Source organism: Pinus tabuliformis, chromosome 2_1 (genome assembly GCF_031772625.1).
Source record: "Pinus tabuliformis cultivar Carrire ecotype Pingquan chromosome 2_1, CPIR1, whole genome shotgun sequence".
NCBI lineage: Eukaryota > Viridiplantae > Streptophyta > Pinopsida > Pinales > Pinaceae > Pinus > Pinus tabuliformis.
The window spans coordinates 895,403,145-895,547,323 of NC_142299.1; the positions used below are offsets into that span (position 1 = coordinate 895,403,145).

The 144,179-nt window shown below is 36.8% G+C and overlaps 1 pseudogene; it reads left to right on the top strand.

Moving 5' to 3' along the window:
• The first annotated feature begins 24,863 nt into the window (after positions 1-24,863).
• LOC149203533 (transcription termination factor MTERF4, chloroplastic-like) lies at positions 24,864-63,731 on the top strand (annotated as a pseudogene).
• The last annotated feature ends 80,448 nt before the right edge of the window (positions 63,732-144,179 follow it).

Sequence of the window (144,179 nt, forward strand, 5' to 3'; positions counted from 1 at the left end):
AATATAAAATAAATAATAATTATTATAATCAATAATTAAACTACTCTAGAATTATTTTATTTTAGATTTACTAAACACATAAATAGATCAAATTATTTTTGAATGAAAAAAATTTGATTTCTCTAAACATTTAGTAAATCCAAAATTAAAATAAATCTAAAATAATATATTATAAACCAACGCTATATATTTTAGACGTATCTTTAACGCGACTTTTGAAGCCTTTCCGAATTTTTCTCGGTGAAAATCCAAGTGATTATTGGAATCCAAGTTTGATAGCTAATTTTTGCACAATGAAACCGTCCCAGGGGTTTTCTCAGGGTGCTGAATCCGAATATGCATTAAAAAAAAATTTAAACTGCAACAAATCATATTCCATCTCAATTTTCTTGGATTCCGTCACCGGAATCTCAAAAAGTCGCATTATAGACAACTCCTATATTTTAACTCTATATCTATATCCATAATACAAATGCTAAAAATATTTAATATCTCACCCAAACAAAAAAAATTGAAATAAAGACCATTAAAATAAATATAAGGCCATAGATAACTAATTCCCCTTCTTTTTAGAGGAATCAAGATGGATTGTGTTCTCTAATTCAGGGGTGACGTGCTTTTTCCGATTGCTGAACTACAAAAAAAAATTAGAATTGTTCTGTTTCAAACTTATTCACATGCTTTTTTCCATTTCTGAGCTACAAACGTGTTCACATGTTCTTTCCCATATCTGAGCCACGAAAATTTAGAATTTTCTTATTTCAAACTTTGATATATATATATATTAAAAGGTACTTCAAATCGAACAAAATTACAGAATATAGAATACAATTTTGGGCCGAGGAAACTGTGCGTTACTAACCGCCGTGGCCCCTCTGTGAACGACGTTGTTCCATTGTTGTTTGCAGTCGGCCAGAGATATTTCGGTCCCTGACACTATGATTTACACAATGCCACACGGTATACTTGCATTTTCTGTAGAAATTATAAACACATGCGTCACATGGCAATTCTTATTTCTTATCCCATAGAAAAGTTAATGCAGTCTGATATGCTAGGGAAATAGCAGTTTCCTTGCATTTATATTTCCCTCAAAATTGACTTTAGCACTTTAGCAACAAAGAAACTGCTATTCCCCTTGCATGTCAAACTGCATTAATTTTTCTATAGGATAAGAAATAAGAATTGCCCATGTGCCACAGGGTGCGCAGTAAGTAATATCTAGATGAGGTGAGGCCACTTTTCACAGCCATTACCAATTGAGTTATTAGAAATAGCTGACAATAAAGTATATATTTGAAATTGTGAGTGGCAATGATAAAGTTTTTATGTCAATGTTTTTAATTAGAATTATAAATATAATTGCAGTAGTTTAGATATATGTTTTTAGAGGGTTTTTATGTTAATGTTTTTAATTAGAATTATAGATATAATGGCAGTAATTTAGATATATTTTTTTAGAGTATTTTAAAACATATCGATTGAATTTGTTTAGGATTGGTTGGAATGACATATTTGAACTATGAACTCTCCATAATCTGAGTATCCCAAAGAATTTTCAGAAGTGAAAAATACATTTTATAAAACAAAAAAACAAACCAAATTCCAATAAAAACTCCAAAACTTATAATAATTAGATAATCCCAATACAATATAATTGTAATCCATATTTTAATAATAATTTTTGAATAGTAAAAATTTGTAAGTTTTAATATATATATATGTAAAACTAAAACTTAACTTTAATTTTTAATTTGTTATTCAATATATTACATGAACATATTTATGTAAAAATTAAACATTCAAATTTAATTTTATATTTTAGAAATAAAATTTTAATTGTGATTATTTAATAATTATATAAACATAACAATCTAAACCTGTGAATTTTTATTTTTATCTTTTTGAATTTCAACATCTCAGTATTAAAGATTGTTTTAATTTAAAATCTGAACTTGTTAATTTTTAATTTTAATTTTTTTTTTTTAATTTCAACACTTAAGTATTAAATATTGTTTTAATTAGTTAGCATATATGATCTGAAATACACTTTTTGTTTAATAAAAGTTAATTGTAAGAAAAATGGAATATTATTTAGGCTACTTAATATAATATTTTACTATACTAGAGATGTTAAAAAAATATAATAACTAATTAATAATTTATAGTTTGTTTCGTGTCATGTAATTTAATTCATTATGGGAATATCTTCACTTAATCAGTAATTTCAAATCTCATAGTCAGTTATGTTTTTCAACTATTATTTATTATTTATTGTTCTAGTTATTACAGATGCACAATTTAATTATATTAAAGGTACGGTGATATTAAAGGTACGGTGATAGAAAGTAATAAAAAAATATTAATTTTAGAAAAATATTTAACTTTAAAAAATATTATTATAAATAAATTTATTAGCTAAAAAACAATATTATATATATATATATATATAATAAATATTTTATTTATTTAAAAAAAAAATTTAAAAAGTTCAAATTAACGCGGAAAGAAAATATTTATCAACTTTCTCATGATGAATTCTAAAAGATAAATTTAGAAATTCACAATATCTAATACTATTAAATTTGATTAAGTGTATATTAACTTTTATACAAGACCATAAAATTTGGTTATGATTGTATTAGTTGTTATATTTTTAGTTATTTTACTTTCAAAGGTGCAAAGTAATAAATATTATGTATTCATTTTGATGGTTTCTTGTTTTTTTTTAACTATGTATTTGCTTATAGATTTTTTAATATTTTTGCGAGACGTTTCAGAGAAGAGCAAGAAGAGTTATAATAACGATAAAAATTGGAATTGGAAATTAAATTAGAAAAACCAAATAAGTTACAAGAGAAAAAAATGATTAATTAATACTAATCAATAAACAAAAACACAAATAAAATAAAAATCAATTTAATAGGTAAAATATGTTTAGTGTTATGTTTTATGATGTAAATAAAAAAATAATACTAAAAATTTTAAAAAATAGATATTATATATAGTTATTGCATTGTATTGAGAGGCATTGTCTACTTTAATATAGAAGAGATAGTGTCATGTTCTATTATATTAGTACAAAATAAAAGAAAAAATAAAATAAAATAAAAATTAGAATAATTAGAGTTATTAATTAAAATCTTTTTTTTTATCAAGTAATAAAAAAATAAAATTGTAATTATAATGTGATGACCCCGGGAATATGTAAATATTTAAATTTCACTACGGTAAAAGACTGGATTAAGAATGACATTGGAAGACTATTTTATTGTCTGTTTTTTTTTAAAAAGATCTTAAGAGTATTTCTTTTATTTTACATGTGCATTAAAATATTTTAATAAAGAATACTCATGATAAGTGTTGGCAACTCTTGGAAGGAAAGTCGGTTATTGGAATTGACTTTAACCACCTTCCCTAACTGGAAAAGCTTCCAGGGAAAAAGGGAGAGGATGGCAAAAATCTGTGTTGTAGAGACAAGCAGAGGGACAAAAAAAGAGTGAATGAAAGACGACGTCTGGTAAGGACCAGATAGTCGAGCACACAGTGCAACCTTGCTGAGGATAGTGATCTGGCAAGAGGAATGCAAGGGGGGAGGCTCTGGTCTCGAAGGACGAGTCTCATGGATGGGCGGCTAAATAGTTATGCACAGGCTTGCGTGCAGGTGATCTACTAAGGGACTTAAGGGCTGGCCGAGGCCAGGTAAGTAAGACTGAAACCCTCAAATCTCTGCAAGTATCTGCAAGTCATTTAAGTTAAACCCTATAAATATCTGTAATGCATAGGAGATAATTGTTGCTTAAAAATATCATTGCTACTTCCTAATTGCACACTAGCTGGATAGCAGATGTTAGTCTTTAAGTATAGGAGCCTGCGCCTTGTTCCAGACAAAGACCCGAACGGTTAAGCTTCGGTCTCACTGCCAAATGACAGGAGCAAGGGTAAGAATAAAACCCTGGTTGTAGCAGACCGATCGCAACACTACTATTCCAAGTAGTTGGGTGTCACGTCCTCTTAACATATACATAAAAAAAAAAATTACAATGCAAGAAATGACATTTACACAAACCCATGTGTTTCAAAGGTTCCACGTTTAACTGTTGCCTTTCCCCGCATTACTTTATGTCAGCTTAATTTACATGTTAACCTTAGGTTTATTGCTTAATATACTTATGTTGCACGGTGATCATTTTCGGTGGAATGGTTTTCGTTTAAACTAACCTACCCCCACCTTAGCACCTGGCAAGCATTGAATAGGCACAGTGGTTGGTGGTCCAGCCGCTGTCTTTACCAGCGCCAAGTCATCATCCGCCTGTAAGGCTTGAGCTCACATGTTGACGGGTGGCGTGGGTTGTCAGCGGGGCCATGTGACTTCTCGGGCCTCCGCACCTCGCTCTTCCCGCTCCATCTTCCCGCGCAGTATTGACGGTCAGGATCATAGCTTCAGATCGAAGGGCTGGATTGTGTCTAAGGGTTTAGGGTTGATACTTAAACCCTCTCGCTGCATACCGAGTTCATTTGTTACTCAGCGCTGCGATGTCTTCGGGTTCCAGTCTTCGGCTCAGATGTTGTTAGCCGTCCAGCTGAGACTTGTTCATCGCCCTACCCAGGTAATACAATACCCTTCTGCACATTCACTGGTAATTATTCTTGTTTCCTTTTGATTTCTCGTTCAGGCTATGTATTTCTCAGAGATTTACACTGACTGTTTCCTGGTTGGTATTATGTGCAGGTGGCTCCGTCCAAGCTTCCGTCGGCAGCATAACCTCAACAACTCGGCCTGCTCTGCGATTTCCAGGTTGGTTACATTTCACATGCGTTCATTCCTGGGTGCGAGAGCTTGAAGCTCCCTTGACCCTAATACATATCCGTCTTGTCTATTGCAGTATGGTCTTTTGTGGTTGATTCTCTTTGCTCTCGTATTGCAAAGGTACTTCTCGAGGAAAATTCCTCACGGCTTATGAAGGTTGTCTGTTTAGTTAGGTCATGTCCGGCTACTGGGTTTACGGTCCACCGGAATTATTGACCCAAACACCTACAGGGCTGGTTTAACATCGGCGGCCATTGAGGGTTTTGGCACTGATGCCTCTGTTTAATTATCATAGCCATGTAATAATTAACTATATACCCATCTCTCGGGTTAACGGTACTCTGTTATGCATTTTCTCACTCAGTTTTGTATATATAAGTGTTATTTTCCAGACTTATAATGTTGGTACAAATCCTATCTGGTATTCGAGATTTGCCTGTTATTGAAATCTCTCACGGAATGATTATGTTTAAATACTATCTCCTGTAATTTGAGGTTCATATTGTTGATAATGATTATTGTCTTTGGCTGTAACCCGAATGTCTATCAGTTTCCGGACAGTAGTGTTCTCCGTTTTCTATATCGCTTTCTTAACATCTGATAACAAGGAAGGTGTCATATCCTCCATGTAAATCTGTGTCGTTAAATGGTTTAGACAATGATTTGCTGACCCGGGTTACGCGACAGCGTTTACATACTTTTCTTCCTGCAGAATAGATTGCATTTCATATAAGTTATATGGTAGCATGTACAGTTTTCTGTTGATATGAATTTATAGAGAATGATTTCATGCCGCCGGCTCACGGCTGAGGTAGTGCATACTCGGGTCTGTCGCACTTCCTTATTACAGTGTAGGTTATATTCCATAACTGGTGTATATAAAGTTACTCTGTGGTTTGCAAGTATTAAATTGTTTTAAAAGACAATAGCTACAATAGAGTTCAGTACTCCTGCGACCGCAGGGTCTACTCTCTGTTTTCTTGAGGAACATGTTAATCTTTATTATATAACAAATATTGTATCCTATCGAGGATTCGACCTCTGTCTGTCAAGCTTAACAGAGAGGGTTGCGGCCGGTTGTGTTCTTACATGGCTCGACAACTTTCCAATGCTATTTTCGTTATTTTCTTAACTGTTTTCAGTCCACAGCATTCTCCAAATTACTTTAATGCATGTGTTTTACTTACAAAGAATTACCTCTATACCTCTGTTCCTTTGGTATGTATGAGGTTAATGGTCTGCATTTCTAAGGTTGTTTGTCATCGGTTCTTCTATGTTATCAACAAGATAATCTGATATTTAAGTTACTACCACTGTTCAACCTAAATCATTCGTTATGATAATAGGTAACAAAATAAGTTCTCTGAACATGCAGCATTCGTTATGGTTTTAGTTGTTCAGCCATAGAGTTTTAAAGATTAAAACACACAGCCACATACAGACTACTATAAACCCTCTGTATATTTCATTCTTATACACTCAGTCTTTTCCAGCAGTATAAAATCGTACCTGGTTCACCAGGAATGCAATGAGTTCTTCAGTAACTTCACCTGCGTGCTAGTTCTGCTCTTCCACCCAGCCATGAGACCCATCCATCAGATGGAGTTCTCCCCCCCGAGCCATCTTGCAGGCCTCTAGCACTCAACAAGATAAGTGCACTTTTTGCCTGGTTATCTGGTCCTTACCAGACTTAACCTCTTTCTTTTTCCTTTGTCTTTTTCCTTTTTCCTTAGAAAAGAGATTTCTTCTGTCTGTCCCAACAGCACAGAACTTCCTCCCTACAACCAGGACTTTTCCTGTTTGGGAGGGCAGTTTCCAATCAGTTATTACAACTGATCTCTTTCTTTGAAATCCATCTCCCAGAGGCTGCCAGCATTTCAAGAAAATATTTAAATTATTCAATAATGTAGTTTATCACAGTTTTGTTTCTTTTAAACATAAGCAATAACTGCTATATTGTCTTTTACCATAGTAAAATTCACATTTACATCTACTGGGGTCATTACATTGGGAAAAGCAGAGAGAGAATCTTGCCGAATTACAAGTTACAGGTATGAAAAACAAGGAAATGAGACAATAATCTCCATAACTCAATTCTATTACTAGGAAAGATCAGTGGTCTTTCGAGTGTGGCATTAAACTCATGATATAGAATAATTATAGAAAGGGTAAGGGGAGACAAGCCCTCCGAGTCGGGCAACCCCTGTAATACAAGACAACCCTGCAATGAGATTTTAATAAAGAAGTAACTAACATATAGTGAATACCGGGAGTGCCTCGGTACACCTCTGCAAACTGCGACCCCACAGAACGTGTATCAAAGAATAATGTGTTAACAATACCAAGATTAATGTGATAATAATACGAATGCTGATGTGTTAACAGTATCAATGTATAATGCATTAACAAACAGAACCCCGAACATAAAACCCAGCAGCATTAGGCTGTCATCCGCGGGGTTAAAGTAACAGCAAATGGTAAAGTAACTGAACTATAAACCAGAGAAATACATTTGGCTCTTGGTAAGAGCGGAATTTCAGACCATTCCCGTCCACAGAGTAAGCATAGGGCCGGACAACCGAGGCCGCATACTCTGCCAGTGGGACAGCCATAGAATATCCATGCAAGAACCGTAACGGGAGTTGCAACTTCATGCATTAGAATGTACATAAAACTTCTACCATGTATCAAAAGCATAACCACAGTATAAATATTAACCAGAACATTATATGGAAAGTTTACACAGCCTTTGGCCAACAGAACCATATCATTCTTGACGCAAAAGAAATCTCCTAGCCGACATGAAACAGTGGTGGAGATTTAAAGTCAATTGCTAAAAAAACCATACGGTCGTAACATTTCACAATAAAGAAAACCAACAGGGTCTGTAGCCCCAATATCTGTAACATATCATTAGAAAAGGAATTAAAAAAAAAGGGCCTGAAGCCCCAACATCCGTAAACCACACGGCCGTGGCCGGAGTACCATTCGATATACAACATTAACATGGTAGTTCAAATTACAAATGGTTAAAATGCGAATACAGTTTCCACTTTCTGGAGGAATCTCTAGCCTTAACCACGGAAAGCGCCAGGGTTTCGATGGAACCCATGGCCAGCACAAGGGCAGGCTCGGAATAGTACAGTGGGGAGCCTCCCATTGCCACCTGCGACCAACCACGGTGAGGTAAGGTTGGGCTACGGCTCGGTGCAGGGGAGACCCTCTGCGGGTAGACCAAATAAAGAGTAAGAAATGTAACCCAAATCGCATACCGTGCAACCAGGAGAAACGCACCTGGTATAGAGCCGGGAGCACCATAGCCTTCGAAGGAGGGCCTCCTCATCTGAACGAACTCCGAACCGGTTCTACTGCATGCACACACCATGGCAAGGAACAATTAGCACCGCCACATGAAGGAAGATAATAATCTACCCGAAAGCAAAAGAACAACAGAAAAAAAAGAGTCGGTAGGTTACAATCCGTGACATACCTCCAGAGTTCAGTTGTATATGTTTATATATAATGAACAGACACATGATCGGCACAAGATTACTCGCTCGGCGGAGGAACAAGCGCTCAGCGCATGAGGAATTTACCAGAAGAGCTCAGACTGGAACGAGGTGGCGCGGAGCAAAGCAAAGGGGCGTCGAGCTTCACAATAACCCGATTAATCGAGAAGGGCAAGTCATATACCATCCAAACCTCGGCTATGACATCTGGAGGCGTCTCCGCCCTCGGATCCATCCCGGGCCATCCACACCCTTGATCATGGCGGTAGAGAGTTAGGCGGGGACTTAACGCCAACCCACTCCCTTCACGTGATCGAGCCGGCGTGTTTAATGTCGTGCCCACCTGTCATTACAATGGAATGCTAGCGGATGCCTCGGGTTGTCAACTCTGATAACACCCAAGGTTCATATGGCGGCCCAATTTTAATAAAGCAATCAACCAAATCGCTCAAGGGTCCTTGCCACCCTAGGTTTATGAAAACCATAATCGTTGATAAATTAATTTCCCAGCAATCATTTGTGTAAACAATATATGTTCATATACATTACAACATATAAATCCATATGTGGGTAAGTCAACGAACAGTGAGGCGTTCGTACCAGAAACCATAACGAGCAATAGAATATTAAATACGATTAATAATAATAAAAATTTCGGGTACGTGACAAATTGGTATCAGAGCAGAGGTTCCCATACTGTGACCTCTGGGACGAGCTTAAACATGTTAATTGTGGAAGTAATCATAGTATTTGATTATTTTTTTTTCTTCACTAAAATGTGCAAAGTAACTCACTTTGTCAAATATTCCCCTGATTTTATACCAGGCAAAAAAGGGAAAAAGAATAACAGAAGACAATAGATAGTAACAGTAATATGCAGCGAGCTAGCAGCGCTCCGCACAGGTCCACGGCCGAACAGGGACCTGCAACAAATCCTAGAGATAACCCAGAGCTGTGGGTACAGCTTAGTGAGGAGACACGGAGCACGAACCTGGCTATATTGGAGACAGTCCAGGACCTGAAAAATGAGATGGCTCGGTTGCGGGAGGATAATGCACAATTGACAATGGAGCAAGAAAGAATTTTAAAAAGTCTGTCTGAAAGACAGAACCCGCCGTTCGCCAATCCCAGTGCAGAACAGCAGAGGATGACGGAGGAACAGCACTACCAAGCGGAATCTGAAAATTCGGACGAAGGAGAGGATCAATCTGGCAATGCATCCGAACGGCAGACCTCAAAACGTCAAAGAGTGGAATTACAGGGGGAATTCCAAAAAATCAAACCCCCACACTTTGATGGGGAACAAGAGGAAGCGGCTGAAGCATGGTTAATTAACATGAACAAATATTTCCAGCTATATGAATATGACCATAACCTGAAGGCACGATTGGCTATCTTTCAGTTACAAGGAAAAGCAACCCTGTGGTGGGAGGAGGTTAAAATCGTTAAAGGGGTAAGCGAACGAACCATAACATGGGAAAAGTTCCAGAAATATTTTAAGGAAAGATATTTGACAGAGCGCTTTTATGATGAAAAGGCAAAGGAATTCCACGATCTGCGATTAGGACCGCAGACTATGGATGAGTTTATTAACCATTTTACCTCCCTGCTTCTCTATGTGCCCTACCTTAAGGAAGAAAAAGCCAAGGTGCAAAGATTTGTTAGTAGTTTACCCATGTATATGAGAGAAATGATTGAATTTGACAATCCTAGAACAATGGATGAAGCTATTTGCAAGGCCAGAATCTGTTATCAGCAGAACAAACAGAAAGGGGACGTTTCCAATAGGAAATGGAGTGAGAAAAAGAGTAGTAAAACTGCTGGAAACAGTAAAGGAGGCCGAGGCGGCGGAATTAAAGGAAGCAGTAAAGGGCAGAATAGCAAAACAACACCAAGAGGTTCGTTCAGATCCAAGACAATCGGTGAAACCAGAATGAGCGAACAATCTGCCAAGCTGGACAGCGAAGGAATAACCAGACCCCAGTGCAGTGCTGGGGTTGTGGCGAACCGCACTATGTCAAGAACTGTCCGCAACGGAAGGGAACTGATCAGATATCCTAGATTCATGAGGCATCAACCATCGGCGATGTGGGACGAAGCGTGCCAAGGATTAACGCAGCTCTGGATGACTGCCAGGCAGAGTACTAGCCCACCATGGTAGAATTTGAAGGTAAAATTTTAGACTTTTCTATCACTGTTCTAATTGATCCAGGAGCCACTTTAAGTTATATTAGCCCAAAGATAGTTGAACAGTGTAAATTACAACCTGAAAAATTCAGGAACCCTTGGCTGGTACAGATAGCTACGGGGGCTAAGAGGTGAGTAATGGCGAAGGTTAATAACTGCCCCTTAACAATAGCAGGGCAGCCAGTGGTAGCAGATCTGAATATTCTTCCACTTGGTTCATATGACATCCTAATCAGGATGGATTGGCTAGAGAAGCACTGGGCGTTAGTGAACTGCAAGACGAAAACCATTCATTACAAGGATGATGTTGGAAAGGAACAACAAATGCAAGGGATTAAACAACCAGTGTAGGTCCGGCCAATCACTGCATCCTAGCTAGCTAAGTGCATCAAAAAAAGATGTCAGATATATGCCATTCAGGTGGGTTATGCAGAAATCAAGGACAAAACGGCCACGCTGGACAACCTTCTGGTAATAAAAGAATTCGCGGATGTGTTTCCGGAAGAAATCCCTGGGCTACCCCCAAAAAGGGATATTGACTTCACCATTGAATTGCTACCAGGGGCAGCACCAGTTTCGCGGGCACCTTACAGAATGAGTGTACCCGAGCTAACCAAGTTGAAAATGCAATTACAGGAATTGCTAGACAAAAATTATATCCATCCCAGTGTGTCTCCATGGGGAGCTCCGGTGCTATTTGTCAGGAAGAAAGACGGAACCCTCCAAATGTGTATCGATTACCGACAGCTAAACAATCTCACAATCAAAAACAAATATCCCTTACCTCGGATCGATGAGCTTTTTGATCAAGTCAAGGGTGCAACAGTATTTTCCAAGATTGATTTGCGATCTGGTTACCATCAGATCAGAATTAAGGAAGAGGACATCGCTAAAACAGCTTTCAGAACCCGGTATGGACACTACGAATTTGTAGTGCTACCTTTCGGTTTGACTAATGCACCCACCACTTTCATGTGCTTAATGAACAGTGTGTTCCATCGATTTTTGGATAAATTTGTACTGATATTCATCAACGACATTTTGATTTATTCTCGTTCTAATGAGGAGCACGAGGAACACCTCCGGTTGGTACTGCAAACTCTTCGAGAGCATCAACTGTACGCTAAACTCAGCAAGTGCGATTTCTTAAAAGAGGAGATACAGTATTTGGGCCATGTAATCACAAAAGAAGGGATTGCAGTGGACCCTGAGAAAATAAAGACCATAATGGATTGGCCCATACCTAAGGATGTGGCAGATATCAGATCTTTCATGGGATTGGCTGGTTATTATAGAAGATTTGTGGAAGGCTTCTCAAGGGTAGCATATCCTATCACTTCCTTGCAGAAGAAAGGAAGGGCATTCAAGTGGAATTCAGGATGTCAGCAAAGCTTTGAGCAACTTAAGCATTTGCTCACCTCTACTCCCATTTTGAGTATAGCTGATCCTAATAAGGATTACGTGGTATGTACCGATGCAAGTCGAGAAGGTGTGGGTGGAGTGTTAATGCAAGAGGGAAAAGTGATCGCTTACGAGTCAAGAAAGCTAAAGGAGCATGAGCAGAAATATTCTGCCTACGACTTGGAATTAGCAGCCATCATACATGCACTTAAAATGTGGCGGCATTATTTATTAGGAAGGAAATTTCTGTTGTTGACAGACCATCACAGCTTGAAAAATTATTTCAGTCAGCCCACCCTGAATGCAAGGCAAGCCCGTTGGGCAGATTTCTTAAGTGGATTTGATTTCGACATTAAACATCTGAAAGGAAAGGAAAACCGTGTGGCTGACGCACTGAGTCGAAAGGTGCAATGCTTATACGAAGTTACGCTCAGTAAATGGAAGAATCCCTTGCAAGAAATGATAAAAACAGCAGCGGACCAAGATGCCGAATATCAGCAAATGAAACAACAAATACCACTTTCCAGCAAGGAAAGTCAGCAGGGGTATGAAATAGGTGAGGATGGAATGCTGCTCTATAAAAAAAGGTTGTTTGTACCTAACGACAACAGTCTTAAAAATCTGATTTTGGACGAATTTCACACCATCCACTACGCAGGTCATCCCGGATACTAGAAGATGCTTACTGCGCTTCGAAGGGAATACTATTGGCATGGAATGAAAAAGCATGTGGCTGAATATTTAGCGCGGTGTTTGGAATGTCAGCAGATCAAGGCAGAGCACCTACATCCGGCAGGGTTATTGCAACCCTTGCCCATTCCAGAATGGAAATGGGAGATCATATCCATGGATTTCATAACTGGACTACCTAGGACAAAGAAGAACAATGACTCTATTATGGTAGTAGTAGACAAGTTGAGTAAGGCAGCACACTTTATACCAGTGCAATCTACCTACAGAGTGGTGCAGATTGCACACATTTTTATGCAGAACGTGTTCAAACTGCATGGGCTTCCGAAGACGATAATATCAGACCGAGATGTAAAATTTACATCCGCCTTTTGGAAAGCATTGTTTGCAGAACTGGGTACACAGCTGAATTTCAGTATAGCTTATCATTCCCAGACTGATGGACAGACGGAACGAGTAAATCAGATTGTAGAGGATATGTTAAGAGCATGTGTAATGCAAAAACCAACACAAAGGGAAGATTATTTACATTTGGTGGAATTTGCATATAACAATGGATATCATTCATCCATACAAATGACTCCCTTTGAGGCTTTGTACGGACGGAAGTGCCATACGCCCTCAAGCTGGAATGGCCCTTAAGACAAACTAAGGTTGGGGCCAGAGATGCTCAAGGAAATGGACGACATGGTAAAAAGGGTGCGGACTAATTTAAAGGCTGCTCAAGATCGGCAAAAGAGCTTTGCAGATCGGAAAAGAAGTTTCAAAGAGTACCAGGTCGGCGACCATGTTTATGTAAGAATTCAAGCCAGGAAAAGTACCCTGCAATGGAGCGGTTGTGCTAAACTTGCACCCCGCTATTTTGGACCTTTCCAGCTCTTGGCAAGAGTCAGGCCAGTAGCCTACCAGCTCGCTCTGCCAAGCCACATTAAAATCCATAATGTCTTCCATGTTTCTATACTAAAAAAATACATCTACGACCCTAAGCATGTGATCAAATGGCAAGATGTATGGGTAAGGACTGATTCCAGTTGAATTATTGGATATGAATTTTGGAAGCGAAATGACTAATATTGTTGATGATTGCAGGTCGAACTAGAAGGAGAGGTCCTGGTCAAACCACTGAGCATTCTCGACCGGAGAGAAGTGCAGCTGCGGAAGCGAGTTATTACCCAAGTTAAAGTGCAGTGGCAGCACTATGGGCCTGATGAGGCCACTTGGGAAGATGAAGAGCTTCTTAAGGAAGCTTATCCGGGGCTGTTTGTGAACAGCAGACATCGGGACGATGTCCAATCTCAGGGGGGGGAGATGTGATGACCCCGGGAATATGTAAATATTTAAATTTCACTACGGTAAAAGACTGGATTAAGAATGACATTGGAAGACTATTTTATTGTCTGTTTTTTTTTTTAAAGATCTTAAGAGTATTTCTTTTATTTTACATGTGCATTAAAATATTCTAATAAAGAATACTCATGATAAGTGTTGGCAACTCTTGGGGGGAAAGTCGGTTATTGGAACTGACTTTAACCACCTTCCCTAACTGGAAAAGCTTCCAGGGAAAAAGGGAGAGGATGGCAAAAATCTGCGCTGTAGAGACAGGCAGAGGGACAAAAAAAGAGTGAATGAAAGACTACGTCTAGTAAGGACCAGATAGTCGAGCACACAGTGCAACCTTGCTGAGGATAGTGATCCGGCAAGAGGAATGCAAGGGGGAGGCTCTGGTCTTGAAGGACGAGTCTCACGGATGGGCGGCTAAATAGTTATGCACAAGCTTGCGTGCAGGTGATCTACTAAGGGACTTAAGGGCTGGCCGAGGCCAGGTAAGTAAGACTGAAACCCTCAAATCTCTGCAAGTATCTACAAGTCATTTAAGTTAAACCCTATAAATATCTGTAATGCATAGGAGATAATTGTTGCTTAAAAATATCATTGCTACTTCCTAATTTCACACTAGCTGTATAGCAGATGTTAGTCTTTAAGTATAAGAGCCTGCGCCTTGTTCCAGACAGAGACATGAACGGTTAAGCTTCGGTCTCACTGCCAAATGACAGGAGCAAGGGTAAGAATAAAACCCTGGTTGTATCAGACCGATCGCAACACTACTATTCCGAGTAGTTGGGAAAAGCAGAGAGAGAATCTTGCCGAATTACAAGTTACAGGTATGAAAAACAAGGAAGTGAGACAATAATCTCCATAACTCAATTCTATTACTAGGAAAGATCAGTGGTCTTTCGAGTGTTGCATTAAACTCATGATATAGAATAATTATAGAAAGGGTAAGGGGAGACAAGCCCTCCAAGTTGGGCAACCCCTGCAATACAAGACAACCCTGCAATGAGATTTTAATAAAGAAGTAACTAACATATAGTGAATACCGGGAGTGCCTCGGTACACCTCTGCAAACTGCGACCCCACAGAACGTGTATCAAAGAATAATGTGTTAACAATACCAAGATTAATGTGATAATAATACGAATGCTAATGTGTTAACAGTATCAATGTATAATGCATTAACAAACAGAACCCCGAACATAAAACCCAGCAGCATTAGGCTGTCATCCGCGGGGTTAAAGTAACAGCAAATGGTAAAGTAACTGAACTATAAACCAGAGAAATACATTTGGCATTTGGCTCTTGGTAAGAGCGGAATTTCAGACCATTCCCGTCCACAGAGTAAGCATAGGGTCGGACAACCGAGGCCGCATACTCTGCCAGTGGGACAGCCATAGAATATCCATGCAAGAACCGTAATGGGAGTTGCGACTTCATGCATTAGAATGTACATAAAACTTCTACCATGTATCAAAAGCATAACCACAGTATAAATATTAACCAGAACATTATATGGAAAGTTTACACAGCCTTTGGCCAACAGAACCATATCATTCTTGACGCAAAAGAAATCTCCTAGCCGACATGAAACAGTGGTGGAGATTTAAAGTCAATTGCTAAAAAAACCATACGGTCGTAACAGTTCACAATAAAGAAAACCAACAGGGTCTGTAGCCCCAATATCTGTAACATATCATTAGAAAAGGAATTAAAAAAAAAGGACCTGAAGCCCCAACATCCGTAAACCACACGGCCGTGGCCGGAGTACCATTCGATATACAACATTAACATAATAGTTCAAATTACAAATGGTTAAAATGCGAATACAGTTTCCACTTTCTGGAGGAATCTCTAGCCTTAACCACGGAAAGTGCCAGGGTTTCGACGGAACCCATGGCCAGCACAAGGGCAGGCTCGGAATAGTACAGTGGGGAGCCTCCCGTTGCCTCCTGCGACCAACCACGGTGAGGTAAGGTTGGGCTACGGCTCGGCGCAGGGGAGACCCTCTGCGGGTAGACCAAATAAAGAGTAAGAAATGTAACCCAAATCGCATACCGTGCAACCGGGAGAAACGCACCTGGTATAGAGCCGGGAGCACCATAGCCTTCGAAGGAGGGCCTCCTCATCTGAACGAACTCCGAACCGGTTCTACTGCATGAACACACCATGGCAAGGAACAATTAGCACCGCCACATGAAGGAAGATAATCATCTACCCGAAAGCAAAAGAACAACAGAAAAAAAAGAGTCAGTAGGTTACAATCCGTGACATAGCTCCAGAGTTCAGTAGTATATGTTTATATATAATGAACAGACGGATGATCGGCGCAAGATTACTCGCTCGGCGGAGGAACGAGCGCTCAGCGCATGAGGAATTTACCAGAAGAGCTCAGACTGGAACGAGGTGGCGCGGAGCAGAGCAAAGGGGCGCCGAGCTTCACAATAACCTGATTAATCGAGAAGGGCAAGTCATATACCATCCAAACCTCAGCTATGACATCTGGAGGCGTCTCCGCCCTCGGATCCATCCCGGGCCATCCACACCCTTGATCATGGCGGTAAAGAGTTAGGCGGGGACTTAACGCCAGCCCACTCCCTTCACGTGATCGAGCCGGCGTGTTTAATGTCGTGCCCACCTGTCATTACAATGGAATGCCAGCGGATGCCTCGGGTTGTCAACTCTGATAACACCCAAGGTTCATATGGCGGCCCAATTTTAATAAAGCAATCAACCAAATCGCTCAAGGGTCCTTGCCACCCTAGGTTTATGAAAACCATAATCGTTGATAAATTAATTTCCCAGCAATCATTTGTGTAAACAATATATGTTCATATACATTACAACATATAAATCCATATGTGGGTAAGTCAACGAACAGTGAGGCGTTCGTACCAGAAACCATAACGAGCAATAGAATATTAAATACGATTAATAATAATAAAAAAATTCGAGTACGTGGCATATAATTAATAATTAAACATATTTATATTTATCTTAATTATGACATCATCTTAATTCTGAATTAAGATAATCCAAAATTAAAATAAATCTAGAATAATATATTATAAAATGTCTTAAAATATTTAAAAGTGTTTTATAACATTTTTAAAAATGTTTTAAGAGTTTATTATATTTACTAAAATTATTTAAACACTTTAAATGTTTAAATATGTTATAAGCATTTTAAACTTTTTATAAAAGTTTTAAACCAATTATAAAATTATTAATCATTTATAATGTTAACTTTATAAAATTAACCTTTATTAAAAACATTTTGACGTGAAAATTAAATTAAAATAAAAGATTTGAGATGAAAATTAAATTAAAATAAATGTAAGGCAATGTATAACTAATTCCACCTCGTTTTAGAAGAGTCATAAATAAAAATAACTAATAAAATATTGTATTATTGGATACCATCACCAAAAATTAAGAAATGTGATTAACTAATATTGTTTATATTAACATGCATATACTTACGTGTGTGTATATATACATATATATATTAAAATATATTTTTAATATAACAATAACTTAAATTAAAAATAATGTGAAAAATTATAATTCATGAAAATAGAAATAAAAGAAAAAATCAAAAAATAAATAAAAAACAAAAAAAACAAAAAATTAGTAATTAGAAATAGAAGTTATTAAAAAATCCATAATAAAATCTCAACTAATCACCCTATAAATAAATAAATTAAAACATTAATAAAAATTGAATTTCTAATATTAAATTATGTATATAAGGCATAATTTTTTTGGGGGTGAAAACAGAATTCAAATTTGAGTAAGTTATACCACGCTACCGCACGCCTTATACCAACCACACTACATGCCTCCGCACTAAATGCGTTGTTATGCCATGGTACTGCACGCGTTATACCAACAGCACTACATGCAACCACACTTATGCATTATACCATACCTACTTGCCCCCAGTATAATTAATAATTTGTAAATCAATATTTTTAAATATTTAATATATATATATATATATATATATTTTAATTTCAAAACTGAAAATTTAATTTTTATTTTTTAATAAGTTTTATTCCATATATTACATAAAAATGGATTTGAATTTATACTGTTAAAAGTAAGATTTTATTTTAAACTTATAATGAAAAATAAATTTAAAACCTAATTTCTATTTTTTTAATATTTTTTATTCAATATATTACATAAAACTAATTTTAATTTATACTTTTAAAAGTAAAATTTTAATTATGATTATTTAATAATTATATAAGTAAAATTTTAACATAAAATTTTAACTTTTTAATTATGCAAATTAAAATTTAAACCCGGGAATTTTAATTTTTAATTTTTCTAAATTTCTAACATATACGTATTAAAGACTGTTTTAATTAGTTATCATGCTTGGTTAGAAATACACTTTTGTTTAATGAAGGTTAATTGTAAGTATAGAATTTTTGGAATAGATTAGAAGAGTTAAATGTTCTTCTCGAGTTGAGAGCTGCAGCTATAAGGCTATAAGAGAATGTAATTGCCAAACTAAAGACAATGAGGGGTGGTCAAAAGATATTAAGTGTATCGTTGGAGTTAAACAAGGTTTCCCCCTCTCCCCTACCCTATTTGGCATTTACATCAATAAGCTTGAAGGCTATTTAGAGGAAGCAAGATGTGATGGCATGATCTTAGCTAGGATAGTCGTCATCCTTCTTCTCTATGCTGACGATATTGTTCTTTTGGCAAGGTGCCCATCTGATCTTGATAAGCAACTCATGATTCTTAAGGATTTCTTCTCTACCATGGGTATGACACTTAACACTGTTAAAACAAAAGTTATAATTATCAAATCCAAGAAGGACACTTACACTAATTTTATGTATGACAATAATAACTGGAGGAAGTGTATTCTTACAATTTCCTAGGAATTGATATTCATCACAAGCTCGACTGGAACCATAGCATTGAGAAAATGATTAATGGGGAGTGGAAAGCTTATTTTGGCCTTGAAAATAATTGTAAAACAACAAACCTCGTAATGTGGGATAAAAAGAAGTTCCTCTTTGAAACTTTAGTCACTCATGTTATCTTATATGGTTGTGAGATTTGGGGTTGCAGCATCTCGAGAGAATCACGAAGGAAAATTGAGAAAATCCAGAAGTGTTTTATAACTTATAACCTGAAAATTAGAAGTAATACACCCTATCCTATTCTCCTTCTAGAAGCAGGTCTTTCCCATATTGAGAGCCTAGCTATGATTAGTTTTCTGCTATACAAGCACAAACCCAATAACATAGACGATCATAGACTTCCTAAGCTAGCTTTAAATTCCAGCCAAAACCACCTAAGGCTCAATCAGGGGTGGCATAAAGACACAAGGGTTTGGTTAAACTATTGGGAGATCAACAAGAATGATGCATTGCAAAACATAAATAACATTAAAGATATTTTTACTTCTAAGTTCAAAGAAAAAATGTGGTGTGAGAAAGATTTAGCAGCTAAAAGAAAATTAAGTTATTATAAGAAGGTCATCAACCCCACCCTAGAAGATCAAAAGTATCTCTCTATTTTAACTAGCTCAAAGAAGAAAATTAATATAGCAAAGATTAGAACGAATTCTCATGAGCTCCATAGTGAAAGAGGTCGTTGGGAAGTTCCTAAAACACCATGGATGGAAAGGATCTACCATATATGTGAGAATAGGAACATCGAGGATGAAAACCACTTCCTCTTAAAGTGCCCTGCTACAACCACATTAGATCTCAGTTTCACAATCTTTGTTACAATACTGACCTTCCTAGCCTTTTACAATGTCAAATTATAGTGAGCTCGAGAGGCTTCTCTCCAAGATTTTTGAGCATAGGAATAAAATCTTAAATCAAAATAAATAATTTGTTTCTTTAGGTCCGATAGACCAATGTTTGGTCTCAGGGGACATTAACCATCATCATCATATTTTTGTTTAATGAAAATTAATTGTAAGAAAAATGAAATATAATTTATGTTACCTAATACCATATATTTGTGATGTTAAAATTTTAAAATAAATAATTTATAATTTATATTAATTTTTTATTATGTATATATATTTTTAAAATTAAGTATACATAAGTATGTTTAGTATTATATAATTTATTATTAAAAAATATTTCCTTAATCAGTAATCTCAAAACTCATTAAAAACTATGTTCTTATTAAAAAAAAATACTTCAAATAAATATTATATTTTAATTTAAAAGAATTAAATTAATCTAAATATTATTTTAATTTAAAAGAACAATTATTTTTAAAAATTTAGATAAATGTAAAAGAAAAATATTTATCAATTTATTAGTGATAAAAGCTAAAAGATAAATTCACTCTCAATTTTATAATATACCATACTACTGAATTTATTTATGTTTATATTAGCTTTTATACCATATCATAAATTATGTTTATATTAGCTTTTATACCATATCATAAATTTTGGTTAGGTTTCCATTAGTTTTTATATCTGTGTGTTTATATTAGCTTTTATACAATACCATAAATTTTGGTTAGGTTTGCATTAGCTTTTATATTTTTAGTTACTTTTCTTTTAGGTGGCAAAGTAATAAATAGTATGTATTTATTTTCTTTTTTCTTTTAAACTATGTATTTATTTATAAAAAATTTAATATCTTTATGGGATATTTTATTTAGAATTTTGGATTGAAGAAGAAGAATGAAAAGTTATAATCGTAATAAAAATCAGAATTGGAAATTAAATTTAAAAATATCAAATAAAGTTTTGTTTGTTATAAGAGAAAGAAAGAATGATTAATTAATAGTTCAAAATTAAATTTAGAATAAATAAAAATGAGTAATCGCAGGAAAAAAATTAATATTTAGTAATTTATTATGGGGAATTTAAGTTTATGAAAAACAATAAATAAAATTGTGAAATATATTAGGTTAATTATGGCTACTCTAAGAGATATGGTGTAATAGAGTACTAGATAACAAATAAATGGGTGTAACTGAGTATTATATAATATAATAATAATAAACATAATATCGACCTAATTAAAAAATAGTAAAAAATTAAATGTAATAAAAATAATAAATCTATTCAATTTAATATCTTACATTCAATTCAATATGTTACATTGTAGTATTTTTTATTCAATTTAATATCTTACATTCAATTCAATATGTTACATTGTAATATTTTTTGTAATATTTTTTATTTTATTTATATGTATATATTTATATCAAAGAAAAACCTGATTAAAAAAAAACAGGACAAGTACCAACACCTTTACAATTTATCACAGTTATAAAAATGTGTCTTTATCAAAGTAAACTGAGAGTTTATTAGATTAAGACCCAATAACAAGATCCACTTACAAAAATTCATACTAAATAAAAAGATGACATGACAAAACTAGCTGCAAAAACCAAAGAAACTTGTAGTCTGAGAGGAATCACCCAACGTTGCATCCACCCTCATCAGATCCCCGTGGGTGACAAGCTCTTTTACCAGCAGTGAGAGAAATACCTACGGCACAAATTCCATTTTAATTTCCATCTGTTGTGGATGATGAAATCTCCAGAGCAGCAACCTGATATGAGAGAAGGAGAATTTCCTCCTTTAAATCATCCACGGTGTCCTCTGTTTCCACACAATGAACGAGAATTGTTTCGTCCATGTACGTCTGAAAAGAGGTTTTCTGTCGTCCCACCATGTCCTCAACCCTATTTATTGACACCAGCAACGCTTGAGCAACATTAACTATCCATTCAATCACATCTGCAAGTTCCACATAGTTCTGAGGGTTCTCCATCCTACAGTGTAAAATCGAACTACCAAAGCGACGAACCGAAGACTGACAATCCAGACCACCCAGAACTTCAACCAATTTTCAGCGAGGGAGACGAAAGGCTGGAGACATTGTTATAATGAGTGGGCTCAGAGTCTTGAATGAGACAACCTATGTTGATAAGACTAAAATCCTTATTGCAGAGCCACTACCACTGGATAGCTACTAGCTACAATAATGGGATGTTCTACGTCAAGTGAAATGAATTTTTCCTCCACGAGTGTGCCCTGGCCTTCTTATTACGCTTGATTTGAGGATGAGCACAACGATCCTCCGTTAATTGGAAATGATCGGAGTTAAACCGGATAGCTTTGGAATGTTTCCATGTTTACCTTCTCATTAAACACACATTACTTTTGCTAAATTATGATGTTGGAGAGAGAGATTCTCCGGGGAGGAGGATCCTGGTGGCCTTCCTTATCAAAAGTTTCTAACATAATTTGATCCACATGTAGGTGAATCGTAGCATTGAGACTTAGCATGATATGAAATTGGAATGCGGCTCTTCCTTTGATTACAATTGATTTCTCCATGGGTCATCGTAGACCTTTTTTTTTCGGCTAATGTGTCATCCTTCAAATGAAGAAGGATGCTAAAAATTTTAACCGTCAAAATTGGACAATAGGGAAAGCATTATTTTGTTATAGGGAAAGAATTATTAAGTGAGTTTGAGTCAATTGCAGATTTCTCGAATATTCGGGAATCCAATGGATAGGGGCGCAGTCAAAAAATTGACCAAACTCATATTCTTTAAATTCTCGAATATTCGAGGAATCTATAATTGACTTAAAAATGACTAGCGTTATTTGGTTATTTATCGCTTACTCTTTAGAAATGGGTTGAATTGGCTTTTGTTAATCAAAAAATAATCAACATGGAATCCCCGAAAATACTATATTTTGAATTTCACTGTGGTTTCAGGACCTTTCCATAAGGCCGAGAAATCTACATGGTCGTTGGTTTTCTTCCAATACCCAGGCAAATTGTTACATCATTTTTCTATCAAGACCAAATAAGATCCCTACCACTTTGGCCTCTCCAATATTATTTTTATCAATAAAATTATAAATATTGCTCAAGAAAAAAATCAATCATATTATCCATATTATATTAAAAAGAAAATTTAAATAATAATATTTTATATCAATATTCACAATATTTTAAAATTCTATAAAAAATTAATAGCTCTGTCTTATGAAGTTTTAAATCAAATTAGAAATAAGAATTTTTTATATAGAGAAATGCGAAATACACATAAAATATAATTAGATATATCATATAAATTAAAATAATGATGATATTTCATAGCTTACAAAAACATAATATTTGTCATGAACATGTGTTTTTTCCTAAGAGATGGAGTGTTCAAATCTAGAGTAGGTAGATTACATATTCCTTATTTTAAAATTCAAAGTGTTTTGTCTTAACTCCCATATCTATAAGTTCTAAGAGCAATTAAATATCTTGAAGTATAAGGGGTTTGCACCACCAAATATGTGATCCCTCTCAACCCTTGATAGATCCAATTTTAAAATGGATCTATGTAACCAAAAAAAATTGTATATGAGAGATTTTAAGTAAGAGAGTTTTGATATTATTTCTACTTCATGGGGATGTGTAATTAAAAAAAAACACATTTTAATGTAGATAATGTGGATCATAAATAAAATAAGATGAAAGAGGTGTAATTTCATCCATCAACACACACACATATATCTTGATGTGAAAACTTGTATGCAAGTTTTTTACTTTAAAAAGTGCTTACCCCTCATAAGCCTGAGCTCATTTGAATGTATAATAGCACCAACTGGTTCAAATTCAAATTTTATTAAACGATTTGATTTTAGGAGATATTAACACAAAAAATTCATACAAACTGCCCCAATATGTTCAATACGTTAATTTTATCTAACCTAATTTTTATATGTATATATACATATACACAATAAGTTACATATGTTAAAAATTAAATTTAATAATAAATTAAATAAATATAAATTTATTTTTTTCTGGAAATTTGGTAAGACCACATCTTCGTCATGTCCATTATGACTTTAGATCCAAAAGTCCCTTAACAAAGCACCTAATCACCTTTATCTAAAGCTTCGTGAAAATTTTTATTTATTTATTTATCTTTTACTTTATATTTTTAAAATCCAAAACATTAACTTGAAAGACATACAAACAAATAAAATCTTAAAAATGAGAAATACATATTGCTTTTTTTTTTTTTTGGTATGAAATCAGCTTTTGTAACTATTGAGTGATCAATAACCAAGGGTTCAATATCCTCACAAAATTCAGTAGGTGAATGTTTGTAATAGACTTGTGTCAAAAAAAAAAAAATCTCTTAGAGATATCTAGGGAAATCAACCCTTTTGTAATATGGAGGTTGAATAATTTTGGAGGTATCCTCCATTGTCATGATCTCTGCAGGTTTTTCCATACTCCTTCATTTTTCTTTGTTTCTTAACCCTAATATTTTATGGAGTCTATATAGAAGTCGAGGTTTGCCACATTTGTTTATGTTTCTTGGTCTCTTAACCTTAATTTTCCTTTTGTGTCTATTTACAAACCTAGGTGGTTGTAATCGCATTCTACCTAGGAGGATGGATTAGTAACATAAGAGAAAATTCATTCTCAACATGAAACCAGCACAACATTTACGTTCCTGTAAGTTCAATTAAAGGTTGATACGTCATTTACAACATCTTAGAATATTGAAGAAAGCAATTCAGTTGAAGAAATTTGTAATATCCCTATTATAATTACCCCCTGGTTAAAATTAATTTCAACTTACAAATCAGTTATTAACTGATTCTTGGTAGTTGAGCACTGAATGAGGGGGCAACATTCCTTTTTGCGGGTAATGGTAATAGTGCTTCATGTAGAAACTGATCCTTTGGAAGGAAAGCGATGCATGCAACGGTTGGAGGTCTTAGATAAAATCAAGAAGGAAATTACGGTGAAAAGGTTTATGATTTTCTTGACATTCGTTGGGAAAACTGGAATGTTAAACCTGGGAAGCGAGCGCAGATTACAAAGACTGCAAATACTGTCATTGCCATGTGATGGATAGGAATTCGTGCCCTTGACCATTTTCAGTCGAATCATATGAAAATTACAAGCTCGCCAAAGGTTCCGGCTCTCTTTGGGTTTGGTGAATCGACCATTGATCCAGGCAACAACAACTATATTGCAACTGTATTCAGGGGCAACTATGCTCCCTACGGCAGAGATTTCATCGATCACCAACCTACCAGAAGGTTTTCCAATGGGAGACTACAACAGAGTTGTCGAAGGAAAGAGATAAGTTGATCTCTTGAAATATTCTTTGTTTATGTGTAGTAAAAGAAGATTAAATTATATGTTTTCTTGGTAGGAAAATATGTTGATGCATGCAGTAAAAGAATGATTGAATTATATGTTTTCTTGGTAGGAAAATATGTTGATGCATGCAGTAAAAGAATGATTAGATTATATGTTTTCTTGGTAGGAAAATATGTTAATGCATGTGGTAAAAGAATGATTATTTTATATGTTAGTGCATGCAGTAAAAGATTGAATATTTGATATGTTTTCTTGGTAAATAAAATATGTTAAACATTGATTATTTTGTATGTTTTCTTGGTAAAGAAAATAAGTATTTTCTCTTAGAAAGACTACATGTGAGTCTTGTGTGTAAAATATTTGTCTCTCGTCATTTTATTGGAATAAAATCCTTGCTAAATATATCCAAAATATCTTCTTGAGAAAAGAAGAGGAAGCATATAAACATCCTGAGGACATAGCGTGAAAAGTGGCCAAGTTCTCTTGAATTAAAATAAGTATTTTTATAAAAGTTTCTTGAAAAAGGATATATGCTAATGGAATTGTGATACGAGCTAATTTCTAAGTTCATGTGAAATAATTATGCATTACATTCATGATCGAATTAGCTAGTGAAGTGCTTCTAGGCTCATAGATATTTATTTCTATAGTTTTCTTTTTAGGAAAGTGTGCATACTTCATGTATGAAGATGATGGCTTTTATGAGAAGATCTCTTGAAACAAAAATAGAGTTTCCTATTTTTGAAAGACATATGAATAGTGTTCATATCATACCAAGAATCCATACTTGTTCCATGGAAAGATTATGTGCATTGAAGTAAAAGTAATTGTGTTCAAAGGAAAAACACATGTTGCATTCACATAAGGGTAGTTATTGTGATTGTGGGAGTATGATTTTGTATGATTTTGTGTGTACGTAGAGAAAGTGATTATGTTAATTTTCTTGAAAATAATAATCTCTTGAAAAGTTTGTCTTGTTAGATGAGTTGTGTTGACTTCTTGATTTTGATGCATAAAGGGTAAGTTAACCCTGTTTTTGTGTCTTGATTTTTATGTATAAAGATGGATATCTTTAATAATTTCTTGAAAGGGAAGCTTGAGAGACCCTCATATAGGAAGATATGGAAATGAGGTTATATTGACTTCCTTTAAGAAAGAAGTATGTGGTTGTTGTATGAAATGATGGTAGTATTCTAGTGAAGGGAATATGTATTGCATACATTAAAGAATGGCTAATATGATAAGCTATGGTATGCACAAAGAATAGTCATTGTGATATGGAGTTATGTTCTTTGTATGTTAGAGAGACTATGTTGAGTTCTCGAAAAATAACTATGTGAAAAGAACATGTGTGCTTAAGCATAGAAATAATAGTTTATTACATGTATGAAGATGTAACAATTATGTTATACATGTTAGTAGAACTAAAAAGTTAGATCTCTTAAAGAGAATTATGCATTAATGTAAATAAACATTATGGAGGTCAAACAATATTTACTTGAGTATATATACTAGCTATATAGTATGTCATGCTTGCTCATGCATATGAGTAGAGGTTAAAAGATCTCTTTTAGAGGTTGCTTATTGATTGATTAATATGATATCTAATCTTGTTTCCAAGCTTGTTGACAACTACATTGACAAGAAATGATGGTGGATGGTGCCAAAGGAAATTGATGTTTAACCTTGTGGCAGGAAAAGGATTAATGGACCATGCAGATGAGTTTGCATAGCAGGATCGTACATTGCTAGAACAATCATGCCACAAGGAATGTTGTATGTGGTGGTATGTAAGTAAAAGATTACATGGAAACTATATTAGTTTTTAGCTAGTTATGTGACAACTTAATGATAATTCATTGCAATGATTTTATGACAATGGTTAAGGGATGGAATCTCTTATAAGCCATTGAGTGAGGGGTGAAAACCCTCATGAGTGTTTAATAATAAGATTGAACTTAAGTATGGGGGTTTACTTAATGCATTTGAATCCCAAAATAAGATTGAACGTTTGTTGGTTTTCACCCTACGAGGTTTCCAAGGTATACTGGTATTCAATGGTGTGATTGCCTTTTGCGTCAGTTTGATGATGATGAATCCTTGATGTAGATGGTTCTTTATTTGATGGCATAATATTAATTTCCAAGTATGTGATTAACTAATATGGTTAAGGAAATCATGAAATGGATGCAAGGATTCGTGAGACAGTTTATGTTATTACACTACCACAGTGGTGGTTAACGGTTAAGCAACTTACTGTCTTTTACTGCAATTTACTTGATGTGCTAATGTACATTATATCTAATGGTTAATGATGAATTTTGGAGTTGTGAATTGGATAATTACTTGTGGGTAATTTGTATAAAAATATTCTAACTCCCTACATGCGAGGTTACCGGGGTATGTGACAAAATTGCACAGAAATTTGACCATTATCAATTTCATATCATAAGTTGAGAAGATTTTTAACAACAGGTCTCGAATTGTAGTTTCAAATCGCATCTAGACGAACTAAATCTTTGCAGCCAAGGATAGTTTAAATTCAATTTGCGTTAAAGTTGTTCAAATATATGATTGATATTGATAGATTTGCAGTAAATGCGGATGAACTATGCTGAATTCTTTAATTCCCCATAAGTTGTAAAGTTGTTTAATATTCAAAATTCAAAAAGTCCTTGAATCATCCAATGTGCTTAAAATGTGGTGAAATAAATGATTTCTAAATTAAATATGCTATTTTTTCATTTGAAACTGAAAACCCTTCAAATATTTTTTATATCATCTGTTGATGTATTAGATGAAAAATATTCTCTTCAAATCAAATATTGTTTATTCATTTATTTAAAAATAAAAACTCCTTAAATCTAATTCCAATATAGATCACACGTATAGCTTAATGTGAAGAACAAAAAAAAATTTACAAAGAAAATGAGTAAAATAAGATATGAAATTAATAACACATAGAAAAGAAATAAAGTTATAAAATAAAAATAATAATGAGATGACCAGAAAGATGAAATAGTTAAATTAAAATGTGATGAGAAAATAAAAATATAAGTAGACATAATTTTAAAACATTAAGAAAAAATAAAATAAAAAATTATTACATTATTAAAATTATATTAATGTAATAAAATATTATATTAAAAATGTAAACAAACAAAATCAATTAAATAGATAAGAAATTGAAATTATTCATAATATTATTTTTTTTTGTCGATTAAAATGATTATATCTGAAAAAACATTACAATAGATTTACTTAATTTTCAAAAGTCTTTCAACCTCACTCCTACCAGATTTGTTGGTTAGAAGGGCGACACAAAAATTGATAAAAAAATGTTAGTAACAACCCATAACCCAAATTCAGAAGGACTAGGAAACCGAAATACATCTAGGATAAGAATACAACCTACAACCATTAAGAGTTTGAGGAATTAACCAAAGTAGGATTGTCTGGTCCATTGCTAGGAGATGTTCGGGCCTGGGGGTTTAAATCCATAATGGACATGAGTTTTCATGTGATCTAGCCTCCCTTCCAAGTAATCAATTTTCTCATAGATCCTCCTACAACCTCCCTATAATGTTTCCAACCAATCTTGCATGTACCATTGGTTGCACTACCAATCATTCATGAAGTCGATCACCGCGTTTCGATCATCATGGAGGACTGGGCCTAGATGTTCAAGAAGAAGAGTGACATGTCACAACTAATTCTTAAGAGAATTGAAGGGTTGTGGAAGATGTGCCCTATTAGGAGAGAGCATTGATTTTTGTTCTAGCTCCTCCCAAAATTCCACATCATCCCTCTAATGATCTTCTCTCTATCCTCTTAAACCTATGCCCCTTCAGGCCTTGCCATGTTGACAGTGCATACTTTGAAAATTTGGTCCCCCCCAAAACTCCTCCTTAACTCAAGTGAAACTGAATGGACATGTAACAATACCAAATTATATCTCCCAACCCAAAGTCCCATGTAGAGCTACTTGTCAAAATAGTTCCATTTATGACCAGGCAGGTCCACACCTAACTAGAACGCCGTCCACCAAGAAATACTCCTCACAATGGCTACAACACCCCGGAACTAGCGTATCTTAAATGACACTATACCAATCTCTACAACCAACACCACTTTACCGCACCCCCTCAGTAACACACAAAAGTCAAAAACCTCTCAGGAGGACCCCTTTAGAGAAGACACCAAATGACAGGCAATAAGAGGCTTCAACCCTGACCCATAAGAAATACCATCTCCATTTGCTAAATTTTGAAGGATACATCTCTAGTGGTATCCCAGGAGATTTTTTGGAAACAGAGAACCATTGTAAGGCGCATTATAGACCCTAGTAATACCTCCTATCATCTACATCCAAGACGACATGGTGTTGTAGGGAAAAGTATCCGACTCGGATGACCCTAACCCACTCTAAGGGTGACAGTTCCTTAGCAACAACTGTAAAACAAACTACTGAAGGTTTACTTCTTTATGAAAGCAAAAGAGAATGGAGAAAGCACTAACCGTTGCCTTGCGCTTAATGTCGAATCCAAACTCTTCTCTTTGGCCGCTTGCTCCTAGCTCTTTGTTCTTCTGCTCGCCCAGCTACAATGAGATCCTGCACAATAACAAAGAAGGAGACTACAAGAGGCATGCAATCATAACTGGTTCATGGATTAGTGTAAACCAAACATGCAATCATCACAATATATAATTGAAACAAGAGCACATAGAAGAACCTCAATAGCTTTTATTAATGAAGAAATAAAGGTTCTGAGAGTATTACAACCATTGCAGGCTCCAACCCAGCAACACCTCCCAGCAGAAAGAATTGCTCTTCTTCACCTCTCTCAAACAATCACCCAATAACTCAATAATGAAACCAACAGCATATAATTACTTTGCACAAAATTCCAGCCTCCTGAGCTCATAGGAGAGAGCTCAATATATAGATGAATTGAGAAAGGATGAGTCAGCTTGCAACTGATGTGTAGCTGCCTTGTGTCCTCTCTCTCTTCAGTTAATCTTCAGTTGATCTTCAGTTCTTGAGTCCACTTGGTGAACCTTGCTTCTACTCGGAGAAACAAAGTCTCTGACTCATCACAAGGCGAAATACCTGACCCAAGTGTCATTTTTGGAAGATTCCAAAGCAATGACTCACTGTGCCACATGTCCAAACTCGCCCAACGCAGGTGGGCTTTGTTCTACCTGCTTTGCAACGCAGGTACACCATGGAGCAGTTGTGTTTCAGCGCAGAAGCCTAGTGGAGCACCTGCTTTGATTTCAGGATTGCTTGTTTTTGAGTGTTTTCAGGTGGAGAACTGATCTGAGAGCTGTTGGTTTGCTGACCTTGTTCCTCTAGGGGTAGGAACATCATGTTTAGGGAACTTTGGATCCCTTGACAATTCATGTTTGTTGCTGTAAGGCACAAAATTGTCTATAACAGATGCCCCCTAAAGTATGAGGTCGTTTATCGGGTGAAATGCTTTATTGAGAGGATTCGAAGTTCGTTCAATCTGCTGAGAAGTGTTATGTAATAAGATACAATACAATACATTATTTTTCATACATTTTTCATGATCTAGCTGAGGCGGGCATTCCCATGCTCAGCTTTATAAATACATTTTGGTACATAGAACAGACGATCGTCTGATTGTAGACTGATAATTCTCTGCCGAATTTATCATCCTTTGAAAAGGATGATCATCTGCTGTAATGATGTACATATCAAATGTCTTTATGTCCTGAATATATATCGCAGCCCGGATGGATGAAACTAGATCCGGGGTCTTCAATCTCTTCCGATCTTCACTCGATGTACAAGTCGATCCATGTGAGAATTTCTTGAAGTCGAACATGGGAAGACATCGCTTGATTACCGGTCAATGATGTAAACCGTTAACAGGCGCGAGAGGAATCACCGATAAGGATGATGACCCTCAAGGTACGGCAGTACAATCTGCATGGTGGGAATAAAGGACTTGGCGTCGACCACCATGCAAAATCTTCTGGTCGAAGGTCATTGATGTATACCTGTCGCCGGAAGTGAGAAACTTGCCATTGAGGCATGCAAGCTCCAAAGTACTGAAGGGGGTGTTCCTAGATCAACTCCTTGGATAATGAGCTGATGTCTACAAGGAGCGATCCGTCAAAGGAGGGCCTTAATGAATCCAACATCAGTGACACGGAACGGAGCTAGTGATTATGATGAGGTGAAAACAAACTGTGATGTATGATTCAGGGTGGCGGTCATGAAGTGGATGAAGGATAATGTATGGCAGTGGGTGGAACACGGTTGACTCTTTACAGAACCACATCTCTTGAACATATAACGACACTGATGTGATGGATTGGTAGCATTACCCCAATTGTGGATGGTGTGGCGAGGACCATGATTCTGTGACCGGTGAATGAAACAACCCAACCCGAAGCGGTACGGAGGACAAAGTGTCATGTTCAAGAGCGACTTGCTACCATTAATGCTGTGAGGTTCTCCCAATTTTTCCCCAGTCATTGCTGACCAGTACCTCTTTATTTTTGTCAAGCTTGAGGAGGATAACATATGCTTGTTCTATAACCTGCCCTTCGGGCAAGCCCATCGCTATGTTTTAACGAGCCTAGCGATAGGGAAACTCGTTCTCGTCTAAAGACAAGTTTGTCGCTATTTAATCATTTTAACGAGTCTAACGACAAGGAAAACTCGGTTCTTTTCATTTTTAGAGAGTCTGAAGAGGTACGAAAAGTTAACTCCAAAATTCCTTTTTCGTCATCTAATCCCTTAAGTCCGAAAAAGTTTAAAACAATACAGAAGGGATGAATTTTTGGTTGCTTTAACGAGCCGAACAAAACAAGCGCTCGATCTTTTTGTGCAATAATCCCTCAGGTCCAAAAAGATTAAAATCTAGAGGAGGGATAGCTTTCCGGTCGCTTTAACAAGCTGGAAGGCCAAAACTCGGCAAACTTTTCATATTTTACGAGTCAGTGAAAAGAGCTCAAAGAAGACTCGTCTTTTGAGGAACGAGTGATGAACAGGGATAGCAGCAGATTCCAGGTACAGGTTGGAATTCTCCAATCACGGCAGTGTCACAAGGATGGCTAAGTGAAATCACTCTTCGCGGCTGTTCCTCAAAATGGGTAAACAAACATATGGAGGTGAACGATTGGCCAAATGAACGGATGGAGGTGATGGCATATAAACACGACCAAGGGCTTTTAATATGGCTTTCAAAGGTTACATTTCTCGAAGTTGTTTACCGGTTCATTTTTTCTGGATGAGCTTGAACTGCTAGGGAAAGATTGCTCAGAATTTATGTTTATTTTTTAACGAGCATGAACTTTGCACAAAAACTGCTCGATTCTTGCGTTTATTTTTTAACGAGCATGAACATTGCTAAAACTGCTCAAATATATGGTTTACTTTTGATTTTTACCATAATTAGCTTCTCTTTTTCATTGATAGCACTGCATTTTCAATTCGCTGCAACAAACTAGTTAGAAATGGGTAATATTTACTTGAAAATGAGATTAACTTACAACATTTACCTTGAATTACGTAAGAAAGCAAATAAAAAGGGTTTTACCTCTCATTTTACCATTTCATTTGCATTTTGCTTGTTGGAGCTTTGGAGGAGCCTCTTTCCCCTCGATTTTCACCAGCTGATTCCGGAGGATTCTGCGGACGATTTTCGGCGCCGTTTGGACCAGGTAGGAGCTAAACCTTAGCTCTTCATTTTCATGGTTTCATTTTCCTGTTTTATGCCTGTTTTGCTGCTCTATTGGGCCTCTGGGGTTTTGCCAGGGCGCCCTCTGATCAACGCAGGTACCCCATTCGAAACCTGCGTTGGGATCCAAGCTGCTTGAAGGCAGCTTGTCCCCCAACGCAGGTAGTACACTGGGCACCTGCTTTGGGGCATAAAAGCAACAATTTTTCACAGATTTTGATGAAATTTTCGCCAGTTTTTCATCAATTTCAGGAGCTGACTCATCCTCTTGTTTGTTTTGCAGGGATTCTTGAACAAGATGGCCCTAACATGGTGAGAACGAGAACACGAAGAAGAAGATATGATTGCCCTTCATGATCCTGTTACGGTGGGCGCATTGCGAGACTATGGTTTACTGAAGTTTTTCCGTATCTCTAGCATGAGAGCACAGATTTCACTACTGCAGTATTTGCTTGATGCTTGGGATCCTGTTAACCAAGTATTCCAGATCAGGAACAAACCTATTCCATTGACTGTGACAGATATTTACTTCTTGACTGGCCTGTCAAGGCGGGGTGCCCCCATTTCTTTATCAGGTACAGTTCGGGGGAATGATTCCGTGAGAGATTATGTTCGCCAGTATTGCAGGGAGGGGTCCCAGCCGAGCAGAGACGGCAAGGTGGTTATCAGTGATGTTACTAGCAGGCCTCTCAAGTCCATTCTGTATACTCTTGGTAGGATGGCCGGTAGCGCATCTTTACATGTTGCCAACAGGTCTCACATGCAGCACGCCTTGGAATGTCTCCAACCGAAAATCTTCAACTGGAGTGATGCAGTGCTTAGTCAGATGAAAAATCAATTGAACAAGGTGAAGGACGGGAAGCTGAATAACTTTGGTTTTGGTTCAATTCTGACTGCCTTCGCCTTGGAGAAGATCCCTCTGATGCAACCTCAGTACATTGATCTCGGAGTGCCTTCTCCTATCGAGACACGTATGCAACGATGGGTTGATCACATGTCCAGGCATGCCGGTCAATCCCAGATTTCTTTCAATGCTGCTTTCTTCAGGTGGTTCGATCGCCAGGAGATGGCTTTTTCCGAGTACCCATATGTTGGTATGGATTTCCGGGGTGATCCGGATATGGTACTGCCAGACGGTGCTCAGTGGGATGCTACTGGTAAGAACTTCAACCATATTACCGTTCATTGTTTTCATTCATAATGTTCTTGTGCTTCATTCTTTCAAGACTTTAATTGAACTCATGTGCGCTTGCAGATGTCGGCCCTGTTCGTCCGGCAGTTCGTCCGAGGCCACCTGTTACTGTTCCGGCAGAGGAACCTGCTCGGAGAGTTATTATCCGTGATCTTAGCGACACGGAGACCCTTACAGCTGTGCAGGGGCAGGTCGAGAACCTTACCCGTGGTCTTCCGGATGTACAGATTGACGAGTTACCTTTACCGATGCAGCAGCATACTATCGGTGTACCTAGACGATGGACCCGTCTTCTGCGCATGATCGCACATACTGTGGCTTACTATCAGGAGCATCACTAGGCTAGGTTGCCCCCTAGCATTTTGAGTTTTTAGGTCATATGACCAATTTTGTCTTGATTACAGAACATCATGTATGAATTTTATGAACAGCTTATATATATATTTTGATTTTCGAGTCTTATTCTAGTTGCTTTGGACGATTCATATGTACACTTTTTATGATGTGTCCTTTATAAATGTTGCAAATGTCTGTCTAACACATAGTTTGCCAATGAGTCAGTTAATGTGTTTAGATTTCTTGAAATATGTTGATATTGAATTGAATCAAATCGTCTTTCCAAGATCTTTACTCTTAGGAACATGCGATAAATAGCTGGATTATGAACAGAATATGTACCATTGAGTTGTAGTACTACGAGCTGTGAGTCTAGCCTGACAATTAGTCGGCGTATGCCTCGTGCGATGGCATCAGAGAGTAGTTCTATCAACGCGCTATATTCAGCGATGTTATTCGTTGATTGCCCAATACATACACCTCTGAAACTTACTAACTCGCCATTTGGATTAAAAATGGCCCACGCTGCAGAGGATAGGTTCTGCGAACTACGACTTGCTCCGTCGGCATATCCAACACATGTCTCCATGAGGTTTGACATCTGCAACGAATGCAAAAAGGGAATCACTCAACCAGAGTAAGAACTTTGGCAAAAACAAAATATAACAAAAGCACGCAGGTTACTATTTAAGCATAGTAACGCTTGAGGTACAGCCCGTTCCGGGGCTGTGCCAGTGGAATTCCATCGTAATCTATTAACTCGTAGGCTCCTTTTGCTAATACTCTTTTAACAATATAGGGGCCCATCCATAAGGAATTGAATTTACCTGCTCCTAATTTATCGGATTCTTGGTCATAAAGCAAGACCAAATCACCTTCTGAGAAGACACGGGGTTTGACATTTTTGTCGAACTGAGCCTTGACTCGTTTCTTATGGGCTTCGTTAGCCAAAGCGGCATCACGACGGGTTTCATCCAATTGGATTAATTCCATGAAACGAGCCTCTTCTTCCGAAGTTCCGGGGAGGAGATCAATTGCGAGTTTAAGCGACGAAATTTCACACTGGATCGGTAAGACTGCTTCTAGACCGTACACCAATTGAAAAGGTGTGAAACCGGTCGCGTTTCTTACCGAGGTTCGGTAGGCCCACAAGGCTGCATACAGGATTAGGTGCCATCTTCTTTTATGAACTCCGATCATCCTCTGCAACATACGCTTCAGGACCTTGTTGATTGCTTCAACTTGTCCGTTGGCTTGTGGATAATACGGAGTAGAGCTGTCGTGCGATAGCCCTAGTTTGGCAGCTAATTCGACCATCATGTGATTGCGGAAGTGCGATCCATGATCTGTAACTATAGCCTGGGGTACACCGAACCTGGCGACTACATGATTGAAAAAGAAAAGGGCAGCTGTTTCACCAGTATTGTCCAATGTAGGCATCGCCTCGGCCCATTTGGTAAAATAGTCAACTGCGACTATAATATACCCATGCCCCCCGGTCGAGGTGGGGTTACATTGCATGAAATCGATGCCCCATTTGGCGAAAGGCCCAACCGCAACTATTGGTTGCAGCGGTGCGGGTGGTCTTCTAGTTTTGCTATCAAATATTTGGCAGGAATGACAACTTCGGACTGCGATTATGCAATCTTTGAACATTGTTGGCCAAAAATATCCTGCTCTTAATATCTTTTGGGCTGTAGCGAAACCTGATTTATGCCCCCCACACGCGCCTGAATGACACTCATTCAGGGCTTTTTCGGCTTCTTCATGGGTGAGACACCTCCTCAGAACGGTATCGATACCCCGACGGTAAAGAGTATCACCGACGATCATGTAGTCTTTTGCTTGGTATCGTATACGTTTCTGTTCGGAGTGAGAGGTGTCAGGCCGAAACTTTTGGGTTTGGAGATAAATAATTATATCTCCATACCATTCATCGCTTGCAGATATCAGAAATAAAGTCTCGTCCACTATTGACTCTTTGGAAGTTTCGTCGTTGGACGATGATGGGAGATCGCATAATAACTCTGCGAATACTAGAGCTTTCTTTGATTTGGATTTCACAAATTCCAGATCAAACTCTTGAAGGATCGCTATCCATTTGGAATATTTGCCCCCCAGCAACTGTCGCGACAGTATATAAGTCATGGGGTTGCAATCTGACAGAATGGTAGTTTTCCTAAAGAGGATATAATGCCGAAATCTCTGTACCGCTTGAACAGCAGCGAGCGCTAGCTTTTCAACGTAAGAATATTTACTTTCTGTATCATTTAAGTTTTTACTTAAATAATATACAGGATGTTCAACTCCATCGACTTCTTGTACTAAGACCATCGCAATGGTTGTATCTGCCGCAGCTAGATACAGGTTAAAATCCCTAAGATAATCTGGGGCGTACATTAATGATGCTTTTACTAGGGACTCTTTCAAAGCGTCAAAGGAAGCTTGCGCAACCTGGTCCCAATCGAAGGGTACATCCTTTTTCAAAAGACGTGTATAACCTTTAGCAAGTTCTGCGTAATTTGGAATGAACCTCCTCAGAAAGTTTGCTTTCCCTTGGAGTTTCTGAATCTGAAGCAAATTCGAAGGTGGAGGCAAATTAATGATTGCCTGAACCTTACAGGGGTCGAGACGAATCCCATATTTAGAGACTACAAAGCCAAGTAAACGACCAGAACCGACGCAAAACACACATTTGTGAGGATTGAGTCTTATCTTGTAGTGTCGGCAACGTAAAAATATCGCTCTTAAATGCTGCGGATGATCAGTCCGCTTTCGCGAATGAGCTGGAAGATCGTCGAGATATGGTTGAACAATGCTCTTGATGTCATGGAAGGCGTAATTCATAGCCCTCTGAAAAGTTGCCCCTGCGTTCTTCAAGCCAAAGGGTAATTTTCGATAAGCGAACGTGCCCCACGGACATATAAATGCAGTCTTCGACTGGTCCTGTGGGCGGATATTTATTTGATTATACCCAGAAAATCCATCCATAAAGGAAAAGATTTCACATCCGGCGCATTCATCAATTATCTGGTCGATGAAGGGTGTGGGGTAGTTGTCCTTCGGACAAGCTTGGTTTACACCCCTATAATCGACGCACACTCTTATCGTCCCTTGTTTTTTCATAACAGGGACAATATTCGATACCCAATCGGTTAGAGGAACCGGGTAGATGAATCCAGCATGGAGAAGTTTCTCAACTTCTGCTTTAATGGCAGCGGCTTTCTTAGGGTGCACTTGTCGAAGCCGTTGTCTTACTGGTTTGACATCAGGATACATTTTAATTTCATGTTCAACGATACTCGAGTCGATGCCTGGCATTTCATCGTATGACCAAGCAAAGACATCTCTAAATTCACGAAAGAGAGCGTTATATATTTTCAGTTCTGAAGGGGAACAACCTTTGCCAACATGAATATTCTCTACAACATCAGGTTTTGTCGAGATATTTATGGCTATAGTCTCTTCGATATTTGATAAGTTTCGCTCGGAATCCACCGTGTTTACAGTATTTGTTAGGAATTCAAAGACTGAAGGGTGGTAAAGATCTTTCTGAGTATCTTCTTCGTATTCTGGAAGAAGGGAACGATGGTGGTGATCATTCCATGGTGCCTCCTCAATCATCATTGATTGTAAGATTCCTTCGTCAGTCCCATGTACTTTCGACCAAGGATCTAATGGGGTACCATATTCCCTAGATCTATCTACCCAAACGCTCGACGAGCGTTGATTTGGGTTTGCCTCCCATGCATGAAACATTGATTGCTACAATATTTCAATGGGACTTGGCGGCAAAACCATTGCATGATCCATAGCGACTCTGCCTTCTGTGACTTTCAAGGTGGATACCATATTGCATGTTGCTACAAATGGTACATTTCCTATATAAATAGGAGGTGGTAGCGCGAAAGTTCCCATCATAGTGGGGTCTTTCAACAGACCTACTCCAATGTCTTGAATCGACCGGTCGCTGCCATGGATCATGGGAACGCTTCCTGTAACTTGTGAACCATTAGGGAGGAAGTTTTGTTGATCGACGACCGTAATCCCTCCTTCAAAGGGGAATGCGATCTTCCTAAAATAAGTCGACACAACAGCTTGCATGGCATAAATCCATGGCCTTCCTAGTAGGATGTTATAGTCAAGATTGCCATCGATGACTTCAACATCTATTTCTACTGTTTTGCCCCCTAGTTCAACCTTCAGGTTACTAAGGATACCGTAAGGGGTATATATCCTCCCGTCGAATGATTTTAATGTCGTCGATGATCGCGACAAGGTTGGAGATCCCAAAGTTTTCCAGCAACTCATCGACATAATACACGTCGATGCTCCCTCATCAATAACAGTTCTATGAACTGTTTTGTTGAGGGCTTTCACTTGGACGAGGAAAGCTAATTGAGCCGGCAACTGAGGATCATACCCTTTGTGATCAAAGGATACCAGATTGGAATCTTTAGGATCCACCCCACCAATTGCTGATAACAATGCCTGCCTTTGGGAGGGGCAATGCTGTAATACCTCAAGAGTCGACATAGCAGATGGCGATTGCGCCAAATCTTCTACTATGTTGTAATGTTGTGCCGCTCTGGCATGAGGATTAAATGTCGACTTGTGTACTACTCCCTTTGGCGGTTTTATTGTTAATTCATGTGTGATGGGGGGTACAACTTCTGCCGAAGTTGTCGTCGAACTGCTAGGTTGATCTGTCCCTTTATCGCTCGACACCTGTGGATTCCCATAATCTTTGCTCCTTGTCGAAATCAAAGCATCATTTTGCTGTTTCGAAATCGACAACATAAGTACTTGGGACGGGGAAGCGTTTCCACTATCAACCAGATTTTGACCTGGGTTAGGAAATTGATCACTTGACACAGTTGAGGTATGAGGACTTTTAAAGAACCTCTTTAGCTCAGCTTTGAATGGGCAATCCTTAGTGTTGTGATCTTTGTCATCGCATATTTGACACGGAAACCGTTTCCTATTCCCAGGAGGGTTTGAAGAATTTTTCTTAGGGGATGACCCACCTTGTTTATTCTTCCTCCCTTTGTTTTGATTCTTCTTGCTTCCTGGTTGATTGGTTTCTTTGCCCCTATCTGTCGATACAGCATTTACTTCCGAAGCAAGAACTTCTTCATGCGCGTTTTGATTCGAATCCTTACGGGCCTTCTTTTGATTGGTCCTTTTCGGATTCGTGTTTGCCGTGCCAATCACGCCACCGCCGGCATGAGAGTCACTATTTGATCTAGGAGGAGGAGGGATTGAAAACTCTGGTCTAGGGGCGTCTGGTATTTTGTCATAGAGCGTGCCGGACTGAGTATATACTAAATCCAAGTATTGTGCACGAGCGATAACTTGCTCTTCTGTTACGACTCCTCCCTTTGCTACATCTTCCGTTATAGCCGGAAGTAATGACTTTATAAACCACTCAGCTAAAAGCTGATCAGGAACGTATGTTTTAACCATTCTTCGTCGACGTCGCCACTCATGTATATGATCTGATATATGAGTTGCGGTTGTCTGTTTGAAGTTAGTCAATATCTCTGTTCCCATTTCGTACCTTATTGGTAATTGAAAGTGGGTCAAGAATGTCGTGGCAAGGGAGCCAAAATTGTCGAACGAAGCTCTAGGCAATTCTATATACCATTTTGCCGCTGGACCTGTCAATGTCCTCTGAAAGAGGTGAAGCCTTATCGAATCATCATTCAAAGTGTTCGACGAACACCATAGATGAAATGTCATCACATGATTCGACGGGTCTTCACCTGGATTTCCATTGAATTTATGAATGTCGGATGGAAGTTTGTGCGGAATCACTGGCCACCAAGGGGCGTAAGCAATTGGATCGTTTTTTAACCGATGTAAATCAGGCAACTCTAAAGTCGCCACGAATGGTAACTGCTGGTTCAAGTTAGGTGAAGCGTAACCAGGATACGATGGAATCGCCTGAACAGTCGGTCTTTGCATACCAGCATAATGGAGTTGATGTTGGTATGATGAATACGGTTGATGGACTTGACCACTATAAAGTGGTTGATTTTGACCATTTTGAATATATGGTTGTCCAGTATTCGCAAATATTTGCTGTTCAGAACCTTGGTACACTTGTTGGAATTGCGGCTGTTGGTATTGCATTATCCACGGTTGCGACACCATGGGTTGTTGCGCTACACTAACCATTGGACCAAGATGTGGGGTAGTTGTACCCAACTGTACTTGTGTTGTCCCACCAGTAGGTGATTGTGGTTGGGTCGCAGGGTCAAGGGGCTGTTGCATGAGAACCTGAGCAATCTGAGGTTGACATACAACAGGCATTGTTTGAACTTGCGACACGGTCACAATAGTCGGTGTAGTTGGGATGTTTGTCACAGGTACACACTGTTGCATAGAATATACAACTCTCGGTGGCTGGGATAGCACAGGTACCCAACTACTCGTTGCAATTCCGCCATAACTTGAATAAGGTTGAGAGCTCCCGTATGGGTACTGCCCCCCATACGGTAGCAACCCAGAACTCAAGGCAACTGCCTGTCTTGGAGGACTGGATGGCCTAATTAGATTCCCAAAAGGGTCAATTTGATGAGCCTCACCATGAGAGTTACCAGACATTACTCCGGAACAAACAGGAACAGACCATACCGTCGAGATAGTCTCTTGGTGGACTCCTTCTAGCGACTGCGAGCTAGTCGGGACAGATGGTATGCCGGCGAACATTGTTGGATTTGCAGCAGGTATTTCTGCCGTCGCCGTGTCATTCGACACAGTCCTAGATGTCGACGGTTGTTCAGTCATTTTTAGTCTATCCAATTGATCACCTAGTGATTCTACAGGAACTTCCACTGGTGATAGACAAACTTCTGTTGTAGCAGGAAATAGAGTGACCCCTACTCCAAACTGACTTGGAGTGGATACTTGCGGTTCTTCTATAATTTCCTCTATCGCAATCAGACCGGGTGGAAGAGGAAGACCGTCAGGTCTGTAAAAGATTTCCGGTGCCGAAGAAGGGGTTGTATCGACCGCGATGGATGTTTGAGGAACAAAACTCTCTGGACCGGTTACAGATGGAACTGGTTCAGTCATACAAGTATTTGCCCCCAGACTGAGATCAGTATTACTGTCCCTCTGTGGCGATTGAACTTCTTCTATAGAGGCAGGGTTTCCAGAAATGTTTGGAGTGACCAGAATCTCAGATGTTGTTGGAACGCTTGTTCTAACTTTTAAAGGAGATTTTGAACTGGTTCGACGAGCTCGCTTTGTCCGGATTGTTTTCGATTCCGGAGACAAAGACGGTTGACTCGCAAGCCTCCGAGAACGACGGATATTCAATTGACTTTCTTCCACGATTGCGGATTACTCGATCAACTAAAATATAAAGGGGAAAATTTGTGTTTCCGATTTGAATGAATTTTATTAGACACTTTTAAACATAACTTTGCTTTTTCATGTTTTAAGAGTCGAGAAAAAGCTAAAGATGACTCTAGTCTCCTTCGATGTATTAACGAGCCCGAAGTGACAAATGCTCGGTTGGACCTTTTCAGTTATAGAGTTTGAAAAGGGCCAAAAGAAACTGCTCTGGAGATCTAGGCAGAGGGTGTGCCAAACCTTTCGCGAAACCACAGAATACGTTTTACGGTACGGGTGGTCGATCTTCGTGAATGCTGTGTTCACTGCATCGCGATCAGTAGGGCGGCCGACACGGCTTCCTATGGATAAAAGATAATTTCCTATAGGGGTCTCCCAATATATACTCGACGGTACGTGGGAGCACAAGTACGTATTAGTGCCACCGACTCTCAGGAGGAATCACCCACCTTCGTAGAGATCGACAGTCACTATGTTTAACGACGCCGGAACACGTCTCTACCTAGACCTCTAGATGTTTGCGTTATGTTTCAAATGCGTTGTTAGGTTCATTCAGTATATTTTAAGTTGATCTTTTTAAAGTTTGCCTTTCAAGGTTCACCACGAGATGTATATGACAAATTCCTAAATGCAGCCTAAGATGAGAAGCAAGCTTTTTCAAATCTTTTTTACTGATGAAAATCTTAACTACTGAGGGAGAAGAAAAGCAAATTCTTTTCACACAGTTCATACAGCACAAACTAATGCACTTTCTCCTAAATCATCATGCAAACTTTTTCAAATGCAAAATGCACAATGCATGTATTTTCTTTTCCCTTTCTTAATGTGGATGGATTACAAAAAGAAAGTGGTTATATAACTTTGATTTCGATTTAAAGCGAAAGTAGACAAGTTTGTCCAAAATCAAAAGACACCTTAAGATTCACTTGCTTAATCACTGGAAATACATGAAATCAAACCATACTAACGAAAGTAAAATGACTAATCAGCTATGGACAGCAAACAAGCTAACTCCTTAGACCAGCAAAATGCCTAACACAGGTTCAGATCTAAGAGGCCAAAAGCATGACTAGTTTACTTTTCGTTATGGGAAATTATAAATGAGTAAGAAATACAAAGAACAAGTACAATTTCGTTATATAACAGAGGCGGAATGATGGCAAGTAATACTGGTTTCAAAACAGGCACAAGACTGACACCTAGCAGCAAAACTAAGTGAAAACAGGCAAGAGAAAGGAGGAAACCCCAAATGCACTAAGCAAATTTGGGTCAACGCAGGCTCTGCACAGTCAAACTGGCTCTCAACGCAGGTAGTCAGTTCGGGACCTGCATTGCAAAGCAGGTAGCTTGTGTACTACCTGCTTTGGAAAATGAGAATTGCGTTTTCACAGTCTCCGGGTCATAATTTTCTCAAAAATGCACGGTTTTTGCTCAAATCAGAAGCGTTCAGTCAAGCACACTCAAAGGGATGATTTAGAAGGTGCAAAGCTATCACTAAGAGCTTACAAGGATCTTTGTAGATCAGCTCTTCAAATCATGAATTTGCTCAGAAAATGAGCAAGAGTAGCTGCCCTCTACTTCGCTTTTGATATAGTCAAAAGCTTTTCGATTTGGTACTCTTTAGTTCAGGAAATGAATAGCAAAAATACTACAAACACAATCAAACGGATACGATCCCCAGCGGAGTCGCCAGTTTGTTGTAGGGAAAAGTATCCGACTCGGATGACCCTAACCCACTCTAAGGGTGACAGTTCCTTAGCAACAACTGTAAAACAAACTACTGAAGGTTTACTTCTTTATGAAAGCAAAAGAGAATGGAGAAAGCACTAACCGTTGCCTTGCGCTTAATGTCGAATCCAAACTCTTCTCTTTGGCCGCTTGCTCCTAGCTCTTTGTTCTTCTGCTCGCCCAGCTACAATGAGATCCTGCACAATAACAAAGAAGGAGACTACAAGAGGCATGCAATCATAACTGGTTCATGGATTAGTGTAAACCAAACATGCAATCATCACAATATATAATTGAAACAAGAGCACATAGAAGAACCTCAATAGCTTTTATTAATGAAGAAATAAAGGTTCTGAGAGTATTACAACCATTGCAGGCTCCAACCTAGCAACACCTCCCAGCAGAAAGAATTGCTCTTCTTCACCTCTCTCAAACAATCACCCAATAACTCAATAATGAAACCAACAGCATATAATTACTTTGCACAAAATTCCAGCCTCCTGAGCTCATAGGAGAGAGCTCAATATATAGATGAATTGAGAAAGGATGAGTCAGCTTGCAACTGATGTGTAGCTGCCTTGTGTCCTCTCTCTCTTCAGTTAATCTTCAGTTGATCTTCAGTTCTTGAGTCCACTTGGTGAACCTTGCTTCTACTTGGAGAAACAAAGTCTCTGACTCATCACAAGGCGAAATACCTGACCCAAGTGTCATTTTTGGAAGATTCCAAAGCAATGACTCACTGTGCCACATGTCCAAACTCGCCCAACGCAGGTACACCATGGAGCAGTTGTGTTTCAGCGCAGAAGCCTAGTGGAGCACCTGCTTTGATTTCAGGATTGCTTGTTTTTGAGTGTTTTCAGGTGGAGAACTGATCTGAGAGCTGTTGGTTTGCTGACCTTGTTCCTCTAGGGGTAGGAACATCATGTTTAGGGAACTTTGGATCCCTTGACAATTCATGTTTGTTGCTGTAAGGCACAAAATTGTCTATAACACATGGGAGTCCCAATAGCATAGAGAAACGCCAAGATACCCAATAATAGATGAATGTGATAAGACCTTAACCCTTAATTCAAAAGAGTGAAGCACATTTCAACCATATACCATACAAACCCAAGACATTGGCCGCAATAGTAGGCACATAAACCAACGATCTTTCCCAAAGGGCATAAAAAACTTGCAAGGGATAAGAGACACATAAATGAACCATAAAGAAGGTCTCAAGATTCTTACCAAACTGCAACACATAAGTATGTGCTTCATATTTCCTTTGCACACTAAGACAATTAGATGTTGTTGACTAAAGTTGAACTTTGTTCACAGGAAAGCTTCTTCCACTAGCACATGCACCGAGATCCCAAATTTTCCACCTTTTACTCCCTTCAAATGACTCACATGAACCAACTAAATCCCAACTCTAGTGCAGTGGCCCCAAGCTTAAGATGCCACCCCTAGACTAGCATGACCATACTACTATCTTCTGTAACCATAGCTCGACATCTTCCTCCTTCTGCTATGCCCATACTAGACTGTACCAACACCATCGTTGAATCTATTACCTAGTTCACATAGAATACATCCAAATTCTGGAGATTTTCGTGCATTAAATATTACATGTGGGTAAACCACTATTTACCATGTGAAGAGATCGCCTAAGTTAAGAAGTGGTGAGTTTCCCCAACCCAAACTCACTATCACCACGCGCCACCACCTCATTGAGAAATAATATTAAATAAATTAAACTAATTTTTATTTTTATTTTTTTTTAACTTAAATTAAAAAACAAAAAATTAAATAAATATAAAGCCAAAGGAAACATGGACCTCAAGTTAGCCTATAATGACTTCTTGACAACCATATTCCACAACCTTGAAGATTCAAACTCTATCTTTGAAAAGCAAGAAAAAAGCTAAACATAATGTAAATATCTCAAGAATAATAATAATTAATCATTCAACTAGAAAATTAATCTCAAAGGTGTTCCTATGGTTGGTTTTGGCCGAGAATATTCAGCCAATCACAAGGGCTCAATTTTGTCTTCCTATGTCTAACAATTTTTGACCTGACAAAGGAAAATAATTAGATTTTTGAGTTCTCCACTAGTAAAACTTTGTGTTCGAAAACCTCTGACTCCAGTGCATCGGAGGTGGACTCCATACCTCATTCGCATGGAAAGGCATCACTATTATATTACCTCTATTGTTTGGTTATCAGTTTCGAATTTTGTCTTTGAATGCAATTCATATAATCGAATTATGATATCTGATCCAAAAGCCCTCAGAAACAACTATGCTTATGTGATTGAAGGTTTTTAGAAGGTTTCAACCTCTGTTAATTATCTTTCATCAGTGGCGTAGGTAATTCCCCAAGTCTGAACTGTATTTTTAAGTAATCGGTATATTTCTTCAATTTCTCTACATTGACCATTCTTTATTTTTACGGTAAACAATGTGCCACAAAAAATAGATTGAACCCACTAGAAGGTTATTAGAAGGAAAAGTTTACTAGTGGAGGCATTGATGCAAGAGAAAATTACCTTTTCATAATAGTAGTCTGTTAGAGGGTATGGTGGTCTCTTGTTAGTGCTTTGCACAATCCAATTTGTGTATTTTATGCCATACCAAGACCACTTTGCATTCCAGTTTTAAACCCGGTCTCTGTAAGTCGAACCAAGGCCAGATAATCTTCATTTCTATGAAAAAAGGGAAGCCTTACAACATTGGCAAGAAGGATTCGTTGTTAAATGAAACAATTACAAGGGTAATTTAAGCTTCATATGGGGTACCTCTTACCTTTTCAATGGGTGTTGTCGACAATTCCAGTAAAAACCATGAAGCTGATGTTATAATTTGTGATTACTTAAAGAATTTGGAAATAGATACCGAGGAGCTTGAAGAGTTAACACTTCCTGCTACAATAGATGTTATGAAAGAGGGTTGAATTTTTGTAGAAATTAGGCCTTAGCATTGGGGATATAAATGAGTATCCTCTAATGCTAGGATGTAGTGTGAAGAGGAACATGATGCCTATTATTGACTCTTTGGAGAAGTTTGGTGTTCGTAAATCTGTGCTTCCATATTTTCTTTGAAGATGCCCACAAGTGTTGCATTCCAGTGGTGTCATAGGCCTTCTTTTCATTGTCAAGTTTCTGGGAGGACTAGACATTAAGGCAAATGACATCCCACGAGTCATAGAGAGTTATCTTAAGATACTGCGATTTAAGCTCGAAGGTATCATGAGAAGTTCAGTGACATACTTATATCAGCATGGGCCGTAGATCTATTGGAGCCACGATGACATGGTATCCTCAGATTTTGGTCATGTGAGTTGGAAGGGTTATTAAGCCGATTGTGGGCTATCTTATAAGCTTGGGGTTTCAAAAAGAATTCATAGCAAGAATTCTTGAGAATAAACCATACATTCTAGGTTTATTTTGGAGGAAAGTAAATCTATGAGGTACTTGCTTTTATTATAGTGCACTATTTGGAGATTGTTGGTCTTGATTTGAAGGAAAATTTGATATTGCAACAGGACTTCTTAAAGTCATATATGAAGATAAGACGTGAAGATTTTGGTAAACTTCGAGAGAAAATGTTGGAGTTTGTCGTCCTTAGTCAGGATCTAGAATTAAAACGGATTGAGCTTATTAAAGTATGGGGATTTTTGTCGAAAGATATAACAAAAAGGTTTGTCACATGCCCTCGATTTGTCGCCCTCAACATGGGTATAAAGACACTTGGTTTCAATTATTTCAGACATGAAATGAACAGATCATTATGAGAACTCATAGATTCTCCTACTTACTTCACTTATAGATTAGAAACTAGAATCAAACCTCGATTTCAGAAATTATCAAAGGAATAAAATAAAGATTATCGTGGTTTTTAAGATGTAGTGACGAGAGGTTTACAGAAACGTTGAAATTGATGAAATGGAGCCATCTTTCAGTTTCGGTGGAGCATTAGGATGAGTAGAAAAAGAAAGCTTTCTAAAAGACGACGATGAGGAAACTGAATGCGTTGAATAAATTGAAAAGAGGTCATTTTATAGGCTACACTATCTTTCTAGCGCATATTTCTATCTCAAGGTGAGGTTACATTTTATCCTGAGTTTTTGCCAGGTCAAAGTCAGGATTACCAACATATTTTTGAGGTCGTGATAAGCATCCTCCATTGAATTGTCTGTTGCACTACCTTTTAATTCAACATTATGTTTTTCTTCTATGTGGTACTCGTGGGCTACATGTAATAGATCAGATCTTTAAATATGGCAGTCAGATTTGGTGATGAGGTTCTGGAACGGTTGGTCGACTTTATTTTTCATTCTTTGTCTAGAAACTACTAACGAGTCAAACTTATGCTTAATGTTGTAGAAAGTATAATAAACATTTTATGCATTTGGACCACTTATGTGGAAATAAGTGGTCTATTTACATTTTCATTCCATTAGTTCTCCATATCCCTTTGCAAGATGCACATACACAGAAATAGACACAAAAGGAGAGTATCGAATAAATAGATGAACACATAAATGCATAAAACACTTGAACGTTGTCTTAATTTGCTAGAAATTTGAAGGATTATTATAGTTGTTTTTATTTACTTGTGAGTAAGATTTCAGGGTAATTTTGTTTCCCTGGCCTTTATACATCGTAATCAAGTAGGATTAAATCTTTATATCTGGGTGTTTCCTTTGTGTTCACAAGGATAGTGTGTAGAGGTGATGTATGTTTCCTTGGTGTCCTTGAGGGACTTGATCAATCTTTGTTACTAAACCCTAGTATATTTTTTGTCAAGATGAAATTAGAAGAATGGGAGGTAAAAAAGAGCCACTGCAAGGAATGGATGCTTGGATGGAAAAGGGAGCTCCATCTTTGTTTCCCCTAAGAACCTATACATCCTATTCATGAGGGTCCAAACAATATCACAAAGAAATTTTCGAGGGAGTTATCAAATTTTTGTTCTAAAAATACACGATCATCTAGGTTAAGTCCAATATGAAAACCTCTCGAATTTATTGTAACTTCATAGGCTTCCTATCACTGATTTTTCAAAAGTGTAGTAGTACTTGCTTCCAAAGTTTAATATCCTTGGACAATATCCATGGGCACATGGTTATATTATTATACTTCTGGAGGTTCTTTCTATTGTACTTGAATATTAAGGCCACACATAGTTGGTTTTATCCATAATATTAAAAAGCATAACCAGTCTACTTAATTAAATTGGGTTTCAAACTGGAATTGATCAAACTAGGACTGATCAGATCTCAATGAACCAATTTAAAACAAAATACATGAAATAATTAATTTTTAATGGAAAAAACTACTTTTAAGATTTAAAATCATGACTCTGAATCAATAGAGACAAAATATGCAATGTTTTCTCATCTATATACCATGTAAAAGTAAGTATATCAAAATGGAACCGAGTGCAATACATATCATCAACAAAATACATAATTAATGTGGCTCTAAATGGCCTATAAAGTCCAAAAAACATGTTATGCGCTATGAGGCCATTTACATACTACAATACTAGATGTCTACATATGAGAGATCAACATAATCATTTCTCATCATGATCAAATTCACCACTACTACGAGACATTGGATCATCAAGAGGAGCTACATCAACATCATCTGGATCAAAGTCTAGGATGCCTCAACCTCATCTCCAACCTTAGTAGTAGCACCAATAAAAATAAAACTGGACCTAATGGAAGCACGAATTGGTTGAGTTGCACGATTAGTGCCTTCCATTAATTGTTTAAGTTTTCTTGAAATTTGTTCAAGTTGATATAATATCATTTGGCTTCAATGCAAGTTCTTGTAATTGTATGTATTGTTCAAGTCTCTATTAATTCCACCATGCAAAATAATGTATTAGACAAAAAAGTAATCAGGGAGCAACAAAAGAAAATAAAGTTTCAAAGAGAGAATTGCATAGATCTGTGCAAACCTCTACTGATATATTCACAAAGGAATGTATTATATAGCCATATAATCAAGGAAGGAATAGGTGAGTCATTGGGCCCATACACATGGGTTATTGACCATTGATCATGTGGTTTATGTATGTGGTTGATTGATGAATTTAGGTTGGTTTTTCTAGAAGAGTTCCCCTCTTTCCATCCCTGGAAGAGCATCCCTCTTCTCCAAATCTACCTCCTCTATTGTTGTTCCCATTCCTCTTGCTCCAACACTATATTGTACAAAAGGAACTGACGACAACATATTTCTGAATAGTAAAACAGCTTCCTCAACCCCAATAATAGCCTAATTTTTCTCATCAATATCTATGTCCAAAATACCTGGCCTTCAATTCTATTTGAAACAAAAAATCATCACCGTAAACATTGTGAACATTGTTGCCCCACCTGACATGTCATATTTTAATTGGAGGGAGGCAGATGAAAATGAGGCTCTGCAATTGGTTGGGATGAATAGTGTATGCCCAACCCAACAATGTTTCTCTAAGTTGTGGAGTCCTTAAATATTTGTATGTGCCTTACTAAGGTCCCTAAGCAGCTTTAAATATTTTTCATCTACGTAATCTTATTGAGAAGCAATTTAAGCTCCGCTCAAAAAAATAACTAATGATGCTTGCATTAGAGAGTTTGACAAACCTTATGTGCATGCATTCAGTAGTGGGATATGTTCATGGTGAGATGATTTTCTCAAATATTCTATTCCTTCAGTGTATCTTTCTACATTTAGAGCAATTACTACTATTATACATTTAAATAAAATATTACAAACCATAATTCTTTGGCAAATATCACCATAAAATTCTATTCAAATGAATTAATAAAATTACACAAAATTTTATTGAATTAATCGATGAAATTCCATAATGCAAACCCTTTATATTTAAAGAATTTAATTCATCACTTCCATCAATTTCAGATTGATTGATTTATTACAAAAATCAATCTTATGATAATGCATTTTAATATGATTAGAGGCTAACACCATTGATTCACGAAAAGACAAGATCGATATAGTTGATCATTATTACAATGATTCAACTCACATTTAATTATTGATACAATTTCATTGATCCATTACAGAATAAAAATATTCAAAATAATGTTTTTCAATACGGTTGGACTCTAATAACATTGATAAAAACAAGCTCAGTGTATTGGCTCAGCTTTACTATGATTTTAAGAGAGTGAGCATTGAGTTTATCTTATTGTTGATGTTGAGAATAGCAACAAGAAATGATAAAAATAGAATCTAGAAATTTCAGTTTAATTTGTCCTTGAATTAAACTGAGAATTAAAATTGATTTTTTTTCTCATAACAACTTGTAATAGTTAACTAGAGTGATTTGACTTAGTTAACTTAGGAATTTCGAGTTGGAAGTCTTTCTGAAGTCATGTATATGTTCTCCCTATATTATAGGGGTCCAAGATGAGTTAAGTATGAGTGGTAATTAGTTAACTCATTTTACTGAGTTAAGTCTAGTTAAATTAGTTCCAAACTGTTTGAGGAACTAATAGTGAGTTAACAATCAGTTGGTGCACTAATGCATTAACTAGTGCTACTCCAATTAACTGAAGATTCCCTCATCAGAAACTCATGCATGTTGATTCTAAAAAAGACCCAGTTGAGACTAGAGTGCAGGGAAAGTGTATTATTTGTTGTATAATTTTTTGAGTTTTATTGGTAGTGCATGCAATCAGGAACTGATCCTTAAAGGGATTGCATATATTTGGATGAAGAATTTCCCTTCAAATTCAGGCTAATTCTCTCAGGAATTGTGCAAAGAATTAGAAGCTTGAAGGCTTGGAAATTTGGCTAATTATTGGCCAAAGGAAGTCATCAGGTGGATGATAGGAAATACTTGTGCGATTTAAGCTCAAGGTTGACCAGAGCATATTGTATTCATCTGAATTCATTGACCAAGGGCACAAGGGAATAAGAGGCTTGGAGAGCAGAGAAGAGGCCGTGATTTGGCTTGAGCTTGCTTGTGAGTTAGAGATTGATTTTACTAAGTGTTGGGATTGTTCTTGTGAGAACAAGCATTGTATTATCATCTTGGATTCTGATTAATGCAATACATATAGTGGGGTTTTGAGCTGTGGCTTTCCTTAGATATTTATTGTGTTATGTGCCCTTGATGTTCTTCCTCTTGTTGATTATTATTTTTCTTGGTTTTTATGGGCTTCCATTGTAAAGAGTAGAAGTAGATTATTGTCTCTTGCTTTAGTACATTGCATGGGCTTGTGAATCTATAGGAAAATTCTATATGGTATCGGAGCTGAGAACAGTATACTAAAGGAGAAATCAAAGTTTTGAGTTTTGGGCCGCAAGTTTGCAAAGCAAATCTAAAAAATTTTGTGCAAATTTTTCATAAACAAATAAAAGATTTGGATTCTTTGAAAAAAAAATCCCAAATTTAAAATAAAAATTCGGCTGCATTGGAGTTCGAATGAGGGAGATATCATTGATTTAAAATCAGCTCTTTTCCAGAAAATTTCGTGACGACGGGATAGATGAAACAAATTGTTGTGCTAGCCAGGAAATTGTATGCTCTTGTGGATGCATGAAAATACTTGAGAATCAATGCAAAGGTTAGAGACTTGGTAGTTGAGAGAGAGAGTAAATTACCTCTCAACATGCAGCCCTAGAAGAAGCCTCAAAAGTATCTTCAAGAAGTTGTGGAGTAGCCACAATTATAGAAGCTAAGAGGAGATAGAGTGGAGAGATCCACTCAAGCAGAGAAAAAGTAGCCTCAGATAATTCACAAGTCGAGAGGACATCGAGTGGATGCATCCAGACATGCAGACACCTCCAGTAGGAGAAATTTCGAGCGAGGTGGGCAGAGGGGTCACATGCAACCATACCTCCAGGTGTGAGGTGGGGAAATTTGAATTGATAGTCCCAAGAGGGCGGAAATTGGATAGGGTCCAGTGAGTGGTTTTATCTAATGGATCATACCTTGCTACAGGAGCCCAGAGTACATAGTAGCGGGAGAAATCAGTGGAATTAATGCAGTCAAAGATCAAAGTGGCGGAGGCTAGAGAAGTTAGATACTGAAGAAGCGTAGAGAGGGTTGAAAACAGTGAAGAAAGTCAGAGTCAATAGAAGCATAGAGTTTTCAGTCGATAGAGGCAATAATAGTTAGAGAATTTGATGACAAAGGCATCATTCTGATTTAGGTTGGATGTTTTTCTTGTTTCTGGATTTGTTGTAACTAGAACACTCGAGAGAAGTGTTTCATGCAGAACATTCCAAAGGTTCAAGATTGAGATCGAGTTGAATTTCTTTCTTGTTGAGAAGTAGTGCTAAGAATAGCAACAATAAATGATAAAAATAGAATCTAGAAATCTGAGTTTAATTTTTCCTTGAATTAAACTGAGTATTAAAATCAATTTTTTTTCTCATAGCAACTTGTAATAGTTAACTAGAGTGAATTGACATAGTTAACATAGGAATTTTGAGTTGGAATTATTTCTAAAGTCATGTATATGTTCTCCCTATATTATAGGGGTCCAGGATGAGTTAGGTATGAGTGGTAATTAGTTAACTTAGTTTACTGAGTTAAGTCCAGTGAAATTAATTCCAAACTGTTTGAGAAACTAATAGTGAGTTAACAGTCAGTTGGTGCACTAATGCATTAACTAGTGCTACTCCAGTTAACTGAAGATTCATTCATCAAAAACTCATGCATGTCAATTCTGACAAAGACCTAATTGAGACTAGAGTGCAGGGATAGTGTACTATTTGTTGTATAATTTTCTGAGTTTTACTGATAGTGCATGCAATCAGGAACTGATCCTTGAAGGGATTGTGCAGTTTTGGAGGAGGAATTTCCCTTTAAATATGGATTTATTCTCTCAGGAATTGTGCAAGGAATTAGAAGCTTGGAGGCTTGCAAATTTGGCTAAGTATTGGCCAAAGGAAATCATCAGGTGGAGGATAGGAAATACTTGTGCAGGTTAAGCTCAAGGTTGAGTAGAGCATATTGTATTCATCTAAATTCTTTGATTAAGGGCGCAAGGAAATAGGAGGCTTGGAGAGAAGAGAAGAGGCCTAAATTTGACTTGAGCTTGCTTGTGAGTTGGAGATTGATTTCACTGAGTGTTGGGATTGTTCTTGTCAGAAAAAGCATTGTATTAAAATCTTGGATTTCTGATTAATGCAATACAGATAGTGGGGTTTTGAGTTGTGGCTTTCCCTATATATTTATTGTGTTATGTTCCCTTGATGTTCTTCCTCTTGTCGATTATTATTTTTCTCGATATTTATGGGCTTCCATTGTAAAGAGTAGAAGTAGATTATTGTCTCTTGCTTTAGTACATTGCATGAGCTTGTAAATCTATAGGAAAAATATACATTGTTGAATATTTGACAATCAGATGGATATAGGTGTCAAATAATTGACTACGCCTATTATCGCCAAATATTTAGTGAATCATCAATCGAGATAAAAATGGCAAGAGCGAATTGGGATTATCATTCATCGGGTTCTTTAATATTTCAAAGGTTTAGGTAAATTTATCTTTTACAATATGACTTATGTTTTCAATATGACATGAATTTACTTAAAGATTTGAAATGTTTATATATTGAAGATCAATCTATTTAAAAATTTGAAATTTATATTAAGTAAAATTCCTAACTCACTCCCTAAAAATTCAAATCACAAAAACCGAGAAAGAAATAGGTATTCATAACTCTAACACGAAAAGTGATAAAAATTGGCTTCATGGAGATAAATAGAGTTAAGATGGATAGAGTCATAATTCTAACCACGAAAATGGTAACTATTGATTCATGGAGATATATAGAATTAATATGGACAAATTTACAAATCTAGATTTATACATTTTTTAGAGTGCAATTTCAAGTTTGTGAATCAATTTTAAAGACCCTGGAAACTGAAGAGGGTCGTTGAACATGCCCAATAAAATTCCCAACCTATTATTTAATGGACTATTCTCGAATAAGATTGGAAAAATACGACAGAGGATTTAACTTACCGTTCCCCAGGAGGCATCATTTTGTTAGTAAGTTATGCAATATTTTTATCCAAGATCTATCATTTTCTATTACCGTTGAGATTACATCCACATGTGAGTATGTCCATAGGTTTTGTCATTTTGATTTATGATTTTTTTTAAATCTTATTTAATTTTTTTCTCACCAAAAAAAATCACATCTGGAGCAGCTTTTAGACGTACATACTCCTATCCTCAACTGAAATTACACTCTTATTCCAAATTAAAATTTCTTTTAATCTAACATCTGTAAGTCAATTCGTTCACAAAGTTGGCAAGTCCGCTACTTTAGCTGTGTAGCAATTCTTAAATGGAGTGGAAGGAAACCAAGAGACTCACATTTTGGGAAAGAGCTAACCAGCCATATATTGGGTATTTAATGTCCTCAGAGCAGCACACTACTTAACGCGATAACACGGGAGCGGGCAAATTCGGCATTAAATAATATTTGCCCGCTCCCGTGTTATCGGGCTAAGTAGCGTGCTGCTCTAAGGACATTAAATACCCAATATATGGCTGGTTAGCTCCAGCCCACATTTTGAAGGCTGATCTTCCTGGACTACACCCCAAATATCCACGAGTCTGCAAATGGATTCGGCCGAGTAGTTTTTGGTGAACAAATAGCCGGGCGAGCACTCATTAAATTAAAAACATGGCAGTGCAGATTGATCGATACCAACGGACTAAAAATGATTGTGTATAGATGTGTTGTGGCAGTTGCAATCACAAAACCAAGTGTATTGTTGGACAGGTGTTATTGCATTACTAATGTTTTGTTAAGACTCTCTCAACATGGTGTATAGGTGGAGTCGTTTTTTTAAAGCCATTTTTTATTGTTAAAATAAGTTAATTATTCTCATCTCAGGAGTTGGTAAAAATTAGAGAGTTAATGAGCATTGGGTGTTGGTGCCTTGAGTCAAGTTGAGTTAAGTCATAGTCAAATTAAGTGTGTGTTACATATCAAGATATTTTAGGCAAGTCGCTAGTTGGAAAAGGTTAAATACCCTTCACCATGTTCATTGCAATTATTAAATTTTTGTGTGATCAATAGAAGAGCCACAGCTAGTGTGTTTTATGTGTGAATTTTTGTTTAAGCTCCTCTTCCTTTCCAACAAATTGATATGAGTGTTGAGGAAGTATCACAAGATATGTGGTGCTTGTAGAGCCAATGGGAAGAGGGCCGAACGAATAAATTTGTGTTGTAATTTATGGAACCATTAACAAGCACGCAAATTTCACACTTCGTTAATGTAAAAACCACACAAATATTGTTTAACTACGATTCTATAAAAAAAATTGAGTTAATTACACAATTTTTATGTTTCACGGGTGCGCAAGCCCATAAAGAATTAAAAATTTAGTGACATATTATAACCACCCTGAACAATTATAGGGGTATGTTTAAAAGTCTTTTAAAGATATTTTTGCAACCAAGGTGGAGTACAATTTGAAGTCAATGTTTGTTGAAGTGTTAAATGTTATAGGTATTTTTAAATGGTGGATCATTATAAAAATTTGTTTTGTTTTATGTAAAGATATTTTTATAAAACAAAAAACAAATAATATTCAAGGTTTTTACAAAGCACTTTTGTTAAAGAGTTCATATATTAAGGTTTTTAATTATATAAAATTTCTTTTAAAGATTTTTTTATATAAAAAATATTTATGAGTGAATTTAAAAAAAAATGGGATTTATTATATTTTTTGAAAAAAAAGCTTTGAAAGATTATAAAAGGAGAAATTTAGGGTTTCATAACAAGATTTTTTTTAACAAATATGGTTGTCTCAAATTTCCAGCCCCAGTTCCCACCGTTTTCAGGGAAGGATTATGATGTGTGGGACATTAAGATGGTGACCACGTTGCACGCTCATGATGTTTGAGATTATGTCTAGTTTGGGTTTTTAGAACCTCAAACTGAAAAACAAGAACAAGATCTCACTAATGCAAAGAGGGAACAATGGAAGAAAGACAAAAATAAGAATGCACAAGCATTGCAGCGTATCCAATAAGAACTGGACTAAGTAGTGTTCCAGAATATTATTATCACGACTTCATAAAAAATAGAATGGGAGACCTTAGCGATAAGTTATAAAGGTATTTCCAAAGTCAATATTGTTAAGTTGCATAATACTACGAGAGATTTTGAAAGTCTACAGATGAAGGAGGTAGAGGGCATCAAATCTTTCATGAAGCGGGTCATAGTTGTCGTAAATCAATTAAAAATTTATGGTGAAGAAATTAAAGATCAAGCAGTGGTTGAGAAGGTCCCCAGATTTTTATCTACCAAATTTGATGTTGTGGTAGCATCCATAGAAGAAGCCAAGAATTTGACATCACTGACAATTGATGAGTTGATGGGATCACTTCTATCGCATGAGACAAGGATAAACATAGATAATGATTCCACTTTAGAGACCACTTTCAAAAGTCAAGTTTCTATTTCAAGAGATAGAGGTTGAGGCAGAAGGAGATCGAGAGGCAGAGGACGAAGCAGAAGATATGTTGGTCAAAGATATAGTTGAGAAGATCATGAACATGAAAGTGGGAACAACTATAAAGCAATAATCAAATATTTAAAAAATCAAAGGTGAGAAGTTGTTATTCCAATAAATTTGGTCACTATGCTCATGATTGCAGGAAGAAGATAATTGATCAAGGGAACCAAAGAGCTAATGTCACTATAGAGCGTACTAACTACATGTTGCTAGCTTGTCATACCATGCATGAACCTTATGATAATGTGTGGCTATTGGAAAATGGTTGCATTAACCACATGACAGGAAATAAGAATTTGGTTGCAAATTTGGATCAATCTCTGAAAGTAGAGGTAAAGTTGGGGACTGACAAGACTGTGGATGTAGATGGAAAAGGAGTGGTCAAAATTTTGACCAAGCAGGGGGAGACAAGGACAATCTCAGAGGTATATTATGTTCCTAGTCTCAAACATAATTTGATAAGTGTTGGTCAATTGACACACAAAGGATACAAAGTTATATTTCAAGTTCAAGAATGTGTTATATATGAAAATTCCCCAAGCAAGTAGCTGATAGCAAAGGTGAAGATGATGATGAGCAAACTCTTTCCTCTAATTATGAATTATAGTGATCAGGTTAGTTCTTCTATAATTGCATGTTCTAATGATTATAAGTTATCACACTTTTGATTTGGACACTTGCACTTTTCTGGTTTAATATTGTTGCAGCAGAAACCAATGGCTAGAGGATTACCTCCCATCAAAGAACCTGCTAGTACTTATGAGTGTTGCATCTTGGGAAAGAAACATCGTGATAGTTTTCCAAAGGGAATTTCATACTGAGCAAAGCAACCTCTTGAGCTAGTGCATACAGACTTGTGTGGCCCTATAAGGACATAATCGATTGGTGGAAGTAGTTACTTCCTCACTTTCATTGATGACTATAACAGAAAGACTTGGATTTACTTCTTGAAGAAGGAGTCTGAAAATTTTGTAAGGTTTAAAGAATTCAAAGCCTTAGCAAAGAACCAAAGTGATCGATAGATCATGATATTGAGGTCAGATCATGGTGAAGAATATGATTCAAAGGCATTCAATAATTACTGAAAACAACATGGAATCAAAAGATAGTTTACAACTAGGTACATACCGTAGCATAATGGTTTAGCGGAGAGAAAGAACATGAAAAATATGAACATGGAAATAAGCATGTTGAAAGGAAGAAACTTGTCTAATGAGTATTGAGCAGAAGCAGTTGCGTGTGTTATTTATGTGATCAAGATATCTCCTACAAAGTGTGTGATGAAAAGAGTATCAGAACAAGCGTGGTCAGGTACGTCTTGCAGCGTATCTCATCTCAGAGTATTTGGATGTGTAGCTTATGCACATGTGCCTAAATATAGAAGAGGTAAATTTGATGATAAAAGTGAAAAATGCATATTTACTAGTTATAGTGAGTAATCAAAAGTTGAGAAATTGTATAACCATGTCACCAAGAATACCATAATTAGCAAAGATGTTGTGTTCAAAGAACAAGATTCATGGAATGGTAGTATAGACAAAATAGTTGATGCACAAGTGCCACTAATGGAAGAATATGATGTAGCATGAAATAAGAGGCAAGAATCAAAGGTGAGGACACCAAACAGATACACACCAATAAAGACTCCAAGATTTTCTCAGCAGCATGGATTTTCAAGCATCAATGGAACGAGGTTCTCCTAACAATCAATCAGGTGATGAATCAAGCAATGGTAAGAGAAAAATGAGAAGTCTGAAAGATATTTATGATGATTTAAATGTTAGTTCAAATTTTTCATTGTTGTCATTCCAACCTTCTTTGTTTGAAGAAGCAATCAGAGATGAAAATTGGGTGCAAGCCCTGGATGAAGAAATTGAAGCTATTGAAAAGAATCATACATTGGATTTGATTGATTTACCAAAGGACAAAAATCTCATTGGTGTGAAGTGGGTGTACAAGACAAAGATGATTGAGAAAGGACAAATTGATAGATTTAAATCAATACTTGTAGAAAAAGGATTCTTGCAACAACCAGGAATAGACTTTGGAGAAGCTTTTTCTCCGGTAGCAAGATTGGATATTGTAAGAGAAGTTCTAGCCACAAAAGCTCAGAAAAAGTGGAAAATATATCATATGGATGTGAAATCAACCTTCTTGAATGGAATTCTAGAAGAAGAAATTTATGTGTAGCAGCCTCCAGGATATGAAGTTGAAGGTAAAGAAGATAGAGTTTACAAGTTGAAAAAAGTGCTCTATGGACTGAAGCAAGCACCTATAGCTTGGTATAGCAAAATTGAAAGCTACATGATTAAGAATGGATTTTGCAAAAGCAACATTGAGCCTACCTTATACACAAAGATAAATGATCATGGACAAATTTTAATTTTTGCTTATATGTTGATGACATGATTTTTAAGGTGAGTTTGAGTTAGATGAATTTAAAGTAGCCATGATGAAATAATTTGAGATGATAGATCTTGGTCTCATGAAATATTTTCTTGGCATAGAATTTGAGCAATCTGAAAAAGGAATTGTATTTGTCAAAATAAATATGCGAAATATTTGTTGAAAAGATTCAGGATGGAAAATTGTAAACTTGTCTCTACACCAGTTGCAACAGGTACAAAGTTAAGAAAGGATGATGAAGGATCAGATGTCAATCCAACTCTATTCAAAAGATTGGTTGGCAGCCTCATGTATCTCACATCTACAAGACCTGATATTATGCAAGGAGGGATTTTGATTTCCATATTTATGGAGACTCCAAAAGACACACATTAGAGTGCAGGAAAAATAATTTTGAGATACATAGTCGGAACTAGAGATTGTGTTATAATGTATGCAAACACAAAAAAATAAGGATTTGATTGGATACATAGATAGTGATTTTGCAGGAAGTTTGAATGATATGAAAATCACTTATGGTCATGTGTTCCATCATGTTTTAGGTGTGATTTCATGGGCATCTAAAATGAAACCTATTGTAACACTTTCGTCATCAAAAGCAGAGTATGTAGTAGCAACATTATCAACATGTCCAGTAGTGTGGTTAAGAAGATTATTTTATAAACTCAAGTTGAAACAAAAAGGAATAACAACAATATATTGTGACAACACCTCAGCGATTGCACTATCCAATAATAGTGTTTCATCAAAAGAGAAAGCATATTAATACTAGATATCACTTTATTAGAGAACTTGTGAACAATGGAGAAGTTCACTTGAAGCCTTGTAACTATAGTGATCAATTGGCTGATATATTTACCAAGTCATTGACAAAATATGTGTTTGAGCTTCATAGAAGAAACTTGGATGTTATAAGCCTAACAGAGACATAGACCAGCATGCATGTTTGAGTTGTTCTGAGTTAGTTTTAGTTTAGCAGTTGTAATTAAGGGGGAGTGTTAAAATAAGCTAATTACTCCTGCATGAGGAGTTGACAAAAATTAGAGAGTCAGTTAACTGAGTGTTGAGTGTTGAGTGTTGGAGCATTGAGTCAAGTTATAGTCAAACTAAGTGCGTGGTTGCATGTCAAGAAATTTTACGCAAGTCGCTAGTTGGAAAAGGTTAAATACCCTTCAACAATTTCATTGTAATTATCAAGTTTTTGTGTGATCAATAGAAGAGCCGCAGCTCGTGCGTTTTGTGTGTGAATTTGTGTTTAAGCTCCTCTACCTTTTCAACAATTATTTGGGTATTGCTAATGCCATAAAAATGAAATCGTCCATTTTAGAATATATGTATAACTATCAATTGCCTGAAAAGGTGTAAAGAGAGGTCGATAGGATTGTTAAATTGGAATTGTTGAGTTGGAAAATTTGTACTTTGATTTGAAATAATTTACAAACAATGCTACTGCATTTCTTTAAAGCTCTGTTGCTTAAGTTATTTGATAACCCTCAATTTGGTAATGGTGTTTTTTTTAATTATCTTGGGTATTTCATTGCTAATTCTTTTGTTGCATGATGATTCATCATTGTGCCACAAAGTTAACTCTCTCAACAATTGGTTATCCTCGAATTTCACGTAGTTTATGATCAAGTTCGTTTACATTTTTTTATAAAATTATCATTGTTAATCAAATTTAGTAATGCTCTCCATCCTCATATTAATTTCGAAGAAAAAGAGGTTGTTAAATGAGTTAAGAATACACATTGAAAATTTTAGCATGCTTCTCTTAGAAAATATCTAATCACTTGCAATGCTATGCATAACGACTTACATATAGAAAATAAAATGTAACAGATTCATTAATATAACATTAATAATTAACATAAGTAATTACATATAATGAAAAACATATAAAAGCACATGATAAACCACACTTTTATTTAATGAAATTGTCAACTACCTACATAACTCATATGTTCCACATATTCATAGACATTGCTATTATAGCTCTCTCAACAATTAGTGAACCTACAATTTGGCATCACTTAAGATCAAGTTTCTTTACAAATTTTATAAAATTATCCATCCTAATCTACTTTAATGGTTCTCTCCATTCTCATATTACTTTTTGAAGAAAAAAAAATGGTTATATAATTTGTGAATCCAAATTGAAAATTTTAACATACTTTTCTTTAAAAATATATATGTATTCTCTCCACTCTCCACTCTCAAAATGTATTTTTGTTGGAAAATAGTAGAATTTAACCTTAAAAAAAAAATATGAAACTCCAATCACATGCAATGTTATGCATAATAATTTAAACATCTAAAAAATAAAATGCAACATATTCATTAATCTAACCATAATAATTATCACAAATAATTACATATAATGAATAACATATAAAAACACATTATAAACCATACTTTTGTTTTATGAAATTACTAGGTTCCATTTCGCTATAGACATTGTATTATAGTTCTCTCAAAATTCGACACCCTTGAATTTGACTTTTTAAAATCCAATTACTTTATAAATTTTATAAACTCACCAATGTCAGTTTCTTTTAGTAATGCTCTCCATCATTATATTGGTTTCAAAGAAAAATTTATTTTTATATAAATTAAGAATACAAATTAAAATTTTTAACTAATTTTTCTAACAAAAATATCCGTATATTAATGTTATATTATTTGATGTTACAAAGTAAGAGTTTTAATAAGTTACTCTTTTATCGGATCTCGGAGACAATATTTAATTAGCTCAAAATGCTTAAGTTAAAAATTAACTAAATATTCCTATAAAATTTTACACTACTTAAAAACCTAACCAACTACCATCTGGCACATAACTCAATTAAACACTCAACTTAAAACCAAAACCACAAAACTCAACTCATGAATCAACCTAAAACCAAAACATCTAAAACTTATAATGATTAAAATCTTGTACATTAAAGAGGAGTTGTTTGCGATTTTTTTAAGTTTCAGATGTCAAATCCGGAAGAATAATTTGGGTGAAATCTTGATTTGTGTTATTTAAATTAGTTTTTTAATTGTATATATAGATTCAACACCCTGAAAAACCCCTAGAACACTTCTATTGTACAGTGGTTACCCATCAAAGTTATGACTTCAATAAATTCCTACCAAATTTTAGAAAAATTAAATTGGAAAGACCCACCAAAAAACTTCTAAAAAATCACACTAAAAACAACTCGTATTAAAACTACCATTCTTTTAACCCAATCATAATTAATCTAATTATTAATTATTTTAACTTAAATTTATATGTTTTGATTTGAACCATTATTTACTACTATATTATCTTGAGCACAGTCACTTTTCATCAAATTTTAAATTAACACACTTTCCGATAGATGCTACGCCACAAAGTGTTATTCTCAACATCCACCTGAGTTCACCACCATTGATCCAGATATTCTTGATGCAATGAATAGAGGACTGGACATAATATATGTCAAAATAGTTTTTCAAACCTCGATTGATTATCGAAATAATCTTTCGTGACTTTGACCCAGAAAAATGAGGTAAAGACGAATTCAATGGTTGTTTTTCTCGATAAAGCAATACAGTTGTATCGAAAGTTCTATGGTATATATGTTGGGACGACCTGTGTTTGGTTCCCTTTGAACGTAGAAAATAAATCAAATCAATAAATTTGGAGTCATGTATTCTTATGCTTTTTCAATTTTGGTGTTAGCTTCCTGGCCGGACGGAACAAGATTAAGAATTACTAGATCACATGGATCAACCACAATCCAACAACGAGAATCAAAAATATCAGCAGGAAAACACATGGATCTATTTCCATCTATGAGTTGTTTTCATGAAAATAATAGAGAAAACACATTGATTTTCATTTCTTAATATATTTTTATTTGGAAACTACATAAAATTGTTATGGTAACTGAGGGTACTGAATCTGTTATAGTCTCATCTCTCTTTGAACAGACTCATTTTTTTAATTGCATTTTTGTCACAGGGGTGAACATGAAGAATAAAAAGTGTAATGAATTTATGTTAGTAGTAATTGTGGAGATGAAAAAATTTCTATGTTATTGAATCTTGCACGGCTAGATGTTTCCATTGTCTCATATTGGTATGATTCCAATGTTGAGGTTGTTGATAAAGATTGGTAAAGACTTTGTGGACATGCTACTCGAGATGCAGCAGCAGCAATCTGGCAACAATGAGAGTGACAAGATCAAGATCACACCGGAAAATATCAAGGATATTTTGCTTGTATGCCTCCTTTGCCATCACTCTAATTCTAAAACTTGTAATTCAATCCATCAGTTTCTATCAATTCAATTAATGTCTCCTGCTTACATACAGGGCATGTTTGGTGGCGAAACAGATACATTAGCAATTATGGTGGAGGTCACTAATTTTTCTAATTAAAAACAAAACTTTTTTTCAACTCTGGTTTTCAAAAGTTGTTATCATGCGTTTCTAAAATGATTTTGGAGGTGCTCCTGTGAGTGTCGATATCAAAAGAATCTATTGTCACGTCATAAAGGCAGTGAGGACGAGACCAAACATCTGATCATTTGGCTTGTTAACTGCTAAAATGGGTATCCGATATGTTTACTTTTGGAAAGGCGGAGGAGACAAAGCATAAATTCACACATAGAACATGAGCTGCGGCTTTTCTATTGATCACACAAAACATTATTCTTACAATGAACCCAATGAAGGGTATTTAACATTTTCCAACTAGCTACTTGCCTAAAATTTCTTGACATGCAACCACAAACTAAAAGTCGTCTATCACTTGACTTGACTTGACTCAACCACTCAATCACTTAGTTAACGGACTCTCTAAGTTTAGCCAACTCTGGCACATGGGAGTAATTACAATTTCTAACACCCCACCTTAATTACGACCGTATGACTCAACATAACTTAACTTGAATCGATTATCACTTAAACATGCTTGGTGGTCTATGTCTCAGCTAGGCTTACAATGACTCAAGACTTTCATAATTTTTCAATTCTTTTTCTCTTCTTCCAAATTTAATATCCTCGAAATTGCTTCATTCTCTGTTGAAATTTCTTGTTGTAGGTTTTATTTACTTGTTTTTGTTGCAATTTTTCTTTGACTTTTCTTGAATTTGTGCTAAAACACAATTTGATCTTGTCTACTACACCTTCCTCTTTAAACAGTCGTTCAACCATGCATTGTTTCCATAAAATTGCATCTTCAAAAATAGTTTCAATGCATTCATATTTCTCTTTCATATCATTCTTTTCACTTTCATCAGTAGGTACTGCTGCTTTTTTCCTATAATTTGCACACTCAAGATCAATATTCACCATTTCATTCAATTCTTTTATTCTAGCTTCTTCTTTAAGACTCGCATCAATTTGTTCTATTGGTTTCTGAATCTATTCTTCAATGAGCTTCAAATCTACATGGAACTTATTAACAACCTTTCTTTCAACTTCTTTGCCCGTGCTATTATGAACACCTGCATATTAAAAAACAATGTTAAAACCATCTTTAATATGACTCTCTTTAGTGAGAGCTTCCTTCTCTACATCTGCTTTCTTTTCAATTGCATGGAGGTTGTCTTCCACTATTATGTTGTTAGTGGACATTCTCATCAAAAACTCTTCAATCACTTTATCTTGTTCTTGATCATCAACTGTTGCTAGATCAGATACTACTTCACGAGAAGTTCCAACTATTTCATATTTTGCTGCTAGAGTAGCAACTTCACCTTTCAATGCTTCATCATACATGGCACTTACCATATTGCCACAATCAATCCTTGTTTCAAAAAATAAACCACACATAACATCAACATAATGTTCATCCACATTATGGTGGGATATCTGAGCAGGTATGTGCTCATTGTCAATTTCATTGACAATTTCAACTTCATTCTCTACAACCTTCGCTGCATATTCTTCATCCATATGCATGCTTGCATAATGGGTTTCAGTTTTATGGTCTTGACAACCATCATCCACTTTTGAGTGGGGTTCTTCAAGCTCTATTTTCCTCTCAAAGTCTTGTACATATACTCTCATATCTACGACTGACTTCTTTTCTTATGACATAACCTGTTGTTGCATGTCACTCTCATTTATGCCAAACTCTGCCTCCAAGATCTTCCATGCTTCCTTGGAAGTTATAGCTTTTGCTACCTTCCACAAACACTTTTCATGCAATGCATATTTTATAAATTTCAATGCTAAAACATCACATACTGCATCATATGGGTTATTAGATTCATACTCAATTAACTCTTTAGCTCTAAGAAAAGTTAGCATCTTGATAACCCAATGATCAAAATATTCACCTGTAAACATAGGAGGTGGTAGAAGATCAAAGCTACACCAATCATCTTCGATTTCTTGTTTGTCTTCTACTAGACTTTTCAATTCCTCAGCTACGGCCTGAACCTCCTAACCATGGCAACAATCTCTGCCTCTTCATTTTTATTCATTTTTTTAGTCTTCTTCAGTTGTGCTTTGCGACCCATGACTGTTGCCATTCCTTTTCTTATAACTGCTTTGCTGATTGCATAAGGCTTTCTTCCATATTGCCCAAAAAAAATATATATATAATTTTCAATATGTATCTTGTAAAGCACGATCTTCACACAAAAAATTTTCATGCTTGACAATAAAAACAAAAAAAAATTACACATAAACGAACTTTGCATAACCCTAAATTCTCTTACTAATAAAAATCATTTTCCTTATTTTTTATTCCTTTAAAAAAACCCTTCTTTATAAATCTCTCCCAAAAACGCACTCTAAAAAATCCTTTTCCTTTTCTTTTATTCTCTTTAAAAAACCACCTTCATAAATATCTCCCAAAAAAAAAAAACACTCTAAAAACAATCCCAAAATTAATTCAACCTCTTAAAAAAAACACTCTAAAAAAAATCCCAAAATTAATTCAACCTCTTAAAAAAACTTTAGTTTAATAACCTTTTATAACACATGCACTTTAAATCTCTTTTAATACGCTTTTAGAACTTCAAGCCTTCGGCAACCCTTTCGAAAACCTTTTTTTTTTCAAATGCACACGAGATGGTCTTGCACACATGGATTTTAAAAAATATATCTCCTTGTCATCTTCTTGATATCTTGTCCACGCACTTTCTAGTTGAATTTTCGTCCATCTCCTTCCTTTGACCTGGTACGCTATCTTCTTTGCAAACTTGGCTTCGGTGGCTAACTCGGCACCGAATTTTGATGACGGTTATCGCCCTTTAAAACAATCTTTTGAATATTTTTTTGTCGGATCTCTTCTCTGCATGCTCGCTTCGGATTCCGATGCGGATGCGGCGATTGTGGTTGACGCACTTCGGGCTTCAGCTGGCGGCTGCGGCCCTCTATCTATACAGAAAAAATCCGACAAGCTACGGCTTATTGTTCAACGGCCGACCGGCTACGGTTTATTGCTCAATGACTGCGGTGAAACTTTCGACCTTTTAGTTGGTGTTTATGCAAGTTGCAGCTACAAAATTTCTAGTTGTTTTTTTCTGGTTATGATATCAATTTGTTGGAAAAGCAGAGGAGATAAAACATGAATTCACACATAAAACACAAGCTATTGTTTTTCTATTAATCACACAAAATATGATGCTTACAAAGAACCCGCGAAGGGTATTTAACATTTTCCAACTATCTACTTGCCTAAAATATCTTGACATGCAACCACACACTAAAAGTTGTCTATCACTTGACTTGACTCAACACTCAAACACTCAACCACTCAACCACTCAATCACTCAGTTAACTGACACTCTAAGTACTCAACCACTCAATCACTCAATTAACTAACTCTCTATGTTTAACCAACTCTGACATGGGGAGTAATTACAATTTCTAACACCAATCTGGTCATTTATTTGTGCCCTATCAACGCCTGGTAGCGATGTGTCGTTGTTAAGATAGTTTCACGGGAGGGAGATAATAACAGATGTAAGGTGGATGGCAGTGGTTTTGGGCCTAAAATTGCGAGGCGGGCAATATACAGATGTCAAGGTAAGATGAAAAAGGTAAGCTAAATTTGGAGGTGAAATGATTCAAACAAAAAGGCTTATAGACCTAATAATTAAAGTTGTAGTCTAATCATTGCTCTGAAAGTTATGGAAATTTCGGTTATATTTTGAAAAAAATTTGCAGGGAATTTTGGGAATTTAAGTAAAAGTTGTCCAACCTCATAATTTTAAACATAATTTTAAGTGCCATAAAGATTTTTGATGGTGCTGAATCCACCCACCATCAAAAACATAATTCAAACAATGCTTCTATAAAAAAAAATTGAATTTTTTTTGCCTGACCGCTTTTAACCCTAAACGACTCAATAACTAAAAAATAAATCAATTTGTTAAAGGCATCTCTATATCAAGTTATCAACCCAAGGGTGAATGTATCGGTGTTGATTTTTTAGTTTTTCTCTAAGCAGATGGCAACTATGGAGTTTGCAGGAATATCCTTCGTCTAAGTCTGGAGCATGGAGTCTGGATGCCTTGAGTCTAAAGCATGGAGCGACAGGGAAAGTTTTTTTTTCTATGGTAGCTTGCAGCTTGTGGTAACGTGGCTATCGATTCGAGGGAGGGACAGATTTGTGGTAACATGGCGGTCGACTGGGGCATTTTTATCGCGATTGCTGATTGCCGAATATTTGGCAATCAAAAGGACACACGGGTGCCGTCAATTATTTGATCTCCTTATTTGATTTGGGAAGGGACAGATTGACAGTAATGTGGCTATCCATTGAAAAGGATTCTCTCAATATGGAAATCAACCATGACCAACCATGTTTATTTCATGGTTTATAATATTTATCTTAGGGTTTATATACCTTAGATTTATATCTTTATCCCTTGGGTTTATAATATCAATCATGGTCAACCATGTTTTGTAAATTCAATCATGGTCAACCACGATTGAATGTATTATTGTGACAAATATTGTCTCATTGTGAATTTCGCATTGTGAATGTCACGTTGTCACAAAGATTGTGTTGGTATGAAAATCAACCATGGTTAAGAATGGCCAACCATGCTCCAACGTCGCATTGTGACAATGATTATCTCAATATAAAAATCAACCATGGTCAACCATCGTCAACCATGTTGATTTTAGTGTTTATAATATTTATCTTAGGGTTTATATACCTTCGGTTTATAATATTAGTCTCTTACTTTTAATATATTCCCTTGGGTTCATAATCCCTTGGGGTTTTAGTAGTAATCCCTTGCGTTTATTATATCAATCCCTTGAGGTTATTATTATCTTGGGTTTATAATATCAATCATGGTCAACCATGGTCAATCATAGCCAACCATGGTCAAAGTTCGTATTGTGACAATGATTGTCTCAATATGAAAATCAATCATTGTCAAGCATGGTCAAGAATGGTCTACCGTCGCATTGCGACAAAGATTTTCTCAATATGGAAATCAACCATGCTCAACCATAATCAACCATGTTTATTTTAGGGTTTATAATATTTATCTTAGGGTTTATATACCCTAGGTTTATAATTTACATTGCATTGATAAATGTTGTCTTAATATCATAATCATCGTCAACCATAGTCAACCATGCTCAATCATGGTCAACCTTGATCAACCCTAGTCAACCATGTTTTATAAAATCAAACCTGGTCATCCATGGTCAATCATGGTCAACCATGGTTGAAAGTGACATTGTCACAAAGATTATGTTGATATTAAAATAACTAATGGTTAAGCATGGTCAGTCATGGTTGAACGTTACATTGTGACAAGGAAGGTCTCAATATGAAAATCAACCATGGTCAAACCATTGTCAACGATGTTTATTTTAGTGTTTATAATATTTATCTTAGGCTTTATATACCTTAGGTTTATAACATTTGTCCCTTAGGTTTAATATTATTCTCCTGGGTTCATAATCTCTTGGGGTTTTAATATTAATCCCTCAGGTTGATTATTCCCTTCAGTTTATAGGACCAATCCCTTATGTTTATTATTCCCTTATGTTTATAATATCAATCATGGTCAACCATGGTCAATCATGATCAATCATGGTCAACCATGGTAAATCATAGCCAACCATGTTCAACCATGATCAACCATGATCAAATGTGACATTTTGATGAAGATTGTCTCAATCTGAAAATCAACCATGGTCCAACATCACATGGCAACAAAGATTCTCTGATATGGAAATCAATCATGGTGTAGGATGGTCAAGCATGGTCCAACGTCACATTATGACAAGGATTGTCTCAACCATGGTCAACCACGTTTATTTTAGGGTTTATAATATTTATCTTAGGGTTTATATATCTTGGGTTTATAAATTTTATCCCTAGGGTTTATTATGGTCAACCATGATCAATCATGATCAACTATGGTCAATAACCATGGTACATTGTGACGAAGATTGTCTCTTGGTCCAACATCACATTGTGACAAAGATTGTCTAAATATGAACATCAACAATGGCCAACCATTGTCCAACGTCACATTGTGCCAAAGGTTGTCTCAATATGAAAATCAATCATGGCCAACCATATTCCAACGTCGAATTGTGGCAAAGATTGTTTCAATATGAAATTCATCTACGGCCAACCACAATCTTATGCTTTATATACCTTGGGTTTATAATATTTGTCCCTTAGGTTTAATATTATTCCCTTGGGTTCATAATCCCTTGGGGTTTTAATATTAATCCCTTGGGTTTATTATTCCCTTCGGTTTATAAGATCAATCCCTTGGGTTTATAATATCAATCATGGTCAACCATGGTCAATCATGGCCAACCATTGTCAATCGTATCCAACCATGGTTAACCATGGTCAACCATGATTGAATGTCGCATTGTGACAAACATTGTCTCAATATGAAAATAAACTATGGTCAACCATGGTCAACCATATTCCAGCATCACATTGTAACAAAGATTGTCTTGACATGAAAATCAATCATGGTGTAGCATGTTCAATCATGGTCTAACGTCACATTGTGACAAGGATTGTCTCATCCATGGTCAACCATGTTTATTTTAGGGTTTATAATATTTATCTTAGGATTTATAAATCTTTGGTTTCTAATTTTTATCCCTAGGGTTTATTATGGTCAATCATGGTTAATCATAGTCAACCATGGTCACATTGTGACAAAAATTGTCTCAATATGAAAATCAACTATGGTCAACCATTGTCCAATGTCACGTTGTGTCAAAGTTTGTCTCAATATGAAAATAAATCATGGCCAACCATAGTCCAATTTCTCATTATGACAAAGATTGTGCCAATATGAAATTCATCTGTGGCCAACCACAGTCAACCATGTTTATTTTAGGGTTTTTAATATTTATCTTAGGGTTTATATACCTTGGGTTTATAATATTTATTGCTCGGGTTTAATATTATTCCCTTGGGGTTTTTAATATTAATTTGTTGGGTTTATTATTCTCTTGGGCTTATAATATTTATCTTAGGGTTTATATACCTTGGGTTTACAATATTGATCCCTTAGGTTTAATATTATTCTCTACATTGTGACAATCATGGTCACACATGGTCAACAATGGTCAAGCATTGCATTATGACAAAGTTTGTCTCAATATGAAAACTAAAGGGTAGTTTTCATATTTATCCCTTGGGTTTAATATTATTCCCTTGGCTTTTTAATATTAATCTGTTGGGTTTATTATTCCCTTGGGCTTATAATATTTATCTTAGGGTTTATATACCTTGGGTTTACAATATTGATCCCTTAGGTTTAATATTATTCTCTACATTGTGACAACCATGGTCACACATGGTCAACCATGGTCACACATGGTCAACCATGGTCCACCATCACATTATGACAAAGTTTGTCTTAATATGAAAACTGAAGGGTAGTCTCAATGTGTTGGACCCGCTAACATGTCAAGGAGATCTCCTTGGTAAGAAGTCCCAATTAGACCTCAGAACATTTGGTGTAGGAGTCCCAGCAATGTGTCGTAAGGTAATGCCTTGACTGTGATGTCGCACAGAGGCAAGTAAGATAACTCTGTCAGTAGCAAGGGTGCGATTGATGCAATGAGTCAAGGAATGAGTATGAAAGGTTCCAAAATTCCAGTTTGAAAGGGATCAGTCCCAACTCGGCTAAGAACACACAACACAAAGTATATGCACAACTTCCAGCAGAGTAGTCAACACGGATGCAGCAGTCCCAACATACAAGGTAAGATAACATGAACAATACTCATGGATCAGTCCAAGACAAGTGTGATGGTTGATATAACAAGGTTCAGAGAAAGGTCTATCTGATGTCTGATAGAGAAGTTGACACATATGGTGACAACATTAACAACATATGCAACACATTAACAACAACATTCATATAATTGCATACAAATCAGTTCATATACAAGTACGTAAGTTAAACAACATATGTCATTAAGGCAACCGAAGCAGTCCAACTACAATAAAAACATATGCATGAAAATGTTCTACCTTTTAATATATAAAAAAGTGTAAGTCACAATCATACAATACACCATGTAAACCTGCTAGCCCCATCAGTGGAACGTTATAGCCACATCTCCCTGCTCCTCCAAAGAGATGTACTAGCTTCGTGCAGTGGAGAAGCCAAGGCGCATTACAATACTGTCCAAGCCTTCTTCAAGATAGTCTTAGTAGAAGCTTGGCTGACCAAAAGCCTATATAATGAGTTATGAGGACCTATTTATAGCAAAGGGTGGGGTGGCCCTTGACATTCCCCTTTATGACAGTTCAACTACCCTCATGAATCTTTACCTACTCTATGAATATTACATCCAACCATTAACACTTGACTTACACTTGACATGACTCAACATTACAATGCACATGTACTCATGTGAGACAACATGTTGAGCAAGCCTTGTAAGGAATCACTAACACTTGGTCTACTGTGATGAGACCAACTCTTTGACATGCTTGTGATGGTGAAGGTGGTGAGCTGATGCCAAGCTTGTTTGTTTGTGATGGTGTGCATGCACCTCATGGTGACATTTTGCTGAAGCGAACTCTTGCCTCCGTTGCAACCGGTGCATTGGTTCGGCCCCTTCATCCAACTCATATGTGAACATGCACATGGTCTTCTTGGGTATGGTTGAACCGAAAACACACTAATGCATAGTTGTTGCGCTGATCTTCAAGTGTGTGTTGGTGGTCATGCGCATCAACTTTTCGAAGTACATGTTCAGCCCCAGTTGGACTTGCTTCTTATCTTCGCCTTGGTCATTGTGTTGAATGGGTTGGATTGTATGTGTGCACTCAACGACATGCATGCTGCTATATACTTTGCATGCGATCAACAACACTGCTCACCATGTTTGCTATGTGTGAGTTACTGGGATGGATCCTTAACTTGTACTGGCGCAGTTTCATCCATGAGTGCACGTTGCGCCCAATGTTGTTCTTGATCCTGCTACAACTCATTCGTCTATCTGCTCAACTTCATGTTCTTCCTCAGTTGCTGCTTCAACACATGTAACTCCTTATTTGTTCCATATTCTGCCTTCACACGATCTTCCTGTCATAACGTCACTTTATAGTCTGAGTCTCTGAAGTTGCTTTCATTATCAGTGGATCTACTTGATCTTGCAACGTTGCTCTGCCTCTATGTTGTCAACAACCTTTCTCTTGCATTCATCACATTTGCTGCATTTCGGTATGTTTCCTTCAGCTGTTGTTCATGATTTTGCTAACTGTGATGTTTCTGCTTGATGTCCTTGTCCATCAACAACTTGATGTCTTCATGAGTAGGTAAGCACATGGACACTTGATCGACTGCATCCCCAGGCGTGCTCTAAACGGTGTCTTCATATCTGCTCTCTTAGAAGGTGTTGTACCTGTATTGCTGAGAGGCAAATGAACACCTGTGATATCTGGAGACATGGCAACACTCATAGCAAGCAATTTGTCAGTCAAAAACCAAAATGAACATGAGAACTGACTTGCAACATACCTGGGTGAATGATCATGAAGGTTGCCAATTTCAGCCGGGAGTTCAGGAGACCGACTACACAAGGCATAGTCTAAGCTACTGAGAGACTAACTAACTGCTAAAATTGTGCAATGTACAATCCAGTCTGGCTACTAACTGTTAGGGTTTTGCATTGCGCAATTCCAGCTGGGAAGGATTGTTGGCCCAAGGACAGATTTATGCAATTTCTTGGGCCAAGTAGCCACAGTCCTCCATAAATGTGCAAAATAGTCCTATAGGCCAGTGCTGGGAAGGATTGTGCAAATCTGGAGAGGAAGGTCAGCCTTCCTTTCCCATATTACGTAATGCAGCCTTGGTGAACGCAGAGCCTGGGCCAAGGTTGGCCCGACTCGCCGATGGGCAACTGAAAGAAAGTAAGTCAATGAATGCATGGAGACACTAAGTGATAGCTGAATAGATTAACAGTGCATGCAAAACATGAATGAAATATTATGTAAACAGATCAACATGCATGTGGGTGAGGCAGTTCGTCGGTTGGGTGAATGTTCGTGCAAAATAGTTTCATGCATGCGATAGCAATGAGATAGAAATGATTTTTGTTAACATCAAGGTTGTGATGTGCATGCCACAAATCTAGGGGAAGTGACACTTGGTGGGAGGTTTCTGAATTGTTCCTTGCATGTAACCTCCAACTGCTAAACACAGATCGTTGAGACAAGGGATTCCTTTGCATGCTTCCTTGGGAGAAGAAGCCTATGCATGCAACTCTGTTTTTCTTGGTCCCAGATGGAACCGGTCAACTCAGCTGCATATGCAAGCGGTTGCTTGACTACTGGAGAAAAATGCACATTTCTAACTATAAACTAGGTTGACTGCCCAAGGGGATTGCGCAATTTTTGGGCAGAGAAGCTGTTTGCTGCCCATATTTGCACAAATCCTAGGCTAAACAACCTATTGATGGGAAAAATTGAGCAAATCCTGCTGGGAGGGTTGGCTGGTAGGATTGCACAATCCTAGAGCCCAACGGGTTGTCAAAGGGAATTGCACAATTCCTAGAGGGAAGGTTGGTTACCCTCCAAAAATGCATAAATTTCACTAGGAAGTTGCTTAGCCTGTAGCTAGACCAAGTCTGGGTAAGAAGCCTTTGAGGGGAATGGATCGACTGTGATTGACAGGCTGCCTTTGTGCGAGGAAAACACTGAAGCTTGAGTACTTGACGAATCAAGACAAAGTTTTGTGTAAGGTTGGTAGGGGAGACTCCAAAATAGGCTAAGGCAAAATTTTGGAGGGTGGTTGTAGCCTCTACAACACTTGGTGAAACATTGGTAGAACTCTAGCTCTCTGAATGGACCTTGTTTATGAAAACGAGTCTAAAACCTCTGGAAGTATTTTTCAATTCTTCGCTCATATTGGCTTCAGAATAGCTTAATGTAAGATGTAGCATCTGCCAAACTCTTGGTTGATTAACACACATTCCAAGACAAGGCAACACAGTTGTTTAGATTGAGATTGAGGAGTATATAGGTGCACAAGCAGTATAGTCGTCAGAGTCTTAGTTTTATCTCTGGTGTTGCTCCACTTCCAACAGGCCTAGACAGTACCCCGTTGGAGTCACATAGGAACACAAGCATGGCTCCGCTACCAGCGAGCCTAGTCAGTACCCCAACTGAGTTACTTGCATCACCTCCTTATGCAAGAAGCCTTTCTCTTCTTTCGCCTTATTCATTTTTTACTTTTCATTTTTTTTACTTTTCATTTTCATTGTGCATAACACTTATTCATTTCAGAGGTGGAAGAGGGATCCTAACTTATTGATAGCAGAGGAGGTTTTCCCAGCAAAGAAGTAGTTTTTTATATCTCTGACGTGCCTAAGGTTTTCCCCCTCACCTTACTTTACTTTATTGAGCTAACAAGGGTTAACCCAAAAAAAATCGACTAGAGAAGGTGACACTAGTTAGCATGCAAGCATTGTGTTTACACTAAGGTTCACTTTGAAGAGTACGCATTTTCCTTCAATGTATCATGGACTAAAAGTAACAAGCTCATCATATAGAGGCAAGATGATAGATAACTAAGTAGTGATAGTTGTACAAGCCCTCTCTCACTTTACGTAGCTCGTTTCATGAGTCACACATGGTTCATGCCAACAAACCTATGAACGAAATGAGCGAACGAACTAATCAATCAAAAAAGAAAAGCAAGAGCATAAGCAAAAATGAAAGCGGAGAAAGTAAAAAAACAAGTAAGCAAACAAACAAGCAAACGAATCATGTAATCAAATAAGCATGCAAGAAAACAACTGAAAGCAAACACTACTCCTACTCCTACACTAATGGTGCATCGGCCTATTCATGTGAAGTGATACTTCCAATGCAACCACCGGCGCATTGGTAGACCGATGTCGGTGAAGACTTGGTCCATGAGTAACCCAGTTGGGCAGACCAGCAAACAAGAAAGATATAACGATGAAGACAACCGCACTTCATGTTTCAAAGTGCCCATGGGACATAAGTGAGTGCATGTGCATGACGGACAGTCTGTGGACTTATCATGGTGCTTTGTGACACTACGTGAAACTTTGAAGCACAAGCACACTCTTGGCTATGACATGCAAGCAAACAAAAGAAACAAAGATAACTTGTGTCGCGCACGAGTGCTTGCAATATAAGACTCCTCCAATGCATGAGCAATGGGATCATGCAGTTCGAGTGGAGGAAGTGTGATCTGAGTGTTAGATTGATCTTGAGTGCATACAGATGAGTGATGAGGAGCCTTGAGTGTTTGAACAATTTCCTAATCAGAAGCGAAACCAACGTCGGGACATTAAGGGCCTAACATAACCATTAGCTCAGGCTGAAATGCCTTGACAGTATGTGGGGTTTCAACTTCATTAGCAGATGTATCTTTGTAGACCAGTGGTTTAGACGGATTAACAATGAGTGAATCAACATTGTGATTGGATGATGAGGTGAAGAGATCATGATAACCAAGATCAGAAAATTCAGGATGTTGGTCGACATCCTCATGATTTGACAAATCACGCAGAGGAGTAGATGAGAAGGAAGGATGTTCACCATCTACGTTTCTAGAAAGAGAAGATGAAATATCAAGTGGATTTTCAATGAATGATTGGTCCTCTCCATTTTTGGTTGATGGGCTAACATACATTGTGTCCTACGAAATATCAACAATGGGTGCATCCGTCGATGAAGACACGTGAAAAATCATGGGTGGCAGATCCACCAATGATGTTAGGAAAGAACAAAGGGGGCTCGGATGGAATGGAGTCATCCTTCACCGAGTGTTGATGCTCAAGCTCCCACTCATTCTCTTCATGAATGAAAGCGAATGTTGGTTGTGCAACATCGACTCTTTTAGTTGATTGTTCCTCATTCACAACAAGTGAAGAGTCTCGAATGGATGAACACATGACAACATCATCGGAGGAATACCTGGGTGCAAAGACGGAGGTCAAAAAAAATAATGCATATGAGAACTCAAAGGACTCACAACCAAATCTGCGCGAAAATTGTGTGGAGTGATGTTGGTAGTATGTGAAGGTTGAACAGGTGTGTGAACATGATCCTCAACATCATAGGGAGATTGTGGAACCATTGAATGAGAGGGAGGCAGACAGTCCAATGAGACAGTGCCTGCTCCCCCATGAGGTTGTGCAGTTCCATCAACGAAGAAGGTTGAGCGAGGCGTGATCTCAAACTTTCTCTTGGGATGGGTAGATTTCTTAAGACATTACTCGAACTGGTCCCAAAGATAAGTGAACTTCATCTGGCTCCTTGGAGCTTGAAACTGTAAGTCCCGAAATCGCTGCCAAAAATCAATAGCAGATTCATGCGAAGCCCTTTGTTGCTTTAATAATTTTTGGTCAAAATGGTCTGGATCAAAATGATCAAACATGTCTTCAATAATATCACATAAGTTCTCACATGAGTGCACAGTGTCAGTTGGTAGGTTAAGCACCCAACGAAATGGAGATTCGCGAAGTGTGTATGCGAGCAGCAACCTGGCCTGTTCGTCAGTAAACTCATCTTCCTCATAAATCACTAAAATAAAGTTATGTAAGTTCTCAGGACAAGCCACTTCACCTTCACCATCATACCTGTGAGTGGACAAGAGATTGAAAAGCTTCCCCAAGATGGAGACATCTTCATGATTCGAAAAACACATCGAGGGAAGAAGAATGTAAGACTCCATGAAAGATATGCAAATGTTCAAAACTGGATGAGAGCAAACTTCTTTTCATCAGGCCCTCCTTCTAGCACCAGAAATGTTGATGGTGCTAGACCCGCAAACATGTCAAGGGGATCTCCCCGGTAAGAGGGCCCAATTAGACCTTAGACCATTTGGTGTAGGAGTCCTAGTAGTGGGTTGTAAGGTAATGCCTTGACCACGACGTCACATAGAGGCAATTAAAACTCTGTCAGTAGCAAGGGTGTGACTAATGCAGTGAGTGAAGGAACGAGTATGAGTGGTTCCAACACTTCAAAGGTAGAGGAAGGTCAAGTTGAGTTCCAAGTTGAAAAGGATTAGTCCCAACTCGGCTAGGAACACACAACACAAAGGACATGCATAATTTATGGCATAGTAGTCAACACGGATGCAGAAGTCCCATCATACAAGGTAAGATAACACAAACAACACTCATGGATCAGTCTAAGATGAGTGTGACGTTGATATAACAAGGTTCAGAGAAAGGTTTGTCTGATGTTCGGCAGAGCAGTCAACACGGACGGTGACAGCATTAACAACATATGCAACACATTAACAACAAGATTCATATAATTTCATACAAATCAATTCATATACAAGTACGTAAGTTAAACAACATATATCATTAAGGAAATTGGAGCAGTCCAACTACAATAACCACATATGCATGAAATTGTGCTGGCTTTTATTATATAAAGAAGTGTAAGTCACAATCATACAATACACCATGTAAACCTGTTAGCCCCATCAGTGGAATGTTACAGCCACATCTGCCTACTCCTCCAAAGATATGTATTAGCTCCATGCAGTGGGGAAGCCAAGGCACATTAGAATAATGTCCAAGCCTTCTTCAAGATAGTCTTAGTAGAAGCTTGGCTAACCAAAATCCTATACAATGAGTTATGAGGTACTATTTATAGCAAAGGGTGGGGTGACCCTTGACATTCCCCTTTGTCACAGTTCAATTACCCTCATGACTCTTCACCTACTCTATGACTGTTACATCCAACCATTTACACTTGACTTACACTTGACATGACTCAACATTACAATGCACATGTACTCATGTGAGACAACATGGCTTGAGCAAGCCTTGCAAGACATCACTGACATTCGGTCTGCTCTGATGAGACCAACTCTTTGACATGCTTGTGATGGTGAAGGTGGTGAGATGATGGAAATATTGGTCATTTATGATGGTGTGCATGCACCTAATGGTGACATCTTGCTAAAGCGAACTCTTGCCTCTATTGCAACCGGTGCATTAGTTTGGCCCCTTCATCATACTCATTTTCAAACATGCACATGGTCTTCTTGGGTAAGGTTTCCCCGAGAACACACTAATTCACAGTGTCTGTGTTGATCTTCAAGTGTGTGTTGGTGGTCATGCGCATCAACTTACCGAAGTACATGTTCAACCCCAATTGGACTCACTTCTTGTCTTCTCCTTGGTGAGTGTGATGAATGGGTTGAATTGCATGCGTGCACTAAACGACATGCATGCTAATGAATCCATTGCATGTGATCAACCACATTTCTCATCATTTCTACTTTGTGTTATCTGCTCAAATGGATCTTTAACTTTTCTGAGCATGGTTTCATCCATGAGTGCATGTTGCGCCCACTGTTGTTCCTGATCCTGCTGCAACTCATTCGTTTGTCTACGTAGCTTCATGCTTTTCCTGAGTTGCTGCTTCAACACATGAAACTCCTTATTTGTTCCATATTCTTCCTTCGGGCGATCTTCCTGTTGCGCTGTCACTTCATAGCTCAAGCCTCCAAAGTTGTTTTCATTATCAGTGGATTTGTTTGATCTTGCAACTTTTCTCCACCTCTATGTTGTTAACAAACTTCCTCTTACATTCGTTGTGTTCGTTGCGTTCACTATATTCGGCATGTTGTCTTCAACTATTGTTCATGATGCTACTCACTATGATGTTGTTGCTTGATGTCCTTGTCCATGAACAACTTGATGTCTTCGTGAGTAGGTAAGCCCATGGGCACTTGTTCGACTACATCCCCAAGCGTGCTTTGAATGGTGTCTTCATCTCTGCTCTCTTGGAAACCATGGTACTTGTACTACTGAAAGGTAGATGAACACCTATGATACCTTGATACATGGCAAAACTCATAGCAAGCAATCTATCATTCGAAAACCAAAATGAACATGAGAATTGACTTGCAACATAACTGGGTGAATGATCATGAAGGTTGCGTAATTTCGGCCGAGAGCTCAAGAGACCAACTTCCAAGACTACACAAGGCATGGTCTGGGCTGCTTAGAGACTGACTGACTACTAGAACTATGCAATGCACAATCCATTCTAGTTGTTGACTACTGGGATTTCGCATTGCGCAATTCCTGCTAGGAAGGAATACTGGCCCAGGGACAGATTTGTGCAATTTCTTGGGCCAAGCAGCCACTGTCCTCCAGAAAATGCACAAAATATTCCTGGAGGCCAGTGTTGGGAAGGAATGCATAAATCTAGAGAGGAAGGTGATCCTTCGTTTCCCATATTGCACAATGCAGCCTTGGCTAAGGTTTGCCCGAATCGCCGACGAGAAACTGAAAGCAAGTCAATGAATGCATGACGACACTAAGTGATAATAGAAGAGATTAACAGTGCATGCAAAACATGAAAGAAAGATTCATCAAATAGATCAACATGCATGTGGGCGAGGCAGTTCGTTGGTTGGGCAAACATTCATGCAAAATAGTTCCATGCATGAGACAGCAGTGAGATTGCAACAAAAACTGAAATAGAGCTAGAACAAGTTAGTATACATGTAAACAACAACAAATGATCAAAGAAATCAAGAAAACAATACTCATACAATATAAAACCCAAAAAGCGACAGTAATGCAACACAAGACATGGGATGCGGGCTTACCCAAAAACAGTTGAGTTGAATGTGCCAACAGCTCCTAGATGTGATGTGGGATGTTGATGCAGCCTTAGCCGCAAATATCCAAAGTATGCATACAAATGCATGTCATATTCATGTCCTAGGAATTTCCATCTCATACTTAGGAAAATCTCTCTTAAATCAAGGTTTAATGTTCTTAATTAAAAGCTTAATGGGAAACATTTGATTTAGCTATCCAAGGTCTAAACCTTAATAAACCTTTGAGCGGAAACTATACGACCCTTCAATATCTTTGGTTAAATCTTATTACCTGTGCATATTAACCATAATATATTTATTCCACTTTATTTCTATTATAACCCTTGTATAATACAAATTACACATAAACCATTTAACCCTTCATTACTTTACCATTCTGTCGATTCACACGACTTTACACATTTATCGATGCTCAACCTATGCTTTAAATCGGCACCATTGATTTCTTCCTTCAGATCCAATGATTATCGCATCACCCGCTCAACTTTTGTGCGACCAAATCTCCATCGTAGATCAATCCTGCTTGGTCCTATAGATATCATGCAATCTCACACTCCAACTAGCAGGACCGATAAAATTTCAGAAGCACGTGAGAAAAATTGTTTTGTTGTGCTACGTGGTGCCTCCATGTTTTATTGCGTAGAATTTTGAAATACCACTTACAACCTTTAGGCCACGCGAGATACCACTTCTACCTTTGGAAAACTACCCACGTGCTCAAATCAAAACCTTTAAGGAAGATTCTTAACAAAAGGTTTAGCACTTAATCTTAGTATTAACCCTTAATGCTAACACATGGTTTACTCTTTGCTATATGGAAAAATGACCTCCTCATCAGCTCAGAGGAGAAAGACATGATGGCTGAAGCAATATCCAAAATCACAGGCCTTGTTTCCACACTAACGTTGTCTATACACTAAAAATATGCTTTACAAAGCTTATCTGTAAGCCTAAGGGATCTTTAGTGACCCTACTAACCCTACTAGTTGGTTTGGGGACAACGTTAGTGGATCCTAATGAGAATCTAGAGGTCAAAGGAGCGAATTGATTCATAAATATCTCTCAGTGCATGGCCTTTATTTTAGTGGGAATACTATATAAAAAAGGATGACAAAGGAGTGGGGAGTTCACATCAACCCACTGCCAACTTTCAAGATACTAGTAAAAGGATGGCTCATTTTCTTTTTCAGCAAGTTTGAAGAGTTTCATCGAGCTTTGAATAAGGTTTGGAGTATCGAATCCAACCTTTACATGATTAAGAATTAGAGCCCTCTTTTTTATCCCACTTGGGAGAGACTAGACAAGGCCCTTATCTGGAATCGATTTGCGAGACTAAAAGTAAAATTCAAGTTCGAGCAGGCTCTTAGGGAAATTGGAAATTTGAGGGAATGTTTAGAGGTCTACCTCACTTTCAAAAACTTTGTGGAGATGAAGGTGGTGAGGGTATCGGTAAATCTAGATATCAAAGATGACTAATGGGCTGAAATGAAACTCTAACATCGAGGCATCACTTCTCTTTAGACTTTATATTGAGAGAGAATCCCCTTCAAATGTTGCAAATGTCACAAGCACTACCATAATGCTATAGACTATCAACTAGGGTTCCATGGAAATAAAGGCAAGTACAATCCCATCACCACATCCAAAAGATGAGAAAGTCTCAAGCAACCAGGGAGGCACCGAGATCCTTGATAATTAGCCGGAAGGAGAGATACAGAACATCTCATTCAACGAGTCTCAACATAGAGTTGTGCAGTCTCACAGAGTGTCAACTCCAGATGATCATACATATCCTACACAAACATCTATTAACCTTGGCTAATGTTACCAGAGTGTATGTCGAAGCCACTAGCTCAAGCATTTGCTTTATGATAGTTGAGAATGATCGAATGGCTAAGGAACTACAGACAGCCAAGCAAGGAGGAGAGTTCATTACAGCATTCTCTTAAGCAGAACTGAAGAAGGAAATACTAGATGAAGTTTTTTCCCTTGACATAGTCATGCAGGCATTGTATTACATCCCTATCAGAGATGACTACTTTAGGTATCATGTGCAACCAAAATATTTCCTTCATAAAAATGTTAGAAATTTGGATAGTTTTATATGTATATTGTATAGGAATAAAATGGGTTTCTTTTCTTAACTTATATACCACAACCATAATTGACTTGTTTTGTTTCTTGGACTTAGATAGATCCATATAACATACAATGTAATGGTGTCCCATTTCCATTTAGATGTCATTAACGAATGGAGTAGGTCAGTTGGATGTTCATGTTCAACTTTAACTTGCTAATTCTCTAAGAATTTGGAAAAATATTCCACAATATAATTCCTCATACTAGACCAAAAATGATCCTTGTCTACTGCAGAAAACATTTTATGATACCCTCGGTGGGTAACATAAGGGCTCCATGAAACTCATTTAAAATTAATTGTCTAATAACTAACTAGTTAGGGACATACACTCTTCCTCTAAAGGTCATTAAATTATCCCTATTAATACCATAATCAAACTAAATATATAATTACTTCTTTAGTTTGTTTCCACAAGAATTCATACTATGGGTCTTTTGTTTTAGGTTCTTTAATCTAATCCAAAAATTTAAATTCGACTTGACTGTAAGAGATTGTATGCACGCAATGTAATTTATGACTTATTACATCTACTATCCGCTTTTATTACCCTTTAAATTCTGGATATCAAAGTCAAAATCACTAAAAAATGCAGTCCATCCATCTTGACGAGCATTGATATTAGGCTATTTGAAGAAACTAGTGAGATTGTTATGATCAGTAATTAACACAAACTTTTTACCCAGTAGGTAGTCTCTCCATACTTTTAACTCATGTATCATAGTTTTCAGTTCTAAGTCATAAGGAAAGTACCTCTTCTCATGTTTTTTTAACTTATGGGATTCATAGGTGATCATCCTTCCTTCTTGCATCAGAACTGCCCCTACACCTTCCTACCATGCATATGTGTAGACCTCAAATTCTTTCTTAGTGTCAGCAATCCTTAATATTGGGATTGTGGTTAAGAGATGTTTCAATTATTGAAAAAATTTCTGACACTCTACTATCCACCTAAAATTTTTCCCTTTCTTCCGCAAGGGAAGGCATTGGATAAGAAACTCTAGAAAATACTTCTATAAACTGATGATAGTATCCTTCTAGGCCTATAAAGGATCAAATGTCTATTGAATTATTAGGGACATGCCATTCCATAATAGTTCTTATTCTCTTAGGGTCCACTACTATCCCTTCTAACAACATCACATGCCCAAAATATTGTATCTGGTCCTTATACAATTCACACTTTCTATATATAGCATGTAACTGATGTTCTCGTAAGGTTTGTAGCACTATTCATAAATGTTCCTTATGTTCCTCCAAATTCTTCAAATAAATAACAATATCATCTATGTAAATCAAAACAAATTTCTCTAAATATGAGTGAAAAATACCATTCATTAAGCTCGTGAACATTGTAGTGGAATTTGTGAGTGCAAACAGTAAGACAACAAATTTGCAATGTATTTATCGCTTTTAAAAATGCATTCTTCCTTTATTCTTATTTGGTGATAATCTAACCATAAGTCAATTTTAGAAAAGAATGTAGCACCTTTGACTTGATCGAACAAGTCATCAATTATTAGTAGCAGATAATTATTTTTGTTAGTTAATTAATTTAACTATCAATAGCCAATACATAATTTTAGAGTGTCATATTTCCTTTTAATAGTGACAGCATAGGGGCTCCCCAAGGTGATACACTTGGGCGAATATATCCTTTTTCAAGCAGTTCTTGTAGTTGCATCATTAATTCAATTAGCGCAAGTACACTCATATATAGGGAATCTGGGCCTTAAATACTAGGGTAGCTCGTCAGACCAATTCTATAATAAAATAAATGTCTCATTTACGGGGAGCCCTGGTATCTTTTATGGAAACACATAAACAAAGTCTTGTAGGACCTAAATATTTCCAATGTAGTTATTTTATTCTTATAGTTAGTGTACCTTGACCACAATGCATATATTTTACAACCCTTCCTGATGCACTTGCCTAATTGTCAATTTGTAATAGGTCTCAACTTGATAGGCATCTTCACCCCTTGAATTTCTTACCTACTACCTTCTTCAATGAGGAAATTAATTATTTTCTCCTTACAGGTCACTAGTGTCCAATGTGTTTCTAACCAATCAATTCCAATTAAAATATCAATACATACTAGAAGCAACACATTTAAATTTTATTTAACTTGCTTCCTCGCTATTTCTATGGGGCAATTTTCTACTTTTGTAGTAACCCTCATTTTCTATCCAGTGGTCAACTGTACAACCTAGGGGTTTTTAAACCTATAGAATTGTAAGTGACATGTTTCTACAACTTTGGGGCTGATATAAATCAAACTGGCCTTGAGATCTATGAAAACAGACACGTCATGATTGAACAACTTATTTTAAAATTATATCATACTTGGTTGGTACTTTGCTTGATGGTCTTATAGGCACGCATTGATCCTTGGTATATTTTTCTCCACCTTGGCAACAATAGAAGCTTCTTGAATATTAGCAGCTTGTTCTATTCGACTACAATGAGGATATTTTTTTTAGGAATGGGGTTCCCCACAACCCCAACACTGCAAAGGGGGCCTCTAATTCTTATTAAATTTTGGTTTATTGGTTATCTCCACTGGTTTAAATTCAACGTAGGGTTGAAACTTCTATTGGACTTTTCCAGAGAACATAATCTATTGATTTTTATTCAAGTTTTTATGACTACTAGTTTTCATGCTATTATTATGTTAAAAGATCCTTTTTCCTTTCTTACTGGACCAATTTCTACTTCCTTCTCATTCTTGCTTCATTTCTTGGTAACAAATTTGATCTTTATGAATAGCCTCATCCATTGATTTGGGGTTATCAAACTCTAATTGCTCCTTCATGAATATTGGTCAATTCCTGATAAAATTCTGCATTTTATCTTTTTCTTCCCAAATATAGGGAACATACCTTAACAATTATTTAATATTGGCTATAAATTCATCCATAGATAATTAGCTCAACCTTAAATCATGAAATTCCTTATCCCTTTCATCACAGAATCATTCTGTTAGATATTTCCACTTTAAATATTTTTGGAAATTATCCCAAGTTATCTGTTTTTAATTAACGCTTCGAACATTCTTTATTTCTTCTCACCATATGGTAGCCTTACCCTGCAGTTTGGAAATGGCCAATCTATCCCTTAGGTTATCATCATATTCATATATTTGGAAGTATTTGTTAATATTGATTAACCAAACTTCTACGGCTTCTTTAGCTTCAACATCAAACATTAGGGGCTTAATCTCCTTAAAATCAAATTGTAATTTTATTTTATACCTTTCTTTTTCTTTTGTTCAGTAGCATTACCTGAATCTTCTCAATTATTATTTCAACCTCCCTCTGAGTCTTGATTATCACCTCCATGCTGGTTTATTTCAATCTTATGCTCACATTGAGGACTTCAGTCTAGATTTCTGTGATTTTATTTGTCTGAAATACTTTTCATGATTCTTTCTTATTCCCTCATTAGCCTATCATTATCCAATCTAATATTTTATAATTGTAGGTTTTAACCCCGCGCAGAAATTACCTGCATACAGATTCTAAAAACACAAAAAATAAACAATGTGAGAGCATAACACATAAACCACATACACATAGAGATTTTCCCCTGGATCCCAAAATTGGGACTACTAGCTTGATTTTTCGTTATGTTCCTTTCAATGTTACAATACATATTTATAAATGCCAAAGCATCCAATACCATGGACCGAAAACCATCACGTCCAAAACCATGGAATGAAAACCATTGCATCCAAAACCATGGATTGAAAAACATCGCATCCAAAACCATGTGAAAAAATCATGCACAAAACCATAGGTAGGTCCACCCAACCTAATATAGGGTCCAAAAAACAAAAATTTCTGTGGCACTGCCCTGGACCTCAGAGAGAGGGGTTACCTGCACCCTTCATACCCCTTTGACCCCCTTTGCTACATAATCAGTGCAACGAACGGGGGCTCTGACCCCCCTCTAACCCCCCGGTTAACTACGTGGGCTAGTCTTGGAAAGAATATAACACAACCCAACATTCTCCCACTTGTTGTTTTCTTTCCACAATGGGGCACAAGAGAGCTTAGTCATTTATCCAGCCCTGCAATGCCCATTGTTTCTCTACACCAAGAGAAATTCTCAGAGCCCACAAGTTTTGTCAATGCATCTGCAGTATTCTTCAAAGTGTCCACCTTTACCAGCAACACCTTTTTTCTTCTATCATATCCCTCACAAAGTGATACTAAACATCAATGTGCTTTGTCTTTGAATGATATGTAGGGTTCTTTGCTAAGAAAATTGCACTTTGGTTGTCACAGTCTATCCTTATAGCTCCCTGTACTAACCCCATACTTGAACACAATCTCTGTAACCAAACTTCTTCCTTGATTGCATGAGTGTCTGCCATGTATTCTGCCTCTGTAGTTGACATTGCCACTACAAATTGTTTCTTACTTATCTAATTGACTGCACCTCCAAATAGGTTAAACACATAGCCACTTGTATATCTTCTCTAATCTAGATCTCCAGCCCAGTCTACATCAACAAATCCACGAATATCCAACACTCTGTCCAATCCTGGTCTTCCTTGGTAGCAAAAACCATAATCACTAGTGCCACGCAAATACCTGAAAACCCGCTTCATTGTTGTTCAGTGCTCCTTCCCTAGTTTTGACATAAACTTGCTCAATACTCCCACTACATGTGCAATCTATGGTCTAGTACAGACCATTGCATACATCAAGCTACCGACTGCACTTGCATATGGAACACGGGACATGTCCTCTTCATCTTCTTTTGTCTTGGGACACTGTTCAGCAGATAACCTCACACCTACAGGAATAGGAACCTTCATCGGTTTAATATCCTGCATATTAAACCTCTGCAATATGGTATCGAAATACTTCCTCTAGCTTAAGCAAAGCTTCCTCTTTGCCCAATCTCTTTTAATTTCCATGCTCAAAATATAGTTTGCATCACCAAGATATTTCATATCAAATTTGGAGGACAATTGGGTCTTCAAATCCTGGATAATTTCTTTGTCATTTCCAACCAGCAACATATCATCCACATATAAGACCAGACAAATAACAGAGTCACCAATTAATTTAAAACACACACAGTGATATACTTTGCTTCTAGTGAAGCCAAGTCCCCATACAAATGTATTAAATTTCTGATACCACATCCTTGGTGACTGTTAAAACCCATACAGAGACTTCTTTAACTTGCATACCAGTTCTTTCATACCCCTCACCACAAATCCTTCAGGTTGCTTCATATAAATTTCCTCTTCCAGATCCCCATGAAGAAATTTTTTCTTCACTTCCATCTGTTTTACCTCAAAATCAAAAGCAGCAGCAACAAATAAAATTAATCTAGTAGAAGTTACCTTCGCAACAGGAGAAAAGATATCACCAAAATCAATTCCCAACACCTAGGAATAACCTTTTGCTACCAACCGAGCTTTGTATTTCTCCACCTTTCCTACTGCATTTGTCTTCTTCTTGAACACTAATTTGCTACCAATGGGTTTCCTTCCAGCCAGCAACTCCACCAGATCCCAAGCCTCATTTTTGTGCAAAGATGCCATTTCATCAACCATGGCCTCTTTCCATAGTTTTCCATGCTCTGAATCTATTGCTTCCTTCAGAGTTATGGGATCATCATCAGTAACAGATAAAGCAAAATTTGAATAGAAAGTAGATGGAATATACTTTTCCGGCTGCGTTCTTTCTCAAACTGATCTTCTCACACTCATAGTTTGTGGTTCTTAATCCTCTGATTCCTCCTCTACTATAGAGTTTGATTCTTCCCCCTTAAGCTCAAACTCTATCTTCTCAAGTTCCTTTGGTTTGACTTCATGTTTAATAATGTCTTTCACCTTTCTGAACACCACATCTTGGTTGTACACAACCTTCCTTGTTATTGGGTTCCCAAGCTTATAACCCTTTAAACCATCCTTATACCCAATAAAGATGCACTTTTCTGATTTACTATCAAACTTGGTTCTTTTCTCCTTTGGAACATGTACATATGCATCATATCCAAATACCTTCAGATGTGAAAGAGAGGGTTTCCTACCCGTCCATACCTCTCTTATCTTCCAACGCTGATGAAGGTGATCTGTTGACCAAGTAACATGTTGTCTCCACCGCCTCTGCCCAAAATTCATATCCTAACCCGGCACCATTGAGCATGCTTCTTTCCCTTTCCATCAACATCTTGTTCATTCTTTCTGCAACTCCATTTTTCTCAGGTGTGTATGGAGTAGTCTTCTGTCATGCTATACCAGACTTCATACAAAATTCTTCAAATTCCTTGCTACAAAACGCTCCACCGTTATCTACCCTCAACACCTTTATCTTCTTTTCTGTCTGGTTTTCTACTAAAGCCTTAAATTCTTTAAACCTGTCAAATACTTCATATTTCTTATTAAGGAAATATATTCATGTATTCCTTGAGAAGTCGTCTATAAATGATACATAGTACACAGACTTACCCAGTGATGGAACCTTCACAGGTCCAAACACATCACTGTGCACAAGTTCTAATATTTGTTTTGCCCTCTTACCACCAAAAGCGAAACTCACCCGATTCTGCTTCCCATATACACAATTTTCACAAAAATCAAAATCCAGAGAGCTATTACTCATACCTTCTACCATACCTTTACTATGAAGTATTTGAAGGCCCTTCTCTCCAATATGTCAAAACCTTTGATGCCACAACATGGTCTTCTCTCGAGAGACCACTAGATTTTCTACTCCACTTTTAGGAACCACAGAACTGTTGCACCCATCAACAATAGTGCTACCTTGCATTTTTTACAGAGTTCCAATTTGAATTCCCCGCATCAATACCAGTGCCCCTGAACCATCTTGCAGGTATCCTTCTCGAGCATTATTTTTACACCTGCATCATCCAACTTTCTTACAGAAAGCAGATTTCTGGCTAATATAGGAATATGCAGAACACCCAGAAGTGTTCTAACCCTTCCACCTTGCAACTTCAAATTTACTTTTCCACGATCAACGATTCTAGCCTTCCTATCATCCCCTACGAAGCCATCACCACCATCGTATTTCTCATACTCGTAGAACCACTCTCTATGGGGAGTGAAGTGAAAGGATGCACTTGAGTCAATCAACCATGCCTCATGATCTACATGTGTACTTGAAGAAGCCAAGTACGCATCCCCACCTTCATCTGAGGTGGTGTTTTTCTCTACAAAAGGAGCAACATCAAATCCCTTTCCTTTATCAAGAGCTTTAGATTTACAAGCCCTTTTGTATTGTCCTTTCTTTCCGCATTTCCAGCACACCACATTTATAGGTTTTCCTAGAGATTTAGATCTCCCTCTAGAATTAGATCTCTCACTCGATGACTTATTTTTGCTTCTATTCTGGGACCATCCTCGTATAGACAATGCATCACCATTATAGCTCTCCATATTTTTCTGTCTCATCTCCTCCATCAGCAAGGATGAGACTATTTCATCAAACTGCAAGGTAGTTGCATTGATACCTATTGCAATAACCAAACTATCCCATGAATCTGGTAAAGAACATAACAAACTGATGCACTTATCTTCATCTAAAATTTCAATATCAACAGATAATAACTGACTTACCACAATATTAAATGCATTCAGCTGCTCTGTCACCAAGTCTCCATCTTTCATCCTTAGGTTATATAGCTCTTTCCATAGGAACAATTTATTCACCAGAGACTTATATTGGTACAAAGTCCCTAACTTGTCCCACAAAGCCTTCACCGTAGCTTCCCCTGATACATTCAACAATATTGAATCTGAGACACACAATTGTATTGTGTTCTTTTCCTTCCGATCCAATTTATTCCATTCTTCATCGAACACTCCCATTGGTTTAGTACCCAAATCTACCACGATCCATTGATCTTTATCCACCAACAGATCCTCCATGTTTAGTTTTCACAACTCAAAACTCTGACCATTAAATTTCTCGATCTCTATCTTTCCACTACTTGCCATCTTCTTTCACCACTAGAATCGATCTCGCAGATCTCCCACTGAACAGGGTCTACAACAAGCTCAAGTGAAACCTCTCAGCAAAAAAGGCGTCACCTTCAAGCCAAAACAGCTCTGATACCAAATATAGGTTTTAACCCTGTTCAATAATTACCTGCATACGAATTCTAAAAACACAGAAAATAAACAATGCGAGAGAATAACACATACACACAGAGATTTTCCCCTAGATCCCAAACCCCCGAACAACCAGCTTGGTTTTTCATTATGTTCCTTTTAATGTTACAATACATATTTATACATGTTGAAGCATCCAATACCATGGAACAAAAACCATCGTGTCCAAAACCATGGACCGAAAACCATCGCGTCCAAAACCATGTATGAAAATCATGCACAAAACCATAGGTAGGTTTGCCCAACCTAATAGAGGGTCCAAAAAACAAAATTTTCCGTGGTGCTACCCTGGACCGCATAGAGGGGGGTTACCTGGGGGTCTCCTACCCCCCTCTAAACCCCTTGGTTAACTACGTGGGCTAGTCGTGGAAAGAATATAACACAACCCAACAATATTTCTTCCCTTAGCTGTTATTCAATCTCCAATAACATATAATTTGTATTTTGTGATTCTTCTCCCATCTAGACCCACATTTCAAGATTAGCTCCAATGAACAAACATGCCTAGCTCCAATAGTTAGTCTAACTAGCAGTGTATTTCCAGCTCTCTCCTCTTCTTGTTCCTCTCTGTGAATGATCAACACATTTGTTATTTCCATGTTTTCCCAATAGGCCTTAGTGTTGAAAATTAAGATTTGATACCACTTCTCACATCTCCTAGGCCAAATATTTATTTTTTTATTTATACAACAATTTCTTACCAGTACGTACATCCTAGTTAAATAATATGTTATTATTGTTAACTTTATCTACTCACTAATCTTGGTTTAACCATACCCATTACTAAAAGAATAGATCACCTCACATATTCATTATAATCTGTTAGTATCAGGGCATGAGTCATATAGTTAATTTTCTACATTGTATTATATTTATGGCACAAATGTTGATTGGTGAATGACCAATGCCCATGAGGTTGATTATAGTCATAATTAGTGGTAGCTATGAAATTTGGAATAAATTTTTTTGACTTTCTTATATGTGACTTTGATTATAATTTTATTTTCATTTTATTTTGTGCACCTTCCCCCATGATTTAACAATATCATAATCTTATAATACATCTAAAGGATCTCCCCTAGTATCACGCATAAGCGTGTAGAGTACTGGGTGGAGTTGGTAGGTTATTTGGCCACCTTCTTGTCATTGATGGGACCAATCCTAAGGTGACTGTTTAATTGAGGAGGTTAGCATAACTTCTTTGCCTCTCCCTCACCAATGGTTCAGCCATTTTCCTCTATGTGCCTATGGAAATAATCTCTATAACATTGAAACCCTAGGCCATTCTTTTATGAGGTTTTCTACACTCAGTTCTAGCTCTCTAGGTATATCCTCTCACGTATTAACTAATTTATTTACATGTGTCTAAATTTTTCATTAACTTCATTTCTCGTACCAGCGGCTCATCTTGTGTATCACAAAGTTCTCTTGCGACATGTTGGGGTTAGTGCTGCTCCCATGGGGTTTCCTAGCTTCTAGTGCTTTAAACTCATGGCCCTATGATGTAATACTTCCTACAACCCCTTTTTCGAGGTAATTCCTTGTCATGGCAAGATTATTATGGCTTAATATGTTTGATGTATGCAGGATGGCAGTTTTCCTCTAACAATAGATGTCGCATGTACATTATTATTTTCTTATGTTAATGTCGGTTTGTTTTCACATTGGTATACAAAGAAGGGTGCTTCTATGTCTTTTTTGTAACCCTTTATCTCCTATACTAATTTCATATATAAAATTGACCACTAGGATGGAGGGTTCCTGGTTTCTCTTGTTGCATTATGCCTCACTTTCATACCAAGTTTTTATTGGTTATTTCCTCTTTCTAGCAAGTTTTTGTTCTGGATTTTTCGGATTCAATAATGTAGTTATTTTTTTTTCCCTTGGTTGTTATTTTCCTTGCTGAATTTCGTAAATGTTGGCACTTGTCACCATCGGCTTGCTAGGGCTTCCATTCCTACAATTTGCTTCAAGTTGTGAGTCTGTCCTTATTCTATTGTGTATAATATTTTGGGAGTTACTATGACACCCTTTAATTTTTGAAACCCTATCCTAGGGTTATAAAGATGGGACTATGAAACAATAATAATTTTCTTTTGAAAGAGGTACAAGTATTGTAAGACTGTGTTTATGGTAATTTTAATGCCCAACTCAATGGAATTTCAACATTTTTGTGTTATATCAATTCATTTGTGAGTCTTGGTGTATATTGATGGTTTTTTTTGGGAATTTCTAGTTATATTGTTAGCGTAATCATTTATTAGAGATTGCTATATTTCTCTCAGTCGATCTGGAACTAAAACTACCGCTCACTCAGTCACAATTACAATAACTAAATATTTTATTCACACAGTATTGTTATGAACATATTATATGTAACATTTTTCTCCTTCCACTGTTTTAGTTGTTGGGTGTTATAGATATTTTACATGTTGCTTTAGTAATACATTTTTTGGTTTATTTTCATTCGATAATGATCTCCTTGTTATATTTCTCGTTAGAATCCTTATATTTATATTCTAGATTATATTTGGTTAGTTAATATTACATAGTCATATTTCTTATTTATATATTTGTAGCTCAGGGCTAACTAGACCTAGTTCCCATTGGGACCTATTCCAATCGACTAGGTTAAATAATTTATCTAGACAAGGACTATCCTTCTCTTGAAATGTCAATTTCACTAAGTGGACTAACCTATATTAATGTATTGGAAATTTTAACAAAGGGATTATTATCTTCTTAATTTATTCATGTGGCCTCTTACTTGATTTTTGGTTATCATAATATAGGTCTCATATCTCTGTTCACATCACAATCCATAGAAACCTTCTTTATTTTGTCACGCGTTACACTATATCCTTTAGTTATATTTCATTAGAGTACCATTTTCATAACCTACATTACACAATTAAACATAAACATTGTATATAAGACAGATAACATTTCACATTACAAATTTAATTATTCAATAGCACAGTAACTCTTACTTTCATTTCAACTAGTTCTTGTGTTTGATTCATTTTTTTTAAATATACTCACAACCTTAAACAGCAATAGAAAAACAACCCCTTTTAAAGAAATGTATACTTATATTTTTTTCTAGCTAATCCAAGGAATTCAGTGAGGGAGAGACCTCTACTCCAAACCTCTGATTATGGAAATTACATCCAGTAATCCCCCCCAAGCTCTTTCAATTTCAAACTCAATTATTAGATAATATTCAATAAAATATATTATTTGGCATCAAGGCCACACAATCCAACCAAGAATCCTTCAGACTTATAAGTCTAAATTAGGGTTTCAACTAGCCCATAGTCCAACTCAAGAACACCCTTAGCAATGTCCTATCCAGCCTTCCACATTGTTCCTTTCATATTTCTCTTTTTTCTTCTCCTCCAATATGCCTCAAGGCTTTTCCTTAGCCTTCATTTTCTTCTTTTCCTACTAGATATTTTTATCTTTTGGAGAGTGAAAATATTAATTGTATATAATTGTGTGGTAAAAGAAAGTTCTCATTTATAGGTCTCTTCTCGTGAATCCTAAGACTTTTCAAATTTTATTTTAAAAGAAAAATTTAAACTTCTATGTTCTACTAGATTTTTCACCTCACCCAAACATTTACCAAAGTATTCATAATAAAATCATGTAAAAACAAACTTTACAGTAACTAGGGGTGTTACTATATGGATCACCCCAAAGGCATTGAAGGTTCACGAGCAAGGTGGTCAGAAAGGCAACAACCTTCTAGCCTCCCTACCCACAACCCTTTGGCGTCGAGTAGAGCGGCCCATACCACCATAGTTTTTTTAATATTTTTTTTTTTAATTTTTTTTATGGTCTTTTTAATGTATTTTTTAATTCTTTTTCTGTTTTTTTAATATTTTTATTTTTTTATAAGCTTGGTAGGACTACATCTTCATCATGTCAAATATATCATCCTGATCAAGGCAGGGAATTGAACTGGTGACTTCACATGAAGAAGTTCCTTAACAGAGCACATGATCACCATCTATCCAAGACCTCGTGGACTTTTTTAAATATTTTTTAATTTGTTTCAAAATTTAATATTAAATGTTTTGATATTATTTTCTTAAAAACAATTATTTTCCTTTTCTTGGTAGGTAAGCACCCACAAGGGATTTGAACCAATGACATATCACAAGGAGTGCCTTAAAAGTACACCCATTCACCATCAATCCAATGCCCCATGGGCTTTAAAAACAATTATTTTCTTTTAAAATAAATTTAATGATTATTTTATTTGTGTTTGTCTTTTTTTAATTATTTTAATTATTTATTTTTAATTATTTGTTAATTATTCAATTTTTTATTATGATTTTAAGTTAGATGTTTTTTTGATATATATATATATATATATATATATATATATATATATATATATATATTATTTTATTTGTGTTTGTCTTTTTTTAATTATTTTAATTATTTATTTTTAATTATTTGTTAATTATTCAATTTTTTATTATGATTTTAAGTTAGATGTTTTTTTGATATATATATATATATATATATATATATATATATATATATATATATATATATATATATATATATCTATATATATATATATATATATATATATAATTTTTTATTTTAATTAGTTGATAAAGTTTTTTTCTTTTTTTGCATAATTTTTTTCTTCCATTTTTTTTTAAGTTAGTTTTCATTCTTTTAGTTCTTTTTTTATTATTATTAAAATCAATTTATAATTTACAACCTCAAGATTAAAGGAAACATTCCCTATCATATTCTTGGTATTGAAGCTAGCCTTTCCCTCATTGAAAGCATGCATATGTTTAGGTATCTAATGTACAAGAAGAAGCTATACAACATGCAAGCCATGTTGTTGCCAAACAATTCTTCTAAGTCTAGTCAAAACCCCCACATCAAACTTATTTGAGGTTGGCATAAGGATGCACATTCCTCCTTGACGGTTAAGGAATAAAGGAGGATACAACCTTCGAGAATAATGGTAATCTTGAAAATACTATTACTCCCAAATTTAAGGATAAGTTGCAGGATGATAAGGAGTTAGAGAAAAAAATGAAGTTAAGGTATTATAAGGAGGTGGTCAACTCCACTTTTGCTAACTAAAACTATCTTTTTGTCTTGATTAGTGCTAAGAAGAAAATAAACATTGCAAAGATAAGAACTAATTCTCAAGAGCTTTGGAGTGAAACTGGATGTTGGTCTATTCCCAAAAAACCTTGGGATGAAACATTCTACCCCCTTTTTTATATTGTGAGAGTTGAAGATGAAATAATTTTCTCTTAGATTGCCTAGTCCTTACTTGCATTTGTTCTTCTTTTCAGATAATTTTCCACACTACTAACCTTCTTTCAATGTCAAGTCTGCAAAACTACAATGATCTTGGAATGCTTCTCCCCCTTATCTTTTATCATAGGAATAAAATATTAAAAAGTCTCAATAAATCGATTACTTTCTTGAGGTCTGATAAACCATATTAGTCTTAGTGGATGTTAGCCATTCTATATATATATATATAAATTTAATAAATAAACCAACAAATAAATAAAATGAAATAGATAATTGAAAAATAAACCAATAAAAAAATAAAAAATAAAAACTATTTTTTAATTAATAAATGAAAATTAAAAAATATATTAAAAAAGCATTCCATAACTAAACAAAAATAAAAATTTAAAAGAAATTAAGTTAAGCAAAAAATTTAGAAAATTAGAAAATATAAATACCATCCAAAATATAACAATTAAAAGGATTATTCAATTTCTTTATAATTAAAAAAAAAAAAAAAATTAAAAATTTAAACAAATTTACAAATTTAAGAAAATATAAAATTTGGACATTAAAAAAAAATTATATATATATATATATAACAAACAAATTTTAAAAACTTGTAATTTTAATATAATTTAATAAATCGTTTTTAAAAAATTAAAATTAAAAAAAAATAATGAAAATTTATTTCCTTTTATTAAAATTAAAAAAAAAAAATGGCGCGAACCCCCCTTGAAGGAGGGTTGATTTTGGGAATCAACCCTTGCCTAGGTAGGAATCAGTCATTGCCAAGGCAGGAATTGGCCCTCACCTAGGCGGGGTGCCCGAGGGTCGCCCCAGTGCCGGTTGAGTTGCCTCCAAGCCAGCTCGGCCAGCTTTGGGGCAGCTCTCTAGCCCTGCCCAGCCAAAGGCCAATTCTTCGAATCATCCCTTTGCTAGGGAAAGGCCGAGGCCAATTCTTCTTTAAAATTTCAATAAATAAAAAAACAATTTTAATTTTTTTTTTAATGAAACGTTTTAAAATTGGTTTATTTAAATATATTAAAATTAAAAGTTTTTACAAGATTTTAATTTAAATTAATGTAATTATTTTTTTAAATTATAAATGATAAATTTTTAAATAAAAAAAATTAATTTGTTTAAATTTTAACCAAAAAAAAAAAAAAAAAATTGAAATTATAAATATTTTAAATTTTAAAATAAATTTTTTTTAATTTATTTTTATTAATAATTTTTAAATAATTTTTAATAATAAAATTTTTATAAATTTATTTAAATTCTTTTAGTTTCTTTCATTTATTTATAAAATTGAATTTTATTTTATTTTTAAATTAATTTTATTTAAATATTTGAAGTCCTTTAACAAAAAAAAATGAATTATTAATTTTTTTTAATTTCATTTTATTTATACTTTTTAATTTTTTTTAATAAGGTTTATCTTTTATATTTTTTTACAACTTTTTAAAACCTAATAGAGGGTCAACATACCCAACAGGTCACGAAATGAAAATAGCGCTGATATAAATAATAATATGGATAAAACAAAAAACTTCGCTAACATACCCAATAGGTCACGAAATGAAAATAGCGCTGATATAAATAATAATATGGATAAAACAAAAAGCTTCGCTAATAACCCATCTACCAGTTTAAAAACGCAAAACCCTCATCACAATCTAATCATGACATCTGACAAAGCCCAGGTTATTAACTTATCAGACATCATCCTAGATCATGTAGCTGAATCCATCTTGAAAAAAGGGATAAATTTTGCCATAACCCCTAATAAAATACTGGTAGAAGAGGCTATCAGTAATATCGAAGTAGCCATAAAAAACTTAGATATAGCAAAAATTGAAGAAATCAGACAAGATATTGCAAAAATCCTGAGAACTGCTAAACCTCCTACATCTAACATTTCCATATAAGAAAAAAGAGCTTTAAACACCCTAAGAAATAATAAAAACATAGTCATCCTAAAGGCTGACAAGGGAAACGCAATTGTGATTATTGATTATGACAATAAAATGGAAGATCATCTAAACAATAGTGGTTGCTATAAAATAATAAACAAAGATCCTAGTGAGAAAATCATGTGTGAAGTAATTAAGAAAATCAAAGAATCATCCTTAGATGATGCCACTAAAAAGAAAATCATCCCTAATAGTTCCATTATTTGATCCAGGTGGATATTGGTGGCCACCTGCCAAGTCCACCTGGACCCCCACCATTGTCTTTCTCAGCATTTTCAGTTTCCTTAATTGTAGCACAACTTACTATTTTTAGCAGTTTTTCGGGTCCTGAACTTCCGGAGCCGTTTTGACGCCCTAAACGACGTTTTTTGGGAAATCTACCGCCAACGATTTTTCTAATAAAAATCGTCTTTTCCGTCGTAGTCCTCGGAGAGATCTTTCCAACGGGCTATCATGCACATCAAACGGAGATAGTATGACCAATTCGCGACCCCGGGAAGTTGATGTACCAACTTACCCAAAAACGGGGCCCACAATTTGGCGTTTCATCTTCTAGGGTTAGGTTTTGGAATGTGAAGGGTTTTTCTATTGTTTCTCAACAATAAATAGGCCTCCGAGCCTCATTGTAAGACAGTTCAGAGGCATGTAGCCATCACATCTCTTCTCAGAGATAAGCTACCATCGCCCTAGCTAGTTTATTTCCATTTCTGTTGTAAGCATATTTGAGTATTTTCCATTAATGAAATGAAGTATTATTTCCGCTGCATCTTTGTGTATATGGTTATCTCTGTAATTTGTTGCGTTCCTGTTTAAATCCGGATCAGTGGTATCAGAGCGGTCTGCTTTTTCTCTGTTTTTCTTTGCATGTCCCCAACAAGGTCGGGATATAAGGAGTTAGGGCTTGAACTGGTTGAACCTTTGCAAGACCAGCCTCGCAAATCCCGACGGCCTCCCATGGCGGACGAGAAGAAAGACGAGGGGGCAGGAGATCCCATCAAAATCTTGCTCGAAGAAGCCCTCGAGCGACAACGGAACGCGATGATGGACAGTTTTGCCCAGATCCTTCAGCGGCTACCGAGAAGCAACGCATCGGCTTCCAGCAGCTACTCTGGAAACGCCACACCCTTTAAGGTACAAGTTAATTTTGAAATCCCCATATTCGAAGGTCAGATAGATGCAGATGCCATAGATAAATGGTAAAATCTGCTAGAGGGTTATTTTTCTGTTCATGAATTTTCGAGTCGAGAAAAGATTGTTTTTGCTCTCCTCAAAGCAGCCCCCCACGTCAAGGACTGGTGGGAAACCTACTGCGAGCAGAAGGATGAAAGTACTGGCTCACTATTTTCAGCCGCACCCACCTGGGATTCGTTCCGGGATGCTATCAAGGAGCAGTACTACCCTGTCGGGAGCTATGAGGATGAATACATAAAGTGGACCACGCTGCGGCAGGGAAGGGACCAAGACGTGTCGGAGTTCACCAATCTTTTCCATACCCTTCGCACAAAGTTGGGTATCAAGGATTCGGAGCAACATTTGATACTCAAATACCATGGCTGCCTGCACAAGTACATCCAGGAAGAAATACAATTCCTAAACATCCCCTCGCTCGGCGCAGCATACTGGTATGCCGTCAAGGTCGAGCAGAAGTTTAAACAAAAGAAGCGAGACTTTGGATCTGCGAATCCAAAGCAGGGGAAAGGTGCCCCTAAACCACAGAACAAAGGACAAATCCAAGGCGGGACAGCCCAAGACAACCAGCCGAAGCTGCAAGCAAAGAACAGCGCCGCGAAGCCGAGAAAGGACACTGGAAAATGGTGCGAGTTCCATAAGAGCTCCACTCACAACACAAGTGAGTGTCGGGCCAAGCAGTCACTGGTGGCTGAGCTAAAGGTTTCAGAATCAGATGCATGTTCCGACACGGAGTCAGAACCCGATAAGGGGTATGAAAAAGGGAAGCAAATCATTGATGCGGACCCCAGCGCCACTGTTGCTACCGCAAAGATCCAGAAAAATGAACCCGAAGATCTAGAGGAGGAGGAGCGTCTCTTCCACTCCCAGATGTGGGTAAAGGGCTCCCAGATACAGTTCATTGTTGATAGCGGGAGTCAAAAGAACCTCATTTCAGCAGAGGTCGTGAAGCGGTTGGGCTTACCGACCACATCACATCCACAACCATACAACATTGGGTGGCTTCACCAAGGACGAGATCTTCGCGTGAGCCAACAGTGTCGCCTTCCATACAACATCAAGCCCTTCACGGATGAGGTATTGTGTGACATTGCTCCCCTTGAAGTTTGTGATGTATTACTAGGACAACCATACTTGTGGAAGCGACATGCTGTGTATGAATCGAGGCCCCGTGCAGTTATTATTACATTGGGAAATAAGTTGTTCAGGATACCAGAGGTAGCACCACCTGCCGCCCTCTCTTTGATTACTGCAAAACAATGCAGTAAGATCATTTCCAAAACCAGGAAATTTGTTTTCCTGATGATACGCCCTCAAGGAAAGAAGAAGACAGTGGCCGCGACCTCCAAACGGGGCCCCTCTGCACGACAACTACACATGGACAAGATTGTGGAGGAGTACGAGGACATCTTCACCTCCCCGGCAGGGGTTCCTCTGCACTGTCAAGTCAAGCACTCCATCGATCTGACCCCAGGTGCACCGCTACCCAATGGACCAATTTATCGGCGCTCCGTTCTGGAGAACGATGAAATCAAGAGGCAGATTCAGGAGCTCCTGCAGAAAGGTCACATCCGTCCGAGTTCATCGCCCTGTGGGAGCCCGATCGTGTTGGTACAGAAGAAGGATGGGACGTGGAGACTCTGTATTGACTATCGGGCGCTGAACAAGATCACTGTTCGTAATAGGTACCCGATCCCACGGATTGATGACCTCCTAGACCAACTAAAGGGGGCGAAATATTTCAGCAAGATCGATCTGAAGTCGGGATATCACCAGGTACCAATCGAACCCTCAGATGTGTGGAAGACTGCCTTCAAATCCAAGGAGGGCCTCTTCGAATGGTTGGTCATGCCTTTCGGATTGACGAATGCTCCTGCAACCTTTATGAGGCTAATGGATGACATCTTGCGGCCATTCACCAACTCCTTTGTAGTAGTATACTTGGATGACATTCTGATCTTCAGCCAGAGTTGGGAAGAGCACCTCCACCACATCCGACAGGTTCTCCAAACACTGCGGCAACACAAGCTATGTGCCAATTTGGAGAAATTCACTTTTGGCATGACCGAGGTTCAGTATCTGGGATACATCATTGATGAACAGGGGGTGCATGTCGATCCAGCCAAGGTCCAAGTCATTCGGGATTGGCCCTCTCCAACCACTCTAACAGAGCTACGCAGCTTTCTAGGTCTTGCCAACTTCTACCGCAGGTTTGTGTTGGGGTTTTCTCATATTTCTTGGCCCTTGAGTCAAGTCACCAAGGGCGGGGCGAAAGAAAAATTCTTTTGGTCTGAATCTCAACAGAAGGCATTCAGGGAGTTGAAGGATCGCCTCTGCACGGCACCAGTGCTCGCGTTACCAAATTTACAACAACCATTTGAGGTCGAGACAGATGCCTCTGACTATGCTATTGGGGCAGTCCTTACTCAACATGGACATCCAGTGGCATATCACAGTGAAACACTTTCAGACACAGTCCGGAAGTACCCCACTTATGATAAAGAGATGTATTCCATTGTACAGGCCTGCCGACAATGGAAGCATTACATTTTGGGGAAGAAAACGGTCATCCACACAGACCACCGACCTCTGCAGTTCATACAGACCCAAGGGAAATTGCAAAATGATCGCCATCAGAAGTGGTCTACATACCTGCAACAGTTTCACTTGAATATCAAGTACAAAAAGGGCAGCACCAATAATGTTGCAGATTTCCTCAGTCGACCACCGATCATGGCGCTAACCACCGTGCTCAACTTCTGCGGGAACGAGACTTCTGATTGGCCACTTCTCTACAAAAGCGACCCAGAATTCGGCCACACATACCAGACACTCTTTGAGGGTCGGCAGGTTGCAGATTTTCACCTCCAGGATGCCCTATTATGCCACCTCGGTCACCTTTGTGTTCCTTCAAGCGAGCGTGCCAAGATGATTTGGGAAGCACACTACAGTCGGGCTGCTGGGCATTTCGGGGTCGAGAAAATAGTGGCAGTACTGCAAAATTATTTCTATTGGCCGAATCTTCGACAGGATGTTGGGAAGTACATCCAATCATGTACTGCCTGTGCCATTGCCAAACCGACCATTAAGAAGCAAGGCCTCTACACCCCGTTGCCTACCCCTAGTCGACCTTGGGAATCCATCTCCATGGATTACATGTCAGGCCTTCCTTCCACTAAGCATGGAAATGACTGTGTTTTTGTGGTCGTCGACAGGTTCTCAAAGATGGCCATTATGATGGCCTGCAAGAAGAATATCACAGCAGAAGCCACTGCTAAACTCTTCTTTGAATGAGTGTGGGTGCACTTTGGGATCCCACAGTCTATCATCTCAGATCGGGACAGTCGGTTTCTCAGCACATTTTGGTCCAGTCTCTGGTCAATGATGGACACCAAACTCACGAAGTCCACAGCCTTCCATCCTCAAACTGATGGCCAGACAGAGGTTGTCAATAGGATGATTGTGCACATTCTGCGCATGTATAACTCAAAGCATCCACGCACATGGGACGAGAGCCTCCCCTATGTTCAGCATAGCTACAACCGAGCTCTTCACAGCTCCACTGGCCATAGCCCTTTTCAGGTGGGTTTGGGATTCCAGCCACTATGCCCCATTGATGTGGCCATGCCACTTGCAGCTACACACATGAATTCAGCTCATGTCCAGTCCGAAACAGATAAGGCCACCAGCTTCATTGAGCGCATCCAACATATTCGCCAGCAGGTCCATTAAATTCTTGAGAAATCAAATGCCAAGTACAAGCAGCGACATGATCAACATCGGGTGCCACACAAGTTTCAGGTGGGCGACAAAGTCTGGTTGCATTTGCAAAAGGAACGCCTTACTGGAGCCTATCGGAAATTGAGACCACTCCGATATGGTCCTTACACCATTACTAAGGCTATGGGAGACAACGCATTTGAGCTCAGCATTCCCCCATTCCTTGGCCTGCACCCAGTGTTCAATGTGGACCGCCTTCGGCCATACTTTCCACCATTGCTAGACACATCCGACATTGCAGAACAGCTCAAACCCACAGAATTAAATCCAGATTGCATGGAACAAGCTGCAACTGATCGGATCATGGACACACAGATCAAGAACACTCGCCAACAGAATATCCAACTGTATCGAGTTGTCAAAGCAGGCCAACTCCTTCAGCAGGGCAAGTGGCTCACCAGGGAACAAGTTCAGCAGAAGTTTCCTCATCTCATGGAGGATCTCAACGCAATGGGGACCATTGCTTCCTAAGGGGGGAGGAATGATCCAGGTGGATATTGGTGGCCACCTGCCAATTCCACCTGGACCCCCACCATTGTCTTTCTCAGCATTTTCAGTTTCCTTAATTGTAGCACAACTTACTATTTTTAGCAGTTTTTCGGGTCCTGAACTTCCGGAGCCGTTTTGAGGCCCTAAACGACGTTTTTCGGGAAATCTACCGCCAGTGATTTTTCTGATAAAAATTGTCTTTTCCGTCATAGTCCTCGGAGAGATCTTTCCAACGGGCTATCATGCACGTCAAACGGAGATAGTATGACCAATTCGCGACCCCGGGAAGTTGATGTACCAACTTACCCAAAAACGGGGCCCACAATTTGGCGTTTCATCTTCTAGGGTTAGGTTTTGGAATGTGAAGGGTTTTTCTATTGTTTCTCAACAATAAATAGGCCTCCGAGCCTCATTGTAAGACAGTTCAGAGGCATGTAGCCATCACATCTCTTCTCAGAGATAAGCTACCATCGCCCTAGCTAGTTTATTTCCATTTCTGTTGTAAGCATATTTGAGTATTTTCCATTAATGAAATGAAGTATTATTTCCGCTGCATCTTTGTGTATATGGTTATCTCTGTAATTTGTTGCGTTCCTGTTTAAATCCGGATCATTATTCCTAGAATTTATGGGGCTCCTAAAGTCCATAAACCTAACATACCTCTCAGACCTATAGTTAACACCATAGGTTCCCCTACTTACCTGCTGGCAAAACACCTTGCCAAAAAACTTAGACCCCTATCTGGTAATACCCCTTCTTATATTAAAGACTCCTATTCTTTTGTTCAATGGATAAATAGCATAGAAATGAAAGACGAAGATCTTATGGTTAGCTTTGACATTGTATCCCTTTATACCATGATTCCTATTGATGAAGCCATTGAGATCATGAGAAACCTCACTGATAAAGAAACTGTGGATCTTTTGGAACTATGCTTGAAATCTTCATACTTCAGTTTCAAAGGAATAATTTATGAACAAACTCATGGTGTGGCTATGGGTTCTCCTCTATCCCCCATAATTGCCAACATCTTTATGGAGCACTTTGAACGGAAGGCTCTTATGTCATTTCCATACACCCCTGAAGAATGGAAAAGGTTTGTAGATGACATATTTGCTAAGTGGAGTCATGGAAAAGAAAAGCTTGACCTATTCCTCAATCACTTAAATAGCCTCTCTAACCATATAAAATTCACCATTGAAATTGAAAACAACAACCAGCTTCCCTTTCTTGATGTCCTTCTAACTAAAAGAGAAGGGTCTCTTAGTTTCCAGGTCTATAGAAAGAAAACTCATACAGAAAGATATCTACATGCAAATTCCCATCACCACCCTAAACAGAAGATAGGCATCATTAGGACCTTAACCACTAGGGCAGTCAGAATATCTGATCTTGACCATTTAAACGATGAACTCAACCATCTTCACAAAGTGTTTGAGCTAAATGGCTATAATAGAAATACCATCAAGAAAGCCATGCACCTATCCCTAAAGAAAAATAACAATAATATTAATGATCAAAATTTATCAACTCCTAAGGTCTCCCTTCCATACATAAAAGGTACCACAGATAAAATTACTAAAGTTCTCAATAAACATAACATTAATGTAGCATTCACCCCAGCTAACACCATCAGACAATTATTCAACTCTGTTAAAGATCCCATAAACCCTAACCTTCAGAAAGGTGTTTATGTGATTCCTTGCTCATGCGGCAAGGAATACATAGGTGAAATAGGTAGATCTATTAATGTTAGAATTAAAGAACACGCTGCTGACTTAAGAAGAGAAAGAATTTCTAAATCAGCCTTAGCAGAACATGTTCACTCTTCCTCTCATTACATCTGCATGGAAGAAGCCAAACTTGTTAGAAAAGAAGAACACTATCTTAAAAGGAAAATTAAAGAAGCCATTGAAATAGAAAAAAGGAAAACCAACTTTAACCGTGATGATGGATTAAAACTGAGTAACACTTGGAAACCTTTACTAGAAATCCTAAAAAAACAATAATCGCCCCTTATATTAACCTATTCCCTCCTCTCTTAAAAAACAGTATAAAACTCCCCTTAACCATCCTCCTTAAACATTAAATCATTGGTCTAACCAAAACATAAAAGAGTAATAGATTACTTCTCATATAACTTGATAACATTAAAAAAAAAAACTAATTTAATACATATAGCTGAAAACTTTAAACAACTAAAAATCAACCCTAGGAATTATAGATAATACTATAATAATATCTCACCAATCCTATAAGATTAATTAATTAATTGAAATTAATTAATTGAATATACAAATTAAATAAAAACCAACTAACCCAATATGGATACTTTAATTGGTTTATATATATATATATATATATATTACTCATCAATTAATTACTTAATTAATCAAACTAATAAAAATAATAATAATAAGCATATATATATATATATATATATATATATATATATATATATCAAACTCTTTTAATAAAATATATAATTAAATTAAAAATTAAAAAATTAAAATGGAATAAAGAAAATAAAATAAATTAATTAATTAATAATAATTTAATAATAATAATAAATAAATAAATAAAACAAATAAATAAATAATTTAAACATATTAATAAAGTAAGTAAATCATTATTCAAGATAATTAATTTTATATATAAATAAATTAGTAAACATAATAATTAAACCTATAAAATATAAAATTAATTAATTAGCCTATTTATCCTTTCAACCTTTTTATTAAATTAATTAATTAATCCTCCTATCTAACTTAATAATTTAGCTAATTAAACACAATAATAAATAAATCAATTAATTAATTAAACAATAAATTAATAATAATAATATATGATATTAAAAAAAAAAATAAGTAAATAAGTAAAAAAATAAAATAATAAATAATAAATAAAATACAATGGCCGACCTAATTTCTCACATCATTCCTCAATAATATATATATATATATATATATATATATATACCCTAAGCATAGCTCATGGATACATCATTAAGGTTGAAGATTATCTATTGTCGTATCCCCTGATGATGGACTCACTTGGTAGTCCGAAACGTTGGGTTCACAAAACTCTACAACAGGTCATTCCCCCTCTATCTAAAACCATCCTCACCTGTATGGATTCTCTATTTAACAACTTTTTTATTTTTATTTTTATTTTAAATTACTTTCTTTCTTTCTTTCTTTCTTTCTTTCTTTCTTTAGTTTGTATTTTTTTTAATTATATAATTCACTTCTATTTTTTACTTTTAATTTAAATTTTTAAAAAGATTCCTTAAATTATATTTTTTAATTGTTTTTTTTCTCTTTTTTTTTAGTGTTTTTATTAGAATTTTTATATTTTTTAGTTCTATATATATATATATATAGTGTGTGTGTATTAAAATATCAATTAACTATATATAAATTTATGAAAAATCTTAACCTCAAAATATTGATGTCATTATTTTGTTAAATTTTGAAAAAATAATTAAAACTTTCATTATATAAAAACATTTCTAAAAAAGTCAAAAAACACATGTTTTGAAATCCCTTAAAAAAACAAACATCTTATCATGAAAAACAAAATGAGGAATAAGATAACTTGAACAATTGTTAAATAGTCAACATTTAAAAAAAATGTGCATACTTATGACTTCATAAAATTTTAAGTGTAAAAATATGCCTTAAAAAATGATGGCTTTCAAAATTCGCATGAAAATCACAAACATTTTAAAAAATATATCCTCACTCAATACATTAGAAAATTTAAAGTGTAAAAAATAAACCCTCTAAAAAAAGGGTTGATGTTGCATCAACACTTTTTAGAATCAGTATGAAAATTGTTAACATTTAAAAAAAAAAAATCATACTTGATACATAAAAAAAAATTGAAGTGTTAAGAACATGCTCTAGAAAAAAGGGTTGATGATGCATCAACACTTTTCAAAATCAACATGAAAATCACTAACGTTTAAAACAAAATGTTCATAACAAAATTTAAAGTGCCAAAAATATGCTAAAACAAAAAAGTGTATTCTGAGTCACCAATTTTCAAACTCGGGTGATTTTTTGCTACCTCAAAAAAATGAGTACTCAGTAATTTTCTAGTTTGATTGGTAACTATGTTTATTGCAAAGAAAAACGAAAAATGCAAAATTGAAAAATCATTAAAAAAACATCTCAAGAAGAGGAAAGAAGGAGAAGAAGAAGACAATTTGAAATTTGGTTAAATAACCAACATTTGAAAAAAATAAGTACATACTTAAGACATAAGAAAATTTAAAATGTGAAAAATATGCCCCCAAAAAAAGAAAGGTTAATTCTACATCAATGTCATTCAAAATCAGCATGAAAATCATCAACATTTAAAAAAATATCCATACGCAAAGCATAAGAACATTTAAAGTGTCAAAAATAAACAATGGATACAAAGGGGGATGATGTTCCATCAACACTTTTGAAAATCAGCATGAAAATCATGATTTTTTGTGACCTCTAAAATAATGATAACTTTGTAAGTTATCAGTAACTTGGTAACTTTGTTTAATATGGGTGTATATAGGTATATTTCCTTTGCAAAACTTAATAATGCAATTTATACTATAAAACAAACCTTCAGTCATTGTTCCAACTTCTCCTTGATGGTATCTTTTCTATCCAGTAGGTGCAATTTTTTGTTAACCACTTAGACTTAGGTGGAAATAACTCATTCTAACATTGATTTCATTGATCTATTGTGTACTCAAATATGTCATGATTTATTTTTTGCAATTTTATTATTTATTTGAATTTGTTCTAAGAAAAGTCTTTTGGTTTTGATTTCTTTCCAATGATCAATATATTTCATATTTTGGATTCATGTTATTTGGTATAGTTAATTTCAATTTTGAATGGAATTGACTAAATTTCTTGGAGAAATATATTCCTACCTCAGTACTTGTTTGATGGAATTGAAATTTCTTTCTTTCATTTCAAAGATTTGTATGTCGAAATATTATCATAAATTTATATGTCTAAAGCCCTTCCAATCATGTCAAGTTGTACGAACATTTCCTTTCCAAGGCCTATAAATAATATAATTTTCTAAATGGTAATAGAATAGGTCTGTGGATATTGCCTTTTCTCTTAATTTTCTCCAATTAGTCTTTGAGGTATAGTTCTATTACTTTTGTATTCTTGGTTTAGGATTCTTTGGGGAAGGTTTATTGTGTTATATATGGGTGAGGTGGCCTTGTCCTCTTCCTCTCAAGATGATCTCCCTGAGATTGTGTCTTGGATTTACTACTACCTAGAAAATCATCTTCCCTTTTTTTACCTTAAATCTTTTTCTATGCAATACTTGATTTGGTATGTTGTGCGTTAGCCTCTCCTTGGGTTTCAATTCATTGAACTTCTTCTATCTCTCGGTACATCACCAGTTGGTTAAATTTCTCCATTATCACCATTCCTTGACAACAGGTGTAGCTGAGATGTGGCTATAGTGGTTGTGTCTCCTCTAGAAAACCCCATGCTCTATGTTAAACCCAAACTATTTATTACCTCTTCCATGTGTCTACCTCCGCTAGAATTCCAAGATGACATAAGTTTGCTTGCAGCCCGAGTTGTTCATGATAGGAATTCCCATTTAGACTTTAAGATCCAGGTAGATGATGTTGATTAGGCTCCAAATATAGAACACACCAAAGGCTATAGGAATTAGTATTTCTATCCCAGAACACTTACTGGCATATGAAAATAACATTGGGAATAATTATTTGGGAGAAGCAAGAGAACTGAAATGAGATGATTTTCCATCGCAATGTTATTTAATGGGTTCATAATCATTTGTAATCATGTTTGGTTAGTCTTAATGCTCAGTTGATGCATATAATGATGCATCTTCGATGTGAGAGGAGAATAGCATCAAGGACGATCACTCAGGATCCTTCTCTTTCATCCTCTTTCAATGAAGGATGACACCACGGTTCTACCACATTTCAGTCTCTATGTTTTCTCAATTGAAATTTAATGTATTTTTGTGTTACACAATTGTGGACAATCTTTTGTACCACATTGTTTTTTTTGTACTCTTTAAATTACCATGGACAATGAAGTGTTAGGTTTTAGAGAACATGTCCATGGACAACGAAGTGTTAGGTTCTAGAGTACATGTCCATGGGAAACTAATTGTTATGTTCTAGATTTAGTGATGTGGTAGTACTATATTGAACCATGTTTCTAGGAATACCAACCTTATAGCATATCTATTGTTACAAATTCAATTTCCCTTTTTTCTCAGAGAAGAAAAAAATGACCAGGTTCCATTATAAGAAAACTTACTACATGTTCCATATAGAAACATCAAAAAAGGAAAAAAAATTGCATGTAAACTAAAAGCCACTATGTGGTTCACCATCTACTAAAATTCAAGCAATGTGACTAAATATTAGGAGAAAGTTCACAATAGAAAATATAATTGGTCTAATAAAAAAATACTAAATTGAACATCTACAATAAATCAAATAGACCAAAAAATTATGGGTTTGTCAATTAAAATCAAAAGATTAAGAATGTCAGAGCGATGAAGCTTGTCCTAAACCATTACTCTGAAACGCATGATACCAACTATGCATTGTAGTCTTTGCTGGGAGAGATCATTTTTCACAATATCATGAGATGTTTATATATGAGAGAATCTAATATATTTTACCTAGACTTCAATTCTTTGGAACGATGCATCAAATTCTATAATAGGGCAAAGATGGAGCAATCATTGATCCATTCTATCAAAACTTTGGAATCTCCAAATACTAACAAGTAGTTGATCCCAATCATTGTAACGTAGTGCAGTAATCACCACAAATTGGTGATCTCATGCCATGTGTTGGATCCTAGGCCACAGCCAACATACACTACTCATTGCATTTGTTGCTTCATCAAAATAACATGTAGGAAGATATAAATTATAGTAAATAGGCTCATGTACCCTATAGTGAGGTTTTATAGATGATTGACCATACTCTGCAAAATGTCAACAAATCTTGAGGTAGATTTTATCAATGTCAAGTGGTTTTTCCTCAAACATAGCAGTGTTGTGTAAGCACCAAATAGCCTACAATATGAAAAACATGAGTTTTTTGAAAGATTTGTAATTGGATTTCCATTCAATGATGCAGGATTCAATTGAAGGAAATAGAAAAACGGATGAAATGGATAAGAGAAGAGTGACCTTATGTAACAACCTCGGTGAAAAGTAAATGTCATAAAATTTATAAAGGAAAAATAAGACCACGAGTAAGGGACATGTATTCGAAGTTGAATGTTGGGTAGGACATCCTGGTGTGAGTGCTCATTTGGTTTATTATGCCTAAGGAAATTGGCAAAGGCTAAGGCTAAGCCATTAAAAGACAAAAAGGAATTTTTGTACATTTATTTATGAAAATAAAGGAAGTTAGGAGTCAAGGAAGGTAAAAGGTCACAGGTTGCATGTGAGAAAGAAATTAAGGAAAATAATGGAAAATAAAGAAATAGATGCCTCATTGAAAAAGAACCTTATGAGGATCAGTTGGCAAGGTAATGGTCAGTGTTAAGCTCTTGGCCCAAGTTTTTCTCATGTCTTGGAAGAAAGGAAAGAAAAATCAAGCAACGAAGGGCAAGGAAAGGAAAGGAATGAAAGCAAGGATCAAGGAAGAAGAGAAGGATTAGGCATCTTCAGCAAGAATACTTACAGGTAACATTTTGAAGGTGTGACCTCCTAGATGGTTTGGACATGCATGGATTTGCATGTTCGTGTATGGTTCTCTTCTTGTCAATGCCATGGTTTTTCAGGTTCTGACAGTGGTTTTCAGCCTAACCTTTCCATTTTCCAGATTCCATGGTGTGTTGGGATGTTTATTTCAGTTTTGAGCTTTGGTTTATTAGATGGATTTCAGAATCTGAGGCAGATGTGGTCTCAACATTCATTCCCAAATCCCTAGGAATCCCTTGACTGGTTTTGGCAGGATACATAGTAAATCCTAAATAAGAAGTCTCAGTTTAGGGCCTAGTGATCCAGGTTTGGATTGTGGTAAATCCTGAAATATTGGTCTTGATTTAGGGCCTAATGATCTGAGATTGGATGGGGATACATCCCAAGAGACAAGGATATGGAAAATTCCTCAAGGATAGTGATGGATTCTGGATGGAATTCTATGTTCAGTTTGGTTGTGATCGAAGCACCATTTTTGGTGTGATCATAGTTTCTTGAGGGTCAAGGTGGTTTAACCTCTGGATTCCCTTGGTTGCTTTTGGATTGATTTTTCTATGAGATCCCACACTGATGCTTAGAATATGGCATAGTGGTGACTAGGTGAAAGAAATATATGTTTCAACCATGTATATGATCGGGTGGTACATGGAATCCCCAAACCTATTCAAATTTTCCTATCATTAATGAAAGTTAAGTTCTCTTACATTTTCACTTGTTTATTTGTGTTTTGTTGGGCACGGGATCCCCCAAGGGAAGTTTTGGGGCTTAGAGCCCAGATTTTGGTCAAAAGTTGTAACCCCTATGTAAAGACACTGCATGTTGTGGGCACAGAGCGCCTAGTTTGTAAAAGAGCCATAGGGTTGTACGCCCTCAATTTTGTAGTGTAATGTTGGTTGTAAAGATCTACCCATGGTCCGCAGACCATGGGATTGTATAAATAGAGTGAGGCTCTAAGTAGTAAGAAACGGATTAGAGGATCAATGATAAACGATAAGGATGAAGATTTAAGTCATAACTAAAGTGTAAAGTCTAGTTTTGGGTCATACATTAAGAGAAGGTTGTGCAGCTGAGTGCGAAGAGGCCTAGTAGTCTGCAGCTGAGTGTGCGGACCCCTGCAGTTAAGTGCGCAGGGTGAGTCGAGTCTGTAAAAGTTGGAAGAATTAATAAATTGAAGTCTTATATCAATTCTATGTATTTGTTTCTTGTTTTCTGCATTGAATATATTGGGTATGAATTGCATTTCTACTATTTATATGATGCATGAACATATATGACTGTGTTGATTAAGTGAATGTGAGATAGAGTATATGTTTACGTGAAGTTAACTAATATCTGTAAGAAGATAAGTAAGATACATGGTGTAGTTTGGGAAGGTAGCACAGGTCACTGCCTTAGCAGCACGAAAGCATCTCAGCCCCTAGTCAGGGTTGTGCTAAAAATGATTATAATCGATCGCAAAGGTATTAAGAGTTAGGACAGTGTGTGAAGTGACCTAAGTGAAGGTATGCATAGTGGGACTAAATTGACACCTCAAACATCTCAAGTGTGCGGAAACTTTATTCTATCATCCCCCCACACTGCTTCAGGTGAGACTTCAATCCGCGTTCCGCGGGTTGATGCTGAAAGGGCCAGTAGCGTAGGGATTTTTTTGGCTAAATAACTCTGAACCTGTGTCAGGCCCCCTCAAGCCAACAAATGTATGCAATGCATAGCGAAGTGATTGGGACCTGCACTTACTTGCAGTATTATGGTCTTATAGGACGACATGCAAGAAACTGACGAGACAAATGCCTTTTAGGCTTGTCTATGGAGTAGAAGTCGTAATGCCTATGGAGTACATCGTGCCCAGACTGTGCATAGCGACACTCACCGGTATGACAGACTGCGAATCCCTGGAGGAGAGGCTCATGCAGTTGGAGGAGCTCGAAGAAGAACGATTTTTGGTTGGATTCCACCAACAGGTACAAAAGCAGTGCAAAAATGCTTGGCACGACCGACATATTAAGTTGCACACCTTGAAGGTGAATGATTTGTTGTTGCTATATGATAGTAAGTTTGATAAATTCCTAGGGAAGCTCAGAATGCATTGATTGGGACCATATGTTATTAAGGAGATCACAAATGGTGGCACGGTGTAGTTGGTGAAAGTAAATGGAGACCCCTTCCCAAGAAAAGTGAATGGTAATCGTTTGAAGCCATACTTAGGTGGCCCGGCCATCTGACTATCCGACGAAAGCATAGTCTTAGCACTCCAGGTAGCTGAAAGGAGGCGCGGGACTATAAAATACTCTGCCCAGGGGCTACGCGATGTTAGGTTTACGCACAGTAGCAAAGTGTCACAGGGTTCACGACAGCGTGAGGGTAGTTGCACTACCGTGTAGGTCAGCTGGAAAGTGACCATTACAGTCACTATTCATGATGTGATGCTTGGTTTGAGACCAAATGGAGTGGGTGGCAAGCATTTAAGGTGAACTTTATGGGCTAGATTCTTGAAATATTTCACCAAGTGAGCATTAATGGACTGAATGTTGAGGGAATGGTCGAATTCAAATTCAAAAGGCACCATAAATTATAAAGGGCTTCCCAGCAAACAATACTTGGAAATTTGAGAATAGAGCTGTTACCCGACAAGGCATTCATGAACCCAGATTTGTTCAATCTTTTGAAGTTGAAGTCGTTGTTTGAGCACATACCCGAGCCGTTGAGATAATTGTGGAATAGAACTATGGCCGCACCTTAGGAAGCCATGGATACTGGAGTAATGACTACTGAGGAAGCCATGTAGGCCATGACAAAAATGGAAGCCCCAAAATATAGTCGCACAAATCCCTAAATCACCACGCACTCTGTTACCCAAGAAAGACAAGCAACCTATTGTACTGGTGCGCGTATCCCCTAGGAATCCATTAAGGAATAAACTTACCATGGAAGAGAAGGGTAAGGCTATCGATTTGGAAGCTAATGAGGAGGAAGAATTTGAAGAAATCCTAGTAGAGGAGGAGGATGAAGAAATGTTGGTGGAAACCCAAGGTCTGGACCCTCTGACTAGGTTGCCTGCATATGTTCCTCCGCAGAAGGGGAGAGAAAAGGTGCCCAAAGACCTAGATGAGAGCAAGTGCTCTCTACAGAATCTGCTGCTCCCTAACAACATCATTTTTGAAGGAGTGCACTTGGGGTGAGTGCCTATATTAAAATTTGAAGACTGGGATCTCGCGGACCACTAGACGTTCCCACATTTGGCAACCGCGTAGCTCATGTGCCGGAAGAAAGACACACCGATGGGAGTTATAGAGTTGGAGTTGCGTATGTGGCTGAGAGGTGTAGAAAAAGAAGGACTGTTAAACCTGCTCTGGGCGCCACATTACCATCACGCCCCAATGACTATTTTCGTCATCAAGTAGCTGCTATGCCTAGTGCATGATGGGTGCTTGTGGTTGGAGGAGCCCATCCCCATCACAGACCACTTAATTCAAAGAATTACCCCAACTCCCTTGCAAAGGTGAGGACCCAGCGAACATCTCGGAGGGCAAAAGTGATGATTTGGCCATCGCGGAAGCCATGAAGAAGAAGTTCAAGCTGGAGAAGAAGAAGAGAGGGTACACGATTTCCAGCACCAATAACCCTGCGGTCAAATTTGCGACGCAGATATTGGTAGGGAAGGTTATGTAGAAATGTCGCGTGGCTGCGGTGCCCGCACCGATGGTTGCACTTGCCACGCAATGCACACAAGGGGTCTAGTTTAACTGGGCAAACTACTTGCACAGAGAGTTCCTTTAGAACTGCCACGAGGCACAAGAGTAGGGGAAGACTTTTCATTATGCGTGGTTATTGTTGTCTATAGTACTGGTGGCTTGAGAATTACCCAAGGACAGCTACTTCCCAACAATTTCATAGGACCTTCCGGAGGCAGCGAAATACACTTCACTGTGGGAAATCAAATCTGCATAGAGAATAAGAGACAATAAAATATTATGGGTTTTCATGGAGATGAACATCAGAATGGGGATTAACCACAAGCCACGTTATCGCCCATAGTCTACAACAACTTGCAGAGCTTCACGAAGTTCAAGGCAGATTTCTACCATGTGTACATTAGGGTGCGGAAGGACCCCACGAAGACATGGTGCGAGCTACCTTATCTGGCAACGGACGATGTCATCTTCGTGGTCCTTGAGTCATTGTTGCTGGAGTGGTGCGCTCCATCCAACTCCGCGATGGAAGCAAAGAAGTCCACCGCACAAAGGAAAAAGGATGAGGCAAAACTGCAGATGGTGTAGTTGGCAGAAAAGCGTAGGAACAAAGCGGAAGCAGTTAAGGCACAGGAGGCATGCGATGCAGCGAAGGCAACAGAAGAGTAGCAGAAAGCAGTGGTAGAGTAGCAGAAGGCAGTGGTAGAGCAGCAAAAGGCAGCAGAGGAGGAGCATGGAGGCCAGAAGTCACCTCTGACCGAACAGGAAACAGATACAGAGCAAGGTGGTGCCAACCCGCAAATAGCGTCCACACAGCTAAAACGACAGTGCCCAAGAGAGCAGGTAGGGCCGTGGAAGAAGTCGAAGGCTTTGAAGACTTCTTTTCACTCAATCACCCTCACTGAGGGGGATCTTCACGACATTAGGGAGACGGTGAGGGACGTCACCACGGAGGCCCTCCAGCAGTTTATGGAGGAACACCAGATGGTGTTGGGGGCCCTTCGAGCATAGATACAGGAGTTGTAGCTGTGCACTCCACAGGCTGGCACTCGGTCAACCAACCTCGTAGTAGGCACGTCCGCGAGTGAGGAAATGCTACATGCTTGAATGACCAACACTATAGTATTGCCAGTTGGAGCACTCATGACAGAAAATGAGGCCAACATGCCTATGGTGAGCAGGTTGAGGAGAATCGAGCTAAACATGGTTATGCTCCCTCGGGAGATGCTCTATGTTTTGCAAGACGGAGTTACTATAGAACTGCGAGCCAGGGAGGGTAACGTGTTCCAGGTCATGAGCGAGCAGCACATCAACATTGAACAGTTGAGCCTGTAGCGCGATGAGGTAGTGGCACAGAACCGACAGCTAATGGAGGTGGTTGAGGAAGCCTACCAAATGTTCCCAGAGTTGGTCATCCAAGCAGAAGAACCAGTCGAGGTGTGCATCCAAAAACTAGCTAAGAGTACGCGAGGCAAAGCAGGAGATGGCCAGGGTTCAGCTTGAACTGAACCTTTAGATTGCCGAACTGCAACTAAAGGCACAACCTTCAACTCTGCCAGAGGTTAAGAAACAGCACGCCAGCGTGTTTACAGTAGCAATAACGAAGGTCAACAGTGCAATGAAAGACTACACAAATTTGTTCGAGGTTCTCAGCACTTTGCAGGAGGACCTGAACATACAACACCTAGAAACAGAGGCACGTGAGCTACAGGAGAAGTACGACGAAGTCAAAGGGACCGTGTAGATGGTTTCCCTTACACAGAGGCTCGCGTAGATGCAACAAGCAAAAGCACTCAAGGAGTAGGTGGATGCTGCTTGACATAAGGAAACAGTTTTGAAGGCACACTTACATCCATGGATAGACGAGGCATACATCGTTACAGCCTCTATTGAAGCAAAGCTCGCACAAATGCAAGGAACACAGGAACAGATTCAGGGCAGCAATTTAGCCTCAGCAATCTCTGAGCAGCAATCTAGGCAGAGTTGGGAGGTCTTCGCGCAAAGATCTATGCACTGACAAAGTGACTCGAGGGCGAGTCACGATGTTTGTGTTGGGGTGCGGGATCCCCCAAGGGAAGTTTTGGGGCTTAGAGCCTAGATTTTGGTCAAAAATTGTAACCCCAATGTAAAGACACCGCATGTTGTGGACGCGGAATGCTTAGTTTGTGAAAGAATCATAGGGTTGTCCGCCCTCAATTTTGTAATGTAATGTCGGCTGTAGAGATCAGACCATGGGATTGTATAAATAGAGTGAGACTCTAAGTAGTAAGAAATGGATCAGAGGATCAATGATAAATGATAAGGATGAAGATTTGATTTATATCTGAAGTGTAAAGTCTAGTTTCGGGTCGTAGAGTAGGAGAAGGCTCTACAACCGAGTCCGCAAAGGCCTAGTATTCTGTAGCCAAGTGTGCAGACCCCTGCAGCTAAGTTTGTAGGGCGAGTCAAGTGTGTAACAATTGGAAGCATTAATAAAGAGAAGTTTTATGTCAATTCTGTGTATTTGTTTCCTATTTTCTGCATTGAATATATTGGATATGAATTGCATTTCTATTGTTTATATGATGCGTGAACATATATGATTAAGTGAATGTGAGATAAAGTATTTGTTTACATGAAGTTAACTAACATCTGTAAGAAGATAAGTAAGATACGCGGTGTAGTTTGGGAAGGTCGCAGGTTGCTACCTTAGCAATGAGAAAGCATCTCAGCCCCTGGTCAGGGCTGCGTGAAAGAAGATTATAACATATCGTGAAGGTATTAAGGTTTAGGACAGTGCACAAAGTGACATGCACAAAAGTAGGAACAATGGGACTAAATCAACACCTCAGACATCTCAAGGGTGTGGAAATTTGGTTCCAGCATCCCCCCATACTGCTTCGGGTGAGACTTCAGTCCGCACTTCGCGGGCTGATGCCAAAAGGGCCAGTAGTGTAGGGATTTGTTTGGCTAAATAACTCTAAACCTGGTTTAGGCCCCCTCAAGCCAACATGGATTTAACGGTTGTCATAGCTCTAATATTTACATTGTTTTATGTTGGTTATAAGCGGGTTAATTGATTGGTTCATGCCATGGTTACTTCATGTATTTACTTGTGAATGTTAATATGATGGATGCGAGACCTAATTGATGTTATAACAGTTCAATGGAGAAGGTGGTGATCATTCTTGTCATGTTTCATAAGCGTTTTCATTAATTCATGCTCTGTCTTGCATCTTAGACCTATAGGTTACATCGATGCCAACTGGTTGATAAAATGTCAGTCCTGGTTGGGGATGGTCAGTTTTAGTCTTGAGTTTTTTTACTGGTTTATTAGCTTTTTCGTCATTTCTTTAATGTATTTTGTAAGTTGTAACAAGTTCTGTGCAGTGGCCAGAATTCTATACTAGAAATGTGCCATGAATTTTGTGGATGTTGGAACAGGTTTATTGTGAAAAGTCCCTTGATGTTAGCATGCAAGCCTGTGAGAGCATCCAAAGGTCCCTAGACATTGACATTCCCATAGAATGAGAGTGCCCAGATGTTAATATTCTTAAAAGGTCAGTGGGACCAAGAAGCAAGATGTTTGAGTGGTTGAGATGTCTCTTGGTGGTGTTGTTGTTGATGTGTAAGGTCCGGTTGATGTGTTTCATCTATTCCATTTCCTTAAGGTCACCAAGGAGGTTGAATCCCTTATAGTGGCCTCTCTCATTGTATATTTACCCCAGCTAGTCAGTTTCTTGGGTAGATGTGGGAGGAGGGGGTATTATATATTGGTATCCGAGCATGGTTGTGATCTCCTTGGGTGAATGTATTTATCATGCATTCATGTCAGTTTCATAGTTGTTCCTTATGCTTTTACTGCATTTTCTTGTTGCATTTTCATGGTGTTGATCATGGTTGTAGTGATGCCGCAATGTGAAGGTTGATGGTGTTATTGTGGGATGTGTCATCATGAGTGTAAGTTTGTATATGCATTTGTGATGCATGTCAATGTCTATATGTTGTCATGCATGCATTCTCATGGTAAAAGTTCCTTGTGCATGAGGTCATTGTATGCAATTAGGTCATCGTGGTGATATTGGTATGTTATGATGCTAATGTATTGGCTGAGTTAGAGTAGGAGATTCAAACCATTAAAGTGAAGTTGCAACATTGGACCTTGAGGCAAGCGCATGTCATCATACAGGTTTGGATGTTCGGCATGCAGGTATGTTAGTTAATGGATGGTTTTATGAATTATTGTTATACACATTATGTTTATGTACATGTATATTGATGTTATGGTTACTTATATGATAAATTCTAGTTTATTAATGTAGTCATATGCACTTGTGTCAGATAGTTATGAATGATAGCAACCTGTGGTTGTATGCATTGTTATTGTTGTTTAGATTAGATGAGTTGATGATTATGTTATATGTTATATATTGTGGATGAAATGTATAAGTTAACTTGTTATGATTATGTATGTTATAGGTTAGCTTGTTGTTGTTATATGATAGTTAGCTTGATTATTAGGTTTTGTGTTGTTGATGAGTGGGATACGTAACATGTGTTGTTATATGCTAGTAACTTGATGATTAGGGTTATAGCATTAATATATTGATGTCATATGTATCATACTAAGTTGGATTGGCCTATGCAAATGGTTATGGTTATGGTTATGATATTCAGGTATGAGCTGACATAATTGTAATATGGTGTTGTACTAATCTAGATTGACTTTGCATATGTGTGAGTGACAATTGTGTATAAGTTATGATGTAAACATGTTAACTAGTGAATTTATGGATATCATCATCTTAGTCGTGCTTGAGCTTATGTGCTGTAAAGTTATATCATGCTAAATTGATTATGAAAACAAGATAGCCTCCCCTGAGATACATTAAGGTATGAGTTTTCTTATGTCATCTATTTGGTGTTTGAGTGTTTGGTGTCTATTATGTCATCTAATTGATTTATTTGACATGGTACATTTATAGTTATCGAAAGTTTTATTTATTGCATGACATGAGTATGAGTCCATAGGACTGCATGAAGGAATGATATTATTTTAAGATGAGTGTGCTAACACGTATGTGTTGAGACAGTTAATATATATACTTGAGTATAAGTAGGTGAGAGTTGTAGCATTATGTCTAATGAATATGAGTTGACTATGGATTATGACATGATTTTTAGTCTTGGTAAATGTTGATTTGAAATTAATAGATATGATTGAATTTACATTTGGAACATGTGGTTGACATGTGTGAGAAGTTTCAGGGAAACATGCTCGGTATTAGCATTACAATGTAACAATTGATGTGTTTATACAACTAACATTTGGGTGATGTGACAATACATAGTAAGGCTCGATTGCAACAAGGTTAAAAGGTAAACGAGAGGAATTGGGTAATAATTCCTTTAGCTATGCTTGGAAAAACCCTAATTCCAAACGAATGAGTGTTTTACATAAAGGAAGTCTTATTAACCTTAATCTTGTCTGACATTATGTGGATCATTATGTGGATATGTGTTAGATGCATGAACTTGTACTTGACAGGTATATTTGCTAGTTTGTAGTTACAGGTGGATCTGCGAATGGAATTGGAGTCCCTTGAGAGATGGCGTGGATGTGTTCAGTTGAAAGAAACATGCTTGGCATAGCAAGGTAAGGTACCCAATGTATTTTTATGTTTATTTAAGTGATGAAATTTATTCGTTGATGGAAGTATGATGCAAGGGATTACATAGAAAAGAAATTTCCATGAAATCTTGAAGAAGTCTCACATTGATATTTCCTTTGGAAGCATTGGGAACCATGGCTATGGAGTCATGGTGTTTGTTGAGAGTATTGTGATTTCAATTCTTTTTATTTGTTTGTGCTTTATTTATAGATTTGTTTATGTCCAGTGTATGGTCATACCACTTTGGTTATGGTGTCATATTGTTGTTATTAGTTTTCATGATTTTCTTCTTGTTTGATTATCGGCTTGCCCTTTATGTTTGAATCTTGGGAATTGGTTGGGAAAGAAGAAAGTTGATGGAGCTTGGGGAGAACTGTGTGGTATCTGACAAGTAATATAAGACATGGATGAAGCTCGGTGCATGAGTAAGTGCAATGAGAGGTAAGCCTATGACAACTAGTTGGATTGGATGGGTCCATTAGTTTAGATGGGCGATGGAAGTACAATTCATAAGAAAGGTAACTAGAAAAAGGTAAAGTAAATGGATCTAAGATTTCAAATGCCTTGGTTAAGTTGGGAATTGTGGTTCTCAATGTTGTGCATGGTGTGCACAAATAAGGAAGTTCTCTTAACCTCGACCTTATGTTATCTGGTAATTATGTTATGATCATGATGATGATGATATGTATGTATGTATGTATGTATGTATGTTGTGTGTGATACGGATGTCATGCATCATGGTGCTTTAATGCTTATGTTTATATGTATATATGTGTGTATGTGTGTCATTGTCTAATAGGATGATCATTGTTTCATGCTAATAATTATATATGTATGTATATATGTATCTGTCACTATCCGACAAGGTTGTCAGAGATCATTCTTTTGGAGGAATGATTGCTTATGTAGGTGAATGGCATGAAGAGATTCTTGATTTATGAGGAATCAATTGGAAGAGTAGACTTGATGGATCTATGAGGTCACGATTATGAGTTTATATTATGTTTTTATACTATGTATATGTTTATGTTATGGACAAGATATGTTGACAGATTCATCAGCGGAATGAAAGCAGTGTGATTTGCGGCATGTTGGGACAAGAATTGACAACACACTGGAAGAAAGGTTGCTTGGTAGAGGTAGTGTGGTGTTGGAGGTGTTGTAATAATGTTGTCAATATGTTGTATATATTGTACATGTTTCATCTGTGATGTTGTGCACATGTAGTGTTTTGTATATATAGTGAGTGTACATGTTTTTTTTATGCAATGTTATGTACAAGATGGTATAGATAGCATTGTGTGAATATTGCATGTGTAGTGATGGGTATAGATGGTGTTATGTACATTTTGGATATGCGTTGTTGTGTACATATTGTACTATGTGCATGATGATTATGCGACATTATGTGCATATGGTGCTCTGTGCGTGTTAGATATGAAATGTTGTGTACAAATGGTGCTATGTACATGTTGGATATGTAGTGCTATGTACATGTGGTGTCGCCCATGTGTTGTACATATGGTGTTGTGTGCATGATTTTGCAAGTGGTGTTTTGTGCATGTGGTGTCGTGTACATGTAGTACAAGTGGTGGTGTTTGTAGGTGGTGTTGTGTACATGTCATGCATGTGACATTGTGTACATGTGGTGTCAAGTACATGTTGTGTATGTGGTATTGTGTACATGTGGTATTGTGTGCACATTATACATGTGATGCGGTGTACATGTGGTGTTGTGTACACTTTGTGCAAGTGGTACTTTGTACAGATGCCATTGTGTACATGTTGTTCATATGGTATTCAAGTATAGGTGGTACTGTGTGCATGTTATACATGTTATGTTCCAGACATGCGATACTATGTACATGCATTATGTAGTTGTGGTATCGTGACATGTGTACTCATTGTGTTGTACTCTATGTATGCATATGTATTGTGTTATGTTGTACATTGGGTGTATATGTATGTGTGGTATGTCAGGTGTAGGTGCATTTATTGCATGGTGGTGTATGTTGTGTGTGGTTGAATGTGTGTGATGCACACTATGTGTATGTGTACATGGTTGAGGAGAAGGCACTAGGTGTTTGTCAGGTATGGAAACCAATCTGGAGTGCGTACGAAATAAGGACAAAGGTAGAAGCTAAGGATTGATTAAAGGATAAGTATCAGTATTTTATTTCAGTTTTATTATGTGTGTGAATTATGATTCTAGTTTTATGGTGGTTACATGTGATTTATGATTTTGATCTATGATGGTTGTGTTTTGATCTAACCTAATGTGATATTTTAATACATGATGATTTGGTCAAAGATGCTAGTTTGACTCGTTGTGATAGGAAGTAAACAGGATTGCAAGTGTACCTTGTTGACGAGCTACCAATGAGGTATGACTTGAAGTTATTTCAAAATTTTTGAATCTAATGGAAACTGTGTGCTTGGAATAGGAATGCATGAACATGCCTGGTTGAGTTTCCAAAATCAAATGCAAGAATTAGTAGCAATAGTGAAATAAATTGGAACATGCAGCAATATGTTGGTAAAGCACTTCAGCAACAAGGCCATTGTGGGACAGTGGTACCCAATAGTGTCCATTGATTTCCATGAGCATGTTATGACTAGTGTTGATTTTATTTTAAGCAAGGATATGGCTTGGTTTTGTATATCCTGATGTGAGGAAGCCTTGCCAAGGGATAGATCACCCGGGATAGGGAATATTGCAGAACTTGGAAGGTGAGTGACTCCACAGAAGGGAATGACTAGATTTCTCGAGGGACTATGTAGCAGAGAAGGGAAGGTTGCAGATATATTTGATTTGGTCATGAGCATTGTCATATGGAATCAGATGCACATTAGGAATGCATCATAGAACAATGAGTAGGTAATTGTTCACTGAGAGGACAAGTGGCATAAGATTGTGGTACAAGATTGTAGCGCTGGATATTGGATATAGCTTTGACTGTGACAGTAGATTATAGACTTCTTGGGAAGGATGTTAATCTTAGTATTACTTTTAGGGTTAAGGTGAGATTATTTGGATTCCCTTGTTGGTTGATACTGGCATCAGATGCTTTTATTTGTTAGTTTAGGAAATGTCCATATGTGTATATGTGTTTATTGTAAATATCGTAATGAGCTATGTTATAAAGCTCCATTATGTGTATTGTTGTCATGTTGTCATGATGTTTTGCATTTGAGGAGGTAATTCATTGTAAATACTACAACAAACTATGTTTTAAAGCTCCAAGGGTAGTATGTTTTAACACTAAGGATAGTGTTCCCAAAGGGGGGCAGTTCTGTAACAGCCCTGGTGAAAAGTTCGTGTAATAAAGTTAATAAAAGAAAAATAAGAACATGGGTAAGGGACACATATTCTAATATGAATGTTGGGCAAGACAACTTGTTGTGGGTTTCCATTGATTTATTATGGCTAAGGAAATTGGCAAAGGCTAAGGAAAAGGCATTAAAAGGAAAAAAGGCATTTTTGGCACATTTATTTGTGAAAATGAAGGAAATTAGGAGAAAAGGAAGGTAAAAGGTCACAGGTAGAATGTGAGGAGGAAATGAAGGAAAATAATGGAAAATTAAGAAAATAGAGGCCTCATTGATAAAAAGGCTTCTAAGGATCAGTTGGCAAGCTCTGGGTCAATGTTAAGCTTTTGGCTCAAGTTTTGCTCAGGTTTTGGAAACAATGAAGGGAAAAGCAAGGAAGGAAGGGAAAGAAAAGAAAAAGAAAGAAAGAAAGGATCAAGGAAGAAGAGAAGGATCAGGCATCTTCAACAAGAATACTTGCAAGTAATATTTTGCTTGTATGATTTCCTAGTTGGTTTAGACATGCATGTCTTTGCATGTTGGTGTTTGGTTCTCTTGCTATTGGTGACATGGATTTTCGAATTATGACAATGGTTTTTAGCATAGCCTTGCCATTTTCTAGATTCCATGGTGTGTTGGGATGTTTATTTCTATTTTGAGTTTTGGCTTTTCGAATGGATTTTGGAATTTGGGGTGGAGGTAGTCTCAAGGTTCATTCCCAAAGGCCTAGGAATACCTTGACCATTTTTGTTGGGATAAATGGTAAATATTGAGGGAGAAGTCTTGGTTTAGGGCCTTGTGATCCAGGTTTGGATTGTGGTAAAGCCTGAGAGACTAGTCTCAGTTTAAGGCCTATTGATCTAGGATTGGATTGTAGTAAATCCTTAAAGACAAGGAGACAGAAAATTCCTCAAGGATATTGATGGATTCCGGATGGTATTCCAAGTTCGATTTGGTTGTGATTGAAGCATAAGTTTTTGTGTGATCACAGTTTGATGAGGGTGGAGGTGGTTCAACCTCTGCATTCCTTTGGTTTTTTTTTTGGATTGGTTTTTCTAAGAGATCCCATATTCATGCTTGGAATATGTCACAAGGGTGACTAGCTGAAAGAAAGATTTGGGTAAGCCATGTCTACAGTCAAGTGGTATGTGGAAGTCTCAAACCTGGTCAGACTTGCCTATGATTAATGAAATATAAGTTCTCTTATATTTTCACTTATTTATATGTGGATTTAATGGTTGTCATAGCTCTAATATTTACATGGTTTTTTGCTGGTTATAAGCATGGTTAATTGACTAGCTCATGTCATGGTTACTTCACAGATTTACTTGTGAATGTTTAGATGATGGATGCAAGACCTAATTGGTGTTATAAAATTTCAACGGAGAAGGTGGTGATCCTTATTTTCATGTTTCATAAGTGTTTTCATTCATTCATGCTCTGTCTTGTATCTTAGACCTATAGGTTGCATTTATGCCAAGTGTTTGACAAAATGTCAATCCCTATTGGGGATGGTAAGGCATAGACTTGAGGTTTTTTTCTAGTTTATTAGATTTTTCATCATGTCTTTGATGGATTCTGGATGTTGTAACAGGTTCTGGGTAGTGGCTGGAATTTTGGACTATAAAAGTGCCATGAATTCCCCTAACGTTGGCACAGATGAAAAGTCATTGGGCGTTGGCATGCAAGCCTGTGAGAGCGTCTAGAGATCCCCGGATGCTAGCATGCCCATAGCATGAGAGCATCAAGAGTTTAGGATGCTTAAAAGGTCAGTGGGACCCAGGGGTGGGATGTTTGAGTGGCTGAGATGTCTCCTGGGCTTGTTGTTGCTAATGTGTAAGGTCTAGTTGAGTGTTCCATCGATTCCATTTCCTTAAGGTCACCATGAGGTTGAATCCCTTATAGTGGCCTCTTTCGTCACATGTTTACCCTCATTGGCTGGTTGCTTGGGTAGATGTGGGAGGAGGGGGTATTACACATTATACCATATTACCCTAGTGATCGAGAAGGTGATGAAAAGGTGATAAGCATCATCACTAGTATTTCTACAATGACAACAAGTTCCACGTCATCCTCATTTACGAAGTGTGTCCCAGGAAAGTTTTTTTTCCTTCAAAACAAGCCAACCGGAGATTTTAATCTTAAGTGGAATGTTCCACTTCCAAAAAGGCCTGTAAAGACTTGTTGACTACAATGAAGGTGGACATAGCGTGATGTGGTTATAAATTTCTTTGACCATAATCTTAGAATGCATGGATCATCTACCCCACCAAAGGGAGTCAGGAATCGCATATTGGCCATATATAATTTATTTATATAATCCTACTAGATAACTTCCTAATTATGCTCCAAACCCAGAGCCAAGATGTGTTTACATGACGAACTTGGAGAATGAATATCATGAATCTGATACATATGTTTGATTCCCTTGTCATGTAGCCAATGAATGATTTTGAAACTTGGATATATAAATTATATAGATATTTTGTATATATTAATTGTATTGTAATTAAAGTTGACAAATATTATTTTAAAACAAAACATCGTCAAAGAGACCTTTTTCTAATTAATTTATAGATGGTATAGGTTTTTAAGCCTAATTATCCTCTAAGTTTGCAAACAAATCTTCGAATATTAATTGTTTTCTAGATGTTATTAGTATTTAAGTAAGCCCAACTATCCTCTAAGTTCACATTTTTTTTTTTTTTTGGGAAAAGAAAAAAATTATGAATAAATGAAATAGGTATTGATGAAATGGGTGAAAGATATATGTTTATTTCTCAACTTTTGCATAAGATAAATGTTGATTTCTCAATTTTTGCATTTCATCCTTGCACATGGGTCCAAAATTTATCGGGTGTCTCTAGAGACATAAATATTAGTTTGCAACCTATTCTATTTGGCCGCTTGAACTATTATAGAAGTATCCCTTTCTAGATGGTCTTGATTAATATATAAGCTTCTCCTTCTAGATGATATAGGTATTCAAGTATGTCCATGTAGCCTCTGTGTTGAAGAACCATATTCTGAAGATTAACTTTTGTTCCAGAAAAAGGGGAAAATTACGAATAAACAAAATGGTTATGACAGGATGGGTCAAAGAAAAATGTTGGTTTACCATGTATTACATTTGGCCGTGTGGAATATTATAGAAAATTATTTTCCACAATATATTTTAGGCATTATAGAAGCTTTTCTTTATAAATATATTTCAGTGAGCCCAGGAAGAGTTTTTTTGCAACTTAAAAAAAAAGATAATATGAGACCAAAAACGGTGATATGCTAGATTTGCAATCATTTTTATTGTGCCAAGTGGTGCTTTACAACCAAAAGAAGTTTTCATGTGAATAATTTTTATCCCTCTTGGCTCATGTTAGTTCTATACTTAAGATTGATCTACCCACTATGCGGGTTTAATATCATATTTTTTTAATTGAAGCTAAAAGGAAAATAGTTATAATTACTTTTGATATATCTAAACCCTCTAAGGACTACTAAAACTATTTCCATAAAAAATAAATTAAAGTTCTAATGAAATTAAAAATGAGAATTCTTTTATATTTGAAGTTGTGAAATTTATATAATATAAATAGTATTATTAAGAACCAATATCGATCCATATTAACTAATGATCCGAGTGACAAGAGAAAGAAAAGCTACTAACAATAATAGAGGAGAGATAGTGCAGGATTTTTTTAAAGATTTTTGTTATTGTATTTTCTCTCACATGGTTGATCCAAAATATAGGTTTAATATTTTACAACTAATTGATTTTTATTAATTTAGATACCTTCTTAAAAACAATACAATGGGATCAAATTTAAGAGAGGGGAGGGACAAGGAGAGAGATAGTGACAAAGCTAGAGGGCTGAGAGAGAGAGAGTGATGGGGGACAGGGAGAGAGGGAGGTGGGAGAGAGAGGAAGGAAGAGAGAGTGAGAGAGAAAAGAAAAAATACATAGAGAGATAGAGGTGGGGAGAGAATGGGAGTAACAAGAGATCGATGAAGAGAGGAGAGGAGGGAAGAGTGACATGGAGAGAAGGGTAAGAAAGAGAGAGGAAGATGTGGAGATGGAGGGGAGAGAGAGGAAGGGAAGAGGTAGGGAGAGAGAGAGAGAGAGATGGGGGCAGGAGACACAAGAAGGTGGGAGAAAGAGAGAGATGACTCAAGGGAAAGAAGGAGAGAGATGGAATTGGAGGGGGAGAGAGAGAGAAGAAAAAATACATAGAGGGAGAAATATGAAGAGAGAGAGAGTGACAAGGGATCGATGGAGAGAGAGTGAAGGAGAGAGGAGAGAAAGGGATATGATAAAGAAAGAGAGATAGAGATACGCAGAGAGAGTGTGTATGTTTGGGGGGTGACATAGAGAGAGAAAATAAAAAAGAGACACCAAGATATAAATATAGATATTATATAGTATCACACAACCAGCCTAGATCCATCTTAACCCCAGATCTATCAAGGGCTGAGAGGGATCAAATATTTTGAGGTGCAAACATTTCCTCAAGTTTTACACTTAAAAAAGAGGTTTGCACATAGAGAGATTGGATCTATCAAGGCCCGAGAGGGATCAAATAGCTTGAGGTGCAAACATTTCCTCATGTTTTACACTCAAAAAGAGGTTTGCACCTAAAGAGATTGGATCCCTCTCAACACTTCATAGATCTGGGGTTAATCTGGATCTAGGCTAGTTTAGATACATAAGAGATTATATTAACTTCTTTTTTTAGTCTTCAATCACAAATTATATATGTATGAAATTAGTATAAGTGATAAAAGTAACAATAAAAATATTTCAATCAATTCACACCAAACATGGTGAAAGCATCGAAAACACCCCAAAGGAAAGATTGTCTAAGGTCCAAAACAACCTAACAACATATTTAAATATATTTTCATATTTTTATGATGATTTTATTTAGAGACCCCCTCCAATTTAATATAGAACAGATGATGTTATATTTTTCTCTGTTATTAACAAACAAAACAAAAACACAAATAAAATAAAATAAAAATAAGAACCAACTTTATATGCAAAAGATGTTTAATACAATGTTATATAATGTAAATAAAAAATAAAAGTTGTATATATATATATAGAGGATTGTTGTAACACCCTTGGTTTTATACATAATTGTCTTTTATATTTTCTTTTGTAACTTTGTAAAACTTGGTAATTTGGTTCGATGAAGGCAGTGAAAAAAAATTAAAAAGTGAATATAAAGTTATTATTAATCATTTTAAGAGATTATATTTGGTAAAAAAAAAAAAACTTCAAAAAAGAAAGAGAATCTTGAGTTTCCAACTGTTACTCCCCTCCCAAGGATATTAAAGAGAAAATATCAAATGGGAAAGTCATGAGTGGCCTAAGGGAAGTAAGAGGAAAGGAAAGAGAGTTGATAGGACATTGTCAAGAAGCATTTATTCTAATGTAGTTTCTTGAGCTGGTGGTAAGTAGTGGAAAGTTTCTTCAGCTGGTGGTAACTAGTGGAAACCCTTGCAAGAAGGAATTTCAGGCTGGACTAGTGGTCTTTAGGCTCTAGAATGATTACTATCTGAGACTATTCTAGAAAAAGAGAGGCTGGGGGAGGGGTTTAGATATCATCGCCAACCTCACTGGTTGGGTGGTTAAAAGAAGTATCTTCTCGTCTTGATCTCTGACAAAGCTAACGAGACACATAAAGCTAACGAGACACAAGTATAATGATAATAAAACTATGTTACTTGATTTAGTAAATGTTCAATAAAAAAATTGGAAATTCTGAATAATCAAAGTAGTTCCTTCCAGACTGAAATTTTACTACCCTTATGAGTAAAAAATTAAATAGTTATTATGGAAAGCAAATAACGGAAAATCTCTGTCATTGAATATAAATTTATTTATTATTGTGTTTATTATATTTATTACTTTGTAAAGCAATCTGTTGAACTAACCCTTCTGTGTAAAACATTCGAGAAAATGTGAGGGATGAAGGAGAAACTAGAACAGACCTTGGCTGTGGTTATTAGAGGAGGTATGTGACACTTATTATCAATAGGAAAAGGAATTGTCTCTAACAGTTGATTCATGAGTGAATGAGTTATTAGAGGAGGTATGTGACACTTATTATCCATAGGAAAAGGAGTTGCCTCTAACAGTTGATTCATGAGTGAGTGAGCCAAATAATCTACGAACTATAAAATAACTGGTGGTAAGATTACAATAACTTGGGATAGGTTAGCTATCCTTGCAACCCGACTGCCACTAGGAAGCCGTCCTTCTCCATGGAGAGGGATAATATTTTTGGGTCAGAAGTCGCACATGCAAATAACCCGTAATACCCCGTAATACGGGTTATATAAACCATTAATAATAAAATACACCAACAGACAGTAACTATGTTCAATAAAGAAGATTATAAACACATTTGGAATCATAAATCAATAGCAATAAAACTGCAGAACTATATAAAATGCCATGCATGGTAATGCGAGGTTACAACAAGAACCTTATTTAACTTTACAAGAAGATAGCAAAAAGAATTTCCAAATAACCGGAAATCGAACACATATAATGGCCATGACATATAGTAAGATTTAAGATATTGACCTTGTTTCAGGAATAAACACGTGCAATTAGGAATATGAACCAGAATTGGAACTACCAAAATGATAATTAAAGTATTATAACAAAACAATAAGTTGGGACTGCAACAGAACAAATCTTCTGTGTTAATTAAGGTCAAAAATAATGTGCGCAGTAAACCCTAGTTCGTAAAATGAAGTGTGAGTCAGACATCATTTCAAACAAATTCGAAGTATACAGGTTTTGGAATACTGAACAGAACACGCATAATTTCAACTATAAAAACAAGATAAATAAGCACAATAAGTCAAATATAGCTTGTGACTTCATTTCAATAAAACTTTCAAGAGCCGATAAGAACCTGGGAGAAAATAAACCAATTAAAAAGAGGCTTTAGAACCCTATAGACTAGATCCAGGAGTAACAAGCAAGAATGCAGAGAATTATTTCGAACCCCAAGTTTTGTAACTGATAGAAAACGAGAACTATGACCATTGTAGCCGTAACACTATTTCCATAGTCGGTCGATGGACATATGTATAGATACTTGATAAGATTATGATAAGCATAAGAACAAAAAAAAACAACTCGAACCATAGCAATTAGGGTGACCATTACCTGAATCACATTGAGATCCTGGCTGTTGATGACAAACCTGGCACCGGAGTTAAGAAAAGAGATTAGAAACCGGTGAAAAGGGTTTAGCTGAGACCTTCCCAAAATAATAGAATGACTGAATAACAACCATACTCGCTAAAAAAAGCCCTCACCTTGAAGCATGAAGATGGCCTCGTACCCTCGGACCTAATGTTCCAAAACCCAATTACAAACTTTCATGGCGCCTGGGTAAGTCGACACAAGAAGAGTGTTGTATCAAGAACCTAAGAAAGGAAGAGAGCAAAATGAAATAATCAAGTAGCCAAAACTGAGTGGTCTAGCTGACCTGAAGGGCAGCAATGTGGACAGAACCAAAACACCGAGGCGAAACAGCGCAAATGTAAGTGTTGGGAGGGAGAATGACGGTGCCTGAGAGGAGCTAGGAGTGGGACAGTTAGCATTAACCATTCTTTCACAACTGATGTCTTCAGATGTAAACCCTAGAAAATGAACAGTGTGGATTAATCCACGTGTAAAGCATCAAATGCTTTGATTTTGTTGCAAAGCTTTTTCTGGAGGGTTCCTAACAATTCAAGGGTTAACGGATGACCGAAGGAAGTAACTGTTGGGTATTTTTATGGGAAAATATCAAAACCAGACAAACAAACACCACAGAGCCAACGCTTTGTTCCATTTCTTCCAGGACCTTTGCACAGGGAAGCTTTTTTTTTTTTTAAATTACTCAGAACAGAGTATTACACAGCCATAAAATATTTCTATTCATTAAAACAAAATGTCTGAAACAACATTCATCTTCTTTCACTCAGAGGGATTTACCAAAAATATATTCAGCCAACTCTGATACATATTCATCCTCTTTGCTGAGAGAGATTCACCAAATTTAATTCATTACTGTGCTTGGTTTACTGCTGTAAAAATATTTTACACATACTGCTGTAAAACAAACTTTTACATATGCAATAAACTTTTACATTACATTCACAATTTCAAAATACCTGTGCTCTCTTTTCTTTTGCATTTCAATGCAAATCCAATACATAAAAAAAAATCAACACTGAACTATGCACTGTTGTGCATCTCCCTTGGTTTTTTTTCGTTGCTGCCACATTCCTCAAATGGTCAATACAAACAACAACTATCTGTTGCTCCCCTGTTCTTTCTTGCTGCCGTGAGCTCATTTCACAATGGCCAACTCCAAGAAAATACATGCGATCCACCTGATTTCTTTTTCTTGCACTGCTGTGCAAAAATTCATAGTTCTTCGCTGCTCCTCTATACTTTTACAATGGTCAACATATGTCCAAAAAAAATTACAACTCACACACGCTTTTCATTTTGGCTCATTATATATGTAAAAACATTTTTACAAACGTGGTTTTTATAATATATATGGTCAACGTTTTTAAAAAACATAACACATATAATATATGTGCCCATACCTCCGTGTAGTCAATATTCAATGTTTTTACCAAACATTTACGGATCACTTAGCTATGCATTTAAATCCTTTTGCGGACTGGAGTGGCGGTCAATAAACTTGACTTTTACTTCACGCATGATTTTTAATTCGATGCAGGTTCGTATGCATCTTGGAGCAATCGACGGCGGAGGTAGATGGAGTAAATCGGATGGCTGACAAGAATATCGGAAGCCAGTTTGCTGCAGAACTTTAGCGCCCGATAAATTACGTTTGCTTACGTATGGGGAAAGCCACGCGCCTGCCCCATATTGTATCGGGCTCAAAAATACGGAACCTCCCTTCGTCGGAAAGTGGTGCGAAATATTTCAGGCGGGTATGCTGACCGGTTTCAAGCGCTGTGGTTTGGGCGTTGTATTCCTGATGCCGTCGTTGTCCACGCTGCGTCCACGAACTCTGCTGCAGTTGGAATTAACATTCCAACACTCCCCTTTAATTTCAACTGTTGGGCATTCAATCATACCCAATCACTTCCTCACATCGAGGGATTCACCAACACTGTTGTTACAAAAATATCTTCCTCACATAGAGGGATTCACCAACTGCTGTTACAAAGACATCTTCCTCACATAGAGGGATTCACCAACTGCTTCTGATGCAGTTCCACAAACAACAAAATAGTCTTCCTCTTAATAGAGGGATTCACTTGAGATTGTGCTGAAGAGCGCCTTCCTCATGACAGAGGGATTCACCTGTGACTATGCTGAAAAGCATCATCCTCTTGATAGAGAGATTTACCATGTGTATGCTAAAAAGCATCTTCCTCTTGACAGAGGGATTTACCATGACACTGTGTTGAAAAGCACCTTCCTCTTTAACAGAGGGATTCACTAAGAACTTCACTTCCTCTCACGGAGGGATTACTGCCAAACACGGCTTTAGATGCAGTTTCAAAACAAAACATTCATTGCATTGTTGTGCATACTCATTACATTGTTCTTTTATGCTGTTGCATGTTCTCTGCTGCACTGTTGTGCCATCTTCTTTGTTGCGTCTACCCCACACTGCTGTGTCTACACTTGTTGTTGTGTTGCTGCACTTCACTTACATTTCTTTGCAAACTCTGCATTGTTGTGCATTCTTCAAAGACAGAACACTCTGTCTTTTCTGGAACAATTACTTTGTCCCACCTTACAATTTTACACTGCTGTGTGTAAACATTTCTTACATTCACTGTTGTTGCATATGTTGCATTTCAATTCAATGAACGACACATTCCCTATACTTACATTTACTGTTGTAAAGAAAAAATTTATTTTACATCTGCTGTTGTCCATTACCTTTCATTTCTTCAACAAAAAACTTCATGCTGCTGCATTTTCTTATTTGCATTGTTGTCCATACCCATAACCATAGACTCTGTCATCCCTGGGTTTTTATTTGCTGCTGCGTTGCCTCTGCAATTTGCACTGTGGCTGCGTTTTGTTTCATCATACTGTTGTGTGCCCATACACTAACTCTTTACTCTCCATTACTTGCACATAGAGAGAAATCATCCTCACGTTGTTTTGCGCTGCACTCTCCACACAACAAAAAAAAATTAACACGGGCTGCTGCCTTTTCTTTTTACACCCTTGCTTCACACAATCTTAGTCTTTATTCATTTTTTTTATTTACACAATGCACTGTTGTGCAATTCCTTTCGTTTTTATGCTGCCATACACATTCTCATTCATCCCATGTGCATTAAAAATATACGCTGCCCCTATTTTTCTTTAGGCATTTCTGTGCATGTTGCATCGCATACAAAAAAAATATTACATTTTTTTTACTGCTGTGTATTGTACTCACTCTGCTGTGAGTATGTTCTATCACATTACATAGAAGGAAACTACCTTCCATTGCTATGCATTTCAATGCATGTGCTCCATAACAAAAAAAATCAAAAACTGTTGTTTTATGTTCTATCTTCCCACTGCTGTGAGGGTCTCCATGCTTTGCATACTTTTCTTATTGCGCTGCTGCACTTCACATTTGAGCGCTGCCCTTTTTCTTCTCTGCTTTTATGGCAGATTTAACTTCATATTTTTCCCTTATAAAAGGTCTTCATCAAAGAGTGACTGTTAAGACAGTTCAGCAACAAAAAGAAATTACAAGCTCCCCTTTAATGTGTGCTTGTCTTCTTTTGGCAGACTCTTCTCAAAACAAATTTAGATCCACTGGGGAGTTCAAGGGGTTTTCAGATTGCCTTTCCTTCCTTCTCCATACTTGTGTAACTTTCTTCTTTTGCATGGGTCTAGCTTGTGTAAGAGCCCATGTTAAGTTACAGTCACGTGCCATATGCTCAATGTTATGACACGTGAAGCATTCAACTTTATTCATGAATAAGAATTCATGATTTCTTCTTGTGAAATTATTTCTTGGAGATTGTCGGGGACCACAACATCTATCTCCATGAAATGCTCTACAGTCTTTTGCCATATGACCAAAGTTTGAACAAGCATAACAATAACCAAAAAATAAACTTTGGTACCTGGGAGATGGAGGTTTTCTTGATGCACTTCTGAAGCCTTGCTGCCTTGAGATCCTTTGATGATAACCATTGCCTCTTGCCTCTTTGACATCAGCTACATTTCTTCTTGGAGTTGATTTTCTACTTGGAGTAGGATTTCTTCTATTGCAGCCTTCATTTTTCTCCTTGCCTTTGCTGGAACTAGGAGCATCACCATTTCTTTCTGGTTTCTTCACATCTCCTTTGCTTAAAGCATTTTCATTCTTGTTTGAGGGTTCACCTACATACCTAAGTCCTGATTTATCAGATGGGGATCTGTGATAGCTGAGCATGTCATCCAAAGCTTGAGAGCTCTTCATGATCTTGTTCATCCCTTCAACCTTCTTCCTGAGGAGGACAATATCTTCTTCTAACTTTTCACATTCATTATTTTTCTTTGCTAGTTGTCCCTCAGTTTCTTCCTTGCTACGAGTAGCTTCAGCTGCTGCTATTTTAAGGGAGATAATATCTGACTTCATTTTGGAGATTTCTGCTTGACTGCTCTCCATTCTCTTTTCAGCTCCTTGTGCCTGCATCCTGGCTTCTTGTAGTTCAGACTTAAGGGAGGAGACCTCTACCTTGTACTGTCCAATCTCTTCTACAAGCTTGTTCACTCTCTTGTGCCTTTGTTCAAGTTGACTTGACAAGGCGTCTTCCTGCTTCTTTGCTTTGTTCAGCTGATTTGTCATGAATATGACTTCTTCATGATGTTTCCTCTTGCATTGGTCAAGCTCCTTCTTAAGTTTGGCAAGCTCTTCATCCCTTTCTTTTACTTGAAGCTTGATGAGGTCCACATTCTCATTTTTAGCTTCTATGATGGGTTCAGAATTTTCTTCTTCACTGATGGTCATGGTCAGTGCTCCCTTTGCATGAAGATCATGCAGTCTGTCCCATATATCCTTTACTGATGTATATTTTCCTAGATTCTTCTTCACAGAATCGGGCAGTCCATCCAAGATAGTCTTTGCTGCCTTTGCATTGTACTCCTTGGATTCTTTATCCTTCTTACTATCATCAATCACTGATTCCTAGATCTCAATCCCTTCAGACTTTAAGAAAGCCCTCATTTTTGTTTCCCATATATCAAAGTTCCCATCGAACCTTGGAACCTCAAATACAATGCTTTCAAATAGATTGTTTTCTATTTTAATAGAAGAGGGAGACACAACCTTAGGAGGATTGGAGGCTTTCTTCTTTGACCTTGCCATTCTTAACTATACTCCAAAATACTTGATTGTGTTTTAAAATGCTGACTGTTTCTTCAACAATAACTTAAAAACTTGAGAAATACCTGAATCCCTTTGGCTGAAACTTCACACTGCTGGAGAAGCTTTACTGCTGCAACAAGAGTCTTTCCTTCAGCTTCTTTATCGCCTTCAAAGAGCCTAGACTAGCTCTAATACCACTGTTGGGTATTTTTCATGGGAAAATACCAAAACCAGACAAACAAACACCACAGAGCCAACGCTCTGTTCCATTTCTTCCAGGACCTTTGCACAGGGAAGCTTTTTTTAAAAAAATTACTCAGAACAGAGTATTACACAGCCATAAAACATTTCTATTCATTAAAACAAAATGTCTGAAACAACATTCATCCTCTTTCACTTTGGTGAGAGGGATTCACCAAATTTAATTCATTCTACAAAACTCTGTTTTCACCTGAGAGTTTACTGTGCTGGGTTTACTGCTGTAAAACCCCTTTTTACTTTACTGGTGTAAAATTATTTTTACACATACAACTGTAAAAATATTTTACACACACTATTGTAAAACAAACTTTTACATATGCAGTAAACTTTTACATTACATTCACAATTTCAAAAATACCTGTGCGCTCTTTTCTTTTGCATTTCAATGCAAATCCAATACATAAAAAAAAATCAACACTAAACTATGCACTGCTGTGCATCTCCCTTGGTTTTTTTTCGCTGCTGCCACGTTCCTCAAATGGTCAATACAAACAACAACTATCTGCTGCTCCCCTGTTCTTTCTTGCTGCCGTGAGCTCATTTCACAATGGCCAACTCCAAGAAAATACATGCGCTCCACCTGATTTCTTTTCCTTGCACTGATGTACAAAAATTCATAGTTCTTCGCTGCTCCTCTATACTTTTACAATGGTCAACATATGTCCAAAAAAAATTACAACTCACGCACGCTTTTCATTTTGGCTCATTATATATGTAAAAACATTTTTACAAACGTGGTTTTTATAACATATATGGTCAACGTTTTTAAAAAACATAACACATATAATATATGTGCCCATACCTTTAGTAAATCCAAAATTAAAATAAATCTAAAATAATATATTATAAACCAACGCTATATATTTTAACTCTATATCTATATCCATAATACAAATGCTAAAAATATTTAATATCTCACCTAAACAAAAAAAAATTGAAATAAAGACCATTAAAATAAATATAAGGCCATAGATAACTAATTCCCCTTCTTTTTAGAGGAATCAAGATGGATTGTGTTCTCTAATTCGGGGGTGACGTGCTTTTTTCCGATTGCTGAACTACAAAAAAAAATTAGAATTGTTCTGTTTCAAACTTATTCACATGCTTTTTTCCATTTCTGAGCTACAAACGTGTTCACATGTTCTTTCCCATATCTGAGCCACGAAAATTTAGAATTTTCTTATTTCAAACTTTGATATATATATATATATACAAATAAAAGGGTACTTCAAATCGAACAAAATTACAGAATATAGAATACAATTTTGGGCCGAGGAAACTGTGCGTTACTAACCGCCGTGGCCCCTCTGTGAACGACCTTGTTCCATTGTTGTTTGCAGTCGGCCAGAGATATTTCGGTCCCTGACACTATGATCTACACAATGCCAATTATAAACACATGCGTCACACGGCAATTCTTATTTCTTACCCCATAGAAAAATTAATGCAATCTGATATGCTAGGGAAATAGCAGTTTCCTTGCATTTATATTTCCCTCAAAATTAACTTTGACACTTTAGCAGCAAGGAAACTGCTATTCCCTTGCATTTCAGACTGCATTAATTTTTCTATAGGATAAGAAATAAGAATTGCCCATGTGCCACAGGGTGCGCAGTAAGTAATATCTAGATGAGGTGCGGCCACATTCAGCCGCTTAGCGTACGACAACTGCTTGGTGAACGACGCCGGGAAAGTGCAGCTGGAGAGAGTGTATCGTTTGTGTATACCAACAATTTCATTTATCCACTCTCATTCGCTTCCGTCGATTGCCATGATGATTAATTGATTATTGCAGACGGTCATTATAATACTGGTAAATTAGAAGAGTATTACAGCTCCATGCACTCTGAATTTTTTAAACTTTAGTTGTGATCCATATTGTATTCAATAAAATATTTCTACATTCAAAATGTTTATATTTATATATAAAAAAATTGGCGGATATTCAGCCCGATAAATAGTAAATAGGTAGGGTGTTATAGCTCTGCCAACTTTGTATTTATTGAAATTTTTCCAATAATATCGAGAAGGTTTATATTTATTTCTATACTATTTTAAGTCTGAGCGATGTATTTTGTAAGTTTAGTTTGGTAAAATTATATTTTTATAGTTTCTAATTTTTATTCTGATCAGGGATAGTATAAGATTTGAATTTATTTAAAGCTGTTGGTTAGGTGATACATTATTTTCACAGCCATTACCAATTGAGTTATTAGAAATAGCTGACAATAAAGTATATTTTTGAAATTGTGAGTGGCAATGATAAAGTTTTTATGTCAATGTTTTTAATTAGAATTATAAATATAATTGCAGTAGTTTAGATATATGTTTTTAGAGTTTTTTTATGTTAATGTTTTTAATTAAAATTATAAATATAATGGCAGTAATTTAGATATATATTTTTTAGAGTATTTTAGAACATATATTGGTTGGAATGACATATTTGAACTATGAACTCTCCATAATCTGAGTATCCCAAAGAATTTTCAGAGGTGAAAAACACATTTTATAAAACAAAAAAACAAACCAAATTCCAATAAAAACTCCAAAACTTATAATAATTAGATAATCCCAATACAATATAATTGTAATCCATATTATAATAATAATTTTTGAATAGTAAAAATTTGTAAGTTTTGATATATATATGTGTAAAACTAAAACTTAGCTTTAATTTCTAATTTGTTATTCAATATATTACATGAACATATTTATGTAAAAATTAAACATTCAAATTTAATTTTATATTTTAGAAATAAAATTTTAATTGTGATTATTTAATAATTATATAAACATAACAATCTAAACCTGTGAATTTTTATTTTTATCTTTTTGAATTTCAACATCTCAGTATTAAAGATTGTTTTAATTTAAAATCTGAACTCGTTAATTTTTAATTTTTAATTTTTTCTTTTGTAATTTCAACACTTAAGTATTAAATATTGTTTTAATTAGTTAGCATATATGATCTGAAATACACATTTGTTTAATAAAAGTTAATTGTAAGAAAAATGGAATATTATTTAGGCTACTTAATATAATATTTTACTATACTAGAGATGTTAAAAAAATATAATAACTAATTAATAATTTATAGTTTGTTTCGTGTCATGTAATTTAATTCATTATGGGAATATCTTCACTTAATCAGTAATTTCAAATCTCATAGTCAGTTATGTTTTTCAACTATTATTTATTATTTATTGTTCTAGTTATTACAGATGCACAATTTAATTATATTAAAGGTACGGTGATAGAAAGTAATAAAAAAATATTAATTTTAGAAAAATATTAACTTTAAAAAATATTATTATAAATAAAATTTATTAGCTAAAAAACAATATTTATATATATAATAAATATTTTATTTATTTAAAAAATTTCAAATTAACGCGGAAAGAAAATATTTATCAACTTTCTCATGATGAATTCTAAAAGATAAATTTAGAAATTCACAATATCTAATACTATTAAATTTGCTTAAGTGTATATTAACTTTTATACAAGACCATAAAATTTGGTTATGATTGTATTAGTTGTTATATTTTTAGTTATTTTACTTTCAAAGGTGCAAAGTAATAAATATTATGTATTCATTTTGATGGTTTCTTGTTTTTTTTTAACTATGTATTTGCTTGTAGATTTTTTAATATTTTTGCGAGACGTTTTAGAGAAGAGCAAGAAGAGTTATAATAACGATAAAAATTGGAATTGGAAATTAAATTAGAAAAACCAAATAAGTTACAAGAGAAAAAAATGATTAATTAATACTAATCAATAAACAAAAACACAAATAAAATAAAAATCAATTTAATAGGTAAAATATGTTTAATGTTATGTTTTAGGATGTAAATAAAAAAATAATACTAAAAATTTTAAAAAATAGATATTATATATAGCTATTGCATTGTATTGAGAGGCACTGTCTACTTTAATATAGAAGAGATGGTGTCATGTTCTATTATATTAGAACAAAATAAAAGAAAAAATAAAATAAAATAAAAATTAGAATAATTAGAGTTATTAATTAAAATCTTTTCTTTTTATCAAGTAATAAAAAAATAAAATTGTAATTATAATGTGATGACCCCGGGAATATGTAAATATTTAAATTTCACTACGTTAAAAGACTGGATTAAGAATGACATTGGAAGTCTATTTTATTCTCTGTTTTTTTTTTTAAAAGATCTTAAGAGTATTTCTTTTATTTTACATGTGCATTAAAATATTTTAATAAAGAATACTCATGATAAGTGTTGGCAACTCTTGGAAGGAAAGTCGGTTATTGGAATTGACTTTAACCACCTTCCCTAACTGGAAAAGCTTCCAGGAAAAAATGGAGAGGATGGCAAAAATCTGTGTTGTAGAGACAAGCAGAGGGACAAAAAAAGAGTGAATGAAAGACTACGTCTGGTAAGGACCAGATAGTCGAGCACACAGTGCAACCTTGCTGAGGATAGTGATCCGGCAAGAGGAATGCAAGGGGGGAGGCTCTGGTCTCGAAGGACGAGTCTCACGGATGGGCGGCTAAATAGTTCTGCACAGGCTTGCGTGCAGGTGATCTACTAAGGGACTTAAGGGCTAACCGAGGCCAGGTAAGTAAGACTGAAACCCTCAAATCTCTGCAAGTATCTGCAAGTCATTTAAGTTAAACCCTATAAATATCTGTAATGCATAGGAGATAATTGTTGCTTAAAAATATCAATGCTACTTCCTAATTGCACACTAGCTGGATAGCAGATGTTAGTCTTTAAGTATAGTAGCCTGTGCCTTGTTCCAGACAGAGACCCGAACGGTTAAGCTTCGGTCTCACTGCCAAATGACAGGAGCAAGGGTAAGAATAAAACCCTGGTTGTAGCAGACCGATCGCAACACTACTATTCCAAGTAGTTGGGAAAAGCAGAGAGAGAATCTTGCCGAATTACAAGTTACAGGTATGAAAAACAAGGAAGTGAGACAATAATCTCCATAACTCAATTCTATTACTAGGAAAGATCAGTGGTCTATCGAGTGTGGCATTAAACTCATGATATAGAATAATTATAGAAAGGGTAAGGGGAGACAAGCCCTCCGAGTCGGGCAACCCCTGCAATACAAGACAACCCTGCAATGAGATTTTAATAAAGAAGTAACTAACATATAGTGAATACCGGGAGTGCCTCGGTACACCTCTGCAAACTGCGACCCCACAGAACGTGTATCAAAGAATAATGTGTTAACAATACCAAGATTAATGTGATAATAATATGAATGCTGATGTGTTAACAGTATCAATGTATAATGCATTAACAAACAGAACCCCGAACATAAAACCCATCAGCATTAGGCTGTCATGCGCGGGGTTAAAGTAACAGCAAATGGTAAAGTAACTGAACTATAAACCAAAGAAATACATTTGGCTCTTGGTAAGAGCGGAATTTCAGACCATTCCCATCCACAGAGTAAGCATAGGGCCGGACAACCGAGGCCGCATACTCTGCCAGTGGGACAGCCATAGAATATCCATGCAAGAACCGTAACGGGAGTTGCAACTTCATGCATTAGAATGTACATAAAACTTCTACCATGTATCAAAAGCATAACCACAGTATAAATATTAACCAGAAAATTATATGGAAAGTTTACACAGCCTTTGGCCAACATAACCATATCATTCTTGACGCAAAAGAAATCTCCTAGCCGACATGAAACAGTGGTGGAGATTTAAAGTCAATTGCTAAAAAAACCATACGGTCGTAACAGTTCACAATAAAGAAAACCAACAGTGTCTGTAGCCCCAATATCTGTAACATATCATTAGAAAAGGAATTAAAAAAAAAAGGGCCTGAAGCCCCAACATCCGTAAACCACACGGCCGTGGTCGGAGTACCATTCGATATACAACATTAACATAACAGTTCAAATTACAAATGGTTAAAATGCGAATACAGTTTCCACTTTCTGGAGGAATCTCTAGCCTTAACCACGGAAAGCGCCAGGGTTTCGACGGAACCCATGGCCAGCACAAGGGCAGGCTCGGAATAGTACAGTGGGGAGCCTCCCATTGCCACCTGCGACCAACCACGTTGAGGTAAGGTTGGGCTACGGCTCGGCACAGGGGAGACCCTCTGCGGGTAGACCAAATAAAGAGTAAGAAATGTAACCCAAATCGCATACCGTGCAACCGGGAGAAATGCACCTGGTATAGAGCCGGGAGAACCATAGCCTTCGAAGGAGGGCCTCTTCATCTGAACGAACTCCGAACCAGTTCTACTGCATGCACACACCATGGCAAGGAACAATTAGCACCGCCACATGAAGGAAGATAATCATCTACCCGAAAGCAAAAGAACAACAGAAAAAAAAGAGCCGGTAGGTTACAATCCGTGACATACCTCCAGAGTTCAGTAGTATATGTTTATATATAATGAACAGACGGATGATCGGCACAAGATTACTCGCTCAGCGGAGGAACAAGCGCTCAGCGCATGAGGAATTTACCAGAAGAGCTCAGACTAGAAAGAGGTGGCGCGGAGCAGAGCAAAGGGGCGCCGAGCTTCACAATAACCCGATTAATCGAGAAGGGAAAGTCATATACCATCCAAACCTCGGCTATGACATCTGGAGGCGTCTCCGCCCTCGAATCCATCCCGGGCCATCCACACCCTTGATCATGGCGGTAGAGAGTTAGGCGGGGACTTAACGCCAGCCCACTCCCTTCACGTGATCGAGCCGACGTGCTTAATGTCGTGCCCACCTGTCATTACAATGGAATGCTAGCGGATGCCTTGGGTTGTCAACTCTGATAACACCCAAGGTTCATATGGCGGCCCAATTTTAATAAAGCAATCAACCAAATCGCTCAAGGGTCCTTGCCACCCTAGGTTTATGAAAACCATAATCGTTGATAAATTAATTTCCCAACAATCATTTGTGTAAACAATATATGTTCATATACATTACAACATATAAATCCATATGTGGGTAAGTCAACGAACAGTGAGGCGTTCGTACCAGAAACCATAACGAGCAATAGAATATTAAATACGATTAATAATAATAAAAATTTCGGGTACTTTACAAATTGGTATCAGAGCAGAGGTTCCCATACTGTGACCTCTGGGACGAGCTTAAACATGTTAATTGTGGAAGTAATCATAGTATTTGATTATTTTTTTTCTTCACTAAAATGTGCAAAGTAACTCACTGTGTCAAATATTCCCCTGATTTTATACCAGGCAAAAAAGGGAAAAATAATAACAGAAGACAATAGATAGTAACAGTAATATGCAGCGAGCTAGCAGCGCTCCGCACAGGTCCACGGCCGAACAGGGACCTGCAACAAATCCTAGAGATAACCCAGAGCTGTGGGTACAGCTTGGTGAGGAGACACGGAGCACGAACCTGACTATATTGGAGACAGTCCAGGACCTGAAAAATGAGATGGCTCGGTTGCGGGAGGATAATACACAATTGACAATGGAGCAAGAAAGAATTTTAAAAAGTTTGTCTGAAAGACAGAACCCGCCGTTAGCCAATCCCAGTGCAGAACAGCAGAGGATGACGGAGGAACAGCACTACCAAGCGGAACCTAAAAATTCGGAGGAAGGAGAGGATCAATCTGGCAATGCATCCGAACAGCAGACCTCAAAACGTCAAAGAGTGGAATTACAGGGGGAATTCCAGAAAATCAAACCCCCACACTTTGATGGGGAACAAGAGGAAGCGGCTGAAGCATGGTTAATTAACATGAACAAATATTTCCAGCTATATGAATATGACCATAACCTGAAG